Source organism: Bidens hawaiensis, unplaced genomic scaffold (assembly GCF_021521415.1).
Source record: "Bidens hawaiensis isolate Kalapana, Puna unplaced genomic scaffold, B.hawaiensis_p1.1 tig00007678_1, whole genome shotgun sequence".
Lineage (NCBI taxonomy): Eukaryota > Viridiplantae > Streptophyta > Magnoliopsida > Asterales > Asteraceae > Bidens > Bidens hawaiensis.
Genome location: NW_027491534.1, coordinates 869,152 through 1,013,330, shown reverse-complemented (window position 1 = coordinate 1,013,330; position 144,179 = coordinate 869,152). Strand labels below are relative to the sequence as shown.

At 36.5% G+C, this 144,179-nt stretch overlaps 8 protein-coding genes and 2 pseudogenes across 9 annotated transcripts; 5 read left to right on the top strand and 5 right to left on the bottom strand.

Annotated features, from left to right (window-relative positions):
- Window positions 1–30,466: 30,466 nt before the first annotated feature.
- On the bottom strand, window positions 30,467–31,508 carry LOC143635725 (transcription factor MYB14-like). The gene is made up of 3 exons (XM_077103483.1): window positions 31,335–31,508; window positions 31,100–31,229; window positions 30,467–30,914 (listed from the first exon to the last, which is right to left on the bottom strand). Exons 1-3 carry the CDS (start codon window positions 31,465–31,467, stop codon window positions 30,467–30,469), a joined length of 711 nt encoding a protein of 236 aa, XP_076959598.1. The 5' UTR covers window positions 31,468–31,508.
- A 6,988-nt stretch (window positions 31,509–38,496) lies between these two features.
- LOC143635773 (uncharacterized) lies at window positions 38,497–41,481 on the top strand. Its single transcript, XM_077103521.1, has 3 exons — window positions 38,497–38,694; window positions 38,746–38,980; window positions 41,450–41,481. The coding sequence occupies exons 1-3, from the start codon at window positions 38,497–38,499 to the stop codon at window positions 41,479–41,481; spliced, it is 465 nt and encodes a 154-aa protein (XP_076959636.1).
- Window positions 41,482–41,551: 70 nt separating this feature from the next.
- On the top strand, window positions 41,552–42,106 carry LOC143635772 (uncharacterized). Its single transcript, XM_077103520.1, has one exon. It carries the CDS (start codon window positions 41,552–41,554, stop codon window positions 42,104–42,106), a length of 555 nt encoding a protein of 184 aa, XP_076959635.1.
- An 11,143-nt stretch (window positions 42,107–53,249) lies between these two features.
- LOC143635724 (putative LRR receptor-like serine/threonine-protein kinase At1g06840) lies at window positions 53,250–63,347 on the bottom strand. The gene is made up of 20 exons (XM_077103482.1): window positions 63,245–63,347; window positions 62,292–62,442; window positions 62,132–62,203; window positions 61,425–61,496; window positions 61,206–61,349; window positions 61,042–61,113; window positions 60,259–60,330; window positions 60,095–60,166; window positions 59,903–59,971; window positions 59,345–59,413; window positions 59,165–59,236; window positions 58,999–59,085; window positions 58,760–58,828; window positions 57,926–58,440; window positions 57,133–57,291; window positions 56,517–56,800; window positions 56,350–56,401; window positions 55,577–55,827; window positions 54,580–54,714; window positions 53,250–53,721 (listed from the first exon to the last, which is right to left on the bottom strand). Exons 1-20 carry the CDS (start codon window positions 63,342–63,344, stop codon window positions 53,404–53,406), a joined length of 2,835 nt encoding a protein of 944 aa, XP_076959597.1. The 5' UTR covers window positions 63,345–63,347; the 3' UTR covers window positions 53,250–53,403.
- A 13,659-nt stretch (window positions 63,348–77,006) lies between these two features.
- On the top strand, window positions 77,007–79,827 carry LOC143635742 (receptor-like protein 6). The gene has a single exon (XM_077103499.1). It carries the CDS (start codon window positions 77,007–77,009, stop codon window positions 79,797–79,799), a length of 2,793 nt encoding a protein of 930 aa, XP_076959614.1. The 3' UTR covers window positions 79,800–79,827.
- A 1,586-nt stretch (window positions 79,828–81,413) lies between these two features.
- On the bottom strand, window positions 81,414–86,847 carry LOC143635745 (uncharacterized). 2 transcript variants are annotated; one of them, XM_077103502.1, is made up of 7 exons: window positions 86,723–86,847; window positions 85,857–85,937; window positions 85,699–85,773; window positions 85,470–85,514; window positions 84,590–84,679; window positions 83,772–83,873; window positions 81,414–81,899 (listed from the first exon to the last, which is right to left on the bottom strand). In XM_077103502.1, the coding sequence occupies exons 1-7, from the start codon at window positions 86,816–86,818 to the stop codon at window positions 81,714–81,716; spliced, it is 675 nt and encodes a 224-aa protein (XP_076959617.1). In that variant the 5' UTR covers window positions 86,819–86,847; the 3' UTR covers window positions 81,414–81,713. The 2 variants fall into 2 exon arrangements, with proteins under 2 accessions (XP_076959617.1, XP_076959618.1); XM_077103503.1 differs by having other exon boundaries at window positions 85,857–85,927; window positions 86,723–86,845.
- A 2,703-nt stretch (window positions 86,848–89,550) lies between these two features.
- LOC143635744 (serine/threonine-protein kinase STN8, chloroplastic-like) lies at window positions 89,551–93,608 on the top strand. The gene is made up of 4 exons (XM_077103501.1): window positions 89,551–90,105; window positions 90,586–90,759; window positions 91,492–91,896; window positions 92,986–93,608. Exons 1-4 carry the CDS (start codon window positions 89,554–89,556, stop codon window positions 93,331–93,333), a joined length of 1,479 nt encoding a protein of 492 aa, XP_076959616.1. The 5' UTR covers window positions 89,551–89,553; the 3' UTR covers window positions 93,334–93,608.
- Window positions 93,609–94,846: 1,238 nt separating this feature from the next.
- On the bottom strand, window positions 94,847–110,369 carry LOC143635771 (receptor-like protein EIX2; annotated as a pseudogene).
- Window positions 110,370–110,807: 438 nt separating this feature from the next.
- Window positions 110,808–111,566, bottom strand: LOC143635770 (receptor-like protein 14; annotated as a pseudogene).
- A 14,903-nt stretch (window positions 111,567–126,469) lies between these two features.
- On the top strand, window positions 126,470–129,285 carry LOC143635743 (receptor-like protein kinase FERONIA). Its single transcript, XM_077103500.1, has one exon. It carries the CDS (start codon window positions 126,483–126,485, stop codon window positions 129,111–129,113), a length of 2,631 nt encoding a protein of 876 aa, XP_076959615.1. The 5' UTR covers window positions 126,470–126,482; the 3' UTR covers window positions 129,114–129,285.
- The last annotated feature ends 14,894 nt before the right edge of the window (window positions 129,286–144,179 follow it).

The window sequence follows — 144,179 nt, the reverse complement described above, 5'->3', positions numbered from 1 at the left end:
AGTAAATCCAACACGAAAGTAGGGCTACCGGTAACGGGGCCTTACAAAAGGTTAGAACACGAACTTTGGAGTTTGGAAATGAAAGGAGCGGATCATTTGGGATACACGAACCGCTTCAATGAATTGGATCGTTTAGTACCATGGTTAGTAACTCCTGAAGATAAACGAGTTGAACGTTATATTTGGGGTTTAGCCCCAGAAGTGAGGAGTTTGGTGAACTCTGTGGGTCACACTTCGTTCGAGAATGCCGTGACTCAAGCCGGCATTGTGACCTTTGACTTGGTAAGAAGTGGAGTGTTGAGAATGGCCAGGGAATCATCGGGTATGAAGCGAACTAATTATGGATCAGGGTCACAAGGAATGTCAGCAAATAAGCGTGCACGCCCAACAATACAAAATTATGTCATGAGTAGTTCTGAGGTGAAACGAGACAGGTACAAGGGACCGTGGCCAAAATGTGATAAATGTAGTTTTCATCATGTGGGCGAGTGTAGACCGATAATATGTCAAAGGTGTGGAAGGACTAGACACAATGGTGGTCCCAATTGCCGAATTGGTATGGAGATTGTAAACCGACCAGCCCAGACAACCCAACCCCGGCGTCCCCAACTACCGAGACCACAACCAATTCGTCAGCAACCAGCTCAGCAAAACTCAACTGTAGTGAATCGCCGTGCTTGTTTTGAATGTGGGAGCACGGAACACTTTAGAAGGGACTGCCCCAAGCTGAATCGAGGAGCGGTCACCGGTCGAAACCAAGCATCGACTTCAAATGCGCCTTGGGGACGCGCGTTTGTTATCGAGCAGCTATGGACTTTATCACTAAATTACCCAACACCCAAAAGGGCAACGATAGCATTTGGGTGATCATCGATCGTTTGACCAAATCTGCTCATTTCATTCCGATCCGCGTGAAGTATTCTTTCGAGCAGCTTGCTCAAATCTATGTTCAAGAAATCGTGTGCCAACACGGTTTACCATTGACTGTTATCTCTGACCGTGATGCTCGTTATACCTCTCATTTTTGGCGTTCACTTCAAGAAGTTTTGGGAACACGTCTCGATCTTAGCACCGCTTATCATCCTCAAATGGACGGTCAATCCGAACGTACAATACAAACTCTCAAGGATATGCTACGAGCATGTGTTCTTCATTTCGGTGGGAATTGGGATTCTCACATTCCGTTCATTGAGTTTTCTTATAACAATAGCTACCATTCGAGCATTGAGATGGCTCCTTTTGAAGCTCTTTACGGTCGTAAATGTCGTTCTCCGATAAGTTGGAACGAAGTCGGTGAAGCTCAAATCACGGGACCCGAAATGGTTCAAGAAGCCACCGACGTTATTGATCGAATCCGTAAGAACCTCCTAGCCGCTAGAAGTCATCAAAAGAGTTACGCCGACAAACGGCGAAAACCGATCGAATTTAATGTTGGCGATCTTGTCCTTCTAAAAGTATCTCCTTGGAAGGGGGTAGCCAGTTTCGGAAAGATGGGTACTAGCTCCTCGTTTCGTTGGTCCTTTTAAAATCCTTGAGCGTGTTGGAAAAGTAGCTTATCGACTCGAACTACCGGAAGAACTTACCGGTGTTCATCCGACATTTCATGTTTCAAATCTTAAAAAGTGCTTAGCCGAGGGTAATCTCCATATACCTCTCGACGAAGTACATGTCGATGAGTCGATGGTCTTGGTTGAACGACCCGTTGAGATCATGGATCGCAACGAGAAGAGAACCAAGCGTAGCCGTATTCAGTTAGTCAAAGTTCGATGGAAATCACGGCGTGGCGCGGAATTCACTTGGGAGCGAGAAGACAAAATGAAAGAGAAGTATCCACATTTGTTCGCAGCATCGTCTTCGTCTCAATTTCGGGACGAAATTTCCTAAAGTAGGGGATACTGTGACATTTGTCAATTTCGGGTCTTAATTGTATTCGTTTTTGTATTTGTTTATTATGTAAACCGACCCGATTTGTAAACCGAAGCTTATGTTATAATCAAAATGATGGATTTATGTTACAATTTTGTTTCACACTTGTTGGGTCTTGAAAACATCCTATTTTTATTTTTATTTATTATTTATTTATTTATTTTTTTTGTTGTTTTGTGTTTTTGTCTTGATCCATTTTACATGAAAACTCTTGTGTCTCACACCCATATTTAACCACCAACATTACCCTATATATACACCACCTTTCCTCTTCATTTTCCCTTGCTACAACTCCAAAAAAAAAACACTCTCTCAAACATCAAAGATTCAAGGTTATCTTCTTAAGTGTTCTTGAAGGATTTTGGTCTTTCATCTTAATTAGTTTATGTAGCCTTATTAATACTTGTTTATGGTTGTGCAACATATATATAATATACACCCCTTGTTTACCTTTGGTAGTTACTTCTCCGATTCCGGTCCGTGAGGTTTCGGACCCCATAAGGCAAGGCTTCATGGAGGACTTCGTGTCCTTGATATATATACATCTATATAACTTGTTCATACATATTAATCTTGCTTATTTTAGTTTGTTGGTCATGTTTACAAGTTCCATGGTTATGGGTTTTTAAGAGTCTATGCTTCGGTTTAACTGTAAATAGCTCTAAACCGTAAACCGAACTTTGTTACTGGTTTTGTTTGTTTAAACATACTTAGTGTTAGATCTAAGTTTCTAAAATCATTTTTACAAATTCTATGGTTATGGGTTTGTAGAATCTTACCTCGGTCTTAACCCGAAACACGATCCGAACCGAAAACCGAACTTTTGTTTAAAGACTTTATTGTTAACTTTTGGTATTTTTTTATTTGTACATTATTGTACAAGTTATTTAGTGTTTGGACATGTGGAAACCATCTATGAACTTGTTGTAAGATGGAAACCGAACCAAACCGATTCTTGCTCGCTTAAGACACACAAGTGTGTTTTTTTTAGCCATAAAGACTTGTATATTTCTTTAAAAATAGTTGCAAATTGATTTTTAAATATTTTCTTAAGTACTTGGAAATGTTGGATCCAACTTGATCTCATAACAAAGTTTGGACCGACAAAACCGAACACTCGCTTAACGTGCGTTGTTAGTTCTAAAACAATGGAACTACATACTTGGTTAAGTCTTATTAAATTTTATTGAGTTATCTCATAACATTCAATATTTTGGAAAGTTGACTTTGGGTTTGACCAATTATCAAGACCCAAACCGACAACCCGAACACTCGATAAAAAAAACCCGTTTTAGTATCTTTATTCCAAAGGGATTTGCATTCTTGCATTTTACCCACCTTATTACTTAACATAGGTTGAGTAAATATTAAGGTTAGATACTTTAACCCGGTTTCGAGCAAACTTACATTTTTAAAGGGTTATTATTATAAATTCTTAAATAGTCACATTTTAAACCTTGAACTTTAATTATTTACATTTCTCACCATTTATTTTGTTTAAAGACCTTCAAGACAACCTTTCTAAATTCAAGAATTCTTTTCTTTTTAGGCATTGTGCGTTAAACTCGTCGTTCCGACAAATCTCCAAATTATCATCTTTCAAGTTTACTACTTGAAGGTGAGTACTTCATACCCCATTTTCCACCTTTTATTTTGGGGGTGACATTTCATACATATTCAACAAAATGTTTTATATTTGAATCTTAAACTACAAATGTAGTTGTATACTTTACCTAAATAATTGCTCGATTTGGTGTTCTATGCTTATATGCCTATGTGTTTATCGCTTTTGGTTGGTGGAACTATAAAATCCTAGACTATTTGGCATCCCCTTATAGCAAGGTGTCGTTAACGTAATGCAATTAACGATAACTATAAAATCCTAGACTATTTGGCATCCCCTTATAGCTAGGTGTCGCTAATGTGTTTAGCGATATCTATTTATCCAAATTACCACTTTTATTTATCGTTTCGTATGCAAGTTTTGTGGCTATATTTATTATATACTAATATGATTAAACTTATGAATTGCTCACCGACCTTTGTGTTGACAAACTTTATTTTATGAAATGTTGCAGGTTTGCATCTTGGTTGATTTATGATTGTGAAGAAAACGACATTAAAGACCTTAGGATATTAGTAAAAATGAACAATATCAATTTGCCATATTTTGTGATATCTTGTTTATGGTTATTTTATGGATAATTGTTATGTGACATTTTCGATGTTGTGAAATGAAATGAGTTTATTAAATACTGTCACTTTAATTAGTGTCATGTGCTTATGGACAATCGTTACACCTCGGCATGTTCCGCCGCCTTTGGTCGGGTGTGACACTAACAAATCCCTATACTATAGAACTCGCTAACGGTAACTCTATAACTGTCAACCAAATAATCCAAAATTGTTCTATTATTCTTAATGACCACCCATTCCTTATTGACCTACTCCCGGTAGAGTTAGGAAGTTTTGATGTAAACGTTGGCATGGACTGGTTAACCAAGTATAAGGCGGAGATTGTGTGTAACGACAAAACGGTTAAAATTCCCTTTTCGAATGGTGAGGTAATTGTAGTACAAGGAGAGAAGTCTGGTTCGATATTACCTCTCGTGTCTCATCTCAAAGTGTTGAAATATTTACGCCAAGGATGTATGGCATTCTTGGCAAACATGACTATAAAGAATCCTGATGAGAAACGCATAGAAGAGATTCCCGTTGTACGTGAATACCTCGATGTCTTTCCTGACGATTTACCTGGATTACCACCGAACCGACAAGTTGAATTCCGCATAGACTTAATTCCAGGATCAGCCCCCTATTGCTAAGACACCTTATCGACTGGCACCCTCTGAAATGCAAGAACTATCCAACCAATTGCAGGAGTTATTAGATAAGGGTTTCATTCGTCCCAGTTATTCTCCTTGGGGAGCACCGGTATTGTTCGTAAAGAAGAAGGATGGAAGTTTTAGAATGTGTATCGATTACCGGGAATTAAACAAAGTTACCATAAAAAACTGATACCCTCTTCCACGAATAGATGACTTGTTTGACCAACTCCAAGGGGCAAACTATTTCTCGAAAATTGACCTTCGATCCGGTTACCATCAAGTTAAAATCAAGAGGAAGACGTGTCTAAAACGGCGTTCCGAACTCGTTATGGCCACTATGAATTCTTAGTTATGCCATTCGGACTGACTAATGCTCCCACAGTTTTCATGGATCTTATGAATCGAGTTTGTAAACCGTATCTTGACAAATTCGTTATCGTGTTTATTGATGACGTTTTGATATATTCGAAAACCAAGGAGGAACACGAGTAGCATTTACGAACTATTTTGGAGCTGTTGAGGCAGGAAAAGTTGTATGCCAAGCTGTCAAAGTATGAATTTTGGATACAAGAAGTACAATTTCTAGGGCACGTTGTTAACCGACATGGTATCCATGTAGACCCGAGCAAGATTGAAGCCATCAAAAATTGGCAAGCCCCAAAGTCACCAAAAGAAATTCGCCAATTTTTGGGTTTAGCTGGGTATTATCGGCGTTTTATTGCTAATTTTTCCAGCATAGCCCAACCTTTAACTCTTTTGACTCAAAAAGATCGTGCTTATGTCTGGGGAGAAGAACAAGAAGCGGCTTTTCAATTGCTGAAACAGAAACTATGCCAAGCCCTGATACTGAGTCTTCCAGAGGGAACTAATGATCTGGTAGTTTATTGTGACGCGTCCCGGATAGGGTTGGGATGCGTACTAATGCAAAGAAACAAAGTCATAGCATACGCTTCTCGACAATTAAAGGTGCACGAGAAGAATTATACCACCCATGATTTGGAACTGGGCGCGGTTATTTTTGCGCTCAAGATCTGGAGGCACTGTTTGTATGGCACCAAGTGTACAGTATACACCGACCACAAAAGCCTACAACATATTTTTGACCATAAAGAGTTAAACATGAGGCAAAGGAGATGGATAGAACTGTTGAACGATTATGACTGTGAGATTCGATACCACCCGGGCAAGGCTAATATAGTGGCAGATGCTTTGATTAGAAAAGACAGGATCAAACCACTACGGGTCCGAGCACTTGGAATGATCGTCCAAACCAGTCTCACCGAGCAAATTCGTATTGCTCAAAATGAAGCTCTGAAAGGAGATCACTTGGAAAATGAAAACTTGCATGGAATCGAACAAAACTTTGAAGAAAGAACTGACGAAATTCTATACTACAAAAATCGGGTTTGGATTCCCACTTTCAGTAATCTGCGTGACTTGATCATGGACGAAGCCCATAAGTCGAAATACTCCATTCACCTAGGAACAGATAAGATGTACAAGGACTTGAAGGAGTATTATTGGTGGCCCGGTATGAAGAAGGATATAGCCACGTATGTCAGTAAATGTTTAACTTGTGCGAGGGTTAAGGCTGAATATCAAAAACCTTCGGGAATGTTGCACCAACCGGAAATATCACAATGGAAATGGGAACAAATTACCATGGATTTTGTAACACACCACCCTAAAACTTCCCGAGGAAATGATGCAATATGGGTAATAGTTGACCGATTAACCAAGTCCGCACACTTCCTTCCAATCCGAACCACTTACACAACCGAAAAACTTGCTCACATCTACATCAATGAAATCGTATCCCGACACGGCGTACCCGTTTCAATCATCTCTGATCGCGATAGCCATTTCACCTCTCGTTTTTGGCAAGCTGTACAAGAAGCCTTGGGAACCCGAATTGACCTAAGTACTGCCTACCATCCCCAAACCGACGGTCAATCTGAGCGAACCATTCAAACCTTAGAAGATTTGCTTCGCGCTTGTGTACTAGACTTCGGTGGGAATTGGGATCAACATCATCCACTGGTTGAATTCTCTTACAACAACAGCTATCACAGTAGCATTCAAGCGGCACCGTATGAAGCGCTGTACGGACGGAAATGTAGATCACCCTTGTGTTGGACTGAGGTTGGAGATACCCAAATTAAACGATCTGACTTGATTCAAGAAACCACCGACAAAATCCGTAAAATTACAAACAAATTGAAAATTGCCCGAGATCGACAGAAAAGCTATGCTGATGTTCGTAGAAAGCCGTTATCCTTTGAAATAGGCGACAAAGTTTTTCTGAAAGTATCCCCGTGGAAAGGTGTCATTCGATTCGGAAAAAACCGGTAAACTAGCTCCGCGATACATTAGGCCATATGAAGTCATTTCTAAGATAGGTCCGGTAGCTTACCGACTGGAACTTCCTGTGGAGTTGAGTTCTATTCACGATGTCTTTCATGTTTCGAACCTGAAAAATGTCTTACTGACGAAATCGAAATCGTACCATTAAAAGACTTAAACATAAACGAAAAACTGAATTTTGTTGAAGAACCGGTGGAAATATTAGATGGAAAAATAAAACAATTAAGACACAACAAATTTTCTCTAGTAAAAGTTCGGTGGAATTCACAAAGGGGACCCGAATTCATGTGGGAGCGGAAATCCGAATTCAAAAAGAAATACCCGCACCTGTTTCCAAACAAAGACAAAGTTGAATAATCAAATTTCGGGGACGAAATTTTCTAACGGGGGGAGAATGTGACATTTGAGCCAAAACAAGGTACACCTCAGTACGTATTTACCGATTAAGCAAATAAACGTCTTTTGCGTAACAAACGAACGATTAACCGAACGGGTCGGGTTATGACCCAGATATCTCGGAGGGCCATCTATAAGTGATATACGATCTATACAAGCTAAAATATTATAAATATGGTCTTAGTTTGATAGCAAACAAGTTAAACGAAAATATGCTCGTTTAACTACCCGCTATAGATTTAAACGCGAAAGATAGTTACAAACCAAGCATTGTATCATCCGTTAAGCCGAAAAAGACTTACCAAACACTTATTTGAAATGTTTTAAGCGATCCGTGAAAATATTTTTGATTTTTACAAACATATAGTATGTTTTCATAATTTTACACAAAACTAGCCGAAAAACACTTGTTTTCGCGCTGTTTAACGCACCCGATAAGTTTTTCGCGCCAAAAACCGAACCCGAACTAAATTTGGACCGGGCTTTTCATATTTGGGCTTGAGAGACCAGATTATTGGGCCAAAACAGCCCAAGGGGGAGGCCCATGGGTTCCGATCGGCCAGCCCACCCCCACCCCCCATTCTTTTTATAAAACTTGTTTTGGAAGCTTGGTTATTCATTTTGGTTTATAAAAACTGAGGTCCAAGCAGCTGCAAGCTGAAATTCCAGAAAACCTTCAAACCCTAAGGTAAGGAGCTTAAATAAGTAGCTTTTGTACTTGTTTAACCTTAATTAATACCATAAAAACATGTCTTGGTTACTAAAAATCATTCCTAACTGTGTAAAAATCCTAAAAATGGTCCATAAACATGTTTTGATCATAAACACGGTAAGGAACCTGTTTTGATAGTTTTTTTGGCCATAAACACGGATGAAAGGGTTGAAACGGCGTTTTTACGGTTCAAAAGTTCGTTTTTGTGCACTAGCCGAAACCCTAAGTTAAGGGCTGTTATGTTGATGAAAAATTGCTTGTTTTGTGATATAGGACTTGTACCTAGCTTTCTTAGAAGCACAAGAACCTGAAAACTTGATTAAAAAGTCGGAAACGAGCCAAACCCGCTAAGGTAATGCCGAAACACTCGCTTACGGGCTATTTAGGTTAAGATTATGATGTGCATATTTTTAGGACTTGAAATTTTTCAGGGACATCAGGGACCATGTCATTGAGTCCCTGTTTAAATTTGGTAATTTTTCGACCATCCGAGAATATTTGGCGAATTTATTACCGAATTGGGACGTTTATTTGGGAAAAATAGCTAAAATACTTCAAAAATTATGAAAATTTTCTGGGAACTCAGATTTGATGTATTTTGATCACATATTAATTTTGGGATCATTTGGAGAAGTTTAAAGGTGTTTTGTTTATATGCGTTCATGTGAATTTTTATAGCCGAATTTGGGCCGAAAAGAATATTGCACGAACTTTTTACATTCTGGAATTGATACAGGTTGATTTGGGACATGATTTGAGCATTCAGGAATTTTTGTGGAATTTTTGGAAATTGTTTGGGGGTAAACGGATGATTTTCAGGCGAAATATAGCTGATAAAATGAATTTTTATAAATTAATAAATCAGTAAATAATTCCAGAAATATTTTTATAAAAATATAAATATTTTAATTGATAAGTGGTTAAATTTTCATAATTTAATGATTAACGGTTAATTAATTATACTAAATTGAATATTAAACAAATTCAGTTTTTATAAAAACCGGCAAGTTTGCGACTAGCGAACCTGCGGGAATATCAAAACACCAAGAGTGATCAAAAATCATATTTTTGGACTAATTAAGTGAAAATGAACTTTTCTATGAGAAACCTGGACAATCCGGGTGGATTGTGCGCGTTTCTTCTTAAATCAAACTGAATAAAAGGAAACGGGCCCCGTGGCTAATCCGGGACCCTAATAGGTGATCCTTCTTTATAACTTAATCATTTTGTTAACCAATACATTTACCCAAGCTTATTTTCCCATAACTGTTTTCTGAACGCGTAAACGAACAACTTGGCCCAGCTGGGAAAACGGGAATCTGAGCCAAGTTCGGTTTTAAGTATTAGACATTGAACAACATCACAACCTAAGCCTATTGCCACTTTCTGGGCGTTCCAGCTAAACCCAGATTAGTTATACAGCCCAGTCTAGTATTGAGATTATAATAATATTAAAATATTAATATTATTATGATATTGATTATAGGAACTACTGATAGCAGACCAAACAAACCACGAGCTGATACAGTACTGATTATCGACTAAACTGTGAGTTTCATGACCCCACTTTTAAACTGTTTTACGAACTTTTGGGGTGAAAAGCATGTTTGCTTATATCTATATACTTATCTGAAACATGTGATGATGTGAATTATCTAAGTGCTAACACACGAAAGTCCCCACGATCACAGTGATTAACTTCGAGCCGGTGGCTTGTGAACAGTACTATTGGTTTGACAAACCCAGGAGGGGCCAGCACGGTTGCTGAGACATTATCCCGTTTGCACATGTCCATATTTTTACGAACCAGCTATGTAGTGTTAGACATAGCTACCGGGGCATGATGTGGGCGGAAATGGGCCACAGTGGTTGATTGAGCGTGGGAAATGGAGGCACGCAGCACGAACAGTCCAGGCTTCACTGTAGCTTAGCATAATTACATCACATACATCATTTACCTACATACGTACTTATTTCATGATTACAAGTGTTGACTTGTGAATACTCATTACTGATTTCTTGAAACTCGTGAAACTCACCAACTCTAGTAGTTGACCCGTTTTAAACTGCTTTTCAGGCGTACCTAAATTGGAATGATTTGGTGATATGTTACTTGCCTGAGGTGTGTGGTTGATGCTATGTGAATAGAAGCAAGGGCGATAGTAGTAAGAATGCATAGTTAACGAACTAGTTTTGTTTGTATCGCCTAGACTGTAAAACAATGATAGAATGAAGAAATGTAATATATTGTAAATCAGTTTGTAATGTTTCTTTATAAACAATGTGTTGATATCAGAGGTGTTTGTTACATTCCCGTTTTACGCTTCCGCATTGTGCTAGTCGGGGTGTGACACCCCCTCCTGCGGTGAGACTAACCGATCGTGTTTTCTTTGATTCTTAGCAGGTTAGGCAGCTCTGTTAAATTACTGAATTTGAGAATGAGACATGTATAGTGCCCCCGCCCATAAAGCACATGAGCACGAACCATAATTTTCTTTAATTTAGCAGTGTTTGAAACTTTTAATATCGACATTCGACAAAATAGATGACCAGTAGGTAGAACAGCAACAGGATAAAACTGAATGCAAAAAGGCTGAAAATGTACTCTTGATTCGCAATTTTTAAAGTAATAATTTGTTTCAATTCAATAAAGATGATTTAACTTTGGCGATTGATTTTTTTCTTTTCAAAGTTTTGATGCTTTATGTTGTACTTAAATGTTAAGAGATCAATAAAGATAATTAACTTTGTCGGTTGATTTTTAAAGTAACGTTTTGATCTTGGAATATTGGATTGTGTGCACTAAACTGAAAAATCGACCTATAAACAGGAATAACAGAACGTAAACGAAAAAGATGGTTTGGTTTTATGTTTTCGTATAAACTTTCAGTTCAATATTGACTTTACATGTACCTAAAACCGAACCGAATATATAATAATCAATTAACAAGTATTTCTATATGCGCGTTGTGGCAGAGTGAGTTAAAATGCATTACATGTTCAAAAGCTATCATGCGATGCGGTGGGGGAGTCTGTTGGTGTCAAGTCAATTCGTTATGGTAAAACTTTTGTGACAAAAGTCATTACCAAAGTTGAGAGGTCAAAAAGGTAGGTATGTAAGTTAAAGGGCAAAAAATATATATCTACTAAAACTAAAGTTTTGTGGTTAAAGTATATATATGAAACTTTTATGATAAAAGTGTAATAAACAAAAGCTTGTAGCCAAAGCTAAACTAAGAGACCAAAAAGTATACATATACCAAACCTTTTTTTTTTTTCCTAAAGTCTTAAGAAATTGAAGTTGGCAGGGTGGCGTTTAACAAAACAAAACCCAAATTTATTATTATGGGTCAAGAGCCTAAATTATGGGGAAAAAAATAAAAATAAACCAAAAAAAAAAAAGAATCTGAACAAAATTCAAACAAAAAATCTAAAACCGAACGGTATTCGAAACCTTTTAGAACTGAAATTTTGATTTTTGATTTGAACCAAAACCAACCCAAAGTGATCCATGCACACCCTTAAATTTAATCTTAATACTACCAATAGATGAAATTAGAAACATATTATAAATATCTATCTATATCTATATCTATCAATAATATATATAAACGAAACTCCTAAAATCCTAAGTGTTTTGATGTGGTCGCTCCCCCATTTTATGGAAGCCATCAGATTGCTTGATTTTTAAATAGAGATCTCTCATTGATTTAACCCAAATTTATGGGTATGGGTCTTACCAAAATCAGATAGCTCTTAAACGGGTTATAACATCTCATTAAATTAAAAATTAATCTTACCAATTATTTGATATGAAAATCTTATAAAATAGGGATATACTAAAATTTAATATCCAATTTAAAAGAAAAATATATTATTTATAATTAATAAACAATTTTATATTAAAAAACATAAGCGGGTCATGGGTCACCAAATCTAGATATCTTTTAAACGGGTTGTAACGTATCATTTATTTATGAAACCCTTTCATCATCAAACCCTAAGTATATTATTAACGTTCTTACAATAAAGAAAATTAAAATCCAAAAAATAAATATTAAAAAACAAAAAATGTAAAACAACCATTCTCTCAAGCCATCAGATTGCTTTATTTGTAAATGAAGGTCTCTCACGTATTTGACCCGAATTCACGGGTAAAGATCTCACCAAACCCAGATAGCTATTAAACGGGTTATAACATCTCATTATATTAAAAATTAATCTCATAAAATATTTGATATGAAAATCCTATAAAATAGGGATATACTAAAAATTAATATCCTATTTTATTTAAAAAAAGATATTATTTATAATTAATAAACAATTTTATAATGAGAAAATAAACGGGTAATGGGTATCACTAAGCCCAGGTAGCTTTTAACCCGGATTATAACATATCATTTATATGTTAAACCATTTTATCATCAAACCTCAAGTATATTAATTATTAACTTTCTTACAATAAATAAAATTAAAATCCAAATCTATATATCCATTAAAAAAATTCATTTTAGTTAATTCTTATTGGTTCCATTCACTTATTCCCATATATATCTTACAACCTTTGAATTTATTATCATTTAAATAATTTAAAATTAAATTCAAATACCTTTGTAACTGTTTTTCTTTTCCCTAAATTCTAACCCTGGAAATTCTCTGAAATTAAATCTCAGCATTATAACATAACAGTTACAGTGCGGTTTCTCTCTACGCTCCCACTCCTTTTCTCACGTTGATTCTTCTTCTTCTTCTACTACTACTTCTTCTTCTTCCCTATAACTCCCATTCACAACATCTTTTTCCTTAAATCATGATGCCCACCATCAATTCTTAGTCTCTTCCAAGTCGTTCAATTAACAAACAGGTAATGGTTCTTATTGCCTCTATTCTTTCTCTTCTCGCAACCGTTGTCTTTTGGCTTGGGCGGCTCGACCACTTGTAGATGCCGCATTTCCTTTTCCCTTGTCCGAATTCCTTCCCATCTCTACAAAAACCACCAAAACAAACCAAGTCAATTCGATATGTCCATTCCCACACTTGCTTGTTACCATAGTCGTGGATAAACAACTCATTATATAAGTAATCAATCTCACTTCATTTCAATAAACACTTAATTTTCAACTTTTCCATGAAAAATCACTAATATCAAGCATTTATCTCTTATCCACGACTACATTTTGTAACCATTATCACTAACAAGCAAGTGGGTTTATACAAATCAACACTACCCTAACAATTTTTGCAATGTATTCAAAGAATTGACAAAGACATACCTTGGTTGGTGTTTTAGGATGATAAACAAGTAAGTTTTGACAAGCAGACAAGAAACCCCCAAAAATCTTAGAAATTTTCGGGATCCAAATCCTCACAAACGGGATAATACTTGAGAATGAGAGGGAATGAGGGTTGTATTGTTAATCCTTTCACGAATTCACTCACAAAATGGTTAACAAGTTTGGGTTTTGGTTGTTAATTGGAAGAGATGATAGGAGGAAGTTAGGGTTTTGAAGTGTTTATGGAGGTGGAGAAGATGGTTGGTGAGTTGAGAATATTGGTGGTAGTGGATCCCAACAAAGGGGTTGGGACTATTCTTCGGGATATGCTTCATATGGATACAATTGGGCCCACATGGGTTCGATAAATGAGGTGGTGGAGAGGCATCGGCTCTTCACTTTTGATAATTGGTCGGAGGAGTCCTGAGCCCTTTTCGACCACCAAACTTTCATGGGGGCTTATCATGAACGAGCCGATAAAGAGAGGCATGACCGTAACGAAATGTGGAACCGTGCTCACGCCTATGCACGGGAGCATGAATCAAACATGCGGTATATGGATGACTGAAATAGGAGAACGCACGAATAATGACATGCAGGTGAAAATGTCGTTCCAGATCCACCAAGTGTGGATTATACATCCTTGCCTCCATACGATAGCTCTGTGCGATACCCCGAGCCTCCATTGCATCACTCCATGTGGGTGGACCTGATGCAGTCGATGGCACCACCACCATCATTGGGAGAGGGCAGCAGCGGCGGAAGTGGAGCTTTCAACTTTGGTGAATTTTCGAACTTTATGACCTCCATCTTTGGGCCGCCACAGCCGTCGTACTACTGATGAGGGCCTCGTCACACCAGGTGCATGTGTTTTTGTATATTGTTGTATAGTTGTTTATTTTGTGTTCGGTTTAGTTTTTGGGTGGAAGGGAGGAGGATGAAATCTTTTGAAATAGTGTTGCGGGTCGGAAAGAGGTGGCGTTTTTTGTGCTTGTTTCTAGTTTCTCAAAACCATACCTTGGGGACAATGCATCCCAAGTGTGGGGATGGGGAATCTTTTGATTAAAATTAAAAAAAAATGATGATGAAATGATAATTTTTGATGAAAAAGAAGACAATTGAAAGAGAAACACCGGAAAAGTGGTAAGATTGGCGGGGCAAAGTGTTGGTCCCCTTTCATGGTCATAATTCCCCCAAAAATCAAGTTTGCTTAGCTATGTTAAAAATGTGGTCGGGTAGTATTCTAGGCAAGGTTAGCATGCTTTCGGTTTATCAAATCACATAACATGCCCACGGTCACTTGGGTATTGGAAAACAAAGAGCGGTGACGAATAGGTTATTATCCATTAGAACTTGTGCCATCAATTCACTTCGAGACCTTAGCTTGGCATAAATGCAAAAGTGATTGAGGCACTTAGGTTAAAGCCTCGTCTCGGATGAGTGTGAGTGCGGGTTTTGGGGTTGGGCCTCATAAATTACATATATAAGCGTGGGTAATGAGAGGGGCGGGGGGTTGGTTCCTTTAGAAAACTTTGGACCTATTCTTTTTATTTGATCAAACCCCAATGTATTTGTGAGACGATCCGGCTTAGTAGGTTGTTCTTTGTAATTGTAGTTGTTTTGTTAGTAATCAATAGAGAGTAGTAGTTAATTGTTTATGCAATTTGTTATGTTATAAAAAAAAGAAAAAAAAAGAGAAAAGACAAGGAAAACTCGAGGCAATGTTCAAAGCCTTGTGGTTCGAGTTCATGATGAAAGCTGTTATGTATATAGTAGTGTGTTTTATTGTTTAATTTAGTTTTGATGTAACAAGCCGGGTCGGATCACTTGAGTCACTTGCAATATCCCCATTCCATACCTTTACCCCTAGCCTCATTACAACCCGTTTAAGACCTCTTGATTTGCATTTGTGTTAAAGCACGATTAGGTGGAGATTTGACGATGGTACAAGCGTATGCGAGGAGAATCGAGTATGATTGTGATATTTGGAATGGTCACCGATAAGTGAGTTAATGAGTGACGGTGTGTTATGTATGAGTAAAGACCGAAAGCATGTTAAGGTTGACTAGAATTCTATGTTTTAAAATGTAATATCAAGTAAGCTAGTGCAAACTTCTAATTATGTGGGAATAGGGTATGACTCGGGACCTTAACTGAGCCAGTCTTGTGGTATGTTTGGTGGTGTGTTTTGAAAGCAATTGTGATTTCAAGTGTTGCTTGGGGACAAGCAATGAGTAAGTGTGGGAATGTGACGGGCGACCCGTAGGAAAGCAACTAAGTGATGTAAAAGATATAATTATGCTTGCGGGATTAAGTTAATTCCGTGGAATTAGTTGACTACGGTTGCTCGTGTGTTTGCAGGTTTGAGGAGCTAGAGAGCGGCGTTACGAGAACACGGGCGAAAACGATGAAGAAAACGGAGCTGGAACGAAAGAGATACGAAGAAAAGAAGAATCGGAAGCGAGCTCCACCGTGGCCCACGGTCCAACTGGATCACAAGTTCCAGAGTACACCATACCGTGGAAGAACAAGGCGATCGTAGGGTGGACCGTGGACCATGGTCCACACCGTGGCCCACGGTCGGGCGTGGTTGGACTTTTGACTGTGGTCAACCGTGGACCATGGTTCACACCGTGGCCCACGGTCCGGGGCGGAGACACATCTGCATGTCTTTTAATAGGCCGTTTTTGAGTGACTTTTGGGATACTTTTTCACCTTGGACGGCCTAGAGGCGATCTTGAAAGATAAAAACAACATTTTAGGTGTTTGTATCATTTTTCTTTATGTTTGGCATAGCTAGTAACAAGATATTGGATTCAAGAATGACCTCCCGAGCCATGAGTGGCTAGTTTTTCGGTATTCCTCTCAGGATGTAAGGTTATTTGCAAAACACTTTTGTTTATTGTTCTTGAACTTGGATTGATTATCTAAATGTCAATGTTAGTATAATCTTGTGTTTGTGTGATTGTTTGTAACTTGTCCATATTGTTTCTATCTAGCTTTAGCCATATGTTCTTGGTGTCGTTGGCAATCGAGATTTAGTGGGAAGAACTAGAAAGAATAGTATTGATTGATTGTTAAGTAACAACCTCGCATTCTAGGAATCCGAGTACTTAGTTCTTGATTAATCACAAACAATTGCATGTACACAAAACTGAGATATTACGGTTTATCCATTGAATGGTAACAAGAGTGTTGAGCAGTAACCCGAACCCCGAGAGGAATACCAAAGAAACTAGCCACTCATGGCTCGGGAGGTCATTCTTGAATCCAATATCTTGTTACTAGCAATCCCAAACATAAAGAAAAATGATACAAACACCTAAAATGTTGTTTTTCTCCTTCAAAATCGCCTCTAGGCTGTCCAAGGTGAAAAGGTATCCCAAAAGTCACTCAAAAACGGCCTATTAAAAGACATGCAAATGTGTCTTCGCCCCAGACCGTGGGCCACGGTGTGAACCGTGGTCCATGGTTGACCACAGTCAAAAGTCCAACCACGCCCGACCGTGGGCCACGGTGTGGACCTTGGTCCACGGTCCACCCCACGGTCGCCTTGTTCTTCCACGGTACGGTGTACTCTGGAACTTGTGTTCCTGTTGGACCGTGGTCCATGGTCTGGACCGTGGGCCACGGTGGAGCTCGCTTCCGATTCTTCTTTTCTTCGTATCTCTTTCGTTCCAGCTCCGTTTTCTTCACCGTTTTCACCCGTGTTCTCGTAACGCCGCTCTCTAGCTCCTCAAACCTGCAAGCACACGAGCAACCGTAGTCAACTAATTCCAAGGAATTAACTTAATCCCGTAAGCATAATTAAATCTTTTGCATCACTTAGTTGCTTTCCTACGGGTCGCCGTCAATGCCCACCATCAATTCTTAGTCTCTTCCAAGTCGTTCAATTAACAAACAGGTAATGGTTCTTATTGCCTCTATTCTTTTACTTTTCCAAACCCTAAATTCAATTTTCTGGTCATCGATCAATTAGCCAATGATTTATGTCGCTTACATTGTTTGTGCATAAGTTTCATATTTTCTTACTTGTATTTGTTATTTTACTGATTTTCATTCTTTTTAGTTCAATCAGGTACATGGTTTTTAACAAACATAACATTATTCATGGGCACCAGGTTAGGTTTCTTCATTTTCTAGCTCTTTTTTTTTAAATCAAGAAATGAATAAATATAGCATTATTCATGGGCGTCAGGTTAGGGTTAGGATTGACTCACCTAATACTGGATAAGGTTAAGAAAGTAGAAACCAAGCAGCTCACCAACAAATACCTTATAGGGTCTAGAAGGATGCTAATAGTGTTGAGCAGGTTGAGGTTACTCCTTTTAACTTCATTTGATTAATATAATTTTGCTTAGGAATATACATTTGTTTAATTTATTTAATGATAGGTTGATTTTATGTTCTTAGCCCCACATGAAAAATAATAAAACGATAGTATTATGAGACACAGTCAATTCATGAGTTAAGATTATAGTAAAAGAAAAAGAAAAGCGACAGGAATTGGAATGCTATGGTTTCAAGATTGAAGGTGCTCGCTTTCTTTCATAAATGTGCATTTTCATCATGGGAGTATTTGTTATATTTAGTTATATAATATTGTAATTGTATTGTCAGGGTGATGATATTGCTGATTTGGACATTAATTCACTTGAGGAGCTCCAAAACCTAAATGTTGAGACAATAACTAACATCTGTCATGCAAAGGTAGAGATTGACATGATACTTTTTGTATGTATGAATGTGTGTGCGTGTATGTATTTTTTACTAACAATGTGCTGATGTTGGTTGTTGATTACACAGGCATCATACAGGTGATGATGCTATATGTTTCGCTAACTGCTTAAGGCTATTTGTAGTAGATGTATTAATTTTAAAAATTTGTTACTACTAAAAGTTGGTACTGTATAATAATTATTGGTACTATATGATAATTATTTCTTGCATTCTCTACACGTGAGTCTGGAACCTTTTTATTTATCATCTTTTCTCAAGTTACTATGCATAGGCTTGTAAAATCTTCAGGTTGGGTTCATCATACTTGCAACGTCCTCCTTGTTCTAGAGCTCCATTATAATATATGTTGTATATAAACAACAAAAAGTTTTTGTTGTAACTGAAAATTTGGTTTTCAAAAAAAAAAATTTAAAAATATTAGCCTTCGGTTAATTCTTTGGTTCGGTTTTTTCTGTCCATTTTTCGGTTAATTTAGTTTCGCTTCGGTTAATTCGGTTTTCTGCTCACCCCTACATTCTACTATGTAACTTTATTTTTTGTAAGTTTATGATTTTCAATACTTTCTTTCCGTATGAATATGAATTGCAAATATAAATCATGTTGTCGTCTCAAAAACGTATTCAAAAACATCTTGTCGTTTTAAATGACATGTGTGTACTCGAAGATTTCTATATTTCCGCCCGTGTCGTACACGGGTCAATAACCTAGTATACATATATAAATATTAAAAACGAATAATGTAAAACAACCACCGTAATACGGGGGATAAAATCTAGTATCTATATAATTGTCTACATAAAAATCCTATGTGTCACGATGTGGTTGCTCCTCATCCCTCTCAGGCTACTAGTGTGACATCCCTCGATTTCGGGTCAAATTGTATTTATTTTGTATTTGTTTTTATGTTGTAAACCGACCCGATTTATATCCCGAACATTTCAAATATATAAAATATTGGATTTTATGTTACTAAAACATTCCCGCTTGTCTAATTTGAAAAACCCCTTTTACGGATTCGAAAACGGACTTAAAACGCTCAAGATACATCAAAAACGAACTTCCGGACGCGAACCGACGTGCTGACCAGCAGCAGACCAGCCCCATCTTTTTTTTTTCTTTTTTTGTGTTTTGTGACTTGTCTTGACCCCTCTTGCATGCAAACCTTGATATCACACCCCATGCTTGACCCTTTCAACCCACCCTATATATACACTCCTATCCCCTTCATTAATCCTTGCTCATTCATCTCTTTCTCTTCCAATTCTCAAGCATTCAAAGGTGTTCTTCATATTTTTTTGGCAGTTACATTATAATCAACTTGTTAACACTTATTTATACTTGAATATTGTTATACAACATATATATAATAGCACCCTTTGTACCTTCGGTGGGCATTTCTCCGGTCTCGGTCGGTTAAGTGTCCGGCCCATAAGACAAAGCTACATGGAGGACTCGTAGTAGTCCTTGATTATATACATTTTCCGCATCTAACCATCAAACTTGTTATACTTGTTTAACTTCTTCTTATCTTAGTTCTATTTTACATTTTGAGTTCCATGGTTATGGGTTTGTAGAGACTAGCCTCGGTTATTCCGTAAATAGCTCCAAACCGGAAGCCGAACTCTTGTTTACTAGTTTGTTTAAATAGTTGTATAAACATGTTTTATGTAAGATTTGAGTTTCTAAAAACCATTTTAATTAGTTCCATGGTTATGGGTTTGTAGAATCTAACCTCGGTCTTATCCCGAAACAAGATCCGAACCGGAAACCGAACTTTCGTTTAAAGACTTTGTTGTTGACTTTTTGTATGTAAGACTTTGGTATTATTATTTATAAATTATTTTACAAGTTCTATGATGTTTGGACATGTGGTAACCATTCTTGGCCTTATTCCAAGATAAAAACCGAACCAAACCGAACCAAACCAAGTTTACTCGCTTAAGACACACAAGCGTGTTTTTAACCATTAAAGCTTATATACTTCTTTAAAAATACTTTATAAACTGATTTTAATTATTTTCACAAAGTACTCGGAATATTGAATCCAACTTGATCCTATAACAAAGTTTGGACCGATTAAACCGAACACTCGCTTAACAGACGTTGTTAGTTCTAAAACAATAAGAACTACATGCTTGGTTAAGTCTCTTTAAGATTTATTGAGTTATCTCATACATTTATTATTTTGGGAAAGTTGACTTTGGGTTTGGTCAAGTCACCAAGACCCGAACCGACTACCCGAACACTCGTTAAAACCCGTTTTAGTATCTATATTATAAAGGGACTTGCTTTCTTGCATTTTTACCCACCTTATTACATAACATATGTTGAGTAAAATTAAGGGCTAGATACTTTAACCCGGTTTTGAGCAAACTTACATTTTTAAAGGACTATTATTATAATTTCTTAAATATTTACATTTTAAAACTTAAACTTTAAATTGTTTACATTTCTTATCATTTATTTTCGTTTAAAGACTTCCAAAACAACTTTTCTAATACAAGACTTCTTCTCCTTTAGGCTTCGTTCGTTAAACTCATCGTTCCGGTTAATCTCCAAATCATCAAATCTTTCAAGTTTATTACTTGAACGTGAGTACTTTCATCCCCCGTTTTCACTCTTTTATATTTTGGGGGTGACATTGCAAACTTATTCAAATCCAAATGATTTATACTTGAGTCTTAAACCACAAACTTTATTGTATACTTTACTTAAATAAATGCTCGATTTGGTGTTATATGCTTATATGCTTAAGTGCTAATGTGTTTACCGCTTTTGGATGGTTGATTCATAAATCCGAGTATATCTGGCATCCCCTTATAGAAATGTGTCGTTAATGTATTCTTATTAACAATTTCGAGTATATTTGGCATCCCCTTATAGAAAGGTGTCGTTAATGTATTCTTATTAACGATTTTCATTTATCTAAATTGTTGCTATTATTTATTGTTTTGTATACAAGTTGTGGAATTTCATATTATATATCTATTGTTCAAAAACTATGAAATTGCTCACCAACCTTTGTGTTGACAAAATCTATTTATGCAATGTTACAGGTTTGACTTTAGGTTGACTCGAGGACTTGAAGAAAAAACGTTATCGAGACTATTAGGATATTAGCAAAACGAACAATATATTATTTACTATGATTTGAATTCAGTTATTATATGAACAAGTTATGTGACTCTTTGTGTTTTTATGAATTTAAATGGGTTGATTAAATATTGTCGCTTAATAGTGTCGTGTGCGATGAACAATCGGTTGCGCCCCGACGTTTCCGTCATGGTCGGGGTGTGACAACTAGATTGTTTTATTCCTGAATGATGGCTTCTTGTTTGACCCAAATTCACGGGTATGGGTCTTACCAAACCCGGATAATCCTTAAAAGGGTTATAACATCTCATTTATTTATAAAACCTTTCATCATCAAACAATAATTTTCGTGGGTCATGGGTCTCACCAAACCCGGATAATCCTTAAACGGGTTATAACATCTCATTTATTTATAAAACCTTTCATCATCAAACAATAATTTTCACGGGTCATGGGTCTCACCAAACCCAGATAATTCTTAAACGGGTTATAGCATCTCAATTATTTGTGAAACCCCTTAATCATCAAACAAAAATTTTCACGGGTCATGGGTCTCACCAAACCCGGATGACCCATAAACGGGTTATAAGATCCCATTTATTTGTTAAACCCTTTTAACATCAAACCTTAAAATCATTTCTCTCATCTACATATTCCATGTTGCCGGTCTATCCTCTCAATCACCGGTTTACTTATGATTACCACACATCATCGTTAACCTCCCCTCTCATGCATCAATCATCATCGTAACCTACATTAACCACCCTTTTTCATAAGACAAATATTTGTGTTCATGTTTGTTCATTTTAAAAAAAATCAGCGTATTTGTGTCCGCTTATGTTGGTTCGTTAAAAATCTAAGAAACCTACACATCTCAATTGAAAGAGCCCTAACGTTAAATAAATATAATTAACGTAACAAACTATCAGATGCGTATCACTACTAGAAAACTGATAGGGCTGTGACGCCAAATTGCGTCAGAAACGCATCACAAACGAGCAGTTCCGTCTCAATTCCGAAGTAATGCGCGTGTCAGAAAAACCCTCGTCGGAAATTCCATTCTGACACGTTTCCTACGCAAATTATGACGAAATTCCGACCCATCATTTTGTTGCAATTTTCCAACACTTTTTAACAACTTTTAAAAATTATAATTACTGTATTAATAATATCGTATATGTATAAATACTGTATTAATTTTCAGTTTTCCGACGCAATTATGACACATTTATAAATTTTTTTCCGACGCAATTTTGACACATACGTAAATTGTTTTCCAACACAAATCAGACGCATATTTAATTTGCTTTCCTAGGCAAATCCGACGCATATAAGAATTATTTTCCGACTCAATTCCGACGCATTTGTTTTTTGTCAGAATATATTTATTTTCAAAATCAAAATAATCCAGATTTTTTTTCCTGCTAAAATACATAAAAAAAACCCACAGCCCGTTTTAACGGAACGACCACAAATTGACTCACAAAACAACTTTTAATAATTTAAACTCAAAATGCAATCAAAGTCATTACAAATTAACATATCTAAAAGAAGATACATAAAAAACTACTATCAAGAACAAATGATGATGGCCACTTCTACACCTCTTTGTATTACTTTGTCCATATTTGTTGCATTTTGTGCTTTCCTTCTAACTCCTATTTGAACTTGAATCTACAAATTACAAATTTGTTTTATGTATGATAATTAGCAAACAAACACCACATAATGACTACTATATTAATAATAACAATAATATAAATGATGATGATGATGATGATGATGATGATGATGATGAACAATGACAACATACCTTGTCTAGGCCGGAAAATTTGCCAAATTATAAGCCACGTGTCTGCTGAAAAATTTGTCAATACATCCTGCATTTTGAAAAAGAATGGTCAGATTAACAATATAAGTTTTAACACTAGTATGGTAGTAAACAGTTGCACGTGGGCATACCATGAGATAAATCATAAAATAATTCTAAAAGGTATACGACAACCAATATTCTAAAAGCCATAAAACATCATTTTTTAACAGTTCTTTGAAAGTAGAAAACCCACAAATGACCCGTAATCACATTCGAAACCTTGAACCTACTCAAAACAAAACCTGGAGCAAACTGAGTCAAATACGTTGACCGATTAATTGCCACTAAATTTGGTTTGACTTTCAAAAAGTCAGACAGTCATAATTCCTAAAAAAAACTTCATATTGTTTCTAAACACAACCCAAATTCCAGGTATTTGGGCCTCGCAGAACATAAAAGCAGTGCACAAACATCACATTGTTTTTAATCGTGATTGAATGTGCCAATGTAAATGTGTCATACTACTTGACTCTTGTAATATTCTCGTATTAGCTTGTTTGACCCAAAACAATATGCTTAGTTACTTTGACCCGCAATCAAATTAGGTTCACAATCTTTAGATCCCCTTATTTCAAACTGCTTTTATAACCCGAAACAATTTGCAGCAAATCAAAAATATAATTTCCGGAATTGCCCTTGATATCATATCTTGAATTTCCGAATCTTCCCCTTGTACCTAATATAACAGCATCAATTACAACTGGATTTAACATAAAGTATTATCCGTATAAAAATTTGCCATTTTTGACCCGTTAACAAACCAACCAGTTTGCCATCAGATCTCATATATGAAAACCAGAATAAAATATATTTATTGAAATAAACTTATTAACAATGTAGAATAGTAAACGTGTGGTACTTCGCCCTAAAACACTGAACTTTTCTTCTTTAATTGTGTGCCTTGTAACCTTGTTAGACACCTATTTTACAAAAGGGGTTTTGATTATAACTCCTGTTGGTAGCATTTTTAACCCTTTTCTTTTCATCAACCAAATATTTGTTTTGATCAAGTACACCAACTTAGAGCACACTCATGTCAAGTAGATACTCAGATTACATCAACTAATGTATTTTTTTTTCATATAGTAGACCAAGCCAGACCACACTTATATTGGGTAGGCAGTACTTAGTAAACGAAAACATGATCATTCAACAAAATATTCAGTCAACAGCAAAGGCATTTCATCAAACAGGTTGTGAGCACCGAAAAAAAAGGAAGCAAACCTATTACAGACAACCCACCTACAGCAAACTATAATGTCAAACAACCAACATACAATCGCATGCAAGAAAAAATAAACACAGAGGCATTTCATCGAGCAGAGGAAACTAAACAAATCATAGCTTCTATACATAACCAAATAAGATTCTTGGAGCAAGAATGTGAAGGTGAAAGTGAAAAGGGCAGAGATCGTTGTGTCAGTTTGAATATAAGGTTTTATTTTTGTTTTAAAAGCGAAGTATGAGAAATAAAAACTAACATACATATATAGTTCTTAGAGCATTGTCATCCACCGGTTTTCATATATATCATATAATTACACTAAAAACCACTACATTTCTCTGTTTAATTAAATAATATTTTTTATACCTTTTTCACTACAGTTTTCTCTCTCCATCCTATAATTTACAAAAAAATCACTACCTTTTCCCCAAATTTACAAAAAATCACTACCTTTTCTCTCTTCACCCTATAATTTACACTCACAACCCCACCTCATAATTTACAAACCCTTCTCACATAATTTTAGGGGATGGGTTAGGAATGCTCTAAGAGCATTCTCATCCCACCCCCTATCTCCAAACCAAAAATTACACTAAAACTCACTTTATTTTCTCTCTCCATTTCAATTAAATAATACTTTTTATACCTTTTCTCTTTCATTCACTCACAACCACTTTCAAAATATATTAAAAAATTATAGGATATGAACACTAACTTTTCAAATATATAGAAAAATCAATACTTTTTCTAAAATATAAAAACTCTTCACTCACAACACCCTAAATCATTCTCTAAATTATAAAAACACCCCTCACATAATATAAGGGGTTGGATGAGAATGCTCTAAGAGCATTCCCAACCCATCCCCTAAAGTTACGTGAAGAGAGTTTGTAAATTATAAGGTTGGGTTTTGAGTGGTTGTGAGTGTAAATTATAGGGTGGAGAGAGAAAAAGGTAGTGATTTTTTTTAAATTTAGGGAAAATGTAGTGATTTTTTTAAATAATAGGGTGAAGAGAGAAAACTGTAATGATAAAGATATTAAAAAGTATTATTTAATTGAAAAGAAGAGAAAAATGCAGTGTTTTGTAGTGTAATTATAGAGATGGAGATGAGGGACGGGCTAGGAATGCTGTAAGGCCCCGTTCCTAGAAACCCTACTTTGGTGTTGGATTTACTCATAAACACAGTTCTAATATCAGAGTTAATTAAAATTTGTCGCGAAATACTTAATAATGGACATTCTTACAAAACATAAGTACTTGTTTTAAACAAGATACATTAAGTCTTTAACAATAACATAAACGACACGTGAATCTTCCGTCTTCGATGTCAGTCTTCATTCATTTGCCACGTGTCTCACCTCAAGCAATCTGCCTCATCCTACTCACCTGCGTGCATACTAAAAGTCAGTAACGCTGAGTGAGTTCTAGATAATCAATTAACATACATTATAAACTCATACGTGTCCAAAGTTACGTATTCGTACCTTATTATTACTTATTCCATACAAACTTTACATACATGCATACGTACTTACATACTTTCTTTCATAAAACCCTATGGTATACCATAAGCTATCCTAACTTAAAGATCACAGATATTGTAAGGGTCTGGTCCTTAACATCATAGATATTATAAGGGTCTGGTCCCTAACATCACAAATATTATAAGGGTCTGGTCCCTTCTGTCTAGAATAACCATGCAACCGTGCCTGTCTCGTCAATCATCCATACATTCTATTCATACGTGCATACTTTACATACCTTCTAGTTATAAAATATATACACATACTCATTCATATAGACATTCTATAGTAACAACATTCAATACACAATCATACACGCATCATACACTTACCGTTTAAGTAAGTGTATTATCTATCACATCAGAGTATGCACACAGCCCCGAAAACATAACAGATAAAGGGGGGGGGGCTAGAACTCACCTGGAGTCGGTTTCTCTCTGAGTTAATGGTAATACCCTTCCTTAGCTGTGCACGGCTAACTGTGTAACACATTACGAGTGTCACTTATCTATTATTACTACTTCATACATCTATGTTAATGCAACCCTCAAGTAACGGGGGTCCGGGGGCAGCGCCCCTGGTAGCGGGGTCTAGGGGCGGCAGCCCCTAGTAGGGTCCAAAGGGCAGAGCCCCTGGCTGGGGTCGAGCTATTAATGAAAATTTTATTTTCATTAATAGTCTTTTACCAAAAATGCATCAGAAAATTGAATCGCATGGAAATTTCGTATGAAATTTGCTTCGCATGGAAGTTTCGCTTCGCATGGAAGTTCGTTTCGCATGGAAGTTTCGCTTCGCATGGGAGTTTCGCTTCGCAGGGCAGTTCGCTTCGCATGGAAGTTTCGCTTCGCATCGCTTGTGCGATGCGAATTCATGGTTTCGCATGGCCCGTGCAATGCGAAGTCGTTTTATGCGAAAATAACCTCCTTTTCTTCATTTTTGTCATTTTAAAGCCATCTTACTTCGTGACTTTTCCTTAGGACCCGATTCTACCTTTTTTATGGGTTTTGGGTTGTCCCAACTTTGTATACCCGTGTTTTTCATGGTCCAAGTATCTCCTTTTTGTCCTATAACACACCCGTGAGGTTAAAACTCACCAAGTTTATGTTCTTCTTACATCTTACAACCCGATCTATCATTATATCGGTTTGCATGTTGAATCCAACCTTAAAACTTAACCTTTTGCCGAAGCTTACCTTTTCGGTCTCGGTTCGGGTTCGGATCTAAGCTAACCCGAGGATCTAGACGTGTTCTTGGTTGTTTGATGATGTTGAACACGAGATTCACCCTTCCTTTTTGCTTGGTTTAGGATCGGGGTGCTTGAGAGAAAGTGTGTGTTTGTGTTCTTGAGTGTGTTTTGGTTTGAAAGAAAAGAAATGAAGTGGAGGATGGGATATATATAGGGGGTCCATGGGCCATAGGGCCCATATCCTCTCCCAAGGACCAAACCCAACATAATCTAATCACTAACTCACAATCAATTTAACGACACACACGAAATAATAAATTTTCTTTTATTTATTAATCTCAAAATACGGATGTTACAGATACTCTAAGATCCAGTAACAATAAATTCAAGGGTGTGATGGTAAAGGCATGTGGATATTGCTTGGGGCGCCCGAGTTCGAAATTGGATCATAGCATTTTTTTTCTCTTTAAATAAAAGGTTAAAAGTATATTCAAAAGGTCGGAAATGCGTAGCAAATGTGTAGCAAGTTTCTACACATTTGCTACGCATTTTCAAAATTCTAATTTGTCTTTCGTTTTTCAAAGTTTAAAATGTTTTTTTTCTTATTTCATACTTTTCACAAAGTCATTATAAATGAAATACTTTTACTTCACAAATTTAATTATATCATACGTTTAAATAAATATGTGAGTTTAATTAGAGCTCGTAACAGCTCTTTATAACTGAATAAGTAAAACGGTGACGCTACATGTGTATGTACGCAATTATATAGAATGTGTGAGTTAGGGAAAACTTATTCTCCCATATAACAAAGTTGTACAAAGAAATGGATGAAAAAACAAACGTTCTAGCCTCGAGAGACTAAAAACAAGTTCTAGAAGTCGAAAATGCGTAGCAAATTCGTAGCAACTTGCTACACATTTGCCATCAAATAAACATTGTGTCAGAAATGCGTCGGAACTTACATTATTTTTTTATTAATGTATCAATAAAAAAACAAAATTAAATGTTGTGTCAGAATTGTGTGGGAAATTCAGACACATTTTTGACACAATTTGTATTTCTACGTACTTACTGTATTAAAAAAATAAATTGCAAAAATTTAATATTTGTGTCGGAATTGTGTCAGAAATTCCGACACATTTCCGACGCTATTTGTATTATGATTTAATTTAACATATCTTTTTTTAGGTCATAGTTATACATCTATATATATGATTGTTTATTAGATTACATCGAAACAGAAGGCAAGCGGGCAACAAGCTGCGCCGCTACTCCTTTATGAATCGCAAAACTCAATCTTTTAAAAACATATTAAAAAAAATAAATTTTCAAAACTAAAATTTTGCGTCGGAAATGCAGGAAATGCGTTGGAATGTCCGATGCATTCCCAACACAAGCTGTATTATCGTGTAATTATAAGACATAAAATACACAATTAAAATAATGTGTCGGAATTGCATCGGGAATTCCGACGCAATTTAGTTGTCAGAAATGTGTCGGAAAGTGCGTCAAAAAATTAGGATTTCACTTTCCGTCGGAAATATATAGGAAACGTATGGAAAATCCCAACGCAAAAATTTGCGTCACAAATTTTCATAGCAATGGTACCCAGTTTTTAGTAGTGTATTAAATTAAAACAAAGCCTTGCTAAAAAATAAAACAAATCATTACAAAATATAAAAATACAAAACGATTGAAAACAAAAACCTATATAAAACCCTCGTAACACGGGGGACTAAAACCTCGTAAATGATAAAAGCGAACAAAAGGTTGGAATTATGTTGCAAATTATAAAATTGTTTTAACTGGTCGTGTTGTCTAAAGAATATTTTTGCACTGTATATCGACCTCCCTTTTGTTGTAATTTATGATTCGGTACGTCGACTAACTTTGACTTTTGTTGTAATTTATGATTCGGTACGTCGACTAACTTTGACTTCAAGTAAACCTGTCCCCTCATCCGGTATTTAGTTATAAATTTATAATTATGACAATTTGGAAAGAAAAGAAAACAACAGTAACTTATTATTTTAACATTCCCGTGTATGCAAAACAAACAAAATAACAACCTGAAGTTTGGATCGCAGATAGTAATTAAAACTAATCTGAGAAGAGTTGTATCTTTTTGTCAAAACATATGCAAGCTAGTTACATCACTAACAATGGGGAAATCTTAAAAACAATGGTTTTTGAGTCATGCCATCCTTCCTCCTTTGTCTCGCTTCCCCTCTCTTCTACTTTTATCTCACAAAACCGTTTGTAATCACAAACTTCTCTCCTCTCTCTCTCTTCAGGGCCGGTTTAACGAATGTGAAGGTCTAAATCGAAATAAGATTTTGGAGCCTTTTTATGACAATTGTTAAGAAAAAAATATTGTTTTTCAAACTCATGACCTATACTTTAGTAACAACCAAGCCTACCACCACACCAATACATTACTTTTAAGTTATTTTACCCATTATAATATATCCATATATAATGTTTTTTGGACTTGGAGGTCTTAATTAAGTGTTTGTCTAAAACCCCAACTTGTTTTTGCTAGCTCACGGGCTGGTCCTGTCTCTTCTCCATGTGGCTCTGTCTCTCTCGCCTCCACGTGGGTTTCAAAAACTTTAAAAACAATGTATTGAAGATTCTCTAATGGATCGTAAGTGGTGAACTGAAAAGGGTCAACCTTTTTGTCAAAAAAATCATAAAAACATCTCTTATTAAAGTATAGTATCCCATCATCCCATGATGTTTTATGTGTTGATGGATCATAAGATCTGACATTAATTGGCACATACAACATTATGCAAAAGTTAGATGGAGTTAATCTTAATCGATACATGATATGGTCCAAAGAACTTCAACATTAACATGTACTATAGATGCTTTCAACTAAAAAGAACTCTGGCATATATATTGATATCAAATGTTGGATAAAAATATTTCTGTTAGCCTTATATATTCTTAATTGTGTGATCAAGTTCGACACGAAAGATATTTGTCGTTTATGTAATCAGTTAAAGTCTAGTTTTGAGTCATTTATGTAACATTTGTAGGTCAATGGTTCTTTATGTGAATATGGGCGATTATGGATAGTTACATATATTTATAAGTGTAGGATTAGAGAGTGAGAGTGTATGAGTTTGTCATTAAGAAAAATTAAAATAATTGTTGCTAACTTGTGACTAAGAATATTCAAGTCAGAAAATACGTACTTTTCCAAAACTAATGACAAATGCTATTTTAGTCTTATCAATATGGTTACATGACCAAAATAAAACTAGAATTGTAAAAATAAACAAAGTCCAATTTTTTTTTTTTTTATTACTTTTCTTACAAGTGTAGCGACTCTTCTCCATTGGTGAACACGTTGAACCAAAATTCCATGTCATCATGCAGATTTGAGTGGTACCCACATTCATTTGGAAGTTGACAAATGTTTTCATGGACCATTTCGTCCGATGAAAAAACCTCTGACCAAAACTCATCATTCATATCCACGAAGTTCTCCAAAACCATCTCTTCCATGCACAAGTTATCATTTGTACATGTAGTCGCAGAAGATGAAGATATGTCGGTAGACGAAGTTTGAGGCGGATCAATTCGATTATAACTCGACTGACTGCATGTTTTTGTGTCTACCGGCGACAATCCAGCCTTTTCTTCTTTAGCATCATTATGGTTAGGCTTTTGTTTCACTCTCTTTTTTAAATTTGTGTGCCAGACGTTTTTTATCTCGTTATCCGTTCGTCCTGGTAATCTTGCAGCAATAGCTGCCCATCTGCAATTTAGATCACCTAAAGATTAGTAAAAACATAAAATTCAAAAAACTAAAAGAATATCGAATCATGATGTTTATTTTTTATCTTTTAATATGAAACAACTTAGAATGAGGGCAGTGGGTACGTTTAGCATAACCTAGAAAAATTATAATTATCCGACGACAGATTGGAAACATGCACACACCTATTTCCCAATTCTTTGTGTAATTGCATGATTGTTTCTTCTTCTTGTTTACTATAGTTACCCCTTTTAATATCGGGCCGTAAGTAATTGGTCCATCTTAGCCTGCAACTTTTCCCACACCTCCGTAAACCTGATAAGATCATCACAAATATGGAAAAGATTAGACATTGATGATCAACATGAACATGAGAAAGATTAGTCCTTGAGAGTGATCGAATCACGCTTTGATGATTACCGGCAAGTTTAGGAAGAGCGCGCCAATTTGGGTGACCATGTTGGTTAATATAATTAACGAGGATTCGGTCTTCTTGGTGACTCCATGGGCCTTTCTTTACATTCGTCTTTTCACAGCATGGAGCTCTCACCATTTTTGTCCAGCTTTTGTGTGTTATATTAGTTAACGGAGTTCTTGAAGGTTGAGAAGTAGTGAAGGGAGCAAGGGGGGTTTAAATAGGGGGTGAATGAAAACCAGCCTACGATGAAAAGGATAGTGGAGTGAGGGTGTAGTAGCCAAGCCAACTAGTTTGACCAATACACTATATAATACATTAATACGTATGCTTTATTTAATTATTTAAGAATATATTGTGTTAACAAATAAACTTGTATGTATGTAGTGGTTTGAATGTGATACATGAATAAAGGAATCTGGATAGTGATGAATGATGATACAATATCCAGATTCATTTAACAAAGTCTTCATCATGATGAAATGCTAGCAAATACCAGCAGCTAATCATGTAATAGGCGTCAACCTTGTTATAAGAAGATGAGGCTAGGGTTCTTCCTGTAACCATCACCCTTTGTTTTGCAGGATTAGCTATTGGTATTTGTTAGCGTTTTCATCATAAAGATAACTTTATGGAATGGATGTGGATATTATATTATTCATATATGGATTTCCTTCTTTCAATACATAAAACAGTTGCATAACTGTAATAAAGTTAGTGTATTCGTTGGTTAATGCATATTTACTTATAAGTGAATATATCATATATACTTTCTAATAGCGTTATGCTTTTAACAATGTATTAACTAATAGCATTATGCGTTTAGTAATGCATTAATTTGTTTATTATTTATCACATGTGTCACGGATAGATAAAAAATTATTTTACATAAGTGAGAGGTAATTAAGCATACCGAGCGAACCACTATGTTCCAATTCAGCTGACCCAAGATTGTGAAAAAGACTCAAGCCCATGTTTTATTATTTAACTTTTGCAATTCTTTTTAAATGAGAGAGAAGTTATACACCCTTGTCTATATATGTGATATTTAAAATGATGTAAACATATTACGATTTAGCTAAAGGTTGTATGGTGCATAACTTAATTCCCGTATATGCATAGGGTCCAAAGAAGGGTTGGATCGCTTCACAATCTGATGTGGGCAGCCTAACCCCACAATTTGTGCAAGAGACTATTTTCCACGACTTGAATCCATGACCTCTACGTCATAAGGCAATAACTTCACCAGTTACTTCAAGGCTAGCTCTCCTTAAAAGGGGTTGCAACATGAGGATTTCCCAAAGGTCACTCATTCTATTACTACTTGCTCCAAGCATGTTTAACAATTTAGTTCAGATGAAATCTAGTGCGTTAGTGCTGCAATGATCGCAAACGAAAAAAGGTGAGAAATTAAATAGAATGTAAATATTAAAGTTTCTTTAACAAGTATAACTAACGATCATTTGTTCAATAGTTTAAAGTTTCTTTAACGAGTGTAACTAATAATCACTTGTTTCTTTTGTCAAAGCTAATATGTTTAAAAATATAAAGAGATGCACTGCATCGATTTGGCGTTTTAGCCTGTTAGGCGTGTGTTGATTGTTTTTACCTTAAATAGTGCTTCTGTAGTTCTTGTTGATCGAATTCATTTATTTTGTATATTAATATGCAACATGGGTTTGTTTGTACTATTCAACAATGTCAAAGTACTTTCACAGATTGTACAGCCTTTAATCGCATTAACAATTTTACATGTATCTATAGGTGTTTAATCTAAGATCAAAATAACGCTAAAATCAATTTAGGGTTTCCGAATCTTGAAACGAACTATGAACAAAATAGTGGGTTTAAATAAGAACAAATTGGTTTATAGTGGCATAAATCTAGTGCATACCTTCTACTAAAATGATGATCTCGAACAATAATCAGCGATAAACGACCGCGGGAGGAGAGAGTTCGCCCCCCCCCCCCCCCCAAATAAAAGCACTATAATTCCATCAGTTATATCCCCCTCTAACTTTAAAATTTTATAAAGTTAACAAAAATGTCAATATATCCGATCCACCATCTCTACCTTCACCTCCTATAATTTAACAAAAAAAAAACACACGCTCTCTTAAAATATAAAAAGTTACTACTTACCCGCATATCATTTCACACACATACACCCATAAATATATATTAAAAAATAAATGAGATTAATAAAAAAAATGATATGCAGATAGCCAGATAGGTATTGTGGATGAGTTGTGAGAGTTTTTCTTTTTTTTAAATGAGAGATAAATTTGAAAAGTTTAACTTAACTTAAATCGGGAAGGGAACCATATTACGAAATGAGTGTAAAATCTTGAGAGCAATGTGGAAGTGGCATTCAGCAAAAGCAAAATGAGTGACTTGTTTATTATTTTTTTAAGACGGTTGGGGTTGTAGCCCACAAATCGTCCCACCCTTCAATACTTGATCGTTACGTCAGTGTGTCTATCACACAACCCGTCAAAAAATACATGTCCCCCTCCTGGTCGCCATGTCCCCCTCCTGGTCGCCGCTCTTATCGTCCCGGGGGAGGGGGGGGTGTTCTCGCCCATATCGCCCCCTTGTCACTCACATTTGCCGTCCACTACACCTTGCCATAGATACACAAAGTTAATGTAAATTTCTTAATACTTCGGAGAGATTAGTCCAGATTTCATAGCATACAAGTGACAAAATACAAATAATATTATTACATATATATCACAAAAACTTTTCACCTAATAAAACATCTCTAGAGTATTCTACTTAGGTTCGTTTTCTTTTAATCCCTAATAATCTGTACAAAATTAATTGTTTGAACCTTTTTGTATGGAATCATATATATTCTACAAGTGAATGCGTGTTTTTATTAATTTTTTTTTAAAGGAATATAGACTAAAATAATTCATCCATATCATTTATTTTATTAACTAAAATAATTGTATTTTTTAAACTTGTTTGAAACAATCTCCAATATAATATTTGGATGAGGCTTTCTGAAACAGGATGTCAACCGTCCATATTGATTTTGACGTTCCAGACCTGACTCGCCTAAGAACATCATCAAAAAGGAAACCCATCACTTTAAAAATACCTACTGAATCATGTTTCGAATTTGAGGGCTTAAACTAACGGTATCTAACTTTAACATAAATAATGTTTGAAAAATTCTTATGTGTACATTCTTACAAGTTACTCTTTCACATATTTTAAAGTTTCAATAGCACAAGAAGTTGTATTTATAGCTATTTTGTATGAATACTGTATAAGTTCAAAACATGATATCATATTAATATCAAATAACACCCAAACCAAACACACTAATTTTTAATAAAGTTTATTATCACGTTTTCGTATATTCTCAAGTAGGGGTGTTCTTCGGGTTCGTTTTTCGGGTCGGGTTCTTCGAATTTCAAAGTTTTAGATCTTAACCCGAAACCCAACCCAAATCTCTCACGGGTTTTTCAGGTTCGGGTAATTCGGGCTCAGGCTTTTTCTGGTTGGATTAATTGGGTTTCGAGTATCTTAGAAAATGAAACAAAAAACAAAAAAAATTTAAAAATTTCAATACTAAAATTAAAACAACATATTCTTCTTTACTCGTAACGCAAATAATCAAATAATAAACCAACAAAACTTGATAAAGTCATAAAAAAATTCAAAAGAAGAGTAAAACTAAGTAACTAACTCGAACCATAATCGTATTCAATCAGACGTGATTTGATTGTTCGATTACGATTGATATTAATAATAAACGGAAAACATAAATAAACAATAAACAATCGATCCATAATAGTTGGAATGACAATAGTCGATTAGGCTTTGATTCTGATAACTTTATTGACTAAGACTAAGCCTTTTATATCTAAAAATATATTTAATTTCAAAATTAAAAGTTTTTTTGAGTTGACCCGAAACTTATAAATCAAACCTGAGAACCAACCAGAATTACTTCGGTTCGGGCTAGTCTTTTCTAGGGCTCGGGCTTTTCGGGTTGAGTTATTTCAGGTTCTGGTACGGGTTTTTGCGAGTTTCGGGTAAAAGTGACAGCCCTATTCTCAAGTGTGACTTCAATCACATAAGAGGTATATTTAGGTTAGATCCCGTGTTACACATAGATGAAAAATATATAAAACTTCTCATATATATATATGTGTGTGTGTGTGTGTGTGTGTTTGTGTTATATACATTTTAATGAATTGTAAACGTTAGAAAATCTAGCATTATTATTATTATTATTATTATTATTATAAGGTATTGCATTCTTGTTTTAATTAAAAGAATCCAACATACAAAGACAAATACAGAAAAATAACAATTTAAAACACAATTCTAAATGCTGCATATTTCTAACTTATAACATGAAACAAAAAAGACATATTAATTAAAATTTCATCATCTACTGAAGTCATGTGTTGTAAACTATGAAGTGTAAATATGTAGATGTTGTAACATAAGTTGTATGTTATAAAAACTATTTTTATTGAAATTATAAAACATTTAAGTGCACAACATAAAAAATGCTAAAAATATGACTATAACAATGAGATATAATTATAATTTTTATTAAACCGCGCGTTTAATAAAGCAGTAATATAATCCAAAGCTCGTAACTTAAACCACCATTTCAATCCAAACATCCATACATCCAGTCCAAATGTTCATAAATAATTTCTCAAAATCCAATAATAATAATAATAATAACAAAGTCTCAAAATTTTAAAAAATAACAATGAAAACAATTAATTGTCTTTATTACTCAATAAATGATGATTATAACAATTTATTTTGATATTTTAATGTTTAAAATTAATGTTAAAATTAACATGTAGAAATTATATAAATAAAAAATTGATGAGTTTGAAGCCTGTATGGACATGTTAGTTGAATGCTATGTGAAAATCTTGTATTGTTTTATTATTATAGTAAGATAAGATTAAGCTCATCGAGCATTCTCATCCTATCCCTCAAAATCTTGTGAGGGGAGTTTGTAAATTATATGGTGAGGTTTTGAGTGGTTGTATGTTTAAAGTATAGGATGAAGAGAGAAAAGGTGGTGATTTTTTGTAAATTTGAGGAAAATGTAGTGATTTTTGTAAATTATAGGGCAGAGAGAGAAACCTGTAATGATAAATGTATAAAAAAATATTATTTAATTAAACAAGAGAGAAAAATGTAGTGTTTTTTAGTGTAATCATAAATATGAGGATGGGTATAAGTTAGAGACTGCTCTAAATAGAGATAAGATTGGTATACTACTTGTATCGAATATAGAAGTATCAAAACGATAATAAGAGAAAATATTTTAGAAATTTCCGTATATGAAATAAATAAAAGCACCTTATAATAAATAACAATAAAAAAGCAAATAAAACAATATATTTCAAATAGTTTTATAGTTGAAATAAGATGAAACAAACAAGAAAGAAGAAGTAGAAATTTTTTGGTTGATGATTCTTGTTTAACCAAAGTCCAAAGTCCATTGACACAAATTTTTGAGTCTCTCAAAAACATTTGTACATTCTTTAGGATACAACAGTCGAAGCAATAGTGTTGTTAGGGGAGACTCTAACTCTTGAAAGGTGTACCTTGTAGATGAACAGTAAGGTCTTATTTGGTTCAAAGAATCCATAAGAATTCCTAGTTAGAATTGAAATTGGATTTAATTCCATCCAAAATGAAGGTTGGTTCAAGAAATGAAAGGAATGAATTTCATGAAATTCTATTGATTTTGGAATTCAAAATCCTTTCAAAACATTCCAACGGGGTTTCTAAGCATTACCAAAATACCTTATCTTCCCACGAATTATGATATTTGAATGAGCCTAGCTTGATCATTAACAAATCGAAATCAAAATCAAAATTAATGAATTAAGGAACAAACGAAAACCCATTTCTTTTTAATTCTCAACCATCTTTTCATCCACAACATAAGAGAAACAATTAAAAAAAATAGAATTTATCAAACAACAATTCTAACAGAAAAAAACAATAATAATAAAAAAAGCAAACATAAAAATCAAAACCCATAAATATATTTTATGAAAAACCATCACCGAGGGGATAAAATACATCCACAGTAATTAGTAACTTTGAAATTGCATTTACATATTTACCAACCAAACAAAAATTTCCTTAGTGCTTTGTGTTTCTTGGTATATTTGCAGCTAAAGAAAACCTTAGCATTTATAGTGAAAAGGAGTATACGCAAGTCAACAAAATTAATTATGAAAATAAACGTGCATTAAACGTCTTATAAGGCCCTTTTTTTTTAACAGTAAACTTCTTTTTATTCTTTGTTGTCTATGGGACTTGAACCCAAGACCTCTCCCTACCATACCCAAGTGATTTAAAGTCTTTGTCTTTGCCAATGAACCACCACCCCATTGGTTAAAAATTTTTGACCGCAATTATTTGGTTGTTATATTTCATATGTGGAAACTAACTTAGAGTTGCTAGTACATCATCAGTGGGACGGGTCGTTATGGGTGGGGTTGGGGCGCCTTCGGGCTTGAACATCGTCGAGGGGCGCGCAGAATGGGGCGTCTTGGAGCGCTGGCGGCCTCTTGAAGACCGGTACTATTGTGAGGGAATGTCTCCTCCTTTTTCAATGGTAATATTATCGTTTGAAATTAAAAAAAATTACAAAATTATATATATATATATATAGAAATAGGATCAAATACATTTTATTCTTAACATAAAAATAGTGAGAACCAATTTGCTGTTATTATTATGTTTATTTTTATAGATATTCGCTGTTATTTTTTGTTCGTATTTGCTAATTTTCGTTATGAGACATTATAAGTATTTGTTGTTGTTATTAGATTTTTTCTTTTGTTGTTATAAGTATTTGCTAGTATTTGCTGTTATTATTTTGTTCTTAATTTTGATTCTTTTGTTGTAATTTTTAGGTTTTTTTCTTTGTTATTATAAATCATTGTTTATGTAGATTGGTATTGTAGTTGGTATTGTTTCCTAGGTTCTCATTTTTTTATAATTTGGTATTATTTCCTACGTTCTCATGTTAAGATTAGAATGTACATGAACATTCCCCTATATATATATATATATATATATATATATCCCTCATCCACTCAATTTCTACAAATATCTCATTCACTTCTTTAATCTTATAAAGTTTTCTCCAAAATTATGTCTTCCGACTCATTTTCGACACCCGACTGTTACCCCGATCTCGAAGTTATCTCAAATCTGGATTCAAAGGATGACGCGATATTTAGTGTGATTCAAGAGGCTGCCCAACTCTTAGTCAAGCATTTCGAAAGCTCACAACCACGAACAAGACGACCTCATCTTCAACGGGATCGTGTAGGTGCTCATGATTGGCTGGTAAAAGATTATTTTTCGTTGAACCCGATTTTTGATTCGAAATGATTTCAGTGTCGTTTTTGGATGAGTCGCCAACTATTTTTACGAATAGTTGGTGATTTAGAACGCGGTTATACATTTTTCCAACAACGGGAGGACGTGAGAGGAAAACCGGGATTTTCTCCTATGCAAAAATGCACAGCGGCAATTAGTCAACTAGCGTACGAGACTACGAGTGACGCCATGGAAGAGTATTTACAGATGTCGGAGACAGTGGGCCGTGAAGCCCTTCACACTTTCTGCAAATGTGAGTATTATTATCATTTTAATTATTTATTTCTAAACTGTCACACCCCGACCAAAGGCGGCGGAACATGCCGAGGTGTAACGATTGTCCATAAGCACATGACACTAATTAAAGTGACTGTATTTAATAAACTCATTTCATTTCACAACATCGAAAATGTCACATAACAACTATCCATAAAATAACCATAAACAAGATATCACAAAATATGGCAAATTTGATATTGTTCATTTTTACTAATATCCTAAGGTCTTTGATGTCGTTTTCTTCACAATCATAAATCAACCAAGATGCAAACCTGCAACATTTCATAAAAAAATTTTTGTCAACACAAAGGTTGGTGAGCAATTCATAAGTTTAATCATATTAGTATATAATAAAGATAGCCATAAAACTTGCATACGAAGCGATAAATAAAAGCGGTAATTTGGATAAATAGATATCGCTAAACACATTAGCGACACCTAGCTATAAGGGGATGCCAAATAGTCTAGGATTTTATAGTTATCGTTAATTGCATTATGTTAACGACACCTTGCTATAAGGGGATGCCAAATAGTCTACGATTTTATAGTTCCACCAACCAAAAGCGATAAACACATAGGCATATAAGCATAGAACACCAAATCGAGCAATTATTTAGGTAAATTATACAACTACGTTTGTGGTTTGAGATTCAAATATAAATCATTTTGTTGAATAAGTATGAAATGTCACCCCCAAAATAAAAGATGGAAAATGAGGTATGAAGTACTCACCTTCAAGTAGTAAACTTGAAAGATGATAATTTGGAGATTTGTCGGAACGACGAGTTTAACGCACAATGCCTAAAAAGAAAAGAAGTATTGAATTTAGAAAGGTTGTCTTGAAGGTATTTAAACAAAATAAATGTTGAGAAATGTAAATAATTAAAGTTCAAGGTTTTAAAATGTAACTATTTAAGAATTTATAATAATAACCCATTAAAAATATAAGTTTGCTCGAAACCGGGTTAAAGTATCTAACCTTAATATTTACTCAACCTATGTTAAGTAATAAGGTGGATAAAATGCAAGAATGCAAATCCCTTTGGAATAAATATACTAAAACGGTTTTTTTATTGAGTGTTTGGGTTGTCGGTTCGGGTCTTGATAATTGGTCAAACCCAAAGTCAACTTTCCAAAATATTGAATGTTATGAGATAACTCAATAAAATTTAATAAGACTTAACCAAGTATGTAGTTCCATTGTTTTAGAACTAACAACGCACGTTAAGCGAGTGTTCGGTTTTGTCGGTCCAAACTTTGTTATGAGATCAAGTTGGATCCAACATTTCCAAGTACTTAAGAAAATATTTAAAAATCAATTTGTAACTATTTTTAAAGAAATATACAAGTCTTGATGGCTAAAAAAATACACTTGTGTGTCTTAAGCGAGTAAGAATCGGTTTGGTTCGGTTTCCATCTCACAACAAGTTCATAGATGGCTTCCACATGTCCAAACACTAAAGAACTTGTATAATAATGTACAAATAAAAAATACCAAAAGTTAACAATAAAGTCTTTAAACAAAAGTTCGGTTTTCAGTTCGGATCGTGTTTCGGGTTAAGACCGAGGTAAGATTCTATAAACCCATAACCATAGAATTTGTAAAAATGATTTTAGAAACTTAGATCTAACAATAAGTATGTTTAAACAATTATTTAACAAAACTAGTAACAAAGTTTGGTTTACGGTTTAGAGCTATTTACGGTTAAACCGAAGCATAGACTCTTAAAAACCCATAACCATGGAACTTGTAAACATGACCAACAAACTAAAATAAGCAAGATTAATATGTATGAACAAGTTATATAGATGTATATATATCAAGGACACGAAGTCCTCCATGAAGCCTTGCCTTATGAGGTCCGAAACCTCACCAACCGGAATCGGAGAAGTAACTACCAAAGGTAAACAAGGGGTGTATATTATATATATGTTGTGCAACCATAAACAAGTATTAATAAGGCTACATAAACTAATTAAGATGAAAGACTAAAAACCTTCAAGAACACTTAAGAAGATAACCTTGAATCTTTGATATTTGAGAGAGTTTTTTTTTTTTGGAGTTGTAGCAAGGGAAAATGAAGAAGAAAGGTGATGTATATATAGGGTAATGTTGGTGGTCAAATATGGGTGTGAGACACAAGAGTTTTCATACAAAATGGATCAAGACAAAAACACAAAACAAAAAAATAATAGTAATAATAAATAAAGAAATAAAAATAAAAATAGGATGTTTTCAAGACCCCACAAGTGTGAAACAATATTGTAATATAAATCCATCATTTTGATTATAACATAAGCTTCGGTTTACAAATTGGGTCGATTTACATAATAAACAAATACAAAAACGAATACAAACAAGACCCGAAATTGACGAATGTCACATAAACCTTTGTATTTTGAGTGTAAATTTTATAAATTTTGTTAAATTTATTAATATTAGGTATTCCTCAACTAGATGGTAAAAAAAATTGAGGAGACCGACTCAAAGTGGCATACAAAAAAAATCTACGAGGTTCATCAACAAAGACACGGTTTTCTCGGGATGCTTGGTAGCCTCGATTGCACACACTGGCCTTGGGAAGCCTGCCCAATTGCTTGGCAAGGTAAGTATCATCGGGGTGATCATGATGGCCCAACAATTATGCTTGAGGCGGTCGCATCATTCGATCTTTGGATATGGCATGCGTTTTTTGGGATGCTCGGTGCAAACAATGATATAGCTGTGATACATCCGTCCCCTATTTTTGACCGCGTCATAGAAGGAGTTGCACCCGACACCTCATTTTCCACGAACGATGTCAACTACGAATACAGATATTATCTAGTCGACGGTATGTGTCCGAGTGACGATAAACATCAATATTTCAGGAAAAAACACGAGTCGACCAGAAAAGACATCGAAAGGGCATTCGAGGCATTAAATAAGCGTTGGTCTATCATTAGACAACCGACTTGTTTTCACCAAATGAATAAGTTAAGAAACATAATGCGCACTTGTATTATCTTGCTTAATATGATATTGGATGACTCGGGTAAAGCAATTTGTCAAGGCGAGTACAACGATGAGCCAGAGCCGATCTATGCATGCACCACCTGACGTTGGTACACGCGTCGCATTGTTGAGACGCACTAACTTGTCCGCCATGCGCGTGCCACCTTACACGGGTCCCACTTTCGTGCCATCCGTCGCGCCACACATCTTTGAATCTGTCACTCGCATGCCACAAATTTTGGGTCTACCATGTGTGCGCACTTGTGTTCTACATTACGCCAAGTCTGCCTCGCCAGTCGCCACTAAGTGACTGCCCACCTATGCACCATGACACGTTAGTTATACCATCCGTGCGAACTACTAGGACAAAGTTAAACTGATCCGCCATGTAAAAATACACAAAGGCAACTTACGATGAGGCAAGTGTGCGAAATGTAATGAACGTTTTGAAAGCTCCCGAATGCACCCATCGTCCACGACACACTCGAGTGCAAGTTCACGGAAGACTCAACCTTTTCTTCCCACGAGTGCTAGTTGGGATCGACATTAACCAAAAGGTGACAATTTGGATTATTAAAACCATTATATCTTTCTAAAAATTGTATAGCATCATGTTTACATGATATAGTGTCCTATTTTAGCGGCGTTCTTTATTTTAAAGCATTCTTACACTTCTAATAAAATAATTGTTTTTGTTTGAATCGTATATATATATATATATATATATATATATATATACACACTTTTAATTATATTGTCTTTGTTTATGCAATATCAAAAAAACTAAATTATTTATTAAAGTAATAAAGTGTATATATATACATATATATATACACACTTTTAATTATATTGTCTTTGTTTATGCAATATCAAAAAAACTAAATTATTTATTAAAGTACTAAAGTGTTTTCAGAAATAAATGCGAAAATAAATGATTTATGTAGAAATATAAGAAAATTTGTGGGATATAAATTCGGTGGGAAAACTTTTCAAGTGTTGCTTATATAGTTATATACAAGATGACTAGGCACATTTCTGAACGTTTTTTATTTTATTTTATTTTGTTGACTACAAATATGGTTATGATGAATTGCATATTTTTAGACATAATTGAATGTCAAGTTCATCTAAATATCAACTTGCGGGTATTTTGGTGTTTTGTTGGCTAGCTTATTGTTAAGTCTTGGTTTTCAATAAAGTTGTTGGCTGGTATATCGTGTTTTATTGTGTTTAACAAGTCAGAGACAATGTACTTAACATTATCAAACATGAAAATGACTCATTTAACGCTTGGCTTTGATGGTTTCAGTTATATGTTTTATGTATCAATAAAGATAAATGATGAACTGATACCAATTTACCAGCCTTGTCTCACGATGTTGATATAAGTAGATGAAGAAACACTAAGTGACCCCGGCAGATTACGGATAATCTTAGGGTCAAGTAGATGTTTCCCACGAGGGTTAGGTCCGGCAAAGATGGTTATTCTTCTGATGACCTGCAAAACAGACACCGTGAGCTCGTCACTGAGAAGGGAGGGTACCTCCTTGTGACCACCCTCCGGCGTGAGAATCAGACTAGATTGCTCTGAATATAAATGTATATTAAGAGAAATAACTAGAGCAGATAAGATATGTGATGGTATAAGATAGTATATGATACCGTTCCAAGGTGTTGGAGTATTTATAGCCGAAGGTAGGTTTCCAAGCAGGTACAGCTAGCTGTATAATATTCCTTTTCTACCAACTGTGGGCTACGCACGTGCCATGCTAGTGGTTGGTGGGTAGGCAGCGGCTGATAGTGACATGGCCGGCTGTGTACTATTCCTTTTCCACCAACTGCAGGCTATGTACGTGCCACGACAAGGGTTGGTGAGTAGGCAGCGGCTGATAGTGACATTTTGTACTAGAGCGTGCTCCTCGTCGTACTGTTGTCAGTGAGCTGTCATCCTGTGATTGGTTCATGGGCTGCTTTGGTCAGATCTTGTCTATTTTGTCCATACCTTGGCAGGTATAGTACAAAAGATCCTCCAGAAGCGTACGGACTGGCTCATTTGGGCGGGAGTATTCCCGCCTTGCTCATTCCTTCTTCAGGTGACATTACTGAATTATTGAGAGTTAGTGCCTTGTGCGTGTAGCCTTGCTATTCGTGCAGGTAGCCTTCCCTGATGGCTTGTATCCGCAGCTGCGGGAACAGGCGGGGTACTTCACCATTGGGAGGCTTTTCCTGCGGGAACAGCTGGCGTACTGCGCGTAAGGTCTTCATCTCTCTGAGCATGGTGGGTCCTGCGGAACCAGTTGGTCTTTGCGCAGACGTCCCTCTTCAAGGTAGTCTTGCGGGTCCAACTGGGCCCTGCTGGGACCTACCTCTTCAAGTCCCCCCAGTCCAATGTTCTTCTCATGAATTGTTAATAAGTGAGGTGAACTTTTGGACTTAAGCAAAGGGTTTTGAAAAGGGTTTTTAGTTTTAAGGTTTTCCGTGGGGATTCTTCCCGCGGTTTTCCTAATGTCACGTGCAGAAATTCCTGACTTTTCTGCTTGATCTTTGGGTATGATGCGGGTAGGTGTGTAACCTCCTCGCAAGTCAGGAGCGTTGAGTTTCACTTGTGTAGATTCTCCACGAGGTTTTGGTAGTTTTAGACAGTGATCAATTATGTTAAACAACCAATTCCATCTTGGAGCTTCAAACAATCTAGTTGTCAACGTTCCCGCTATGCGGGGATGTTATTTCCCTTTCCACAAGCATGGCCCAGAAGATCCTTCTTGGTTTCAATTCCCTGCAAGTGCTAAGTATGTGAAGGGTTTCGCCTTGACACTGTACCCGCACTCGTCTTATAGTTACTTGATTTCCAAGGTATTCTTGGCTTCAATTCCCTGCAGGTGCTAAGTATGTGAAGGGTTTCGTCTTGACACTGTACCCGCACTTGTCTTACGGTTTGTTGGTTACCAAGGTATTCTTGGCCTCAATTCCCTGCAGGTGCTAAGTATGTGAAGGGTTTCGCCTTGACACTGTACCCGCACTTGTCTTACAGTTTCTTGGTTACCAAGGTAAGGGGGTATATTCCCTCTTATTTTTGAATCTTTGAATCTTTTTGAAATTCGAAGAGTTGGTGAAAGGATCAGAACAGTCCAAACTGTTGAAGGGACGTTAGCGTCGTCCGACAGTTTCTTCTGACAGTTTCAGGACGTGCAGGCAGTTATGGCGACGTGACAGTATATGGTCATTCCAGACGCTTTTTCAGGTGCGTGGGCGCGAGTTTTCGGGCACGTGGGCGCGAATTTTACGGCACGCGTCCGGTCGACAGCTGTTGCCAGCTTGCTTTCCACGTGTCATTGTCTCATTGTGCCTGCGCTTTTCCCTCTCCCCCGCATTAAACTCATCGCATTCATTGCGATGGGTATATAAAGGGGGAAGAGGATGCATCTCAACTTACACCTTCACTTCACTCTTCTTCTTCTAAACAATTTCTGGCGAATACTCTAACTTTTCCGCCGAGCATTCTCCTGAAATCGTTCTCTTTCATACCTCCAAAATGTCTTCTACTCATGATCCTGAGGTTACTGCCGAAGAGTCCGACGTATACCCTGAGAACCCGATGTCCGCGTCTGACAAGGACGATAAGAGTACTGCTGGCGAGTGCCAGTGTGCTCTTTCTGTCGATCTATACAGCTATATCGTCAAGAAGTTCATGCTCGATCCTTACGAGCCTGAGTTTCCGGAGCCTCACCAGACGGTGTACGATGCCCCAAAGGGTAAGATAGGGGTTTATGCCTCATCCTTCCTATATGGGAATCTCAGATTCCCATTAACGAAGTTCGTATACCGTGTTCTGGAGAAACACGGTGTACATTTGACGGAGGTGCACCCGATGGCGATCGCAAAGGTTCGCCACTTTGAATGGGTGTGCCGCATTCTGGGCGTTGAGCCCCGCGTCGACCGCCTGATGACCTTCTATTCCTGGAGGTGCATCCAGGGCTGGTATACCTTGGTCACTCGGATCAAGGGTTTGAAGATCTATGCTACCGAGCGCAGTCTTCGGTCTTGAAAGCGGGAGTTTTTCTATATCTCCGCTCGCGTCGTCCCCAAAGCGATGACGTTCAAGAACGGGAGAGCACTCCCCAACCTTCACGCCTCCAACTACCAGGAGACTGAATGGTTTACCAAGATCTCCCGGATCCAGACTCCGGTTTACCGCTTTGCGGAGTCTGGGATGGTGATGCTCGGGATGAGCCGGGTATGGAAGGATGCCGGTTCTGGGACGCCGCAAGTACCTATCATCCTTGAATACGGTTCGAATTCTATTCCCTACGGTATGCTCCATATCTTTTTGCTGATTTAGGGTTTTTCTTCTAACTGTTTTTCTGTTTATTTTCAGAGGGAAACAACTTGCAATCTCTTCTGCAACCGCGTGAGAGCGGTGGTCCCGCTCGGCTGGGTACTCGTGCTCTTGATGAGAACGAGTTGCCCATCCTGGAGCAAACGGCGGATAGGTTCGTGGAGGTCTACCCGCCGGGCCACGAGATTTTGAGCGCTACGCGGCCAGGTAAGGGATTCTTTAACCCTCGCCCTCTTCATGCTCAAACCTCTGCTGGAGTTTCCCTAATTTTATCATCTTCTGATGAGGGATCCGCAGATGGGCCTTTCTTCGTGAGGAAGAAGAAAGCTGCCGGTGTGAAGGGCAAGGCGAAGGTCGCCTCCACCGCCGATCAGGGAAATCGGTCCGACTCGGAGACCGAAAGCGAGGAGGCAGTGGGGAACCCTGGTGATGGTGAGACCACTGTTCCGGAGGTTGAGACAGCTGTCACCTCCGGGCAGCCCAGTACGACGACGGTGACCGGCGTGAAGAGGCCGGCTCCATCGGGTTCGTCCCCGCCTGTCAAAACCTTCAAGCTCAAGAAAACTCGTAAGTATAAATTAATCTTACCCGCAATTCTTTCCGCTATTGTTTTTAATATTTTGTCTTCATGCAGGCGTGGATGCAACCGCATTCCAGAGTGGAGTGGGAAGGAGCATCTCTGGACCCATGACGGTAGGTTTGGTCAATCTACCCGAGGCGATGACCCAGGCGGCTGCGCCTGTTTGCATTGTTGGTTCAGTTGCTCATCCCGTTGAGGCAACTGTTCCAATTGTGACGTCATCTCCGCCGGCTGTCAGTGCCATCTTTACTGCATCATTCACTGAGCCGGCGGTGATTTTTTCTGCGGATACAAGCCATCAGGGAAGGCTACCCGCACTAATAGCAAGGCTACACGCACAAGGCACTAACTCTCAATAATTCAGTAATGTCACCTGAAGAAGGAATGAGCAAGACGGGAATACTCCCGCCCAAATGAGCCAGTCCGTACGCTTCTGGAGGATCTTTTGTACTATACCTGCCAAGGTATGGACAAAATAGACAAGATCTGACCAAAGCAGCCCATGAACCAATCACAGGGTGACAGCTCACTGACAACAGTACGACGAGGAGCACGCTCTAGTACAAAATGTCACTATCAGCCGCTGCCTACTCACCAACCCTTGTCGTGGCACGTACATAGCCTGCAGTTGGTGGAAAAGGAATAGTACACAGCCGGCCATGTCACTATCAGCCGCTGCCTACCCACCAATCACCAGCATGGCACGTGCGTAGCACACAGTTGGTAGAAAAGGAATATTATACAGCTGGCTGTACCTGCTTGGAAACCTACCTTCGGCTATAAATACTCCAACACCTTGGAACGGTATCATATACTATCTTATACCATCACATATCTTATCTGCTCTAGTTATTTCTCTTAATATACATTTATATTCAGAGCAATCTAGTCTGATTCTCACGCCGGAGGGTGGTCACAAGGAGGTACCCCCCTTCTCAGTGACGAGCTCACGGTGTCTGTTTTGCAGGTCATCAGAAGAATAACCATCTTTGCCGGACCTAACCCTCGTGGGAAACATCTACTTGACCCTAAGATTATCCATAATCTGCCGGGGTCATTTAGTGTTTCTTCAGTAGATATATGATAATATTGATGTTGATATAAGAAGATATTATTGGTGAAATCTATCATGTGAATTCACTTTCACACCATCTATTAAAACTTTAAAAGCAGAAGGGAAGTTTATTTTATATTTTCTTAATTAGCAACATTTTGGTATAAATTTATATATATATTAGAGTGATGATTGTAATGTTGTTTTTGCTTTTGAATGTTATCATCGTAACCTTTTGAATGATTGAATGACACATTTATATACCGTGTACACAAATTTTGACTTCATATAAATATATAACATATGAGAACATTATATTCTATTCAATGTCGCATAATCAATTTTTAGACGTGCATCCTATGGGCTTCATAAAATTAGAGGCAAAAGGACAAAACTACCGTTATACTTTTCTTTTAAAAATCTCACGCAAATTTGAATGACTTATTGTTTATAATTTTTAATTAGATTAAGTTGTGAGAATTGCTAATTCATTTTTTAGATGGTAGGCATTTATATTATAATGAATTGTATTCCATTTTTATAGGATAATCAAACAAAACAATGGAATAGCAATGATCGATTACAGTCTCTTGTTCATTTCATTCCTATTGTCTATTCTTTTCTCTCGTTCATTCCATTACCACATACCAAATAGATCCTAAGGTAGTGTTTGACATATAGGAATAAGATGCAGAATGAAATAACCATTACAAATGAATGAAAAAAAAGTCTTTGGCTCGTTAATATAATTGAATCACCTATTATCTCATCCATTTCATTCCCTCAAAAATACTTTGAAATTCATTCCATCGAACCCCCTTGATTTTAATTCATTCCATTATCTCTTTCGCCCTACACCACTCTCCCACCGCCACCACCACCGACATCGCCGCCCACCACCACTGCCGCCTCCCGTCGCCACCACCACCACCGTTGTCGCCAACCACCACGAACACCGCTACCAGCCACCACCACAGTCGCCGCCGCCATCCACCTCCACAACTACCTACACACCACCGCTATCGCTAACCACACCACCAATACCTAACACCTCCATCCCCCCCCCCCAACTACCACCATCGCTTGTCGTCAACCATAGCCACCCGTCACCCCGCCTTAAATCGCCAACCACCAACACCTCCTGCTGCCCACGGCTGTAACATTCGTTACTTTTCAAACCCGACCCGTTTTGAATTTTCGAATTTTTGTTGAGACCTGTCCCTTATAACATGGAGACCCGGGTTTGAAACCCGAGTCAGAACCTTATTTTTTAATATCAGTTTTATTAAATCAATTATTCTTTATTAATTAATTATAATCATTTAAAAATCATAATAAAATCATGAAAATCAGTTTAAATTAAATAAAAATTTTATAAAATATATTTCACCTTTTTCATTTAAAAACCAAATGCCCGTTTTCTTAAAATGTGAATTTAAGATTATTATTTAACTTCGATCGCTACTTTAAATCATTTAAAATTCATTTCATTACAACGTTAAGTATTTTCCAACTTGTAATTATCAATTAAAGAACCCTGAACATGTTAACTTTGCGTCTTCGTCAATAACTAATAATATTATATTATTAATCGCGTTTCCATTAAAACATAAATATTAATATAATAATCAAAATCTATAAAACTAGTAAAATAATTCATAACTTACAATATAAGCTTATGCAATATATAACCCCGTTAGATTATCGATTGAGTCTCGTATTTATTTATCCTAGCTAGTGCGGATCGTTCAATTTGGCTTTTGTGACGCTTTCGGTTCGTTCGCCATTACAATCTTTTAGACGCTTTCGGTTATCAATAGCATCTTAATTCATAAGGTGAGTTTCTCACACTCCCGTTTTTAAACGTTTTCATATCTTTGGGGGTTGTATATGTATCCTATTCAAAACCTCAAGATCTATCATATTGCTTACAAACTACAATTCATTACATGGACTTGTGTGTTTACTTGATTACTTGCTCAGTGGTTGCCTTAATAAGTATGATCATACGCCTCATTTGCACTCAGGTCCATTTGTATCGAGTGAAAAAAGGACCCCATATCCGAGTACGTTGGCATCCCCAACTGGAAAGGACCTCATTTGTTCTTTACTCTAAGGTCCATGCCATCGAGTGTAAAGAACACTTATGTGCTCATTTCACAAGTTTCGTGGAATTGTATGCTTTTACGTATTATATCAAACTGTGGGAATCTCACCGGCTATGTTCATAACTGACTTTATTTTATACATATGCTACAGGTGTAGAGATACGAGGATGAAGGTTAGAAGACACATAGCATGCTTATAGGATATTCAAAGAACAACTTATCATTTCGTTTATTTATTTGTTTACAACTTGTATTATTTGATAAACTTGTGCTATATGAAGATTTAAATGAAATAATGTTATTATAGTCACTTAATAGTGTCACGTGTGTTTGAGCAATCTGTACGTCACACTCAGGCGTTTTCGCTTTAGCCGGGGTGTTAGAACGACCATTACCCACCACCGCGACAGCCACCATCACCCAAAAATAAAAGAGGCTCCTGTGACTTTCTTATCGGATCCACTTGAAGGGAGGTTCACTCTTTGGCCAATAGGCATTCTTGTGTTTGGATGGTGTAAGACCCCAAAATCCAGGGGTCAAACAATTGGAATATCATACCATAAAAGTTACCAAAAAATTTTGATGTGTTATTTAACCTGAAAACACAAACAACGGAAGTCTTTCAAAATCAAATTCCCAAAACACATGAAGCATCTTAATTGAAAATAAATATAAATAAATTTGAAATAAATTGTATATTTGTTTAATTCAAAATTTGAGTCTACGCAGCGGAAAGATTTAAATCAAAATAAATAAATTGCGTGTCAAAACTTCACCAATATAAAATGCTCCAATCTTTAATTAATATTCTATAAAAAAAATGTCATAACTCTATTTAATAAATATGGTTCTCAACTAGAAATGTCATCTTCAAAAGTCGGGTAGCCTCTAACACATCTAGGTGGTGATCCAACATCCATCTAACCTGCAACAAATCTAGCATGAATACAAAGTCAGTTAGGCTGAGCGAATTCATGTTTCTATAAATATATTTCAATGAATATAATATAAGTAAAATATTTAACCCTCACAACATGATAAATAATAATATAATATCAAAATATTTATTTATCACGTAAGTAAAGCATTTAACCTTCCAAACATCCCAAATCCTCCATACCACCAATTAAAATTGGAGAACAAAAAAATCCTATCACGAAATCAAACATCCTACCATCACCACACGTATACCGTCGTTAAAACTGAAGTTTGGATTGCATGTTCTTACCCGAAAATTGATGAAATCATTGACTCGCACCACCTCTGTCGTGCATCCTATTTCTCTTGCTCTCTTTCTTGGCTGTCCAATTCACCAAATTCTGACTTTGGTCCCCCTAGTTCTCAAATCGACTCCTTGCTCCCAAAGTTTCATTAATAATCTTCCGTGTAATTACAATCGGGTCCCCTCAAGTCAATTAAAGCATATGCATTGCATTTAAAATCGCATTCCATCATATTTGATTAAATCTAGTTTAACCCTTCAAAACACGTAGAAGTAATGAAGGGGTGTTACAAGTGATTCAATTTCCCACAAATTTACGGGTGTTACAAATGGGCAGTTGAAAGCACATTTGTGTGGACCTTAAGAGTGCTCCCTTGTTGAGCTTAAGGACATGTGGTTTATTGTTAGGTGGACCGTGTTGAAGACAGAATCAGAAAAAATTGCTAGGTGCGAGAAAGCCTATGATGAAAATCGGCACGTCTTCAATCCACTTTTGGTTTTGATAAATTTGGGTCCTCTGCCCTCGAAGTTGTTATGTTTCTGAAAAGAGTTTAGTAGGTCCTGCATAATAACTTATCGACGCCAAAGAACTATAACTTTGTATAGTAGGATAAGTTTTGCCATTTGAAAAGAGGGTGATGACGCAACTTGTGGCCCATTTAACTGCCTCTATATTGTAATTGGATTATTTTTTCCAGTTTAACAAATTACAGCTACGTAAATTAAAAAAGAACCTAATAATTTATTTACAAGTTTTAGCAAAACAACTCAACCCAATGCCAACATCTTTCAACCATTATATCTTAAGACTCTTAACCAAAAACCTTGCTTCATCATCTAACACCCGCTCTAAACCATGTCGCCCAGAATTAGTCGTATTCGCTAGCACGTCAACTCCAAGTGCCACAATTTCACCCGAGTACTTCACTAACTGATCCGCTACAAAAACATAACTTATTTGACTCTAAGTTAAAAGGTGACGAGAACCGGGAGTAAAACGCCTCTTCACCGTTTTAATAGCTTAGCAAGGTTCGCTTCACGTAATGAACCCAGACCACGTCCATCTCTATCTATCGATGCAATAACTTTCATCCCAATTTACCCGGTTAATCCTTGTTTTCTTCTTCGAGCCGCCCCAAAAATTACCCTTCTCAGTTTGTCTAATTTCTCCAAGACCCTAATGCATATTTTCTTAGTAAGATAATAAACATAAACATATATATAAGGGATAATTCCCAAAATAAGTATTTAAGAAAACAAACTTCAAGTTTTAGGTATTATTTGCAAAAAATTCCAGAAATAGGTATTATTAACTAGTCGTGACGAGTAGTTTGTAGAAACCAATTATAACTTGCCGCGTGTCTTAAACTAACCGTAACGAGCATGTTCACTAATCATTTACTCGTCACGACTAAATAAGTTTCATGTCTCGTAATCAACGCCCACGAGTAATTCATAAGTCCTTTAGTCGCGACGAGTAGATTATAAGGTTAAACTAGTCACGACGAGTTAACTACTAATAAATTACTCGTGCAGGGAATGTAAACTGGGTAAACTAGTCGTCGCGACTAAAGGACTTATGAATTACTCGTGGGCGTTGATTACGAGGCATGAAACTTATTTAGCCGTGACGAGTAAATGATTAGTGAACGTGCTCGTTACGGTTAGTTTTAGGATACGCGACAAGTTTTAATTGGTTCTACAAACTACTTGTCACGACTAGTTTATAATACCTATTTCTGAAATTTTTTCCAAATAATACCTAAAACTAGAAGTTTGTTTTCATAAATACTTATTTTGAGAATTTTCCCTATATATAATATAATAAAAATTCAAATGCATATATTTATGTCTTTAATTGTTTTGTATGAAAAATGTACAACTCACCAAAAACTATACAATGTAATTCGAATGTCTAATAAAAATAATACCCACACCTATGACCTATCTATACAAATATACAAACTCTTTGGTTAACTGAGCTCATGTAAAGCTTACACTTTCACAAGTGAATAATTTATGCAAGCATACTTTTCTTTTGTTCTGATCTGGTCCCTGTACTTGTAAAGCTTGTCAAACTTGGTGCAAAACTTTTTGGCGCATCAACGAGGATAAATTACGGAACTACCCCTGCTGTTAAGATCACTTCCCGGGACAATTGACGAGCTATTAAAAGTTGATGATGTTTCCATGAACGAGGTTGACTTGGCATCTGAAAAGTCAACACCCGTTTCGGGCATCTTTTCAAGTATTTGCTCTAACTCATGAACCACATCTAGCATACTTGGCCTTTTTTCGGGCTTATCGTTGCAACACCGAAGAGCCAAAGCTACAAACTTTTCAACACACTCAGAAGGGTATGAACCCATTTTGTTATCTATGATTGAGAACATTATTCCTGTTTGATGAGCTATATTCACCTGAAAATAGTCAAAGCGCGTTTGTTGTTTAAAGAAGTCTACGATCAAATGATAAATCCATGAAATTTATTGGTTGATTCGGGTTATGTCTTATATCTAAAGGGTCAAATGGGTTAAAAAAAGGTGGCTGACAAGAAAACATGCCAAATGGGCTGAAAGTTTTGCAAAGTGTACTTTTAACTCTTAAAAAAGTTTGGATCATATTAAAAGTGTTTTACGTAAAAAATTAAATTGGTTGGTATCTTATATTAAAATTTAAAACTAAAAAGGAAATTCACGTAAGATTTTATGATTAAAATGTATCTGTTTTATATAAATTTGTAATTTTTGTTGTCAAAATGTAAATTTAAAATATTAATAATATGTGAAAACAACAAAAATATAAAAAACTTTCGGGTCGCACACGGGTCGTGTTCGGGTCACCCGAGAATATGCGTGTCGGGTTCGGATTCACGTTCTGACACAAATTTTCAGGTTTGGGTCATGTTTAGGTTTGTGTCAAAATTTTGGGTTCGTGCCGGGTTGGACACGCCAATCAGCAAACACGACCCCTTAAGCATCCCTAGTAAAAAATAAGACCTGTTCAGCACCCCTAAAAGAAGCAAAACACAGATTTATTTATAAAACATATATTAACAGATATAATATATGTTGCATTCAAATAATTAAATCAAATTATTGCTGAAAGAATACAATTTTTATGGTCAGTTTTGCAAAAACTGTTTCTTGTCAACCCGAACTTACCCAATTTGAAACTTACTAAAAAGTTACCCATTTTGACCCGTCACGCAACCCGACCTGCTAAATTTGCCACCTCTAGAGAAATTCAAATACGAGTGTAAATAAACCAAACGATACCTCGCGGACAATGTTTTTGCCATGTGATATTGGTTTCATACTAGTCAAAATTTCCAAAAATACAACTCCAAGGCTATAAACATCACTCTTGGCTGACAACTTATGGGTTAATAAGTATTCGGGATCAAGATAACCCTGCAATATGATATCAAATTTGTTAAAAGAATGGCGCGGAACAAATTAGAAAATAAATCATAATATTTTATGTAATGGTGGGAGCATGATGAACAAGTGGGAAACCTGCATATGTCAACCCAGCCCATGTAGAATTTATTGGTTTTGACCCGAACCCGTTTGGTCCTTTAGCACACTGAATACTTATAAGATGAAATCTGAGCCAGTAACTTATAAATGGGTCAACCCGGGTTATGTTTTTCTCTAACGGGTCAAATAGAACATAAAACAAATTTAAGTGTTACTAGCGCATACAACCCCCCAAATGGTTTTATTCAAAATAGTAGATTATTTTTTTTTAATACTAAAGTTTTGTATTTTAGTTAAATATTTATAATAAAAAAATAGATTCTTTTGGACAAAATGTGTTTCATGTTGACCACACCGTACCAGAAGTTATAGTTTTTGACCTGAACCCGTTTGACCCGTCTGAAACAAGATGGATTTTGAAAATTCATTTAAAACACACTTAACTATTTACAAAAACAAAAAACCTAAATTTCTTGGACAAGAAGTTATTAAGATCAACTTAATGCGTACCAGAACTTAGGACCCGTTTGATCCGCCACTTCACACGCTAATTATTTATAAAAAAAAATTAAAACTTTCAAGACAAAAAGCATTCCATGTCAACCCAACCCATACAAAATTTAACAGTTTTGACCCAAACCCATAACAAGTTTCATGTTTGGCCAGAACCCATTTACAAGATGATTTTTGTTAACAAACTCTGTTTCGGGTCAACCCTACCCGTACCAGAATTTATGTTGACCAGAACCCGTTTGGCCCGTCACCCAACCTGCCCAGATGAAACAAGACTTACAGGTGTTCCTCTAACAACTGTGGATACATAATTAGGCCTGGTTTCATTATCATCCAAGATTGGTGCCAGCCTGGACAGTCCAAAATCAGCAACTTTAGCAACAAAATTGGAATCAAGAAGAATGTTGCTCGATTTAATATCGCGGTGGAATATTGGTGGGTTGGCTTCTGTGTGAAGATAAAGGATTCCTTTTGCTGAATCTAGTGCCACTTGTAACCTCGTTCGGAAGCTCAATGTTTCACCAGATTTGGCTGTCACCGAATACAAGAAAAGTAAAAATTGCAGCATTTGTCAACGAGCCAAGCCGCTCGTAAGCTACTCGAGATCTGCTCACTAAAAGCTCAAATCGAACCGAGCTTAAACGGTGTCAAGCCCAAGCTTGAGCTTCACTTATGGAGCTCGAGTTGGCTTGCAAGCCTAAACAAGCCTACTGTTTATATATTTAGTATTTAGTATATTAAATATGATAGTAATTATTATTATTATATATAAATTAGCAAATAAATAATAAATGAGCCGAGCCGAGCCTAGACGAGCTTGGACTCGGCTTGTTTACAGCCCTACCTATAAAAATAACTAAGGAATATATATTATGTAGACATCAAATTTAGAAACATAAAAAAATAATTACAAAATGTGTATAAACTAATTGATAAATATAAAGCGACCCGAGTCAAGCTCGAGCTAGAAAAACTATTCACGTGCCAAGCTTGAGCTTTACGGCTAGGCTTGTTTACACCCCCACCTAGAATACAAGGATCAAATTTTCATACCTTTTAGCCAATCACTCAATGTTCCCCGGGGCATGAACTCATAAACCAGCATCTGCATAAATCCAAGAACACTAGTATTACTTTTACTTCCTCTCCAACTTTAGCAACAAAATTACAAAATAAATTACAAAATAAAAATAGCAAGAAATACAAAAAATAAAAGAAACCTGCTCTTGTTCTTCATCACAGTATCCAACAAGAGAGACAAGATTTCTATGATGCAATCTTGATAAAAGTTCTATTTCTGTTAAAAATTCCTTTTCGCCTTGTAACGACCCTTCTTCTGCACGCTTTATAGCCACGATTTTCTTATCCCATAATATTCCTTTATAAACTTTCCCATAACCACCTCGACCAACAGCACATGAATCGCTAAAATTCGCAGTTGCAGTTGCCATTTCTTGAAAAGTGAAGCTTTTAACATGATCAATATTTATGGAAAGTTTTGAGACTGCAAAGTGTAAGATAATAAATAACATCAAATGAAGTTGTTCATAATAAGACTAAAGATTTCGGGTGCGTTAGAGCTATTGGTGGGATATATACTGGGTACATTTTGTTTTGTTTGTTTTGATCTAAATTGATGACTTTACCCCTATTTCTTCTTTGTATCTATTAATTTTTACAAATAAATGAAATTTACCAAACAATCAAAACAAAGTTTTACTAAGAATTCAAACAACATAAGCACAGCCATACACCATCTTCTACAACTGAATATATTATTCTAACTACTTAATATCAAACAATCACTTCTGAAACACATCAAAATTGAAAACTTACGTAAAGATTTTCTTGATAGCGTGCGCTTGTACCTCTCATGCCCTTTCTTGATCAAAACGGTCAATATTGAAGAAATTAATACAGCACAAACAACCGCTACAACTACAATGGTTATTAGCACGCCTCTTCGTATACCTTTTCTTGGTGTTTCAGCGTTCACTAAATTAGCAAGAAAGGATTTTTTTGCATAAAATGTCAAAATACTTTCAGTCTTGACATGTTTTAGCCATTATACTTTTTTTTGTACATTTAAGTCATTAAAAGTGGCTTTTTGTCCCATTTAGGTCATGATGACGTAACCGTGACAATAAGCCATCTTTTAGTGACTAAGATACAAAAAAAGCACAATGACTAAAACACTACAAAAGTGAAAGTACGTTGTTTTTTTATGCAAAAAAAACAAAAGAAAAAAACACAAACGTTAGCTTTAACAAAAACAAGAAACTAGAGTTGGCAGCTTGGACTTGTTTAACAAGAAAACTAGTTGAACTTGAAAGTCACTCAAAGCGCATATTAGTAAGTACAAGTATAAAATCCCTTAAACCATTTTAATAAAAAAAAGGACTATTACCAAGCAACTAAATATTATAGTCATCTTTCAAACATTGATTATTTATGAAAAAAAAAATTAGAACTTTTTATACAAAAAATGTATCAGATCAACCCAACCTAATAACCCGTTTCGTCCCATACAAAAAGTAACCACTTTGACCCGTTACCCTACCTGCATAACCTGTCCACCTTGCCACCTCTACAAGAAACTAATCACACTATACAAAAAAATACTACTTACAATGCGCATACGGTCCAACAAGAGTGAAATCTAGAAGCTCATACGGTCCAAACAAATGGCTCCCTGGAAATACCCATGTAGTAAAAATCCCTCTGATCCGTAAAACATCACTCGTAGAAAAAACACCCGAACGCTCGGTACCAACTTTTGGAAAAAGTTTTAAGGACATTCTTAAACGGGGTCCTCTTTCCCATATAACTGACTCAATCTTTAGCTGATAGTCGTCTAAACCAAGAGAGTCAGATACATAAACTTCAAATTGGTCTTGATAAGGTGGAAAATAAGAAAAACTTGGACTTTTAAGGCGGTAATCAATTATAAGAGGTGAAGCACAGAAGCAAGGGGTTGGGGCATTCAAAACAAATTCAAAGTAATTGTTTATGGGACATGATTGAACTCGACATTCGGTTGAGTTGGTGAAAATTGAATGTATAAAAGCTTCATATTCTTTGGGTTCACAAAATTGATCTTTGTTTATTATGCTTGAATTTCGACAAATGGGATTTCCTTGTAACCTGATAAAGATAATGAATTGATTAGAATAGACATAAGAGCGAGTCAAATGAGTCAAACGGGTCAGACGGATCAAACGGATTGAAAGTCTCCAAAAGTGTATTTTGTTCCAAGATTTAAACTTTGATTGTAAAGTATTGTTTTATAATTGTATTTAATGCATTAATTATTTGTTTAAAATCTTAAAAATGAGGGAAAAGTGTTTCCGGGTCGAGTTTGACCCGCACACATTTTTACTTGTTACCCAACCAGCCCTCCCGGGCATATTGCTATCTATACTGAAAGAAACAATAAATAAAGCATAGGAAGAAGATGACATACCTTAGGCTAGCGTTTACAGGTGGATTTAAATCTCCTTCAACATTTGAAAGATTATTATTTCGAAAATCACTGCAGCAAATGTTGATATTTTTAACAAGTAGTCAAGATATGAGTAACAAAGTTCATATTCAAAGTATAGACGATGAAATTAGAGTTTGACTTTCACTTTCAAGAGTCAAATTTTAGTATTAGCTTTAACAATAAAGAAAAATGGACTTTTGATTTGCAATATTTCTTACAGCATAAGTTTTGAGGTTGCATTAAACGACTTGTTCTGCCATAGATTAGCTGAGATGGAACCTCTAAAAAAATTATTCTCCAGGGACCTGCAATTGTTGAAACATGCAAATAGATTAACTTCCTATAAATTGTTTTATAAATAATGAAAAGTAAAAAGATCCTCACAGATTTTGAAGATAAGGAAGATTTGAAAAACTTTCAGGAATCGATCCGTTTAACAAGTTATCTGATAAATCACTGCACATTTCAATACATAAGTATTAAAGTCATCGGTTGAAATTCAAATCGCATGATAAATAATAAGAAAACCATAAAATGATGTAAAGAAAATATCTTTAAACTTACATAGTTGTCATACTATTTGAAAGCTTATTTGATGGTATTGATCCGGTAAGCCTATTTCTGCTAAGATCTCTGTCAAATTAAGCAGCCAAAATCAATCAAACCACACACATACGCACGCGCGCGCACATCTCATGCACACATGCACACACATACATAAATGATCACATACTCAATGTTAGGGATGTTCAAAAATCCCGCGGCTTGCACAAAATGGGCTTGTTTAGGCTCATTTGTAACCAAGCCGAGCTGGCTTGGGAGCCATGGTTGGCTCGTGGCTCGCTTGTTGGATCGTTTATTTAAAACCCAAATTTATATACATACATATACATGCATATATATGTGTATACACACACATATACATATTTGTAAGTGTGCGTAAAATCTAGAAAAAGATAAAAATTAAAAGTTAATTTTTTGAAAAAATAAATGAGCCGGCTCGAGCTTTTGACAAGGCAAGCTTGAGCTCAACATTTCAGCTCGATAAGATAAATGAGCGGAGCCCGAGTCTACCCTAGCTCAACACATTTACAGCCAATGGAGGAGAAAATATGGGCATACATGTAACTGAGACTTGGTATTCTGCTAAGATCAGGGAGAACTCCTTGCAAACTACAGTTTCTAAGGCTTCTGCATTTATAAAAAAAACAAAAAAAACAAACTTATTAAGAAACTATGCTTCATGGAAAAAAATATAAATAATGCACAAAAAGGACAAATAGATTTATTAGAAATTGAATAATTAATACTTACAATTTCATTAATTCTGATAGGTTTCCATATGAAGAAGGAATTTCACCATTAAAGTGATTGTTATCGAGTTGACTGTAAGATAAGATTAACAAGTAGATGAGTAAATACTATTTATTTATTTCATTATGGTATAAAAATTGGTATAAATAAGAAGAGAAGTTTACAGTATGTGCAGATTTGGAAAGTTCCCAAATTCTGATGGAAGATAACCAGATAAGTTATTATTATCCAAAAGCCTAGAAATATGACATTAAAAAGTTAATGCTTTAATAATTTAAATCATTGAATGATAACAATATTTGGTCTACAACTAATTTTTGGTATATAACTAATACTTTAATAAATCTTCGATTAAAACTGAGTTAGGAGTCCGTACACGCATTAAGAACTAAAATTAGCTTTTGGCTATTTTCAACATGTTCGACCCATTTGACTTGTTTGGCCAATTTGGCTCATTCTGGTTTTAGCTAAAGCTTTTATCTGACTCGTTTGATATGTCTAAGATAAAACACAATCCAAATCAACAAGTTCACACGTTTGTGTGTGTGTGTGTGTTTGTATTTGAAAAAAGAGACACAAGGGTATTTTAGACATTCACCACTTAACAGACAAAAATCACGTCCATACAAAGCCACGGACTAAATGCGTTACTTTTTTTGAAAATTAACGGACTAGATATGTAATTTCTGAAAACAATGTATCAAATCCTTAATTCATGTAAACCACAGGGACCATTCGTGCAATTTGTTCTTATAATAACAGAACCTATTTGACCCGTTTGAGCGGCTCCCATTTTGGCTAAAAAGTTTTATTTCACCCGTATGATCTGTTTAAAATAAATAAATAAAAACCCAAAGAACAACCCATGTCGATCTATTTATAAGTTATTAAAATAAAAATCTCCAATAAAATATAAAACAGTTAAATAAATCACTAAAAGAACTCACAAATGCATCAGAGTAGATAAATTGGACAGTTCAGCAGGAATTTGACCAGTCAATGAGTTATTGTTGAAATGGCTGCAAAATGAAAAAGAGCGTAATGTAATCACATTATTATACATACAAATAAACACAAACTCAACTAAAATCTGATTTTATAATTCACCTACATATGTTTAATATTGCTCATATTTGAAAATAATTTGGGAATTGGTCCTGAAATCTGGTTCTCATCTATTTGGAATCTATCTAAGTTGGTAAGATATCCAAGTTCAACGGGTAAACTTCCGGTCAATCGGTTTCCATTTAAAAGCCTGCAGAGATTGTAATTAGATGATTATTAGACCATAAAATATATAAATTAACTAAATGCTATAACTTTTACTTACAAGAGTACCAATGATGAAAGGTTTCCAATTTCTTTGGGTATGCTTCCCGTTAAGTTATTCCACATGAAATCTCTTCAAATAATAAAGCACAAACCAGAGTTGATGATCATATAAATAAACTTCTATGTTCTACACATTTCAACTTTTGAGATTAACATAATCTTCCAAACGAGCCGATCCCTAGCTCGAGTTGCTCTCTTGATCGGCTCGTTTATAATTTAACTTAATGTTCATTTTTAACTATTTTTCATGCATACTTATAATTAAAAACTGTTTGTATAACATAATATTTAATATTTACTTTTTTTTATCCTAGTTTTACAAATAATAATAATTATTATATAACATATTTCGAAACAACAGGTCCGTTTAGGCACGCTAGCTAAGAACTCGTTCAAGCCTGACTCGAATCGAGCTTTTTAGCGAGCTGATCTTGAGTAGCTCACCACCGGCTTGACTCATTTACACACTGCTAAAATTCATAATATAATATAATATTTACCCTTCCGAAACACTAAAAATGCCACTTTTACCAATTTCATAGTAAATAAAACAAAATCAGTTTCTTTAACAGTCTGTTTCACTAAATAAACAAACAGGACAATGACAATTTCAGTGTTTTGATAGGATTAATTTGATATTATGAAACTTTGAGCTCTTAGAAGGATATGTACAAAATTGACAATAAATTTAAATACCAGACTTACAAAATTCTGAGATGAGAAAATTGACCAAGTTCGGGAGATAAATTTCCCGAAAGATTCATGTTTAGTAGTTGTCTGCAACAAAATGTAATAAAAGTAAGCTTATTTACAAAAACGAAAAAAAACCATTAAAGTGAGATGACAAAAGGCGAAGAAAACACACATTTCCTGAACATGCAAGAATTTATCAACATTGGTTTTATGAACACATATAACACCGGTCCAATTTGAGGTGCATGGATCGCCATTATTCCAGTTATTAAGATGATTCATTGGATCAACTAGATTACCTTTCACCGCCAACAATGCAGATACTGCATATAAAATTTGAAGAGAAATACATTAGTCAGTTTAGACACACAAATGCAGATGCTGCATATAGTTTGTGTGCAGGAGATAGTGTTTGAACATGATTATGTTGTCTTAAAGTTGTAATAACATGATGAAGAATATTTGGCAAACTTTGAATATTTAGAAAAATTATTGATAAATTAGGGGTGGCAAATTATGACATGACCCGAAACACATGAACATAATCAGGTTTTAGGTTAGCGTATCTAACCTATTTAATAAACGGGTCGTGTTTCGGATAACTTTTTTGCTTAAACGGGTTGTGTTAGGGTTGAATAATTCAACCCTAACCCAGACTCTCTTAAAATCTTCTAACCCGAGCCCAACCTGTTTAACCATTTATCTAAACAACTCAAACGGGTTGTAAAAGTTGTCTGTTTAATTAATCAGATACAAATTAGAGTTTGAATTTCTTCAACCAACATTTTCCCCGAATTTTGTAATTTTCTGTCATTTTCTTTTTAGCCTAAAACACAAAAAATCATTGATAGAGATAATTTACGTGTTTATTTACGGTTAAAATTTTTATATTTATTTAGCAAACCCGTGAACTTTAGAATTCCCTATAATATTTTAAGCATTCAGAAATTTATCAAATTATTCTCTATGCTTTAATTAAACGGATTGAATAAGGCAACTTAGAACACGACCCGTTTAACTAGGCCAAAAGATCAATCAAAAACACGACTGGTTTATCAAACCGCATAAACATGACAACCCAAAACACAATTATATACAAAACAAACATTTAAACAAATGGTTTACCTTCAGAAGGATCAGTAACCTTAGCAACTGCAATCATCAGCAAGCAATGAACAGTGAAAGCAAAAACACATCCACATGATTTGAACTTAAATCCCATCATCCTGAAATTAAATTCAACCCAAATTAAAAATAAAAAAGAAACACTAATTTGAACTTCCACATGATTGGAAGTACCTGAATCCCATCATCATATTGAATATTGAAATGATATCGGAATGAATGGTTTGCTGGGTGGTGTTGCAATATTCAAGATCGTACGGAGATGAAAGTCAAAGACAAAATCTTACAACAGGTTTCCCGGTCTAATCACAACATAATAATTAAAAGTGAATACAACCTACCTCATATAGTAGTCAAAGGCTGCGTTTCAAGACTATTCACACGCCTATACTGCCCGTACCATTCATACTACCTAGACTAGCTCTCATTTCGAGTTTTTTTTTTCTGAAGCTTTAACTCGATATTTTAGTCGTTTTTTAAGATGGGGGGGGGGGGGGGGGGGGGGGCTTAATTTGTTTATTCTTTATTAATTAATAATATATTTAGTACATTAAATATTAATTATTGCATAAATGATGAGCTTGATAAGTGAAGCTTTAGCTCAAGCTCGCTTATTAAACAAACTTGTTTTATTGAGCTCGTTTAGGCCCACCTCAATTCAAGTTTATAACGAATCGATGTCATATAGTTCATGAGTGACAGGGGCAGACCTACGGAGGTTGAGGGGTGCTAGGAATACCTCTCAACTTTCACGGTGAAGTACAAAATTAGAGTAACTTTTTTTCTTTTATGTTTTATATATCCAAATACCGTTGGGTAAATATCATGATATCCCTAGATCCAAAAAAGTCTTTTGATAACGGCTGAATTTTACTTATAGATCCAGTTCACGAGCCAGCTTGACTCGTTTACACTCGTAATTTTAAATCACAATAAATGGTCATATCATATGGGTCGTAAATGGGCCGGATATGATGCAAGAGGTAGCTTGATTGATGTACGTACGGGAATTGGGATAGTGTTTGTATTAGTCAAATATATAAAAGTAATTATCATAGTTGATAAGGAATCCTCAACTTGTCGGTGTGTTCACATCAGATGGAAAATTTGTTTACTTTTCTAATTAAAATGAAATGGATTGTAGAATAATCCACAATAATCATTGGTTGGTGGGTGTTGTTAGTCTACTCAAGAAAACATACTAAATTGAACCAATTGTGTGTTTATTAAATGCTACGTTAATAGGACCGGTTCAACCATGACTAACCAACCATAATTGATCTGATTAAGTACTCTAGAACCGTCTTATTTAAGTTGTCTTTTAGAACTGAATTGATAATTGGACAAGATTTTGAGTTTATTATTTATTTTTTCTCAAAATCTCATTTATAGATTATGAACCGGGTCGGTTCGATTATTATTCTGAATATAAAGTTAAAAATACTGAAATTTTTTCCTTTCTTTTGTAAACGACGAGTGTAATGTTATTAAAACAAAGGTCCGATCAAGGTGCTAGGAATCCAAAAACAAAACTAAGTTACTAGTAATGTTAAAATTATACAAAGACTCCCAAGTCCCAACCTTAATCGACCACTTTTAACCTATTCTTCAGGGGCGGACCTGCCATATAGGCAGGGGCAGGGGTAGCATCCGCTACCCCTCAACTTTTCGACGGTAGTGCAAAAAAATTATTTTCCATCGTTTTTTTGTGTTTCGCTACCCCTGAAAAAATATGATGTTACTCCTAAGAGGCCTCTTTAGTTATCCTCGGTAGATACATAGAACTTGAGATGAGAAAAAAAATAGTGAAACTAAAAACCAGATTTTCCAATCATCTCTATGCTAACTGTAAGAGTTATATAAAAAAGATGATCTAGTGGTAGCTGGCTCATGTCATGAGTTGTTGGGCCTTTATTATATTAAGGCCCAAAGTGTTAACCAAGTTTTTGATAGGTTTAATGTAAAACTAAAAACAAAAGTTGGAACCGTGAAACACTAATATAACACATAATTTAATATTAAATATTTTAATGGTCAAACTTTAAATGGTCCTTCTATACATTTATTTCCTTGTTATATAATCTAATTTAATTAAAAGTAGATATTTTTTATCGATATACTTGTTTTCTTTATTTTTGAACGACTTTTATTTGTTATTTTATTTAGTTCATTAAAATTTAGCTTTTAATGAGCTTTTTTTAAAAAAAAAAATCTGATTACCCTGTTGTTATTATATATAGTACATCTTTTTCTAAATTAATATTATAGTCTTTATAAATTTATTTATCAAGTTATCTAATTTATATTATAAGAAGCGACGACAATTTATGTGAATATAGTAAATAGATTCAGTGTGGTCTCAACTAATTTGTTAGAAAATATGCATGGTTTAAATCCTTATGATTCGTTTTCTAAGTTTGACACATATAAGATAGTTTCATTTTTCGGGATGCATCCAAATTATTTTTATAATGAAGAAAAGGGTTGTATATCGGGTAACTTTACGACCTTTTATCACATTCCTTTAAACGAAGATGATAAATTTGCAAAGTTGGGTGAAATGTGTGACGTTGCTCGTGCGGTGGAAACCGGAATGCACGCCACTTTTTCTTTGGTTTGTCGAATATTAAAGTTAACGTTGGTTTTACCTATTGCAACTGCATTCGTTGAGAGATGTTTTTTTTTCTAAAATGAAGATTATCAAGACGGATTTGTGCAACCGAATGGGTGATGAGTATTTGAACAATGCTTTAATTTGTACGGTCGAAAGATAAACATTTGATAAAATAAAGAAGATGATGTAATTGCTCGATTTCAAGTTTTCAAACCCTAAGAGTGATCACGTTTCTGTATTGTTTTGTTTACATTGTATAAAATACAGTAATAGAAAATTTTTGAACGTTACCCCTGAGATTTTAATCTAGATCCGTCACTGCTATTCTTGATTCACAATTGGCTCAAAATCTTTACTTCTTTGAACAATGTTTTTCTCTAGTGCACTATAGTTGTTAAATAGACGATTGTTTCTTGCTTACTAAATGCTCCAGAGTATGATAGATGATGTGATCCCCGTTAGTACTTCTTTTAACTTAGTGGATGAACACAAGTTGTAGGAAAAGTTCGACACCTCCTTAGTCAAGTCGCAAAAAAATAATAATAATAATAATAATAATAATAATAATAATAATAATAAATATGGGCGGTTTACACCAAAACCAAATTTGTAGCATGTCGAGTGATTCCACTTTTGTCTTCAAAAACTTGCAATTCTAGTTTTGTCCCCTCAAAGCATGTCAACAACGACTTATTTGTTGTATGGGACGGCTTGTTTATTGTGCGGGACGACTTTTTGTCTATCAAATGCGCATATGACAGGGCCACCAAACATTGAGCAAAATCTCAAAAGGTGTTCGGTGTCCTGACGAAACCATGCGTCCCTGACCACTTTATGTTTGAAGTTTAAATTCTAAATATTATATCTCTATAATTAATTTTACTACTTTAAAAATATAAAGACGTGCTTATTTTTATCTACGTGTCGTCAAAAATTTTACTCAAAACCGAGCCGAGCAAAATTATATTAAAACAAGCAAAAATTATATTGAAACGTTCTATTTTGGTGACACGCATCGTCTATGCATTTGATAGATAAACAAGTTGTCGCCAACGTGTTTTGAGATGACAAAGAATTTAAAGCTTTTGGAGATAAAAGTGGAATTTCACTTGTAAAACCACATCTAATTAAGACATGATCTTCAGATTCAAAAGGCTCTCATACAAACAGCACAATACAGATGAACAACACAATTCCTCTTTTTCCAAGCACTTTTAAAGGGACATGATCTTTTGACACCTTCGGTTTCTTTAGGCATTCTTTGTGCCTAAAGTGGTGAAGCTACTTACTCAATATTTCAACTCTAAGATCCATGAATATAGTTTTTAACTTTTAAAAGATTAAGGTTTGCAATTCAAACGGGGCTATCGGCGGGAGCTTGTTGCCCGTTTGTCTTCTGTGTTGATGAAAACACTACTTTATTTTATATTTAAAAAAAATTCCAAAGTAGGAAAACAATTTAAGAGTGCCCGCCATACTATAAAATTGACTTTGATGGCCACCGAGTTATTCCAATTTTAATCAACATCAAATGGCGTGAACATTGTTGTTTCATTTAGGATACATGAATTTCAAACCACATAGAAATATCGTCGTCACTTTATGTGGGTAGGGTGTATGGTTTCATTTCGTAGCAAAGGTTTATCACATAAAATTGATACATTTTTTACATTTATTGTACTTGAAGAACTAAAAAACAAACCAATAAAGTATTTGTGGATAGGTGTTGCCTGTGATTTTATGATTTGTGGGTACTTTAGGGTAGAAATGTAGTGGTAGTGCATAATTGGGCGATGCATGGGTGATATCTATGAGTGCCCCTTCCCCCTTTAATACTCATTACGACTTGCGAAAATACTCACTAGATATATTTTAGGAGATTACCCATTAATTCATTCTTGTTCGACTATTTTGATATTTATAAATTGTAGTAGATTTATACACATTAGTATGAGAGCCCGTGCTTTGCTGTGGATGTAAAACCTGACCATTTTTACAGTCTTACAGTCTCACCATTGATCCTCTCATGGTTTTGTAACATGAAATGCACCTGGTTTTAAACTCATGCCTATCCGGGTTTTCTAAATAATAAACTTTTTTATACATAACCTGATGTATATAAATTTATACATCTTTTCAGCACTAAAATATCTTCAAATAGGTGTAATATCGGCAATTTATTTTAGAATAAAGGAAAATTGAAAATAAATAATCCCACATTTTGTGTATTGGCCGATAATAATCCCACCTTTAAAAATCACTAGCAATGGTCCCACCTTTTAACTATTTTTGTCTCACTGGTCCTCTGTTAAAAAATACTTAACGTCGTTAAGTTTTTTTCCCTAGTTTCAAACCGATGTTTTAGGGCTTTTGATCGGAAGAACGATACGAGTTGACCGATGTAAAACTTATCTCAAAATGGTGATCCAAACAACGAAACAATGTTTCAATTCGGGTGCTTAAATTTCCAATTAACAAAAATCAAGCCATTTGAATAACCGTTTTGAAATAAGTTTTACATCAGTCGACTCATATCGTTCTTCCGATCAAAAGCCCTAAAAAATCGGTTTGAAACTAGGGAAAAAACATAACGACGTTAAGTATTTTTTAACGGAGGACCAGTGAGACAAAAATAGTTAAAAGGTGGGACCATTTTTAGTGATTTTTAAAGGTGGGATTATTATCGGCCAATACACAAAAGGTGGGATTATTTATTACCAATCAGTCGACTCATATCGTTCTTCCGATCAAAAGCCCTAAAAAATCGGTTTGAAACTAGGGAAAAAACATAATGACGTTAAGTATTTTTTAACGGAGAACCAGTGAGACAAAAATAATTAAAAGGTGGGACCATTTTTAGTGATTTTTAAAGGTGGGATTATTATCGGCCAATACACAAAAGGTGGGATTATTATCGGCCAATACACAAAAGGTGGGATTATTTATTACCAATTTTCCTAGAATAAATAACCACTAATGTTTATAATTTCTATCTCTAGGTAAATATAGTCCTAAAGAATAAAACGAGCTGATATACAAATAAAAACGAAGAAAAACTGTTAAAATAGACTTAGCACGTCTCATGGTAAAGCAAGGCATAGCCATATTAAAAGCATATGAGGAAAAGACAAAATTTGAAAGCCACAACATGGCCCATGTTGACACCAACACATCCCATGTTGAAAGAACAAGAGGAAAAGACAAAATAGAAGATTCTAAAGCTCAACATGGCCCATGTTGACTATCAACACACCCATGTTAATAGTACAAGAGAAAAGACAAAAAATGATATTTCCAGGCTCAACACGATCGTGCCCAGAAGTCAACACGGTTGTGTTCTCTCTCCTGCTGTATCATATGACAACGAGCATTTAATACAATAAGACAAAGTAATCAACACGGACGTGCCCAGCTCACCACGAGCCGTGTTGAGAGCCATGTTCAGCCTATAAATTGAATGCTCATCCACCACATTCAATGGACTTTGAGGAACACTTAATACACTCAACCCACTCACTTTCACACCAATTAATAAGGGTCACATCCATCCACCCTTTGAAGATCAAGGAGATTAAACTCTTGGAAGAAATCATTAGCATCAAAGTTAGTCATCCATATTGGTTAGATTGTTCTAATTTGATCATGTTCGAATCTATTACTTTGATGTATAACATTATGCTTAATATTGGTTAAACTTTCATAGTATCACCTTGATTTATAATGATTCTCAATTAAAGTTTGATAATATTGGTTAAACATGTGATCAGTTTATAAAAAGTAAAGGTTATATTGTAATTATCACTTGATAAGGAATGTTAAAATACTATTAAAGATACACCAAGTGTTGATCTTGACGATAAGCCGGGTAACTACTACTCTTGTGAGGCATTGGATAATAAACTTTAAAAGAGACACAAAGTACTGAGCTTGATGATAAGCCGGGGACTGCCATTCTTGTAAGAGATTGGTTGGAAAAAAAAACATAAATCCTAATATGAGCATGGACCAAATGAAGTATTAATAGTAATTGATAATTTTAAAATGGGAATGTTGACAATGTTGTGAAAATGGATTGTTGATGTTAATCCACTAAAATCGGTTAATTACTTGTCAAGTGAGTATGCAACGTAACCTATTTTTAAAAACACAACATCAAAACCTTCTCAATCTCTACAACAAATCATTCACACATTTTTCTTACGAAATACACAACCAATATATATCCATTCAACCATTCAAGCCTCTGTTTTGGTCAATTCTCATCTCAGCAACCCGACTCATGTAATCCATGACAGAACACCACCCAATCAATGCAACCGACCCCTCAATACCCGAACTCGGTCGATGTTAATTTCGACACGCACTTGATGGCATACATATACATGTTAGGTGGCGGTGTTCATAAACTGAGCATGATGGCCCGCTTTTATAATCCGAGCATGATTGTCAACTCTCAACCCGAGGAAAACGAGACGGTGTCGGAGACACAAGCCGAGACGGAGACTTGTTCCGGGCCGAGCCAACGAGGAAAACGTGAACATGGGATAAAGCACACAAAGAAACTCCCCAGCGAACCTCGGACTAGAAAGCAAAATATACCATGGACACCAGACGAGCATGATCAACTTGCACGGGCGTGGCTCACGATATCAGAAGATCCCGAATGTGGTAAGTGTTTAAAATTATTTTTATTCTTTTATTTTCTTTATGTTTAATAATAATGTTAAATTTGTAGTGATATTTTTTTAATTTTTTCTTGTAACGAATTATCAAGCGAATGTGTTTTGGAAAAAAGTATTGTTGAACTCTTTTATGAACTTGTGTCGGGAAAAAGATTCTATGTTGTCAAAATTAACCAACATAAACACCAAATGCCAACTTTTTCATACGGTCTACGGTCGGAATAAAGAGGCGTGGGGTAGCGGCATTGGTGATGCAGAGATCATTAACAAGTCATTGATAGAGTATTAAAGCAGGTCTGAGAGTTTCAATTACATGAACTGTCAGAATCGTACAAAGGATCACCCTAAGTGGGACCTCGTAACCCCCCGTCAACTCCGGAAGTCATAGGCCATCAAAAAGGTCTAAAACCTCGTCTTCAGTTGATCCAGATACGTCGAGGTCCGATGCTCGAAACTTCAACCTTCAACGATAATAAACTTGAGCATGTTATTGAGGATGCTTTCAAGATGCCTCAACTTGGGGGGGGGGGGGGGGGGTGAAAGTTGAAAGGGGTGGGGTCGTAGGCGGCGACGGGTGTCGACATGATAAAATAGTTCGACGAATTGAACCGCCGACTCTAAGATATACGCAACCTTGGTTATGAGCATCTTCAATTCTATAAGGAGGTCACTGAGGTCCTAAAGTGAGGCAAATTGACACATGTCTTGAAGTTTTAATAAGAAAGCTCTTCGAAACCGACCCAAAAGTCCAGCATCTAGTTAAAAAGAGAACAAATGACATATTTAAAAAATACAACCTTTAGTAATTTTTATTTGTTTTATGTTTTTTTCTTAGTATTTTTACTTTTTATTTTAATGTAGTTTTTTTTAATTAAAGTAGGTTTTCATTTTACTGTAATTTTTTATCTAATAAAATATTATTTGTTTAATTTTTATTAAAAAAATTATAAATGCAACATAGGAAAAAAAAAATAATTGAGTGATGATGAATTAGCGGAGAGTTTTTGCTACATCACATAATATATAAGATAAGGATTGCGAGTTTTGACTACTTATTTTCTAACCTTAAATTTAAGGGTTTCTTACATATATATATATATCCTTTTACGAAGATGCATTATATTTATTCAACCCTTAAAATTAAATTACATATTTCCCTAATCTTATTATTATAATAAGAACTTATCAAATTACCTTTTTTAACTCCTATCAAACTAAACAAACCCTCAGGTTGTTTCATTCAAAAAAGTTCTTCCTCCCATCCATCGTTCCACCTGCATGCTCAACCGGTACCGACGATGAATCCTACCCGACGACATTTTTCCACCTGCAATTCAAGATTAGGGACGGTGGAATCAGACGATGGTGGTTGAGAACGGCCAGGAGAGATAGGCTACGGTTTCTGGTATGGTGGTAGCTAGTAGAGGCGGTTTGCGATGGGTTTCTATGGCGGTGAACACCGGAGATGATGAAGATGGTTAACAGTTAACAGTCGGTGGTTGAGATGCGTGTACAGTGGAGAATGATAGACGGTGGTTGTGATTGTTGGTGGTGGAATGGTGAATTGTGGTGGACTTGTGAGGTTTAATATCACAATTTCATGGTGATTTGGTTTTCGTGGGTGTTGGAACTTGGAAGACATTGAAGTATGGTGCTGTTTTGTGGGTGTTATTTTAATTATACTTATTGAACAAAGTTAGTTCACTTATTAAAGCATTTCCGACCCACTCTCTACTATATATACAATTACGCTAAAAATCACTGGATTTTTTTTCTCTAGTTCAATTAAATAATATTTTTATATCTTTATCACCATATGTTCTCTTTCCTCCACTCGCAACTTTCAAAAAATATTAAAAATTATACGGTATGAATAGTGAAACCCCAAATTTAACTTTCTCATATAACGTTTTCTCTCTCTTTTACTCATAACCATACCATATAATTTGCAAATCCCCTCATATATTTTTAAAAAACGAGTTGAGAATGCTTTAAGATTTACAAGAGGTAGCTGTTAGATGATTAAAAAAAATTAAGGAATATGTGATGGATTGTATTAAGGGCAAAATAGTAATACAATAAAAGGCTTTTAATAAATTGGGTAAATATGTAATTATATGGTTTAAATTGGAGAAAAATATGATTGATTTGAATGGTTAGTTAAATATATAATAAATGATTTTAGTAAGAGGATATATATAAATGCTTTTAAATTTAAAAAATTTTGAATTTATGATAATTAACCTAGGCATGCTTTTATGAACTGAATTTACTTTCATATCAGTCAAGAAGTCAACCACTAAAAACGGCATCTCCACTTACCCACTAATACCATCTTCAATGGTTGGTTTTTGTTGGTTCAAACTAACTTTAACTATTGGAGTGGTTGATTCAAACCAAAATCAAAGTTTTAAGGTTTGAAAAATCAAACCATCAAAAACCATCTATTGTGGGTCTCACACATCTTTCACCACAAACATACACACACAAACATATATATATATATATATATATACACACACACACACACCCATATTTATATTTATAAAATATATTAAAATATTATACATATAAATAGTTTTATATTTATTTCAAAAATGATGCATTTTTTGTTTGTTTATTTTTTATGTAACGGCTAGTTTAACGATTAAAGTATTTAACGGCTAGTTTTTTAAAAATCCCAACGATTTTATTATCTATTTTACAACGCTTAATTCGAATAAAAAAACATGACAAGAAGTATTAGAATAAAACACGTTACAAAAAGTCTTAAAAAAGGTTACAAGAGTCCTAGACATTACAAAGAATCTTAGGAAAAAAAAACGTTACAAGAAGTTCTAGCAAAAAAAAAAGAAAAAGAAACCGTTACAAGAAGTCCTACTTATCCAACCCGTGTTTCGCCATTAATTTAAATAAAAGTTATAAAATTAAATATTTAATAGTATTGCGAAATTCTTATTTAAAATAAATGTTAAAGTAAGTGATGATGTAGAAATGTAAAGATGGTTTGAGAAGGTGTATTGTTTAAGTAAAAATATGATTTTTTAAAAAGCTGATGTGACAGTAATGTTGCTGGTTTGAACCAAAAACAAAATGTTAAAGATAGTCTAATTCTCTGTCTACACATCCATTTCTAAAAGTGCCAGTGCAGTTTTCCAAACGCAGCGTGAATTACGTAACTTTCAATATGTCCCTTCTTTTATAAATAGAATCCTGTCCCATCAAAATTCAAATCATGTCGTCCCCTCTATGTTTGGAGTTCGAGGCATGTTTTTTAACTCATCGGCTCCCCGTCATGTTAATTCAAAACTCGTCGTCTCATCGCCATGTTAGCTCAAAACCCGTTGCCTCCCCGCCATATTAGCTCAGAACTCGTCGCTTCCCCACCATGTTAGCTTAAATATTATATCTAAACAAGATACACATAAAATAATTTTGATAACATGCATGAATTTTTTTAATCATGTTATTATCCAAAATCAAATATATACAAAAATTTAAAAAACAATAAAATTAAAAATATTTAAATATTTTTAAATTATTTTAGAATCCATGTTTTTAGTAAAAATAGATTTGTTATTGAAAACTTTGTGATTCCGAGTTCTCTGTATACATACGATGGGGTCAACCAAAAGAATGTTGTTGAAAAAAAAACGTTTACCCTGGAAAAAAATGTGTTGTTTTTAAAAGTATTATTAAAATATAGTTTTTGAAAAAGTAGATTATCTCTCACGTAGAATCTGTTTGATACGAAGGATTGTAAAAAAAATAAGGGAATGAAATGAACAATAAAATAAATGAATTACTATTATCTTATTGTCTTGTTTGATTATCATATACGAATAAAATAAATTATTAGTTTATTATTATTTCTTTATTAAATAGTAAACTACAAACACATGATATTTTTATCAACTAATAGAGCGGTAATAACATAATATGATATAATAATAAATTATAATTTAATCTACCTATTCTAATAAAGTAAAATAAATGAAGATACTTGTCATGTTTTGGTTAATTCTCACAATTTTTTCCCCTCCAAAACTAATATACCCTAATATATGTAATAAATCAATAATTATTCACTTTCCTTTTACATTATATTTATATAATATCTATATATTTTTATAAATATAAATATTAACATATTATTTTACTATATATTTCAAAATACCTGGTGAATTCCAAAAATCAATAATAAATCATGTTTCTCATATGAAAATTGTTTTGGAATTTTTTGTGGAAGTAAAATTTGATTTTATGGGTCAAAAGTTGGTAAATAGATTATTTGTTACAAGTTAACTACATTTATGTCAAATTTTGTTACGGGTCAAAAATGAAAATTTTGACTATTTTTAAAAGTTTGAGAATGCAAAATAGATTTATCGATAAATTTGTTATGGGTTCAAAGTATTGACTTTAAAATGTCAAAGTATAAAAGTTAGAATTTTAAACATGATTTGGGTTTCAAGTTTATTTTTAAGGGCATTTTTTGAAATGATCAAAATGTTCGGGATATGGCAAATTGACAATTTTTCCTTCAACTATTAAAACTTAAGAAAAGATTGCGAACACTTTCGACATGCCACCCCCATACCTATCAATGCTTCTAACTTTTATCAAATTTTAAATATTTATGCCAACATTAATTTTTCCTTCAATGATGAACAGAACGTTGTATGGGAAGCATGTCATGCAAAACTATGCTCAAATGAAACAAAAGATTCACAAAATTGAATGGGTTAACATATTATTTTTTATGTTGTCATTATGACAAAGTCGAGAAGCCCTCTGAAACTTATCAAAATTTTTTTTATGGTGTAGCTCAAAAAAACATAGTTTTAGAAGAACATCCATTGTTACAATTTAATATCGTACTTTCTTTTGATGTGTAGTAAATTGATAAATATATCAATAAAGGTAACGCCTCTTTTTGTATTTAGACTGAGTGGTTAAAACTACTATCGTATGAGAAATCTTATTTTCGAAATTGGTTCATAATAAAAATTCTTTCAATTATACATATATGACACCGAGAATTAATTTTTCAATAGAAAGAATTCTCGGATACGATTTTGCACGGACATTTTTTTTATTAAGTCCCTTTTTTAAAACCATTTTGTGATATAAATAAAATCAATTTATGTATACATTGTATAGATACAAACATAGATGTAATACATTTTTTTTCATATACGCCATGTAATTATTTGTTTTACTTATAATTTTATAATTTGAATTATCCCGTGTGTAACACGGGCTCTAAAACTAGTAATAGTTATATTATAATAAAATAATAATAATTATATAATAATCTTGATAATAATAACAAAACATTATTATTATTATTATTATTATTAGGTAAATTGGAAATAAATAATCCTAACTTTTGTATATTAACTTATAATAATCCAACCTTTAAAAATCACTATCAACCTTTCAATTATTTTTGTCTCAATGGTCCTCTATTAAAAAACACTTGTCGTTGCTGCTGTTACGCTTTTTTTCCGAGTTTCAAATCGATGTTTTAGGGCTTTTGATTGGAAGAATAGTACGAGTCAACTAATGTAAAACTTATTTCAAAATGATGTGATGTTTAATATTTTCGAAACAGGTTTTCTATTATTATTTTTGGAAGCGGACTTTTATTTTTTATATGTAAAAATGAACTTAGTGATCACTTTCCCACCGACATTACTTTTTTATTGGTTTATTTTTGAAAATTCATAGATCTAGTGAGACATAAGTTTACCTTTTATAACTACGATTTTTTTTCCAGTATGTTTGACTGGAATTAAGTTTGCTTTTTGCTTAATCTTTTTCAAACATATAAGTTGATTAGTTTGAGAACCGCGCATTACACGGGTAATTGATTAAAAAATAATATTTAATTATTAAGCGAAATAAAAAAAAAAAAAAACAATAAGTTATCATGCATTTTAAGAGACAACCGTTGTAAAATAGTGTTTAAAACAATCTAGATATTTATTTAGTTATTTGCATCCTTCAAATGAGTATTTAATAGTTAATCATTAACAAATAAATGGTAATGAAAGATTTTAGAGATTTAGTTGGTTTTAAATTGTGAGGATCAATATGGGAGTTACAATTGACAAAACATTGTAATTTTTTATTAAAGAGTATAGATTATATAATTGTTGGATAGCAACAAATGGGTCGCCTATGCACGGTCGATCTCTTATTCATAAAACTCTTTGTTTTATTTTTGTAATGGCGAATCCATACTCCCTAAAGTCTACTCTGTAATTCATATAATACCCGTTTTGTAAGACTGAAACTTGCACCAATTTGTAGGTAGTAAAGTAGTGGGTCTATCTCTCCAATAAGTTAACGGACCATAATTATCTCCATTTAATAGGTCAAGTCTCCAACACTAATCAACGAAAGTTTAACTATATATAATAAACATATATTCATCTTCTACACATCATTCTTAAACAACATGACAAAATTTGTTCATGTGTTTATGTTGATACTGGTACTACATGTACGCAAATCTGCCTTAGCCAATAGCTTTTCTTCACTGAGCCTTGCTGATGAGTGCTCTCTGTTATTCCAATTCAAAAAGAACATGTCTATTGGCAATTACTCAAAGGTTGCTTCATGGAACCTCAACGGATCAAATGGTGCCAGAAGTTGCTGCGTATGGGACGGGGTTGAGTGCAGGCTTGGTCATGTGATCGGACTTGACCTGAGCAGCAGTTTTCTCTATGGCCCCATCTCCTCCAACAGCATTCTTTTCAAACTAATTCACCTTCGTACACTAAACCTTGCGGATAATGATTTCCGTTCCTCTCAAGTTCCTTCTGGAATTGGACGACTCGTACGGTTAGAAAATCTTAATCTCTCACATTCTTTCTTCAGTCGGGTGGTCCCAAAAGAAATCTCACATCTCATGAATTTGGCTTCCTTGGATCTCTCAAGAAACTATGGGTTAAAGCTGCATAGTTATGACTTCCAAAATCTAGTTCAAAACGCAAGCGAGACTCTACGAGTACTCCATCTCGCAGGGATCAACATTGAGTCCAAAATACCAGCTTCAATTGGTAATCTCACACAATTGTATATATTGGATTTAAGTAGCTGCACCTTCACAGGGACTCTACCAGCATCTGTAAGTAACCTGACACAGCTTACTGTTCTGGATCTAAGTTATACTTACATTTCAGGAACTTTTACACCTTTTGTCAGCCTATTAAACCTCTATTATTTAAACCTCAAACGTAACGGCATGATCGGTCAATTACCAACCTCACTTACGAATTTAACACACCTTACTGTTCTTGATCTTTCTGATAATGAGTTCACAGGTAGCCTTCCCTCTTTAGAAAGCTGTTCAAATCTCGCATATTTGTCCCTCTCCGGAAATAATTTCGATAGATGGAAGCTGCCTGATTGGCTTGGTAAGCTAAAGAAGATCACTTTCTTGAATCTTGCTGATGCCAACCTGTATGGTCAAATTCCATCATCATTTCCTAATCTGACCCTAGTTGAATATTTATTCCTTTCACTCAATCAATTAGAAGGACAACTTCCAAGCTCATTTCAAAATTTCCAAAAACTAGAATTGTTTTATTTGTTTGATAACAAAGTCACTGTGGACTTTTATCTTTTTCTTTCTCTTAAGAAACTTCAAATTTTGTGCCTAAGTGGAAACAATATCACACTTTTAGACATAGATGATAGACACACAAATGAAACTCAACCAAAGTTCATATATTTATGGCTGGCATCCTGTAATTTGAAAGTCTTTCCTAAATTTCTTTGGTTCCAACATCAACTGAAGGTATTGAACCTTGATAACAATGAAATTGAGGGTCTGATACCCGGATGGATTTGGAACGTTAGCAGGGGAACATTGAGTGATCTTTCACTAGCTCAAAATCTCCTAGTGGGCTTTGAGCAACACGTTGTTCCTCAGGTTGGTTTACAGTCACTCGTACTAAGTCACAACATGCTGACCGGAGAAATTCCACCATCCATATGTAACTTGTTGAATCTTTGGTCGCTTGATATGTCATACAACAACATTACTACCTCGGTTCCTACATGTTTGGGGAAGTTAATCAATTCTAATTTGTTAGTCTTGAATCTTAGAAGCAACAGTTTGCAAGGAACCATTCCCAACATATTCACCTATGAAAGTAAGCTTCGGATGATTGATTTAAGCAAAAATAAATTAGACGGGCCATTACCTAGATCATTGGAGAACTGTGAATCACTCGAGATCCTGGATCTTAGAAGAAACGCTTTGCAAGGAACCATTCCCAACATATTCTTCAATAAAAGTAAGCTTCAGATGATTGATTTAAGTGAAAACAAATTGGAGGGGCCATTACCCGGATCATTGGAGAACTGTGAATCACTCGAGATCCTGGATCTTGGACGTAACTTAATAGAGGACATGTTCCCATTCTGGTTGGGAACACTTCCAGAGCTACAGGTTCTCATTCTCAGGTTCAACAAATTTCATGGTATTATTAGCATACCAAGTAATATTAAAGTCAGCTTCCCTAAATTGCACATCATTGACTTGTCATACAACTCATTTTCTGGTTATTTGCCTAATCAGTATTTTTGTTATTGGTTAGAAATGAAGGAGACCAATGAAAATGCAACATATATGTATTTCTCCATACAGCTTACTAACAAAGGTGTAATGATGGAATATGTGAAGATTATTAACACTTTCTTTGCAATTGATCTCTCAAGTAACATGTTTAGAGGGAAGATTCCTGAGTCTATCAACACCCTCGGTGGTCTTCAGTCGCTCAATCTTTCTAATAATGAGTTGTGTGGTATCATCCCACCATCCATGAGGAATCTCATCCGTCTTGAATCACTGGATCTTTCTAATAACAAGCTCTCCGGTGCGATACCACAAGACTTGGTACAACTGCATTTCCTTGAAGTCTTAAATGTATCGAACAACAACCTCACTGGATCAATACCACAAGGTAAACAGTTCGCGACCTTTTCAAACAATTCTTACGTGGGAAACCGGGCGTTATGTGGCTACCCTTTATCCAGTAAATGTGAGGATTCAAAAGCATCAAAGCCTCCAAAAGTTTCATTGGAAGAAGATACCGAGCCTGGCTTCCCACATGGAATAGATTGGATTGTCATACTTATCGGTGTTGTAAGCGGGCTAGTGATAGGATTGATTTGCGGGGATTATCTAACGACAAGGTGTTACATGTGGTTTCTCCTAGGATTCAGAAAACGAAGATGGTGAACCTTTTTCATAATGAATTGAAAGTTGTAGCCGCTGTGTTTGAGGCAACAAGTGCAATGGAAATGGTGATATGCAAATAAAAAAAAAGAAAATTGGAGGTCTTATTCTAGTTCTTCTAACTAAAAAATAAAATAAAATAAATAGAGGTTAATCAATGTCCCATTAATAATCTAAATTGACCATTCAATAAAAAGGTAACGTGCTCCCTTATTTAATATCTGAAAGACAATCCACGCCCCCTACCATCTTAATTATTTGCTATATACATACAAAATAAAGACATTATTATGTTATATGTTAACTTTTTAAGGTTTTCTTATTCATCAAAATATATCCTTTACGTTTTTTTTAACGGCCAACGAATCAATCCTGGCTACCCAGGATAACCAAATGGCTACGGTTGTAAACGAATCGAATGTTCAATGAAGGAAGTTCGTTTGCATTCATTTATTTAATCAATGAACAAACACAAACAAAAAATTGTGCTCATTTAGTTAAATGACCAGAGGTTGTGTTCATTTATTGTTCGTGAACGTTCGATAATGTGTTCATTTATGTTCGTTTATTTATACTGTTAGTTAAAGGTTTGTTTTATATATTTTTTTAATATTTTATTAGTAATAACTAAACTAACATTTAGATTTTATAATGTCATTGTTTTGTTTAGTTTGTTTCGTTAATGGTTTGTTTTATAAAGTATTGCTTTGACTAACAACAAATCTAACTTGTGTTTAGCTGGCATTATAAGAATAAAACCATCGACCGGGGATGATTATGTTTTTTACTACTACTACTACTACTACTACTATTACTATTATTATTATTATTATTATTATTATCTCAAGCGCTTACTTTATATTTAATAAAGGTATATGATGTTTTAGATTTAGAATGTTGTTTTTTTCTTTAACAATACATGCTCGTTTGCGTTTGTGAACAAGTTCAATTCCTTAACGAACAAACATGAACAAATTATCCGGTGAGTTAGCGTTCATGAACAGGTTTAATGCTAAACGAACGAACATGAACAAGGCTTAGTCCGGTTCGGTTTGTTTACAGACCTATCAATGGCAAAGGCGACCTCATACCGCCTTCATTGGAGATAGCGTTGGTAGCTAAGCCCACCATCTCCAGTTCCGGCAAGCTCGCCGCCCAAAGGCCCACTGCGATAAAACCCTGTTGGGATCAGATTTGAGCTTAAGATCTTGCATTCTCAGGCCCAAATCTCCACTTCCCCTCCAAATTCAATTGAGCTAAAGGGCTATCTTTAACGTCTACTCAAGTGTTTTTAATTCTAAACAAATTATCAAATCCATGTTTCATTCTCCAATGACTTTGCGAGACCAAAATTTTGATGGTGGAGTTTTGGCAAGGACATGTCGAGTTTGATAGAATTTACTAGATAGGTATTCGAGGAGTTCCTTTGTATTCGCAGGAGAACCACTTTCGAGGAAGTTATCTTCCTTCCTGAGAAGCGTGATTAAGGGTGGTAACTTGGCTTTTAATAGGATTGGTGGACACTCAGGGTATTAAAGAAACAATTGAGTATCATTGCCCAAACAAAAATTAAAAAACATTATGTATACTTGCATTATCTTACATAATACAAACACTGCAACTTGCAATGAAGACAAAAAAAATTTATCAAATTCAAAAGGAACCCATATGCTTGCATATACTAAAACTAGAGGAAATATATCTTGCCTTCAGTTATTATTTATAGATGTAACTTATTACGGTTGATGGTTTTTTAAGTTACAAACCACGTAACGCATATTGCCAAATTTCCCAAACCAAAACCGAAAAACCTTGTTCAGTTGCGTTTGTGGTTTATTTTAACAAGTCAACCTGTGGTCATAATTAAGAAACATTTTGACTTTATGAACCTAGTTGACTATTTGCCACAAAAAAAGGTCAAAGATAATCCATAGGAAGATCCCAGTCTTCTTGAGTGTTGTCAATGGTTTTTTCCCTGGGTCTTGGGTTCCCGGGTCCTGGCCTTTTTCTTCTGCCCTTTCGGTATTCAGATCGTTCTTCAAGGTCGGAATAATAATCAAGATCATCCATAGATGAATTCGTTCTTTGGGCATCCCAGAAACCCTAAATTTATGCACAAGATTTTCAAGTCGTTATATTATTGTGGCAAAAAATTCACACCCAAGATTGTATCTCACTTGTCTATATAGTTGTTTATGAGCATGGTTGTAAACAAGCCAAGCTACTCGCGACCCAACTATGTATATTTATATAAATAGTTGAATCAAGCTTGTTTAAGCTTGACTCGCTAAGAGCTTGAATCAATTGAGTCAAGCTTAAACGAGCTCGAGCCTAAATTGGAGGTCGGGTTCACTTAATAAAAAATATTATTATATATAAAATTAAGCATGTGAACTTAACTAGACCTGCAAGCCAACTATTTATCCAAATATAACATTTTTTTTTATGTAATCAATATATAACTAAATACTTAATATTACTATTATGTTTAAAACTAGGATTAAAGTAGCAAAATAGTATATAGCTATAAAAGTATAATTATAAATTCTTATCAGCCGGCAGCAGTAATCCATCTCCAAATCAAGATTCAAAGTGTATTCATTATCCAGCATTCCAGCATGCGTATTACGTAATTGATTTGAGTATGTTCTTCAATTTAGGACCCTAAATACTAAATATTATTTATGCTGATATGTATTAATCCAATAATCCAATTCCACAGCCGCTGCAAGTGTTCAGTTTGAGTCGCTAAGGTGTTTTTTTTATGATATTGTTAAAGGTGAATATTTTTACACGAATTTACCTGGCCCATTCCCCGGCCTTATTTGGGTTGGATATTGGGTCAATTTGCTTTGAGCTCAAACCTGAAGACCCCGACCCGAACAACCCAAAACCGGAAGAACACCCCTACTACACAACTTAATTAAATAAACAAACAGGTAGAGCTCGAGCCCAGGCTTCACACACCGAACTTAACCAGGCCTGCGAGCCTACTATTTATATAAACATATTAACGTTTTTATATAAGCATAAACAATTAACATAATAAATATTACTATATAAAAAATAATGATAAAAACTAACAAAAAATATATATAAATAAAACAAAAAGGAAGGTCCTCTAAAAATTTGAGGTACAAGAACTAATTCATAAATTACGATCAACGATGCATACAATTATGAAAACCTAGGGATAATATGGTCTTTTGGTCACCAATCATTTGCGTTAACCTTAACCCTTAAAAGATAGTTACAAGTTTAGTCCTTCAATTTCAATCAACTTTGGTTAATTTATAGTATAGTTACACATTGCCACCTTATTTTAAAGCAACTTTCCCCACAACTTTTAAACGATCATAACTTTTTCACACGTTAATATATTGTAAAAAACATTACACCATAAAAACGGGCATTTTATTCTCTTTAATTTGAGGACTGAGGTATTGCCATAGTTTTTTTGATTTAAAAAAATAACATGTTACGTGATAGCAAGCTAGGACAGGAAAACGGGTCGGCAGGTTCCGGTCATGGGTCGCGCGTACCACGCCGCATCGCGTGGGCACCCAACTAGTCTTATAGATATAGAAGTATAATTATAAATGTGTGTATAAGTTATTATGTGTGTATATAAATAAAATAACAAATATTTAATAAATCAAAAATGAGCCAAGCTCAAGCTCAGCTCGCTTGATTCAAACGAGTCCCGCTTGAGCTTAAGGGAGCCCGGCCTTGGCTCGACTCGTACACACTCCTATTTGTGAGTGAAATAAGTTGTTCTGAATAAACAGGTTTAATAAATTTTTTATCTGAAATTTGTAACGAAATAATTTGCCAAATATGATAGCTTAACTAAAATCCATTAGCTTGACCCATTTGACACATTACAATCCAAATTGACCCACTTATAAGTGACCAGGTCGAAATAACTTTTTGTAAATATAACAATCATAAAAAAGCATTTATAGTGTTATTTACCTTAGTTAACCGTTGTATACGCGATGCTGCAGCATCATGCACAACAACTGTATCAGATACAACTTCCAGCACATCTTCAACCAGCAATGCATATGTGCTCACCTGTAATTAGTTACATTCTTGTTTAAAACAAAACGGTAGATGTGGCAAAACAGGCGGTCAGATGGAGCATCAAAAGGTTGGGGTCAGATTGGGCCGGCCCATAAAACTTTTTAATCCAATTTAATTGGACAAATATCACAGAATTTAGTAGAAGGGATACCTCAGCAATATTTAATAACATCAATGGTTAAATCGATATCAAAAATTAATTTCAAAAAGAATTTCAGCATTAGTATTATCACCAGTTCGAAAAAAGTAGCCCGTTTCACTAAGTTTCCAAACAACCCCAATTTCAAAAAAGTATAATTACCAAAACAAACCAACAAGCGATTTTGTTCTTTAAGTAATTAATTAATATGCCATATAGTAAATTGTGGCATTTGGCAAAATTAATCTTTTATGTAATTACTGACTTACTGTGCTACACTAATAAAAAATGTTACATGCGATTACATAAAATAATGTGTTACAGTTTTAGTATTTAAATTTCGAGTAATTAATGTGTTATCTTGTAAATTGCGACATTTGCCAAATTTAATATTTCAAATACTTAACGTGTTTTGTTAATAAAGACTGTTACACACGAATACGATTGCAATAAAGAAATCGTTTAACTTAACTCATCTTACCCATTTGAGATAAACATAACCCATAGCGATCCATTTATGGTATACAGGTTTCAATTACCAAAGATTAAAAAATATATATATACTTACCAAAGTTGATGGAATAATCGATATCCCAAATGAATCAAGCTCTAAAGATTCTATTGCCCCCGAGTTTATATTAAAAGTATACCCGCGCACCTAAAAACACGAGAAATCATATATTATTATTGAACTATTAAAGATAATGATTCACCTTTTCAACAATTTTAACAAAAAAAAAACAAAAAGAAAGAAAAAACGATATTCGGAAAATTTTTAAATACTATAGGTGTTTGGATTTGTGTTTTGAAATTGACAAAACTGCCTATTTGCCCTCATATTAGATATTTTTACACTTTTACTCTGGTTCCACAAGACACCTCTCTTTTTCCAGTATTTTCTGAACATTTTATCTACCAATTTCTTTAATGTAAGAAGAGTAAATTACATTTTTCGTCATTTAGCTATATAGAAAATTTTCATTTTTCGTCTTTAAACCAAGGAAATAACAGAAATTATCCTTTATGTTTGTATGTTGTAGCAGTATACATCATTTCCTGTAGCAGACGTTAATTGTTTCTGTTAAGTCATTAACTACCCTCGTGTGCATGCACATCAATGGACTTAACAGAAAAAGAACATCAACGCCCAATAGTGGAAAGAACGTAAATTGTTGCAATATACGAACATAAAGGATGACTTATTTTATTTCCTTAGTTTAAGGACAAAAAGGGAAATATACTCTTTAAATAAAGGACGAAAAATATAATTTACTCTAATAAAAATAAGTTAAATAAATAAATATCTGATCTGATTATCTGATTGTTAAGACTAAATATCTTATTCTGAACATAAAAAAAAAAAAAAAAACGCAAATCACTTTCTAAATCCTTACCATAAAAGAATGAATCAAACAATTAAAGATGATAATTGGGATAAAAAAACATACCTTTCCAATATCTCGTCGACCTGGTGTCACAACACTATATCCTACCTAAGAAATAAAAAATATATATAAATATAATCAACAATCATGTTGTGACAAAGTTGACACCAATATATTTAAATTTGTTGCCTCTTTATATATTACAATGCTTAACCCATTGCCCAATTTCACACGCTAATTGAATGAGTTAATTAATGTTAGTAAAAATGGCGAGGTTGAGCGTTGAGCATACCAGCGTTTCTAGTCCAACCAATTTAAACTCTTTATCCATCACAGTCTCATCCTCAACGAGCACAACATCGCCAACCTGTTGTCAAAGCGTAATTACATATTTAAGCCTTCTAGAGCATGGGCATTTATACCATAGTTAGAAAAAGAGAGCCCGCTTACCTGCCTTGTATCCTCTAAAAAGAACATTTCTTGTTCTCCGGATAGTAGATTTGGTCTCACTTCTACAATCACTACCATCCACTAACAGGTTGAAAATTTATCACTTATTATAACAAAAAAGAAAAAAAGGAATAGTAATAAAAAAGGTTTATGAAGTCATGAACAGAAGCATCAAAGATGTAAGGGACTCATAATCTAGATAACATAAAATGCGGTTAATACAAACAGCGCAACGCTGCAACAGCCCTACAAAAGTAGTAATAATGATAATAGTAAACTAACGCTAGCATATAATAGTGATACTAATATGGTCCTACAAGATTTGCTTGCCTAAAATTTGTGATTAGAGGATAATATTCAAAAATATATTTGAATTTTGAAGTGCAATTATCATTTGTTTCATTGAAAAAAAGTTTTTCGACCTGAACCCGTTTGGACCTGGATCCGTTCCAACCCCAACCAAAACAACCCTTTTTATATCTAACCAATTTCGACCCTAACCGGTTCTGACCCAACCCGACCCACTCGTACAAAAAACTAATGATAATAATTTGGTTTTACAAGATTTGTCTAAATCTTCAGGTCCCAAAAGCCGAGAGTGGCGTCTATGTACAGCCAAATAAGCGTATTACATATAAACCTATATATCAAGTAAGCATTTCATACGTTATGCATATTATGTTGGTATTACTACTGCGGGCCCTAACTTTGACCAATTCTTACTTGGAAACACAAGTTTAAAACTGAATTCAATTCAATTCAAACACATACTATTAATTTGGTTCCAATTGTACAGCATAATACATGAAATCTCAGCATAATAGAAGATTATAAAAAATGAGAATAGAATAGAAGTGAGTACTGACAGTGTTGGTATCGACCCAGAGCTGTGAAACAAAGCCCAGACTAGCAGCAGACTCAATACTGATGACTTGCTTAGCAATCACGTTTGATCTTTTCATCACTTCTTTCTTCCTAATAATAACCCCTCTCACTTGATTATTATTAACATCATCTTCATCATCTAATTCCCCCAATTTCATATCACAATCATCTCTAATGCTGGCCAATTCATCTCCTTCATTTTCCGTCAATTGAAGAGATTCGTGGGCATTGGGGCTCAATTCGAACTGGGTTTTGGTCGGTTCTTGTTCTTTGAAGTTCAATTCGTCGATAAATTGATGGCGGTGGTCTGGGTTTGGATTGTGACTGGTTTTTAAGGAGAATTTATAATTAGGGGGTTTATTTCTGAAGAATGAAGGTGGAAAGGAGGGGATTATTATCGTGTGGTGAATTGAAGAAGGTGGAAATCTGAAGCAGTAGTAAGAAGAAGAAGAAGAAGAAGAAGAAGAAGAGCTACGAATGCAGTCACACATGCTCATTGATTGATTGATTGATTGTTTACAGAATCCGGTTCATACAGACACCTGACGTGGTTGTGATAAAAATATAAAATATAAACGGGAAAATTCCCAAAATAAGAATTTATATCCGTGAAAATTCCTAAAATAAGCATATTTATGAAAACAAATTTCAAGTCTAGATACCATTTATAACAAATTTCAGAAATAGTTATTATAAATTAGTCGTGACGAGTAGTTTGTAGAACCAATTAGAACTTGTCATGTGTCCTTAAACTAACCGTAACGAGCACGTTCACTAATCATTTGCTCGTCACGACTAGATAAGTTTCATGCCTCGTAATCAACGCCCACGAGTAATTCATAAGTCATTTAGTCGCGACGAGTAGATTATAAGGTTAAACTAGTCGCGACGAGTTAGCTACTAATAAACTACTCGTGTAGGGAATGTAAACCGGGTAAACTAGTCGTCACGACTAAATGACTTATGAACTACTCGTGAGCGTTTATTACGAGACATAAAACTTATTTAGTCGTGACAAGTAATGATTAGTGAACGTGCTCGTTATGTCAGAGGACGCACGACAAGTTTTTAATTGGTTCTATAAACTAATAGCCATGACTAGTTTATAATACCTATTTCTGAAATTTTTTACAAATAGTACCTAAAACTTGATTTTTTTTTTCATAAATGCTTATTTTGGGAATTTTCACAGTATAAACTTATGGTTAGACCATTCACAACGACGACTACAAAAACAACCGACGTCATAAAAAGAACTATTCTTTAAAAAAAACACTTTAGACCATCTTCATAAATGGTGTTTTTGGTTGTCAAATGGCTTAGGACCTCACAAAATATCTCTTCTATTCTTTTTTCTCTCTCCTCCTCTCATCTTACGTATGCATTCACAGTACATTCTTCAAGAATTTTACATGACTCTTTTTTTTCCACTTTACCACTTTTTTATCAAGAACGCCTCAAGAATTTCTTATCGTGGATGCTTTTACAACCCACCCAATAACAAATCTTAAAAATATTATCACATCATTACCACCTTTTAAAAATATTTATTATCACTTTTCTAGCTGCTTGACCTTAAAAAAACCGATTAAGTTGAACAAAAAACAATTAGAAGAATACTCGTTAGAAATAATTGATATCGGAGTGTGAGGAGGTTGTTCGCCAGATCAACAATTGAAGGAAGTTTGGCAGCAAGACACCGGTAGAAATTGGTGGTCTACATCGTCGACCATGAGCGTGGTATACAAATTGAGACAATGACAACCGCTCTAGGGTTTAAACTAGCAAATTAATAGAACCAGTGGGATAGTGAGATCCATGGTGCTGGTGAAGCAATGATGGTCGATGGGATGGTAGGAGGATGAAGCGCTGGTATCTGAAATTGCAGGGACAAGGAAGCAATAAGGTCTGAATGCCATTCAACTTCAATTCATCGCTTACATAATCAGAGGTTTAAAAACTCATTTAGAGGCATTTTCTAAATCCTCACATTTGACAAGCTCATTCGGATGCATTTTATTATATCTTGTCGCCAGCTTGCTTTAATTATTTCAGCATTATAAGTTTCTATTTTGCTTTTTTAATGCACGGCGAGACACTTTTGTTACCTTCAAATGATATATTACATTTTTTTATGTTCTCAGTGATGCTTGCTGATTACAGAGTGCACAGCATTCTCACTTTCTTGATCATTAATTATTGTATTAGGAATCTTCCCTTGCAAGAGGAGTTTCCCAATACCTAATTAGGAGACAACGGTTAGTGTTGCTCAAAAGGTTGATTCAGTTCTTGATTTAAGGTTGTTCTTTTGAGTTCATCGTTTACTATTGTTGCAATTGATCGATCATGGGCCAGATTGATTGTTACCGTCGAAATCTTGATATGAAGTTGAGCATTAGTACAAACAACATTGAAGAAGAGCATTCAAAATCTAGATGTTTTCATCCCATTAACATCTTTACTTAAATACAAATACACGAGTGTCTATCAGTTCGGACATCACTTTATTCAGCTTTAACTTTTTTTTTGTTTACCCTAATTGAAAACGAACCTATCCGAATTAGAAACGTCTCCATTTAAAACCACATTCAACTAACCAAGACGTTCATGTATCTGATTAAACCGTTATCATTCGGTTTATTCAATTGAATTCGGTCTAGATATCCGAATAGGAAAGACTAATGGAACCGATAACCGAAACATTGATCAAGATAGTACCGAAGGAAACGCTGTTTACTCGTTCTCCACACAAATCCCGCCTAAAAGGATAAACCCATAACTAACACAAACCCACCCAGGCATTCATTCATCAATGGCTACTACCATGCTCTCTTCCACCACTCTCAAACTCAATTCCACCTTCTCCCATTCAAAACCCACTTCACTCATCCCCCAATTCAAACGAAACCCATCAAAAATCAGCGTCTCATTCAACGAAATCTCCGACGACTTGCTCGAAAACACCCTCCATTTGGACCAATACCCGCTTTTCAAATCCGGCTACGATCAGTTCCAACGGGTCACCGAGAGCTTCCCGGAGAGTGAGAAGTGGGGGGTGTTTGTGTTTGCCGGGTTGGTGTGGGTGTACCTCACTGCTCGTCCTGGGGTTTTGATTGGCGCCATTGATGCCTATCTTTTGGCCCCTGCACAGAAGGTGTTCGACGGTTTGTCTGGGAGGAGGAATCTCAAGACTTCGGATTTTTTAGTTGGGGATAAGCTGGGAGAAGGCTCGTTTGGGGTGGTTTATTCGGGTGTGGTGGTGCCCAAGAATATGACTATCGAGGAGCGCGTTCGGAATACCGGGAGTAGGAGAAAGCAGCTGGAGAAAGATCCCAGGTTTAAGGAGAAAGTCATCCTTAAACAGGTGAAAAAACAATTGCTCTTTTCTTCAGCATTTTGGTAGAATTGGATTTTCTTAATTTAAACCTTGAATTGATCGGATAAGTTGTAATTTGGGCGGTGACACTCGTAACTTTCATTTTCGTTGTAACGGACACTTGGGATCTTTTGCAAGTGACGCGAGCAGACATAGGTGTAATAAGATAATTTGTTGAAAATCATAGGTATATTAATGTTTATTAATTTAAAATGTGACCCATTACTAGATAATAATAGTCCATACTCGCAATTTGACCCGTAACCACTTCCAACTTTTATTTCGTTGTTAACTCGCTTTAACGGAAAAGTAACCATGGCTGCCTCTACTAATACGTCATATGCCACGTCATCAAGGGCAGACAAAGTTGGTTCTCCATTACAGTGAGATTGAGTTTGACAACCGACCAATGTGTCAATATTACTAAAATCCAGTTCATAATCATAATGATACTTTGTAATTTACCAGGTCAAAATTGGAGTAGCGGGTGCTATAGAATGTGGTGATTTTGAAGAATGGTTCAACTACAGGTTGTCACGTGCGGCTCCAGATACATGCGCTGAGTTTCTTGGAAGCTTTATTTCTGATAAAACTAATTCAATATTCACAAAGGGTGAGAAATGGCTCGTATGGAAATTTGAGGTATGTGTAGTTTTCATATTCAAGTATATTCACATAGGTTTTATATCTTAGGGATGTTTGGATGTGAGTTTTCAAAATGAATTTATTATTATAATGTGCAGTAGAAAATAATGTTTGGATGTGCTTACGCAGTTTGGAGTTGCAATAATAGGATAGATTTTTGAATGTTTGACAAATTATGGTTATTTAAAAAATTAATAGATGGGCAATTGAAAATTTTACTATGATCACTATGTGATTGAATAATGAGAAGCAAAATTTTTTTTATATGATGAGAATTGAGAAGTTATTCTCAAAACAGTTATCTGATTATAATGTTTTTTAACTTATTTTTTTAAAATAATTTGAGCATTCAAACATATGATTGCTACAACTTCAAACAACTAAAGTACAACTTCAAATTATTTAAATTTTTAAAAAGGTCAAATTCACCAAGCATTCAAAGATCTGATCATTACAAGTTCAAACACCATGAGTACAATTTTTAATGTTTGGATAAACAAAATCTGCTTTTCCCTTTATTTATCTGTTAATTTCTTAAATAATCACAATTTTTCAAATTCTCTCAATTTTACAACTTCTAAATGTTTAGATGCACAAAATATGGATTTTTGGATGATAATTTTCAAAACACAAATCCAAAATCCAAATACCCCATTGGTATCAGTTACAAATTTACCGGTATACTCATTACTCATGACTAATATTAAATATTATGCGAATCAAACACAGGGGGACCGAGACCTTGGTGATTACATGAAAGATAGAATTTTCCCATTAAACTTGGAATCACTCATGTTTGGACGCGTATTAGAAGGGCTTGAATCTATACAACGAAATGCGTTAATAATCAAACAAATAATGAGACAAATAATATCATCACTCAAGAAAATACATGACAATGGTATTGTGCACCGCGATATAAAGCCCGCCAATTTAGTTGTAACCAAAAAGGGACGAATCAAGCTTATCGATTTTGGCGCAGCAACTGATTTAAGGATAGGAAAAAACTATGTGCCAAACAAGGGTCTTCTTGACCCGGATTATTGCCCGCCCGAACTTTATGTTTTGCCCGAAGAAACACCGTCCCCACCTCCAGAACCCGTTGCAGCTCTTCTTTCTCCAATTCTTTGGCAGGTACTCTATATATATATTTATAAATCTTTGACGGGTTGACTCTTGACAAGTTGCGGGTTGGCGGGTTGAACAAGAACACTGCCTGTACAAGTCATTTACCTAAACGTGTCTAACGGGCTGGCGGGTGATAACCAAGTTGTAAACGTGTTAATTGAAATGATGGGTCGTAAAAGAAAGGGTTAAAAATGCCATAAATGGGCTAGTGGGTCAACCCGTTTAATTAAATAGGTCAACCGGAACATGACCCTATTATTATTTGTGTAAAAAACATGAACCCTAACCAGGACCCACTTAAAATCGTGTAACCCGAACACGACCTGTTTAACTCATTTATCTAAACATATTAAATGGGTTGATGAATGATAACCGAGCTGTAAATAGGTCATAAATGGGTTAATGGGTCAGCCTGTTTAACTAAACAGGTTGGCGGGTGACATGTTAAAACTTAACGGGTTTAGAGGTTAACCCGAACACAACCCATTTAATTAAATAGGTCAGCCCAAACACGGCCCATATTATTATTTGTGTCAACCCTAACCTGTACCCGCTTATAATCGTGTAACCGAACACGACCCGTTTAACTCATTTATCTAAACATGTAAATGGGTTGGTGGGTGATAACTAAGTTGTAAATGTGTTAATAGAGTCAGTGGGTTGTAAATAAAAAAGGTTAAACAGGGCATAAATGGGTTAACGAATCAACCTGTTTAAGTAAACGGGTTAAACGAGTTAACCCGAACACAACTCGTTTAATTAAACATGTCAACCCGAACACGACCCGTTTTTTAAACGGGCTAGATATGCAAACCCAAAACTTTGTTTTTTTCATGTCATGTTCGGACTGTATCGGAAATTCCCACCCCTTGTTATATAATTCTAAATGTTTATAAATAATTTAGTAAATAATTTGTAAACAATAAATGAGCCAAGCTTGAGCTTAGACGAACTTGAGCTTGGCTCGTTTGCACCCTTATTTTGGTTTCCATAACTATTTAAAAATCATGTATATTCATTTATATATAAATTTAGTTTTCTTATATACCATTCAATTTCTAAACTTTTAAAATAATTTATTTATCATTCTTGCAGTTAAACAGTCCCGATTTATTCGACATGTATTCTGCTGGGATAGTCCTCATGCAAATGGCTGTGCCGTCATTAAGGTCTTCAGCAGCCTTAAAAAACTTCAATCTTGAATTAAAAGCTGTTAATTATGATTTAAAAAAATGGCGGGAGAAAACCCGATCGAGACCCGACACAAGTGTTCTTGATTTGGATTCGGGCCGAGGGTGGGATTTAGCGACGAAACTTATTTCAGAATGGGGTTCGTTGCGTAGGGGTCGGTTATCGGCTTCGGATGCTTTAAGGCATCCGTATTTTTTGTTGGGTGGTGATCAAGCGGCTTCGGTTCTTTCGAAACTGAGCTTGTCAAAGTAGAAGGTCAAAACTGAGAGGAGGTTGACTGTAAAGGTCAAGCATTGGTTCTGTGACATAATTGTATAATTTCATTGTTTGTTTATATTGTTCATTTCTATTATCTGAAAGGTGCTTGAAATAGCAGAACAGGCCAAAAATAGCAAATTTACTCCTTATTACATTCGAATTTTGTAAGGTAGATTAGTTAATTATAATACCAATGTTTCACTAAATAAATGTAGACAACATACTATGTTGAGATGATTTTTGGTAGTATGTTTTCTTATTTGTTTGTACATCATCATCATCGTACTCAGTATATCCCACCAATAGCAAAGCTATAGTAGGGTCTGAGGAGGGTAAGATGTAGACAGCCTTACCTCTACCCCATAAGGATAGAGAGGCTGCTTCCGGTGAGACCCCCGGCTAGATAGTAGTTTTGCATCAAGCCTTGGACATAATGCACATAGCACTCAATCATCGGGACACCGGCTGATCGGTGCATGTACCCTTGTCTTTCGGCTATCAACGCCACTACATGATGCCTGATTAACCGTCCGTCACTTTTAACGTTATTTTCACGAGATTAGTAAAATAACGTCAAAATTAGTACAATTTCACTTTTGCCCACCCGAGGGTTCACACATATATACATCATATGTGCGCACCGCAAGCAGGGCTATCTTATTTGTTTGTACCATTGACCTAATACGAGATTGGAAGAGCGGGAACACCACTCCCCTTTCCACGGTACCGAGATTGGCAACCCACACTCACTTTGTTCTCCCCGAATGACACATGAAATCACGAGATTATAAAATAAGAAAATCATCAGGTTTTTAGAATAAGAAAATAAATTAAGAATTATTGTGGAATTGGAACTCTATCTAATTTTAGTGGGCTCCAACACTCATTACAAACTTTAGCCAGCTGAAATTTAAGATTCCATATGATATCAGCCCCTCGAGTTACTAATTATTCACTCCAAACGCTTAATAATAATACTTATATTATACAAATTTGTCATTTCATTTAAAAATTTACACATTTACACTTTACTTACATAAACAATATGGTAATATCAAATTTATTGGATAGATTCAGGGTTTTGTGTAAACGAGTAGAGCCTAAAATCACGAATTGAACTGAGCTTAAGCGGCCTCAAGCTTATCCTATAACCATTATTATATATTACATATTGATAACTGAGATAGTATTGATTATTTCGGGTGGAGTATAAATTGATCAATACTATCTCAGTTATCAAAGGGTGGGGAGCTAAGTTATTAAAGGTATATATAGTAATAATACCTTGGTGTGTGAGTTTGGTGAAGATTTGGTGTGTGATTTTCATATTCATTTGGTGCATATTCATCTGGTGTGCAATTTTCGCTTCGTGTGACTCAGGTCGATGGCTTTGAAAGGGTTAGAGGTTAATATATGAAATAATTAACTCACAATTTGCCATCGCACTTTTATTTCCACACTCTAAACAACTTGCAATTCATACATTTTCTACATAGTTGCACATTGCTCACCTTCTAAAGTATCTTTTAAGTTTGCCAAAATGCACAACCACGATGACATGTATCCAATCCGTCATGTAACTCAATGACGCGAAGAAGAAATATCTACAGCGATCGTTTAAAACTAACGCCCCACGAATTCCCAAAATCCAACCGCAAATCCAGCACCGACACCTGTGCGATATGATTTCCAAGAGTCGTCTTCGTCTTCTTTAACGACTTTCTTTTCAACAACAGGTGAACTCCCACATCTTGGTGTAAGTGGAGGCCCACAAAGTTGAGGATTGCCATTGTAAGAGGTATAATCAAAGCGTTGGAGTTGAGAACCGGTTGGTATTCTTCCTGACAAGTTATTGAAGGAGAGGTCAAGGTAACTTAGAAAATTTAGTTGTGCCAAACTCCCTGGAATATGTCCAGAGAACTCATTACTTTACAAGTCAAGAGATTCAAGAGACTTCAACCGACCCATATCTTTCGGGACTTCCCCATGCAGTTTGTTGACAGAAAGATTTAACGAAACCAATTCAAAAAGACTTGTGATCTCATATGGAAGTTTTCCAGATAAGTTGTTTCTTGAAAGATCGATACTCTTCAGTAGTGGCAAACCACTTCTTCCAAATGAACGTTTTGTTCCTTTCCACGTAACCCATGCACTGTCTAAAAATTGTGCCTCTTTAGTAATTGGCGGAGTACATGAAGCTCCAGAATACTTTCGACATGGAGCCGATATCGTGGATGAATAAGTATGGCTAGCGATCATGTCATCCACAAAACTTCTTCTAGCCATAGATGTGAAGTTATCAAAGCATCTAGGAATACTACCTGTCACTCCATTATTAGACAGGTCAAAGACATGAAGGTTATGCAGCCAACATAACTGGGACGGTAACCTCCCATAGAATCTATTGGATCCAAAAACAAGAACATATAACTCTGAAAGTTCTTCACCTATCCATTTTGGTATGACACCAGATAACTTGTTTTCCCCAAGATCCACAAAGCTTAGTCGTGTGCAGTTTCTCAGGGACGTTGGCACTTCACCCACAAATGCATTTTTTCGCAAATTCAATGCCTCCAGGTTAGACAGGATTCCTAAAGAAGAAGGAATTTCCCCGGACAAATTGTTATTTGATAAACTAAGAATGACTAGATTTTCTTGAAATTTCATCATACAATCAGGTATGCTCCTGGAAAACGAGTTGTTGGAGAGGTCTAGATATGTTAAACCCGTATCAAAGTTACACAAGAAAGAAAGTGTTCCTGAGAACTTGTTTCCAGAGAGGTTTATTGCAGCCAGACTAGAAGGCAATGACGGTACCCTTCCTTCAAAATGATTGTTACTCAAGTCCATTCCAGGATAGTTGAAGAAACGTGGATCTACTCACTGGTAGCAGATCTACTTTCCTCGGGTGTGATTAAACTATTTCACCGATGGTTCTTCTGGATCCGAGTTCTTCCACCTACAAAATGAACAGCGCCGTTACTTACCCCTCAGAAAGGGACAGAGGGGTCCTCTTTGGGGTAACCCTCCGGCGTGAGAATCAGTATCTTTTGGAGAAGATAATAATGTTGTATGTAAGTGAATCTCAAGAGTATTGCTGATCGCTGAATACTCTTGATTTGTGTGACTGTGTGTTTTTTCTGTAACTGACTGTGAGTGAATATAATTCAATATGATTGAATGTGATATCACTGCTTGTAACTGTCAATGATTGAGTGTGAATGAATGTCCATCAAAGTGGAGTTGATGCTGTATTTATAGTGCTAGGGTTTCCACTGGTTGGGCTCAGCCTCGTTGGCCTCCTCCAACCGCACTGCGCCATGTGTCCTCTGGGACACCTGGCGCTTTCTCGTTGGTTGTAATTATGTGGTAGCCCATGTGTCATGCTGAGTTGTCGACCTTTCATTTGGCAGCTGTCAACATCAGCATATTCTTACTCCTTAAAAAGATGCCTTCTAGAAGATTGTCTGACGTGCACAATCAAGGTTGCCCTAACCCTGATTTGGATAAGGACGAGGTTGATTATATGCACGTGTGATATGCGCCCATCCTGAGGATGCGCGAAGTCTTCTTTTTATTCTCACGCGCAGATATTTCATGCGCAGGTGTGATATGCACGAGCGTGTGATATGCGCCGCGCTATGGTGCGCCGCGCGCATATGCGACGCGCGAGCATATGTGATGTGCAAGAGCATGTGATATGCGCCGCGCGTTGATGCGCCGCGCGCATATGTGATGCGCAAGCATATGATGCCTGAGCATGTTTTGTATGCGCCATGCGCCTAGGTTTTGGCTTTGTGCCTTCATAATGTCTTTATCTTGTGGGTTGACCCGCCTTGATTGGTGTTGAGGCGGGTACATACCTCTTCAAGCCCCCCCAGTCTAATGTGTGTCTTATCTCGCGCGAGCGTGGTAAGATAGATATTAGACTCACTGAATTGTCCATTTATAGGGGGTTTTGTCGTTTTCTTGGTTGTTTCCATCATCGCGCGAAGTTCTATCCACTTTGTTGAAAACCAAAGGTCCAAACACGTGGTTGGTTGGTGGTGACGTGCGCCGTAAACGTGTCAGACGTTTCGTGTGCTCGAGGTGCTACAGTTGCCTTTCACGTCCTCTCACAGCTGTCTTGAACACGTGTCGCGCTCGCATTGGTTAGTACCTGCGAGTGGGGGCGCGTGTCTGTTCCGTGGCAGGTCGGTTTGTCACCTCACACAGCTGTTAGGGACACGTGTCGCGCCTTCGTTGGGTTGCCCCTGCGAGTGGGGGCGCGTGGAATCCGATCAGCTGCCACTTTTCTCTCTCCTGGTCCTATAAAAGCAGGCCCTTAGGTAATTTTTATCCTCATCTTTATTGTTATTCAAATTCGAATTCCTGCTTTCACATTCTGATTTGAGTGTTTACATCGATTCGAATCCTCGATTATCTGTTATTACAGTTGTATGTCTGATAGTTCATACTCGTCTAGCCCTTCAATCACCTCCGTTGCCTCTCGAAGACGCCGTGTGAAGTCTGTGGTGATGTCGACATTGAAGCAAAAAGGAAAGGGGAAGAAGGTTGTTGAAACCACATCGGAGGAAGTAGGGAGGACCAAGGCGACCAAAAGGTGGAATGAAATCCCCTGCAAATTGAAGCAGGCGGATCTCGACAACCTCATCACCTCTCAGGGGTTTCCCACCCTGTTTGGCTGCATGTTGCCTAGGTCCGGGCAAACGGCGGCGAACCCGCCTGCCGGCTATATATCCCTATATAGCCACTTTTTCAGCCACTGCAACCTTCGTCTCCCGATGACAAGGTTTGTGGGTGCACTGTTGAAGTTCTATGGGATTCACATATCCCAAGTCCATCCGTTTGGACTCGTGCGCGTGACTCACTTTGAGTTCATGTGCAAATCCCAGCGCGAGGAACCCACTCCTCGGCGCTTTCAATATTTTTATAAGGCCAAGATCCAAGACAATTGGATATCTTTTATTCCTCGCAGTCAGAAGGTGAAGTGCTCCACTGTTTCATTCAAGAGCCTTCATGACTGGTCAGAGAGGTTTTTTTACATTAAGGCCGGTGTGATCCCCATCCGTATGACCATGCGCTCTATCACTTCTGCGCCTGCGGATGAGGATGTCCTCAAGAACCCAACTGGCGCATGGGTTAAGAAACTGACCGCCGAACCATCCCCCGCGAAGAAAATTTGCGAGGAGGCGCTGGTTGGGGTCGGCATGAGCAGGCTCTGGGCCGACAGCGCGCTTGAGCCCGTTATCCAAGTCGACGGGTTGTGTAAGTTATTTTTTTTTTTTTTTTTTTTTTATTGCGCCAACATCCTTGTTTTGCTGATATCATTTAACTCGTCTTTGCGCAGTCACCAAGGATTACATCCTTGCCGCTTATGATGAACATGTGGAGGGCGGCTCCGTCGAACTTGGCATTGGGGAGGTTGGTTTCCCGGATCGCTTCGATGACATGTTCATCCCAGTGGATCTGGATTTTGACTTTGACGGTGACGCGCCTGGTAAGCCTTCGCACTCTTGTTCATTCCTTTAGAAGACCCAAGCTTATTAACAGTTCTGTCGCTTGTTTTTGTAGATGCGCTTGAAAACTACGAGCTAGAGCTCGCGGAAGAGGAGGAGGAGGAGGAAGAGGAGGCACCTCTACTAAAGCGCAAAGCTAAGGGGAAATCTGGCGCAGGGGCCAGTAAGAAACAGAAGAAAGAGGACACCCCTGTCGCTCATCCCCATGCTCAAACGAAGAGACCTAAGGAAACCACAAAGGTTTCTTTAAGTTCTCTGCCTGTGAGAGTGGGCAGACCTCCTGTCCACTTGAGGTATGGTGCCGTCGCCTCCTCCGTTCGCGCTGCTGAAGAGATGAGCCGCGCCGCGCCTGCAACAGGTATACTTTGCCTATCTTCGTCTGATTGAGTAATTGTTAAACCGTTGGTTATTTGAATGTTTGCAGAGCCGGCGACGGTAACAGATCAGCCGCAGGCGCCACAAGGTGCTACGGCTGCGCCGGGGACTCCATCGAAGTCCCCTGTTCTACCCTCTGAAAAGGGTAGAATGAATTTTATGGCGATGTTCGATGCGCGAACAGAGTTGCGCCAAGGTAAGTGTTGCACATTTGTTTTCTGAATTTTTCCTTTTGGACTTAGTCATAAACCATTCCTTGTTTATTTGTTCATAGGAGTTGTAGCTGGTACAACAGTTGCTGATGATACCCCTGGCGCGGCTGCCGGCGCCGCTGGTTCTGGTCCTGCTCCTGCTAGTGCTGAGTCTCCCCTTATTGGGATTACCAAGGAGCAGGAGACGGTGTTGCGCGCCGAACTGGCGGCGTCTAGACCTCCTTCGCCTCCTCCTGCACGTAGCCCTCCCCGCGAGGCTGGTTTGGAGCCTTCCAGGTCGCAGCAGAAGAGGCCTGTTGAAGAAGACGAGGAGGACGAGGGGGTTCAAGGTGAAGACTCCTTAGGAGATCGCGCCAGCCCTGCGATGCCGCAAGTGTTTGCAGCGCAGACCTCTGGTGGGGCTGGCGCAGACATTCCTGCTTCATCCCCGCAGGTATGTATTGATTTGTTGGTCCGCTGCGCGTATCTCCCTATAAGTATGTTTTATGACTTAGGATTTTTCTTACATTTTTGCAGGAAGGTGACCACGTTTACCGCCCGAGATGGAATATTAATGAAGAAAGTTCCTTTCAATCCATGGGCGTATGCGAGGATTTCTGGGCTCATGCCGTGCCTCCTACTGAAAGGAGGTATCAAGAGGAGCGCACTCGCGCGGACTTGCTGAACGAACATGTTTTCGCTGGGTCGGCTTTTTTCGCTGCTTCCCAAGAGCTGCGTCGTGATTATATTAAAGTACGCGACGCTCTTGTGGAAGCCCAGCGAGAGGCTAAGGTGGCCGCCTGGAACCTGTCTGATGCTCGTGCGCGAGCTGAGAAACTCCAGGCGGAGCTCAGTGAAAATCGAGCAAGTGCCAACACCGCATACATCAAGCGCGGGCATGAGCTCCAGGCTGCGCGGGAGAAGCAGCAATTGGCGGAGGCCGAAGTTGCCAAGTACGCGCGCAGAGTGCGTGTCTTGGAACAGCAGGCCGAGGCGCGTGACCAAGCTATCATCAAGAGTATTACTGAGAAATCATCATTGGAGAGCGAGGTTGCGCGCCTGAAAAGGGATTTGGCGGCCGCGCAGGCCGATAGAGATGAGGCCTTGGCCACGGCGGCGTCCAGCCAGGAAGCACTTGGTGCTGCGCAGGCGGAGAAAGAAAAAATTTTGGCGGCAGCAGCGTCTGACAAGGAGGAACTAAAAAAGGCTAAGGAGACTGTTGAGTTATTAAACTCTCAGGTTCCTGCCCTCGAGACGTCTGTTGCTGGCCTCGCGCAGGATCGCCAATGGCTGGTGTCACAGGGCATGGCTCGCTGCGCTTTGGCGATGAAATATTCCGCCGAGTTTCAAGCCCTTGTGATGGACTGTAATGCCGCCGCGCGTTTGGTGGGCCGAGCTGAAGGGTTTACGGATGGATATGAGTATGGCATGCTGAGGAAGAACCCATCCGAGTACCCTTACAAGTTCGATGCGGCCTGCGCGGACATGGCCGCGGTGGGGGAAAAGTATATGAATACTCCCATCCCCATCCTTATGCAGGTACCTTGATCTTAATGAGTTTTACTTTACTAACCTTTCTAAGTGTTTGTACTCATTACTTTTCTAATGATTTACAGATAACTGCGCTTGCTGACCAGCCCGACCTCGGCGCACTAAAGAAGTTGCTTGATGATTGCGAGAGGGCTGGTGGCGATGATGGTGGCGCGGGGGATGTTGCCCCTGCCAGCGGCTCTGGCGCGGCGAAAGAATCTGCTCGCGACACCGTTGTGATCGAAGACTCCAATGAGGAGGAAGAACTTGACTATGGTCAGTTCGGAGATGAAGAGCAGACCGCGCCAGATGCTGCGCGAGATGATGAGGATGATGAAGCGGCTGACGTCGACGTGGAGACTTGAGAAGCCCTTCATCAAATTTTGTATATTTATCTTTTATACTTGTAGTTTGTAACTCATCATACTTGTAGATTTCGATCCAATGAAATGAAACTTGTTATCTCCTTTTCGTATCTTGCGCAATTCCATTCATCTCTTCATGTTTGGTTGTATAGATATAAGATATGCTTGAACGTTAAAATAAGAACAAGGTTGTAAGGAAATTATTCACTTTTAACCTCAGTTCTATTTTGTTTGTGGCTCTCGCAGTATCTTGCTCATGCTGACATGCGCGCTAATTTTTCGTTATTTCTTTTTCACGCGCTGGTGTCACGCGGTATGGAAGTATGAGTTTAGCCATTACATGTCAGCTTGTGTTACTCAGATATCCACTATGGTTCCGCGCGCGGCCTCGACCTGAGACCTTAACATGATATGGCATGTACTTTGCTTTAGTTTTGTTTAAGGATTTTTATGATCAAGCTGCGCGGGGTGTAAGATGGATGTATGTGAGTGTTTTGAGCTAAGGCTCTTTGTTTTGGGCTAAGGCCCTGACGATTTTAGAGTTAAGACTCATTAACGTGCTTGAGCTAAGGCTCGTAATTTTGGGCTAAGGCCCTGACGTTTTAGAGTTAAGACTCGTTAACGCGTTTGAGCTAAGGCTCGCGCATGTATGTTTTACTTCGCTTTATTTTGTCTTGAAGTCAATATAATGTTGTCATATTGTTCCAATTTAATAAAGGAAGTGTGAAACATGTATGCAAAGGTAATAGAACCAATATTGAAAGATAGCGCGACAAATATTGAAAGATAGCGCGAATCATCATTAATGATGGCTTAAAAGCCTTGATTACAAATTTGAACTTTTTACATGAAGCATTTTCTAAGCTGTGCCGCGTTCCACGCGCGCGGTATCTTTTTTCCGTTCAAATCTTTTAAAGCATACGCGCCTTTCCCCAGGTCTTCTGAAATTTGATAAGGTCCCTCCCAATTGGGGGACATTTTTCCTGGGGGTATTGCGCGACTAGCTTCATTGTTTCGAAGGACAAAATCATTTATCTTGAAGTGGCACTCTTTAACGCGCTGATTATAATATTTTTCCAGCTTTTTCTTGTATCTGGCTTCATTAATGATAGCCGCTTCTCTGCGCCCTTCAAGCAAGTTAAGATCTAATCTTCTTTCGCGGTCGTTATCAGTTTTGCTCATCATGAGTACCCTATGGGATGGGCATCCAACTTCCGCTGGGATCATAGCCTCTGTTCCATAGGTTAGGCTGAACGGGGATTCGCCATTGCTAGTTTTGCTTAATGTCCTGTGCGCCCACAAGACATTAGGTAACTCTTCGACCCAAGAATGGGATTCTCCCTCCAATCTTTTCTTCAGCCCATTTAGTAAACTTTGATTCGCGCGCTCCACTTGGCCATTCCCTTGAGGATGGTAAACGGACGTGAAGATTTGGTTGATGTGCAATTCTTTGAGCCAGCTTGACATCTTCCTGTCAGTGAATTGTTTGCCATTGTCGCTCACAATTTCCATAGGAAGGCCAAAACGGCAAATGATGTGGCTCCAGATAAATTGCTTCATCGCCTCAGCTGTGATTTTTGCTAGTGGCTTAGCTTCAACCCATTTTGTGAAATAGTCTATCGCCACTACCAAAAATTTCACTCGGCCTTGCGCTTGCGGCAGGGGCCCCACAATATCAATGGCCCATTTGTGAAAAGGCCATGCTGAGGTGACTGGAATCAAGTTGTTTTTTGGACGCATGGTGTTTGGCGCGTAGCTCTGACATGCCTTGCATTTTTGGATTTCTTTTAGCGCATCCAAGTACATGCCTGGCCAATAGTAGCCTGAGCTCATCGCCTTGGCAACCACCATGCGCGGACCAGCGTGAATTCCACAGATTCCCTCATGAATCTCCCTAATCACATAGCTTGCTTCCTCCGCATCCAGGCATTTCATGAGCGGTCCAAGATAAGAGCGCCGGTACACTGTACCATCAAGCAGTTCATAGTTCTGCGCCTTGTGTCTTATCTTTCTCGCCTGTGCGCGATCATCCGGTAACTTCCCCTCTTTCAGGAATTCCATTATTGGAGTTATCCAGGATGAAGGAGTTGTATGAATTACCAGGACCGATTGCGTTTGCACTGACGGGCTGCTCATTATTTCCACCCTGACATCTTTGCCAAAGTGATCAAAATTAGTTGATGCCATTTTACTCAACGCGTCTGCGGACTTGTTTTCGCTTCGCGAGATGTGTATGATTCTGAAGAAGTCAAACTGCTCAACGAGCTTTTTTGCCTGCTCTAGATACAGAGGCATTGTGTTCTCCTTGGCGTCATATAGGCCGTTGACCTGAGCAGCTACCAAGTAAGAATCAACATGCGCCTCTAGTCTTTTAACCCCAAACTTGCGCGCGATGCGCAGACCAGCCAGCAGGGCTTCATACTCAGCCTCATTGTTGGTACTCTTGAAGTCCAACCTGATAGCATAAGTATATTCATGATTATCAGGGTCTACCAGTTTGAGACCTGCGCCAGACCCTTCGCTGTTGGAGGCTCCATCAGTGAATAGCCTCCAAACATCTTCTTCATCATTTGCTCGCGGAGGGTCTACCTCGCGCTGAGCTTCTTCAATCTGTCCCTCTGGGATTTCCGTGATGAAATCCGCCAAAACTTGACCCTTTATTGCTGGACGGGGCTTATAAGTGATCGTGTGTTCACCTAATTCCAGTGCCCACTTTGTCAGCCTTCCGGAGAGCGCGGGACGTCGCAAGACTTGCTGGATGTTGTAACCAGTCAGTACTTCAATAGGATGACCATTGAAGTATCTATGGAGCTTGCGCGACGCGTGTGTTAGCGACAAAACTAACTTTTCCATGATGGAATAGCGCGTCTCAGGGTCTGTGAGCACTCGACTCACATAGTATATTGGCGTTTGGATCCCCTTGCGATCCACCAATAATACTGCGCCAATGGCGCGATCTCCAGCTGACAAGTACAATGTAAGGGTTTCGCCAGGAAGTGGAGCTGTGAGCGCGGGCAGCTTTATGAGACATTCTTTTATCTCATTGAAAGCTTGCTCAGCCTCAGGCGTCCACTTGAATTGGCTCTTCTTCAAACAATTCCTCAAGGTGTTAACGAATGGAGTAGATTTGCTGGCGTGGTTCGCTAGGAACCTGTTGATTGACACCAATCTACCATTCAGCTTCTGAACCTCTTTCATGGTGGCTGGTGAAGGCATGTCAAGGATGGCTTCCACCTTCTCAGGATTCACCTTGAAACCATCCTTAGTGACCATTACACCAAGAAATTTCCCCTCTTCCGCGCCGAAAGTACATTTGCTCGGGTTGAGCTTCATGTTAACTTCCGTTAGGCGCTGAAGAGTTTCCTCGATGTCGTTGAGCATTTGTCTCTCCTCCCTGCTCTTTATCACCAAATCATCAACGTAGACTTCTAGATTCCTTCCGATTTGTTCATTGAAAACAGAATCCATAAGTCTCTGATAGGTGGCGCCCGCATTCTTTAAACCAAAGGGCATTTTTGTGTAACAAAAAACACCCTTGTCGGTTCTGAAGGCCGTCTTGTCTTCATCCTGTGGTGCCATTTGAATCTGGTGATAGCCTTTGTAGGCATCCAGGAAACATTTGAGCTTGAATGGCGCCACGGAGTCCACCTTTGCGTCGATGTTTGGTAGTGGGTAACAGTCTTTCGGACATGCTTTGTTGAGGTCCTTGAAGTCAATACACATCCTCCATGACCCGTTGCTTTTCTTTACCATCACAGGATTGGCTACCCACGTCTGGTATCGGATCGGGCGGATAATGTTTGCGCGCAACAAGTCCTCAACTTGCTCATTCATGGCCTTCGCCTTTTCATCCCCCATGATTCTCTTCTTCTGAGCAATTGGCTCCACCGACTTGAACGTGTTAAGAGAGTGTTGCGCCAAGTCTCGCGGGACCCCAGTCATATCGGAGTGTTGCCACGCGAAGACCGTCATGTATTTTGTGAGCAACCTTTTCACTCTCAATCTGGTGTCGTCTGAAATGGTAGCGCCAATTGTGACCGTTTGGTCGGGGAATTTTGGGTTTAAAATCCACTTCTCTGGCGCATTGTCCGCCGTTGGAAGTTTCATTCTCCCTTCCCGCGGCGTGGTTGTCACTGCGCACAAATGATCGCGGTAAACAAATGCTACGCCTGTTGGTGTAGGGATCCCCAATGCGCCGTGCGCTGGCGATGGTACAGCATTAAATTGGGCAATTGTTCCCCTACCCAGGATCATATTGTGGCATGACGTGGTGGGCAAGACCAAGAAGTTGACCACTTCGGCTCGCTTGTGCTCATCATCCCCCATAGTTAGTTCAAACTGAATCTGGCCTAGGGGATGTATGATTTCATTTGAGACACCACAGATTGGTGCGTTCACAATTTCGAGCCGAGCTTGGTCTGCCGGGTCTAACTTTCTGAAACACTGCTCATACATAATGTCAGATTCGCTTCCAGTGTCCACCAGGACCTTTGACACTTCGTAATGAGCAATGTGTGTGGTAATGACGAGAGGACTGCTTATTGAAGGGCCTCCCCTGATTCTTGGGAAGATGACTTGCTGCTCGCGCCAATCTCCGTGAATTTGCGCGCTTCTCTTTCTTGACGTCTGCCCTTGTCGTCCCCCCTCAGCCACACAGATTCTTTTGTACTTCTTGCTGGCAGAGGCTCCCTCCGGTTGCTCATCTTCTATTCTTTGGTTTTTTACCAAGTGAGCCAGCCTGCCAGACTTTACATCCTTCTCGATCGCATCCTTTAAATGATGGCATGCGTCAGTGTTGTGGCCCGGGGACCTGTGAAATTCACAATATTTACCACTATTTTGCGGCCCCTTGTAGTGTAGTTGCTTGGGAGGCTTGAATTGGACATTCTCAGTACTTAACACCTGTGAAGGTGTTTTAGTGAGGGGAGTCCATATTCTTGGCAGAGGTCTGCTAGGATCTCTGCCGCCCTCCCTCTTGTCACCCTCCCCGTGTTTACGAGCATCCTTTTGGGGCTGGGGTGAGTTTGGTTGCGCTTGTTTTTCCGCGGAAGAAAAACTTGTTGGCTGCAACCTGGACCATACAGAGTTCTGTTTGGCCCTCTTCTCTTTGCTGCGCGGTGATTCAGCCTGGTGCGCTCTTTCTCTTGCCCTATCTTGGGCAATCTGTTTCTCATTTCTCGCGAAAACTCGCGATGCCTCCATTAACTTGGCCCACGTGGTGGGCATACCATCTTTGCTTACGAGAGCTCGTCGTAACTGATCACTGCGCGCGCCTTGTATAAAGGCCACGCGCAGTAGCTGCTCGGTTATGCCCCCGATTGCCAGGGACTCCTGATTGAAACGAGTGATGTAATCTTCAATCGTTTCATCATTCCTGCGGATGCAGTGCATGATGTCATCAGGATCGCGCGTGTGCCTGCGCTGCTGTACGAAGTGGGCCTGGAACTTTTCTAATAGTTCCTCGAAGCCATCAATTTGCCCTGTCGGCAAGCTCTCGAACCATACTCGCGCTGCGCCTGTGAGGCAGCGGGCAAACATATGACACCATGTTGGCATCGTCCAGCTCTCTAGGTTTCCCGTGTTATAGAAACCTTGCAAAAAGTCATCTGGATCTGTCGTGCCATCATATTTCCCCAGACCACTTGGCATCTTGGTCTTGTGCTGGATGGGAGCCTGCGCGATGCGCGCAGTAAACTTTGAGTGTTTTACCAGGATGGCTGGTCTGTAGGGTGTGGTTACGTCCACTTGCCCTCTGACCGGTGGGCTGTATGGCATGTGCAGATCCGGATCTGCTCTGGCTCCTGGCGCCATGTTCACAGGCGCGCGGAGCTGCGAGCCTCCTGCATGAGTATCCCTTGTCTTTCTCATGCTATGCACCTCTTCATCACTGAACTCTGTGTGTGCAGTGTGAACAGAATGCCCTTCTTCCGGCGCGCGCGGCCTTTTTGTGGGCTGCTTCTCCATCGCTTGCCTTTGTGTTTGGTCGGCTAGCTTCTTCTGTTTGATCATTTCAGTGTACTTTTCCATCAGACGCCGCTGCTCATTTATGAGCCATTCATTCGGATCGTCTGCTTCATCTTCTGGACCCATTGGTCCCTTCAGCTTCGCGCCGGCCATATTTTGTAACGTGCGATCGTCTGGAAGAGTTTCAGTCTGGCCGTGAGGGGTTGTGACGAAGGGACGGTTGCTGGTGGTACGCGTAGAATCACGCGGAACCCTCAGAACCTGCTGTCCGTCGTTAACACCCTCACGTTCAATATCCTCCAGAGCTTGATCAACGTTACGAACTCCAGAAACCATGGTGATTGAATTTTTTAGATCTGGATGAGATCGGATGGCGCCAATGAAGAAACGTGGATCTACTCACTGGTAGCAGATCTACTTTCCTCGGGTGTGATTAAACTATTTCACCGATGGTTCTTCTGGATCCGAGTTCTTCCACCTACAAAATGAACAGCGCCGTTACTTACCCCTCAGAAAGGGACAGAGGGGTCCTCTTTGGGGTAACCCTCCGGCGTGAGAATCAGTATCTTTTGGAGAAGATAATAATGTTGTATGTAAGTGAATCTCAAGAGTATTGCTGATCGCTGAATACTCTTGATTTGTGTGACTGTGTGTTTTTTCTGTAACTGACTGTGAGTGAATATAATTCAATATGATTGAATGTGATATCACTGCTTGTAACTGTCAATGATTGAGTGTGAATGAATGTCCATCAAAGTGGAGTTGATGCTGTATTTATAGTGCTAGGGTTTCCACTGGTTGGGCTCAGCCTCGTTGGCCTCCTCCAACCGCACTGCGCCATGTGTCCTCTGGGACACCTGGCGCTTTCTCGTTGGTTGTAATTATGTGGTAGCCCATGTGTCATGCTGAGTTGTCGACCTTTCATTTGGCAGCTGTCAACATCAGCATATTCTTACTCCTTAAAAAGATGCCTTCTAGAAGATTGTCTGACGTGCACAATCAAGGTTGCCCTAACCCTGATTTGGATAAGGACGAGGTTGATTATATGCACGTGTGATATGCGCCCATCCTGAGGATGCGCGAAGTCTTCTTTTTATTCTCACGCGCAGATATTTCATGCGCAGGTGTGATATGCACGAGCGTGTGATATGCGCCGCGCTATGGTGCGCCGCGCGCATATGCGACGCGCGAGCATATGTGATGTGCAAGAGCATGTGATATGCGCCGCGCGTTGATGCGCCGCGCGCATATGTGATGCGCAAGCATATGATGCCTGAGCATGTTTTGTATGCGCCATGCGCCTAGGTTTTGGCTTTGTGCCTTCATAATGTCTTTATCTTGTGGGTTGACCCGCCTTGATTGGTGTTGAGGCGGGTACATACCTCTTCAATAGTCATTAAAAGAAGATGTGATATTTGGTATCATGCCGTTTATTTCATTTGAAGAGATGTTTAGAAACTTCAAATAAACAGGAAGGTCCCAAAACCAGTCAGGGACAGTATCTGATATTCCGGCGTTCGAAATATCAATGTATTCGAAATTATCTTGAGTTTTAATCCACAATGGGAATCCAGGTCCCAACTTGCAAGATTGCAATTTTATTGTTGATAATTGGAAAGGGATTCTGTCGTGTAAGCTTAAGTTTAATGATAAAGAATTGAAAGACAAGTCCAAATAATGTAGTTGGGTGAGATTAAGAAAATGGATTTCAGAGATAACACCTTCAAGGAAGTTGGATGAAAATCTAGATATATAAGCTTTGAAACCTGACCCAAACTGTTTGGCACATTACCAGAAAATTGATTACTAGACATGTCTAAATATGAAAGGGAGTGACACTGATATAAAGTTTAATATATATTAATTTCTTGTACATTTTATTTATTATTTTATTAGTTTTGTTCGGTTTTATGCAAGATTTGTATACTACTAACATGGTTTTATGTTTTAGGTTTCGGGTTTGAATTTCGGTGAAAAGAGGGCGAAAAAAGAGCAAAAACAAGCCGCACCGGAGAACCGAAGGATCAGGAAACTAACCGGACCAGACCAGGAAGAGAACCGGACCGGCTAGCCCCCCCCCCCCCCCTCACGTTGCAGGAGCGCCGTGCGGTGGGGGTGGTCAAGCCCGCCACGCGGCGCGGCGGCCCAGATATTCCAGAATGTTCGTTCGTTAACCGCCTTTTCGTATTTTTGGACACCTGTTGCCTACATAAAGACCACTAAACTCACCCTTAATCAGACCCTAAAGTTCCAGACGAATTTGGTGAGTTCCGAGGCACTCGAGAGCAGATTTTGGCAGCTTTGGAGTCGAAGAATCAGCTGGTGTTGCGCGTATTAGTTGAAGACGAAGAACACGGGTTTTATCTTTTGTTTCTTTCGTTTTCGTTATTTAAACACCATGAATTCTTATTTGCTTGTTTTGTTTAAAACCTAAGATGCTAGGCTAAATTGCATGAACTACTTAGGCTTAAGATGAACCTATTTTGATGTTTTGATTTAACTTTGGGCTTGTTTATCGTTGTGGGTTTTATGGTTTAGTAAAAGATTTATCTATAATTAGTTGATGCGCATGAATGCTTAGGATTGTTTGATGAGTTTTATTCTATAGTTTTCCTTGATTATTGTTTGTCATATGATAGGATTGCTATTAGGTCAATTACTTCGTGTTTTTGATTATTTTATGATTGATGTCATGATAAGGTCATAGGAATACTATTGTCAAATAAACCTAAGTGTGCTGCTAACCTAAACTTGTAAAGCGCTAGGTTATTGATAAGTCTTTACTATTTAATCTTGCTACATTTAGTTCTTCGTAAGGAGTCCGTCTAGGGTTGGTTATTTATTATTGCTTATCAAACCAATTAAATATAGTAAATTGCCTTTGATTTCCGTGCTGCAAGGTAGGATTTTGTATAAAGGAACTAAATTATAAATAATTGGGTGACCATAAGGAAACTTGATTTTTAATAACTGGTGTGCGTTAAAACTTGTTAGAAAGCCATAGGTGTCTCTTGAAAAGGGTCGGGGTCCTGTTCGGGTTTTCTTATAAGTGTCTATTTTACGATCCCAATTCCATAACTAAACATTGACCTGGGTTAATTCATTACTGAAATCTAGGGGATTCTAGCCTAGGTAGTTTTCTTATTATCATCTTATTTTCACAACAAACTTTGTTTTCGTTTAAACGTACTTGTTTTCTTAATTAGTTTTTTAATTATAGTATTAAATTAGTATTTTAAATAAAAACCCCCCAAACAAATATAATTTAATAAGTCGTGTTTGTAGTCGAGTCTAATTAGCTAATAAACGTAATTTAAAGAGTCTCGTGGGTTCGATATCCGGACTTACTTAGCTTTACTAGAGTCGATCAGTTCACTTGCCGGTTAGTAGTTTAGTCGAGTTTTAGAGAGTCTAGAGTATTACTTAGTGTTTATTTTTAGTTAATTTAGTTAATAATTAGTAAACTACTTCAAGCGCATCAGACACCCTATGAAGTTAAAAAAAAATACTAGAAAGATCTATTATCACCAAGATGTGCATCCTGCGAAGTCAGACACACTTCCACTCAAAGAATTGTTAGAAAGGAACTAGGTAATCAACGAAGAACATCCAACAAAGTTGGGCAATGACCCATTAAGAAGGTTTTGTGACAAATCCAGGTGAGCTAAAGATGAAGAGTTCCCAAAGGATTTTGGAAAGACACCTCCCAGCTTATTTTTTGAGAGGTCTAAACGGATAAGAGAAGTCAATTCCCCAGAGGAAAAAAGGAATGCCCCCCCCCCCCCCCCCCCCCCTAAAAAATTGTCACTAAGATCAAGTTCAAGCAAGTTGGAGAGATTGGCAAGCTGATGAGGAATAGGTCCACTCAGATTAGCACCAGAACTATCCAAAGGTTGTAAGTTGGACAAGGAACCCAAAAAGTTGGGTAAAGGATTGAACCAGAAATCAGTAAAACTCATATCAAGATATTGTAGTTGATCCAACACTTGTAATGACGGACTCATTTTACCCGTACCTTCTGAAGAAAGAAAAAGTTTGATTACATGACCGGTGAGGCTGTCACATGTGACACCCGACCATCTGCAGCAATCCGTTTTTTCTCCTTCGCTCCCCCAATCATCTAGATATCCATTTGGGTCAGTTAGGTTGGCTTTAATGTCAAGTAGAGCTTGCCTCTCCTTGTGAATGCAAGAGCTCATGTTGACATCTTTTTTTGGGCCCAGAGTAAGAGCACCACCACTCATAACTAATGGGCATAGCAGCAAATAAACAAGAGCACACATAATTGTATCTATGCAATAGGAAAGTGAATAGAGCTTAGCTTAGTTGTTTGATAATATTAAATTGGAACAACCTATTTATCACATCAATGTTACATTATTGCAGGCCGGCCTCAGCATCCTGCCTGTCCACTATAGACATAATGCTATTAATATTGTTGTGGTCAATTTTGAATTTTTCTTTAATATAGAGACCAAGACATCCTATTTTTGCATTAAATATTCTTTTATAACTTTATTGAGGGAAGACCACCTACCCAAAATAAGGAGTTTATCTATTTGTACATTATTTTTTGTAATCTTATAATATAACATAAACTATAGAAAAAATATTTAACAAGGGGCTAGAAAACTGGGGCAGCGGAACATAAATAAGGTCATGTGAAATGCAAAATAATTAGCTTTTATATTAATTAAAGTAACTTAAAATTAGAATATATACACAACATCGCCCCCTCTTGCCTGCGAAGTTGTCCATGCCACTGCCCCCATCCTACTTTGATACGGTAGATTTGAGATTAGGGGCTTTCTTGTAATTAGGTAATATCATAGGGGTCTAGATGTAAATGTGATATCATGTAACCATGCACTTAAACAATACGAACCCTAATGAGAGGGCAGCTATGTTTTGATTGGGTTTATACCTTCTTCTTATGCTTCTCTCTCTACACTCTCTCTCTACAATCTGTTACGTATCAATGGTATCAGAGCTATCAATTCTTGGCTCTTGATTTCCAATACTATTTTACAATCGAATTCCGATAATCGGAGTTCAATTTCTTTGCCAGTTCTCCTTCTATTCGGTTCAATTTTTCCCTAAAATTGAATCAGTACACATCAGCAACAACAACAATTAGGATTTGGATATTCAGGAACTCTAATAGACGAATCAGATTCAGTTACAACAACCAAGAATGGTGTTCTTGTGCTCGTGTGGGGGGTTTGATATGGGTCAACAGAGTTCACATTTGTGGAACTACTAGGTGTTCTTGTGGTGGAATACAATTTGAAGGCAAGATTCATTGTTGTGGTTACAAACCAGATTACTTAAAGCCACCAACAGAGTATGAACGTTGGAAGGGATTTAGGAGCTCTGATGAATGGATGGGATCACCAGATTGGGGAAAACTGAGCCCTAATCTGTTTAACACCAAGAATCAAGAAATAAGTATTCTAAACATTGCTTCGGCTATGGAAGAAATCAATAACCTACAACAAACTGGTTCGTTTCAAGATTATTGTAAATCATTTTATTTTCTTCTTACTAAAGTAATTCTAAGTGAAGAGTATGCTACAAGTCTATTCGTGGGGGGTCTCAAACCTGAAATTAGATGGTGGATTAAGCTCTTGAGTCTAAAAACCCTCGAGGAGGCTTATGAAAAAGCAAAGAGACAAGATTTTTGGGTTAATAAAGAGTTTAAGAATGTAGGAGATCAAATTTTTAGTCTAGTTGAGTTTCAACCTAATGAATCGGAAGACGAAATTAAAATTCAAGAAACCATTGATCAAGACGTCATGATTGAAAATAGGATTCAAGAACCAATTAATGTTCAAATATTGGAAATTCCAAAAGAAATAGGAATCGATCAGCTCGATAAGTTGGGTAATGATCTACATGATCAAGCTGATAATTTCTCTAGTGCTTCCGTTTCAACTGGAAATGTTTCTTCTAAGCAGAATAGTGTTTCTGGTTCAAGTGCTTCCGGTCAACAATTTGGAGTGGCTGGTATTGTTCCTATTTGCAGTCCACAGGCTGGTTATAATCATCCTAGTGTGTCTTGTTAGGTATTACGTGTACGCGGCTGACCTGAAAGGAATCGGATAGGGCGACAGAAATCAATACAATACAACGGCTCGGGCCTTAAGAACTTAACGGTATTTCTAATTGATTTCTAAAACGAATATAACGTAAACGCAGCGGATAAACGAGAAGTATACTAAGCAGAATTAATTAACCCAAACAACCAAACTAAAACGGAATACAAATCAGAACCTGGATAAGTAAACTGCCCTTGTTACAAACTGAACACAAAGGCTTCCTTTGTTCTGATCGAGTTCCACAATATTAGTTGTAGGCTTTGACTTTTAATTCAAGAAAAGGTAATTGATTAATAATAATCAATTATTAGTGCTGATGGTCTCTGACTTCAATCTCAGGAACACAGGTTCAAATCAATATTATATTGATTATATGCTAGTGGCGGCAGTAGGTCAACAAACTCACAAACCCACAAACAAGACAATATAATATGCTTTATATCGGCGGCTGTGGGTTTACGAACACACAAAACAATTATAATAATATAAAGTAGTAAAGAGATACGAACACAGGATTTACGTGGTTCGGTCACGGTGTGTAACCTACGTCCACGGGCAACGAACAGGGTCTCTTCTTTTATTGAGGTGCTCAAGAAATTACAAGATACAACATTGTTTATATAGGGAGGCTAACTAGGGTTTATTTCTTTCTCCATAAGTTACAAGAAATAATATAAAACGGGCCACTAAAGTTGAGTGGGTGGCCAACCCATTCAACCCTTCTAGTCTTCAACTGCCCAACCCAAGACGGGCCGGGGCTACACCCGTATTAAACCCAACAATCTCCCACTTGGAGCCTCGGAACGTCTTAACTTGCTCCACCTGTAAACACACCAGTACCTGTAATCTTTTGTCTTCAATATAAACCATGTCTTCTACTTGTTCGTCGCCACCTCCTCAACACTATTCCTGGAGACCAACTGAAGCTACACATAGCTTCAGTTTGTCCAAGGTCACAACCTTGGTAAACATATCCGCCGGATTCCTGTCTCCCCTAATGTTGTCCAACCGAATAGTCCCATCACTGACTAAACCCCGAATGTAATGATAACGCATATGAATGTGCTTTGTTTTACCATGATACACAGGATTCTTGGCTAATTTCACAGCACTTTCATTATCGCAGTACAATGGATAATCTGTTTGTTCCCTGCCTAACTCCTCTAAGAAAGTCCTCAACCAAACAAGCTCTTTACTCGCTTCAGCAGCTGCCATATACTCAGCTTCTGTGGTTGAGAGTGCCACATTCTTTTGCAGTCTAGACTTCCAACAGATTGCAGTATCCCCCATAGTGAACACATATCCCGTAGTACTCTTATAAGTCTCCTTACATCCGCCCAAGTCAGCATCTGAAAACCCTTTAAGAATTGCATTCTTGCCTTTAAAGCATAACGCCATCTTTGAAGTTCCCTTTAGGTACCTAAGCAGCCACTTCACTGCTTCCCAATGTGCTTTCCCTGGATTTGACATGAACCTGCTAATAACTCCCACTGCGTGAGCGATATCAGGTCTCGTGCATACCATTGCATACATAAGACTACCCACTGCAGATGCATAAGGAATCTTTGCCATCTCTGCCTTTTCTCCATCAGTACTAGGAGACTGATCCTTAGAAAGTTTAATATGACTACCCATAGGTGTACTTCGAGTAGCGATTTTCTCATTGCTCATGTTAAACTTCTCTAAAATCTTCCATATGTATTTCTCCTGAGATAAAGTTAGAGAACTGTCCTTCTTGTTTCTGGTGATGCTTATGCCAAGAATTTGCTTGGCTGGACCTAAATCTTTCATTTCAAATTCTTCAGACATCTGTCGCTTCAACTTATTAATTTCTGACATGTCTGAACCAGCAATCAACATATCATCTACATACAACAGTAGAATGATATAAGAACTGGCGAATTTCTTGAGATAACAACAGTGGTCCATCTCACATCTTTTATATCCATTCCTGCCCATAAAATCATCAAACTTGATATACCACTGCCTGGGCGCCTGCTTCAACCCATAAAGACTCTTCTTTAACTTGCACACCATGCTTTCTTTACCAACTGTTTGAAACCCCTCTGGCTGTGCCATGTAGATATCCTCCTCAAGGTCACCATGCAGAAAAGCTGTCTTCACATCCAACTGCTTTAGATGTAAGTTTTCTGCAGCCACAATACTAAGCACCAGTCTGATTGTAGTCATTTTTACCACAGGGGAAAATATCTCATTATAATCAACCCCATGCTTTTGTTGGAACCCTTTCACTACCAATCGTGCTTTGTATCTCTTTTTATCATCACTTTCATCCTTGATCCTGAATACCCATCGGTTCTGAAGAGCTTTCTTCCCGGCCGGAAGCTTTGTAAGAACCCAAGTCTCGTTCTTGTTAAGTGAATCCATCTCTTCTCTCATCGCTTTCTCCCACTGAGACGAGTCTTTCAAGCTCATTACTTCAGAGTAACATTGTGGTTCACCATTCTCTGTCAGTAGAAGGTAATTAACAGAAGGAGAATATCTCTTAGGAGGTCTAATGGTTCTGGAAGACCTCCTAACCTCTAGCTGAGGTGTAATCATTTCTTGTTCTAGTGGAGACTGTTCAGTATTAGGCTCTGAACTCCCACTGTCAGAGAAATCCTCAAATTCATCTGCATTTTCTTCCAAAACCTCTTCTGATGTTTCTGAGCTCTGACTATCAACCTTCTCACTTGAATCTTCAAACTCTACATGTTCTTTATCAACTTCTTGTGTGAATGACTTTCTATCTTTGTAAAGTCTTGCTTCATTAAAAACCGAATCACGAGCCCGACATACCTTTCTGGCCTCTAGATCCCAAAGCCTATAGCCCATCTTTGCGTCTCCATAGCCTATAAAAGTACACTTCTTCGCCTTAGGGTCAAGCTTGTCCCTCTCAGTATCTTTTATCCCAATGTAAGCATCACAACCGAACACTTTAAGATGTTTGAATTTAACCTCTTTTCCACTCCATACTTCCTCTGGAAGTCTGAATCCAAGAGGAACTGACGGTCCTCTATTTATAAGATATGCAGCAGTGTTGACTGCATCTGCCCAGAAGGTCTTTGGAAGCCCTACATTTAACCTCATTGCCCTAGCTCTTTCATTCAGTGTCCTATTAATTCTTTCGGCTACTCCATTCTGCTGTGGCGTACCGGGAACGGTATTAATCATCTTTATACCCCTCTCAGCACAGTAATTAACGAATTCCTTGCTGATGTACTCCCCACCATTGTCAGACTTTAAACACTTCACTTTCAGATTCGTTTCCATCTCCACGGCTGCCCTCCATTTCTTAAAAATCTCAAATACCTCGAACTTGTTTTTGAGAAAATAGACCCATAGCTTCCGTGTAGCGTCATCAATGAAAGTAACGTAGTAGTTTGAGCCTCCTAATGATGATACTGGTGTTGGTCCATACACATCAGTATGAACGAGCTCAAGTTTCTTTGCTTTAAGTGTTTTTCCTAATTTTATGAAGGTGACCCGTTTCTTCTTGCCAAGCACACAAGGTTCACAGAACCCTGTATCAAGTTCCACCTTTTTCAAATCAGGGAATTTTCCTCTCTCTGCCAGTATCTTCAAACCTTTCTCACTCATGTGGCCGAGTCGTTGATGCCACAAACATGATGGACTCGGTCCACTAGCCACTGAATTCACCTCTCCTGCTGAGATTGTTGCCATGTACAACGTACCCTTTTTCTTCCCACGAGCAATTACCAAGTTACCTTTTATGACCTTCCATTGCCCTCCTCCGAAAGTAACACTATAACCTTCAACATCAAGCTGCCCAATAGAAATCAGCATCTTCCTTAACCCAGGAATTATTCTGACATCTTTCAGAGTCCATGTAGTTCCTAAAGAAGTCTTCAAGTCGATATCCCCCATCCCGGTAATATCTAGAGCCTCATTATTCGCCAAACAGACTTTACCAAAGTTTCCTGTTCTAATATTCATTAGGCTCTTTGTGCTAAACGTGGCATGGAAAGACGCACCAGAGTCCATGATCCAAGACTCAACTGTGTTCTCAACACAACAGACTAGGGCTTCATCATCTGAAACTTCATTTGTAGCAGCATTTACTTCCGAAGTAGATTTTACTTCCTTTTTCTGTTGAGGTGCTGGAGGGTTGGTACATTGACTTCTGAAATGCCCATTCTCCTGGCAATTCCAGCAGGTAATATCTTTTCTTGGTCTAGACTTGCTTCTTTTCTTAGATTTTGATCTACCCCTGTTGCCTCCTTTGTTCTTGCTTCTCCCTCTACCTTCAGCACTTAGCAAAGTGCTTGATGATTCTCCATTATTCCTCCTTCTAGAATCTTCATTCAAAATCAGGTCACGAACTTTGTTGAAAGTCAAGGCATCCGAACCAACTGAACTGGTGACTGCAGTGATTGTTCCTGACCAGCTGTCAGGTAATGAAGACAAAAGTAGGCAAGCTTGCAATTCATCATCAATCTTGAACTTCACCGATGATAAACGTCTCAGGTGAGAATTGAAGGTGTATATGTGTTCGGTAACAGAACCTCCCTCTTTCATGCGTGTGTTTACCAACTCCCGGATTAGGAACACCTTATTTGCAGATGATGGCTTCTCATACATGTTTGACAACGCCTCCATGATTCCACGCGCTGTGGTTTCGTCTAAGATGTTGTACGCCACGTTCATAGACAAGACAAGCCTAATTGTTGACTTCGCCTTCTTGTCAATAGCTTTCCACTCATCTGTAATCTTTTCTGGCGGTTCCTCCAAAGCCACATCTAGATCTTTCTGTATTAGCAAATCCGTGATTTGCATCTTCCACCATCCAAAATTTTGTCCATCGAACTTCTCGATTTTCGTTTTACCCTCATCAGCCATAATACCGGAGATCAAAGAGTGAGAGCCAACACTGGCTCTGATACCACTTGTTAGGTATTACGTGTACGCGGCTGACCCGAAAGGAATCGGATAGAGCGACAGAAATCAATACAATACAACGGCTCGGGCCTTAAGAACTTAACGGTATTTCTAATTGATTTCTAAAACGAATATAACGTAAACGCAGCGGATAAACGAGAAGTATACTAAGCAGAATTAATTAACCCAAACAACCAAACTAAAACGGAATACAAATCAGAACCTGGATAAGTAAACTGCCCTTGTTACAAACTGAACACAAAGGCTTCCTTTGTTCTGATCGAGTTCCACAATATTAGTTGTAGGCTTTGACTTTTAATTCAAGAAAAGGTAATTGATTAATAATAATCAATTATTAGTGCTGATGGTCTCTGACTTCAATCTCAGGAACACAGGTTCAAATCAATATTATATTGATTATATGCTAGTGGCGGCAGTAGGTCAACAAACTCACAAACCCACAAACAAGACAATATAATATGCTTTATATCGGCGGCTGTGGGTTTACGAACACACAAAACAATTATAATAATATAAAGTAGTAAAGAGATACGAACACAGGATTTACGTGGTTCGGTCACGGTGTGTAACCTACGTCCACGGGCAACGAACAGGGTCTCTTCTTTTATTGAGGTGCTCAAGAAATTACAAGATACAACATTGTTTATATAGGGAGGCTAACTAGGGTTTATTTCTTTCTCCATAAGTTACAAGAAATAATATAAAACGGGCCACTAAAGTTGAGTGGGTGGCCAACCCATTCAACCCTTCTAGTCTTCAACTGCCCAACCCAAGACGGGCCGGGGCTACACCCGTATTAAACCCAACATGTCCAACAGTGTACAAGGGTATATTAGGCCTTTTATGAATGGCGTTAAAGATGGGCATCAAAATAATGATGGTAGTGTGGTTGTAAGGTCTTCAACAATAACTCATTCTTATGGGCAACATGCAGTTTCAAATATTTCAGGTGGTAATGTTGTAGATAAATTTCTGGTGGTTGTTGGTTCTTCAAAGCATCGCGGGATGGTGGCTCATGAGGGTATTAATGATATAATTGTTGGTCTAAAAAAAGGTCAAGGGGTTGGAGTGCTCATTATGTTCATGAATGGATATTGTTTTACACATAGAATTATTCAATTCTCATGGTTTGAATGGAAACCGGGTTGGTGGTATATTCGTTTTAAAATGGCAGTGACGGGTAGTCACAATTTGATATTTGTAGATGAAGTACCTCAAGTTGCTGTAGTTATTGAAAAGGGTGTTACTGATTGGCTGAAATTTCTGGTAGTTAAGTATAAAACGGTTGTGAAAGGTGGGTTAGTTAAATGAAAATATAAACTCAAATAGATTTTGGAAGACGATATTGATATGGTTGCATTTCACCTTATGACCATTGCTTCCTGTCAATTGGCTCTTCTGAAAGAGCTTATGAGTATAATTGGTAGAATTGTCAAGAAGTTTCTTATTGCTAGAAAATCTTATAAAGAGTTGGAGCTTTTATTATGCTTGGTGAAATACGAAATACCAAAGTTTCCACCTTCATTGTTAGTAGGAGCTGTTGTTTTTATAGTTGGGCGGATTTTTCTTAAGACTGTCTCACAAATTTTTAAACAAGCATACGCGAAAAGAAAAGTTAAGGTGATCAGAAGTTAGTGGTTATGTGAAGTCAAGTTTTGGGCAAGTTGGGTCCTAATGGTTTGGAAGATTCACAAAAGTTCAAATAAATATAAATTGCCAAATGCTAAGAAGTCAATATTTTAAGTCAACAACTAATGAAAATGTGAAAGTCAGTGGATGGACAATGAGTAAAAGTCAACGGATGGGCACAAAGTCTTGGAATAGATGGACAGGTTTGGAATTCAAGGTTAAAAATGTAAATAAATCTTGTTAGCTTGCATGGGTTACAACTAGAGGTATCTGCCAAATGAAGTACATCAAGAAGAAGCCAATGGTGCATTTATGGCATAAATGAAAGTCCAATTTTTTTCATTTTTTATTTTTTAAAAGTTCATTTTATTGTTTGGTTGAGTCATTTTCCATTGTAGTTCTTGAGGGCAAGAACTTTTAAAGGAGGGAGTATTGATACGGTAGATTTGAGATTAGGGGCTTTCTTGTAATTAGGTAATATCATAGGGGTCTAGATGTAAATGTGATATCATGTAACCGTGCACTTAAACAATACGAACCCTAATGAGAGGGCATCTATGTTTTGATTGGGTTTATACCTTCTTCTTGTGCTTCTCTCTCTAAACTCTCTCTTTACAACCTGTTACGTATCATACTTTCACGCGCCACCTATCGCGATCTTCTGCGTCAGATGTCGAGCTAGCGGGGATTGCTCCCACTCATGCTTCTCACGACTCATAACCTATTAAGTAACTGATGTATGTAGATGTCATGGGCTAATAAAAAACAAGTATTTATTAAGCTTAATGCATATAACTAGTACAGGTAAGTAAGGTCGTCTCCATAGGTTTTGTTACTCAAGATGGCTTTGTTAAAAAAGGTGAAGAGCACAAAGTATACAAATTATCCAAAGCGTTTTACGACTTAAGGCAAGCTCCTAGGTGTAGAATACAAAGTTGAACGGTATTTTGTTAAATATGAAGTTTCACTGGTGCACACAAGAACAAGCGGTATATCGAAAGAAAATTGGAACTAATCTCATAATAGTCAGTGTGTACGTTGACGACTTAATCGTGACGGGTTCCAATTTAAATTTAATAGAAGTATAAGCGCGAGATGGATTTAAACTTTGAGATGTCGGATTTGGTAAAGCTTTTTTTTGAAAGATGGATTTGGTAAAGCTAACATATTATCTTGGAATTGAAGTTTCACAAAGCAAGAATGGGATAAAAATTAAGCAAGAAGTGTAGGCGAAAAAAATTTTAGCTGAAGCGAGAATGGAGATTTGTAATCCTGTTCAGATTCCATTGTATTCGAGTATAAAAGTTTTTGAAGATGAGGAAAACTTTGATGCTATGAGATACCGAAAGATTGTGGGGTGTCTCCGGTACCTTTTACAAACTCGTCCCGACTTGCATATTCGGTCGGAGTCGTAAGCCGGTACATGCAAAGCCGGAAGCAATCTCATGCAACTCTTACAAAGCAGATTGTTTATTATATTCAAGGTACTCTTGATTTTGGTATTTCTTACACTTGTGGGAAAAACGTGTTAGTTGGTTATAGTGATAATAGCCATAACATTGACCAAGACGACGGTAGAAGCACTACAGGGCATGTATTTTACCTTGGGTCTTCATCAATTATTTGGTGTTCTCAGGAACAAAGTGCAGTTGCACTCTCATCGTGTGAAACAAAGTACATGGTGCAAGTGCAGCCGCATGTCAAGCGGTTTGGCTAAGGGAATTGATAAGTGAGTTGCTCGACAAGAAAATTCAAGCGGTGGTGTTATGTATCGATAATACATCAGTGATAGCTCTCATGAAGAATCCGGTTTTCCACGAAAGGACCAAACACATTAAATCTCGGTTTCATTACATTTGGGAATGTGTTGAATGTGAAGAAGTAAGCGTTGATTTTGTTAGCGGTGTTTAGAAACGTGTCGATATCTTGACGAAGGCTCTTGGGAGAATCAAAATCAAGGATATGTGTGAATTACTTGGAGTTGAAGACTTGTCGATTTCGAGTTCGAAGTTCCAGGGGTGATTGCCGGAATTTTGCTTCAAGAGCGTTATTTGGCATGCAAGGTTAAGTAACAAGATTTAAGGAGTGGATAATTATAAACAATCAAATGTTAATAGATTTAATTGTTTGTATAATTATTATGTTCCTATTATTTAGCAATCATAGTTGTAGTCTAAACTTGATATGTTATATTATAAATACCCGTGCTTTGGGTATAGAGATTGTAATTGAGTTTGTGAAGTTTTTCAATAATAACAAACGTGTTGGGTGTTAGCCAAATTAACGTGTCAAGTTTATGTCTGCGAGTTCGTGTTCCTGGTACCAGTTCCATTATACGATACCCTATTTACATTAGCTATCTAATAGGTTGTTGCATAACTTAGCTATGGTTATCAACCTGGATTTAGGGTTTTGTTATGATTTTTTTTCCTGCATGTAAATATAAAGATACAATACAAATATAAATATGGTTTTACAAGACCTTAATAGAAACTTTTAACATTATCCACTCCAAGAATATATTATGTTACATTTGAGTAAACAACAAGACCAAGAGTGTAACAAAGGAAACTTTTGAACCAACAACAATATGGCTATAGTGACAATGTGATAACAATCCGTGTAAATGTGTAATTACCTCCAAAAAATCAAAAAACAATCCTGATTCCTGGATCAAAATATAAAGTAGCAAAAGCCCAAGCATATTTCTTAGTGGCCCACTACGTTTGACTCAATTGTTAACCACATTAGGTTGAGATATTGGACTATATACATGTTTGCAATTAGTTAATATCAATACTGGCGGATCCAAGATTTTTTTCCTGTGGATTCACTGTGTTTAGATGCTCAGAATTCATAGGATTGGGCATAAAAATTTTCAGGTCGATTCGATGGTTTGGATCGGGTAAAGTTAATCACATAATAAAAATACGATACAGTAATAAAAAAAGCATCTCCATTAAAAAGCAACGGATAATCCGCATGCCTTTTCCATTGGTGTAACTATACGAGTGGGCTAATGGTCGCGGTTTTTCCTACGGTTAAAACTATGCTTAAATTTCATCTTAATTTCACAAGTCATAAATAGATAAAGTTTCATAAACATAAATACAAATGCTACAATTGCATACACCTTTACACTTAAAACAATCATATTTGTTTAATTAGGCCACATCTTCATCTTTTTCCCCATATCTAGATATATATATGAAGCATATGCATCGGTAAATAAATTATTAAACCAAGAATTTAGTCCTAAATATTTTAAAAAAAACAATACATTAGCACAATTACACAGAACATGAAAGCTAACATGGAGGCATGTGCAACAATACTTGACGGTACATTGCTTATCCTTTGCTTGAATCTTGCAATTAATGTATATAAGCCTAAATATGTTTTGAATAAAAAATAAAAATATTAGAAAACATGCCGCAAGAGAGAATCAAACCCAGGTATCTCCAACTATAGAGTAAAGACTTAACCACTAGAGCATCTGTTCAATTTGTGTGAGTTCACTCTATACTTTATATGTGGGTTCACTCCAGTCTTTTTATATGGACGTTCTACTAAAAATTCGAAACTCAGTGGGTTCCCGTGAATCCGGTGAACCCACGCTAGATCCGCCCATGAATATCAACATGTTATTAGAAAAACTGTAATCATATATATAAATAATTATAAATGTATATAGTTGAACTCGAGGTTTAAAACTTATTCATGAGCAAGCTTCAGATCAAGCACTCTTTAATTAGATGATTGGCTTCAGATTTAAGCTATGTGTTATAAATAGATGATAGATGCTAACAATTTTACCACGAGGGGCCAGGTACTCAAGGGTGATTTCACCTTTCATCATTTAATCATCCCCCCCCCCCCCCCCCCCCCCCCCTGTCCCGGAAAGCCAATTGTTTCAAACGGCCCAAACTAACAATTTACTCAATGCCTCAACCAGTGTATACGATGTCATCAACCACTGGGATGACGTCATTAACCATTATAATGATGTCATCACAAGAAAACCATCTAAATTTTGCCAGACTTGATTTACTGTCACGATAACATGATTCAACGAAGTTGGTAAGATTAATGAAACCGACTGATTTTAAATTTCCAACCATTTTGAGAAATTTTAAAGGCTCACAATAATATTATTTTTGAAAGTTGATAGTGTTGTGAAACAACGACCTAATAGCAATCAACATGCATCTTTTAATATGATCCATATGCATATTACATATAAATAGTAATAGAGTGAAAGAAGATTGATCTTATTGATGTATTCAACCAAATACAAGATACACACATATAATACGTGGGTAATGAATATATGAAGGTTATGTATGTGGATAGTCATCATATTATGATGTATTCGTAACATATAGTAATTATTAATATTTGTTTTCTTTCATTTTAGAGTCATATAACTTTCTAAATTGACTCATTCGGAAAATTGAGTTCAATCCACTTGGAAGATTGTGTGCTTAATCATTTTATTCTTAACTTGAGTTTATAAAAAATAGAAAAAAATCTCAATAATTTAATGCTAGTTTGTTAAGTTCAAAACTTGTTTTTATCTCACTTTCCCTAATCTCATATTCATAAAGGGGGTGGATCCTTTCAAACACACCTTCTTAAAAAAGGCAGGTCACAACAGACTACCTATGAATATTAGTCGGTGCTGACTGACCAGTAAAAGCATTCGATTAGCTGGCAAGAACACTCCTCTTTTTAATTTCGAATAGAAAAGGTTATAAAAGATCTTAAATTGAAAGGTTTTAATTTGGTTTTGTGTCACTGATATTGCTTGGTGCTACATGGCATTTCAAAGGAATTTTTTTTTTGGGATAACTAAACTTCTACTGTAAAAGTTAAGGAGTTAACTGGAATATAATGATAGTATAAGGGTCTAAATGAAATTAGATGAGAAAAACGGTTAATGGGTTACACTCATACGCGGACATGACAACATGAGTACATTTATGATCTGTCAAATTATATATCCCTCATTTTGACGCGGTTTTCAGATAGACCCTTCTTGTCTCATGGGAATCCACCGGTTTTCCTCATATTTGTTGGGCTTGTTTCATATTTTCCATTTTAATCTATTATTCAAATTGGTATGTACAACCGAAGGGGTTTGATAGTTTAATGGTTTGATCTACGGTTTAAATTTGGTGATTTTCCTTTTTTGCAATTCGACCGACATTCAAAACTTTAAACTGCATATATTTTTTTGAAAGACATTTCTTTTTAGTTTGGAGGATTTATAAACCAAGGATTTTTGGGGGTGTTTTAAGAGACTTTTTAGTTGACACCGGGCCCACCAGGCATTAACCCCAGTTAAAAAAACAAATATAAATTGAAAAAAAATTTAAAATAGGTATTTTTTAAAACAAGTTTCAAGTTTTAGGTATTATTTGTAAAGAATTCTAAAAATAAGTATTTTAAACTAGTGTGACGACTATTCTTTGTGTCAACGAGTAGTTTACAAAAAACTAGGCGCAATGACTATTTTAGGCTAAGAAAAATTCTGGGACGAGTATTTTGACGCCCTAAACTTGTCGGGACGACTAGTTTTGGTAAAAAAAATAGTCTGGACGGGTTTTCATTAATTTTTTTGTACTTTTCTTAATATTATATTATTATATTTAATTTTATTTTATAATTAGTTTTTCTTTTATAACTTTTAAAATATAAAATTTTACTAAAATCAAAATACATCATTAAGACGTATTTTTTTGTAGTTTCTACCAGGGCCTAACATCAAAGGCGCAGGTTGATCTGTATGGTTGAGGCTCCATTTGAAGTAAAAAAAACATCGAAAAAGTATAGAAAGCTACATATGTTATTTTTAACAACATAATACAGAAATAAAAAGTCAAATTATGAATGAATAAAAAAAATATATTTAGAAAATTTGGTACAGACACATAAGGGGCAGTCTTGTAATTTCCAAAGACCTCAACCTCTGCGTTCTAAAGAACATATAAAAGTGTAAGTCATCAGCCAGCTAATGAACTAATCTGTCTCATTAATATCACTGGATTTCCCCCAATTTAACTTAACACCTCAAATCTCTCAACTCATCGTTATCACATTACCACATCTCCAATAATCATCGATTGCTCTTAATGGATCCAGTGCATTAACAGCTGCTACATCACTAATTATTATTAATTCAGGTAGTAGTAACACATTTCATAATCACTTCTCACTCTTCCTTACACAATTATTATTTTATTCGTTTAACGTTACTTGATACTGAAACTTCATAGATCTGCTTATTTCATTTCATACATTTTGTCTTTGTCCTGTTCTAATCCGTGAAACCCTAGCTATAGATCTTGCTGATTTTTTGTATTAATTTGTCAACTGTTCATCCTGTTACTGCTAATTTAATGCTTATTAGGTCCAAAATCCGCTCATTCTCATTATGTATGTAATTTTCAGTATATTTCTAGAATTATTAGTGTTTTATCGTTTTTGGTAACATTTCAGGCGTAAGTTTGCGAAAACACGATGAGAAATCGCGGTTTCGTCGATTGTTTTATGCTGTTCAGCTTTGTGATTCATGTGGTTTTAGCTGCTGATTACGTCCCGGCCGATAAAATCCTACTAAATTGTGGTGCAAATGCCAATGGTGAGTTATATGATGATGATCACAGGCAGTGGACCTCAGATGTAGATTCCAAATTCGCGTTAGATGGTGCGGATTCTATAGTTTCCGATGCAGCCACTCAGAAACCTTCGGTTCCAACTGTTCCGTACATGACCACTCGCATTTTCAGATCTGAATTCACCTACAGTTTTCCAGTAGCTCCCGGGAGGAAATTCATGCGCCTTTATTTCTATCCTGCGGCTTATGCGAAGTTTAACGCCTCAGAAGGTGTCTTCTCTGTTGTGTTGGGATCGTATACCTTGTTGAAAAACTTCAGTGCGTATGAAACGACTAATAACCTGAACTATGATTACATTTTTAAGGAGTATTCTGTGAATGTCGATTCTGGAACGTTGAATCTGACATTCACTCCTGCTGCGGGTACTCCGGATTCGTACGCATTTGTTAACGGGATAGAAATCGTGTCACATCCTGACATTTACGCGTCTGATGTAAACTCAGTAATTGTTGGAGCCGGGACGTCGTTTGATATTAATAATGGCACGGTTCTTGAAAACGTGTACCGGTTAAACGTTGGTGGGCAGGCGATTTCACCATCGGGTGATACCGGGCTTTTTCGACAGTGGGGTGGTGATACACCGTACATATTTGGTGCAGGGGTTGGTGTCCCGGTGGCCACTGATGCAAATATTACCATCAGTTACCCATCGGGTATGCCTGATTATGTGGCGCCGGTTGACGTGTACAAAACCGCACGGTCAATGGGCCCCACCCCAGAAGTCAACATCGGGTATAATCTAAGTTGGTACTTTGATGTTGACACGGGTTTTTCGTATCTTGTTCGACTTCATTTTTGTGAAATCGGGCCTGAGATTAGTAAGATTAACCAGCGCGTGTTTGAGATCTTTATTAACAATCAAACGGCTGAAACCGAAGCGGATGTGATCGCTTGGGCCACAAAGAAAGAAGTTCCTGTTTATAAAGATTATGTTGTGTTTTTCGCTTCCGGTGCTCCACGAGAAGATCTATGGCTCGCGTTACACCCGAACCCCAAGTCAAAATCACAGTATTACGACGCGATATTAAATGGTGTCGAGATATTTAAGATAAACGCAAGTGATGGGAATCTTGCAGGGTCGCTTCCGTCACCGGCTCCCGTTCAACCGATCATTGATCCCGATAGAGGAGTGCTTAAAAAGTCGGGTGAAAACAAAAACAAAACCGGGTTGATTGGTGGCGGTGTTGCTGGAAGCGTTGCGGTTATCCTCGCTATCGGTTTGTTCCTTTGCTTATTTTCCCGTAGAAGTAAAAAGCAAAAGGATCCAACCTCGAGCGATGGCCCGTCGGGTTGGCTTCCGCTTTCGTTATACGGAAACTCACATTCGTCGGGCTCGACTGCGAAAACAACCACCACCGGAAGCTATGCGTCGTCACTACCATCAAACCTATGCCGCCACTTCTCGTTTTCTGAGATCAAAGCCGCCACGAAAAACTTTGACGAGTCGTTATTACTCGGTGTTGGTGGATTTGGTAAAGTTTACAAAGGTGAAGTCGACGGTGGGGCCACTAAAGTTGCTATTAAACGAGGCAACCCGTTATCCGACCAAGGCGTAAACGAGTTCCAAACGGAAATCGAAATGCTCTCAAAGCTACGTCACCGCCACCTCGTCTCACTAATCGGTTATTGCGAAGATAATAAAGAAATGATATTGGTTTACGATTACATGGCGCACGGGACGCTTCGCGAGCATCTTTACAAAACACAAAACCAACCGTTATCATGGAAGCAACGGCTTGAAATCTGCATAGGTGCCGCTCGTGGGTTACATTATCTTCACACTGGTGCGAAACACACGATCATCCACCGTGACGTTAAAACTACAAACATTCTCCTAGACGAGAAATGGGTCGCGAAGGTATCCGATTTCGGGTTGTCAAAAACTGGGCCCGCGCTGGATAACACCCACGTGAGCACGGTCGTGAAGGGTAGTTTCGGGTATTTAGATCCTGAATACTTTAGACGACAACAATTAACCGATAAATCCGACGTGTACTCGTTCGGGGTGGTGCTTTTCGAGATATTATGCGCTCGGCCCGCGTTAAACCCGACACTACCGAAAGAGCAAGTGAGTTTAGCTGAATGGGCGCAACACTGTTACACAAAGGGCATCCTTGACCAAATAATTGATCCATTTTTAAAAGGGAAAATCTCGGCGGAATGTTTTAAGAAAGTGGCTGAGACCGCGGTGAAGTGTGTGGCGGATCAAGGGATCGAGCGGCCGTCGATGGGGGACGTGTTGTGGAACCTTGAGTTTGCTTTGCAGCTTCAGGAGAGTGCGGAGGATAGTGGTGGCAATGTGGTGGTGGATATGGAAGGCAGTGGTGGTTATGATGAGGTGGTGGCGAAGGGGAAGGTGGCGGATGGTGGCGGTGATTATGACGATTCGAGAAGCACCGGGATGGATATGAGCATTGGTGGGCGGAGTTTGGCTAGTGAAGAGTCGGATGGGTTGACACCAAGTGCGGTGTTTTCGCAAATTATGAATCCCAAAGGTCGTTGAGATGTCTGATTCTGGTAAGTTGCCGGAAGTTGGTTTTATTAATATTCATTGTGGTAATTTAGTATTATATTATTTATATTTATTTTTACACCTAAGTTTGATTATTTGTTTTGGAATCCCATCTCTAATTATAAGTTTTAATTACAGTTTTAAGATGCGTTTGAATAACAGTTCCGGGATCTAGTATTGTTTTATATATTTTCTATTTCCATGTACAAGTGGATAGCATAGTGTTGCATATTTACTTGCACGTAAGAATCATGTAACCCGAACACGAAATGGTTAACTTATTTATTTAAGCGTGTTAAATGGGTCGATGAGTGGCAATCATAGGCTGTAGAAATAGGTTAAATTATTCAAAATGGTTAAGAGGGTCTAACCCGCTTATGAGTGAGTTGTATATATATGACAAACATGTGACATACCTAGAAATAAATAAAACAATAATGAGATTTTTGATACCTGGTTGTGCGCTATAATAAGGTAGGTAAAGTGTAATAATGCCAACCATAGATTGAGGCGAGTTAGATTGACAAAAATGCACTCGCCATGTTCATGGTGGTCCACCCCCAGCTCACCACATTGCAGATAAGCAAATAGTTGCATTTAGGCAATAAACAAATATACTAACATTTAGGAATGTGACAGGTCACGGAGGGCTGTAAACGAACCGAACGAACACGAACAAGTCCTTGTTCATGTTTGTTCGTTAAGAAAATAATGTGTTCACGAATGGTTCATGAACACTTACCAAATGAGGTTTCATGTTCATGTTCGTTCATTAAGGGAATTAATGTGTTCACGAACGGTTCACGAACACAAATGAACACAAATAAAATTGGCTGGGCCTAGAGACTGAGACCGGTGTATTCATCAATGTGAATAGTGAAAGCCTGTAAACGAATCGAATGAGCATGAATAAAGGCATGTTCGTGTTCGTTCATTTAACTTTAAAAGAACAAGGGCACTTAATCGAACAAATATTTATGTTCTTGTTCGTTTATTAAAAAATGGACATTTGTGTTCGTTTATGTTCGTTTGTTTAAAATTTATGTGAACATAAATGAACAAATATAAACGAACATAAATGAATATATATGAACACATGTAAATGAACACAAAAAAAACTTAAATGAAAACACTTAAATGAAAACACTTAAATGAACACAAATTAACAAATATAAAACCTTTAAGCAGATGACCTATCCAGATAATATTTAATTATTTTCTATTAATACATAAACATACATAAATAAACAGACATAAACGAACGTTTATGAACACAAATGAAAGAACGGAACATAAGTTCATGTTCGTTCATTTAATTAAACGAACACAAATTTATTGTTCATGTTCATTCGTTTATTAAATAACCGAACATAAATGAACTTTCCATCGAATGGTTCACAAATAATTCACCGAACGTTCAGTTTATTTACAGGCCTTCACTCACTCTTCTTATTCTTCATTATTCGTCACAACGTCTCTTTAACTTTCATTCATTATTTAATAACATTTTACATTTCATACCCCATTTTACATCATTCTTACCATTCTATTTATATTTATATTATGTAAAAACCAAAAGAAATTAAACAAACGCGCGCGCGCGCATATATATATATAATTTGAGTAGGGGGGTGAGTTATGAGTCATGTGAGGATGCTCATTTCCCTCAAGTCACTAGTGACCTAGGAGGAGAGAGGGGGGGGGGGGAGCAACATGGTATTCCAATGGTGTCATTTGTACCATGTCAGAATCCAAATGACCACTAGTGAGCCATAACAAATGGTCTCAGGAACCTTGCGTTATGGTGGGATCATTAAACAAAACAGACTCAGGCCTTGCAATGGAGTTTAAACCGATGAAAAATATTAAATGAATACCTACATCAATTCGATAAATTGATACAACTATCCATAATGTAAAATATATTAACATGTGTTTACATTGAAAACCTTAAAAACAAATAGCGATACGCGTCACGCGTTTGTGCCATACCTGTAATCATATTCGTAGGAAATAAGCAAATAAAGTATAAGGTTTATTATTAATCTAAACCCTGAGGGTTATATTGTACTTTTAAGCGGAAGAAATGTAAAAGTTATTAATATGATATGGGAAGAAATAGAAAGCTTATTAAAGTCTAAGGGAAAAAAATAAATACTATAATTAAAAATTATAAGATGTATAATTAAGGGTGTTAAAAAAATTCGAATCTTTATTCGAAATAACCAAAAATCCGAATCCGAGTTATCTGAAAATGCGAATATCTGAAATCTCGGATATCCGAATTTTCGGATAGTTCGGATATCTGAACTATTCGATATCCGAAATATTATTTTAATTATTAAATACTAAATTTTATTTATAAATTTTGGATAATTTTCAGATATTTCAGATAAATTTTGGATTTTTCAGATATTTTGTATAATTCTCGGATATGTCAGATAGTTTTTCATATATGTCGGATAATTCTCAGATAATTCATTTAATTTTTTTTGGTTGGATATTTTAGATATCCGAAATTTTTTTATAAGCAGTTCTTTAATTTTTTTTTATAATTGTTACTTTTTCGGATATTTTGGATATCCGGTTCACTATCCGATCGGATATCCCATCATTCAAATATCTAAAATTTCGAATTCGGATTCGGATAGTGAATTCCGGTGTTTAATGATGTTTTTAGATTTCATCTTTTGGTTGTTATATCGAGTGCTGATGTAACACCCCAACCCAGAACAGGCTGGTGTGTCACTCTTACAGATATCAAATTAAAGCCACAATCCAAATTATAATAAATCAAAGCAACCAAAGTCACATTATTAAACCAAAAAGAATTAACTTTTTAAAATCTTGAACCTTGTTACTCTCTCACATCACTAATTCCCATGATTTCCCGAATTACCTGTGAACAAATAAGAAAACACAGACAAAGAAAATACGGCTGAGCCAAAAATTGCCCAGTAACGGAAAGAACAACAATAACGACGATAAGACGAATAAACAGAAGCAAAATAATATAACAAAATCTATCTTAACCGAAATAAGTATGAAACCGAAATCTCATACTTTTAGAGCATATGACAAAAAACCGATACTAAACGTATTACTAAACATATAACGGAGACTGACTTGCACGACGAGTGATGTTACTAAAATAAGTCGCGTATTAAAGGAGTACCCAGAGCCGAAACATATAACATATGACATATAACTTGTAACATATAACGTGTGACATATAATGTGTAGCATATAACTGAACTAGGATCGATCCATACGCCCCTAAATGGCCAAAGTACTACCAAAGTACTAGTTAGAGACGCCGTGAACTTTTAAACACACTGTCACGAAAAGTGTTGTGCTCGGGTAACAGAGTACTAAACCTGAAAAGCAGTATAGTTACCTAACATATAACATATTAACAGAAATTCATATTACTATCCGTAGGAACATGCAATAATGAGTATGAGTTATAAAATCTATTGCATGCTACAAAAAATATATTATATCATATAAAATAACTAAACTCAAAATATAACTAACGCATAACGAAAATCCGTATTACAGGTAACGAAATAGAGTCAATACTATGAGTAAACGAGAACAGAAAACCGTATTACAAACAGAATATAATTAATACTATGAGTGAAAGAAACCAGAAACCTTACTACGAAGTAACGAAATATAAATAATACTAAGAGGAAACAAAGACGGAAACCATACCTTAGTTAACGATGAGCAAGCAAGTGAAGTCGAGTCACGATAAGTTGTACTAACACCTACATTTTATTTATTTTTCAATTAAACTTACTAAACTTTATTGGTTAATTGATTTTCCATTTTCCCCGCGACAGAGCTTTTATAATCTTCACTATTTATTGTAGAAACTTATTGTCATGCTTGTTTTAGTAATTATTATCAAGAACGTTTAAGTTTCCAAAAGGTCCAAAAGGTGACAACTTTACATTAATCAAAGTTTTACTTGGCTTTGTTTATTCGTGTTTTGAAGTAATAAAAAGAACAATACATAAAGTAAGCTCCAATTCTCATTTAAAAAACAAATGACACTCTTTATTTAATTAAACAAACCCTTACTAAAACTCTTAAATTTGATCCAAAGTCAAAACGCAAAAGTACCTATTTTGGTGAAAAACTGTTTAATTTATAGAAAATAAATAAATAAGCTTGATTGTTGTTAAATAATAAAATCTTTTAACACTCACAAGCATTCACACAGAACACCTACAAACACACACATCCACACAAAGTACACCTACAACCACCCACATGCCCTCTTCACCATACAATATAAGCATGCATCACACACAGCACACACATACGAGACTATATTCTTCGCCGAACCAAAACAAAACGAACCGCGGTCGCCGGAACAAATCAAAACGATACTGAAATTTCTATCTTTAAAATCAAATCAAGCGAAGGTTCTGATTCGGTACCTTAATATTACAACAAAACAGTTACAGTGCGAGACGAGCGATGGCGCACAAGTGCGGGGTGGCGGCTAGCTCAGGCTGATGGCTAAGAAGGAGGAGTGCGACGGTGGTGGTTCATCGACCTCAAATGGTGGCTCAGGACAACAACAGGTGGTTAGAAACAGCGGCGGTATGCAGCGGCTGTAGTGGTTGTGACTGGCTGCAACCTCCCGTAGTGGCGTGACAAGCGGCGGCGGCAGGAGATGGTGGCCGTGCAGTGGCGGTAGAGGTTATGGTTGGCTGTGTGAATATGGCAGGGAGGAAGGAACGGATTTTATATGTATTTAAACCGTTGGCTAATCCCGAAACTCGCTTTAATTGTTTTTTAATAAGATTAGAATTAAGTTACGGATGAAACTCGTTTTCCTCGGAAGTTATAGCGGAAGAGATAATGCTAATGCATGGTTTTCAAATCAACTTTCAAGATTTAGCAAAATTCACCCTTATCATCGTTTCAAAATTTTATTTTATTATTATTTTTTTAATTTTTTATATATTTACAAATTAAACCTTTTTGTTTAGTATTATGCATTTTATAACTTATAACACTAGACTCTAAAGTAAAGATGTAAGAAACGTAATCGTATAAAAATTATTATTATTATAATTACCAGTTAGATTGCGAGTATTACAGCTGATATCGATTGAATTCTCGTCATAACATGCTGTGAGAATTCCACTAGTTATAACTGAAGGAGCATATAATTCAACGGGTTGCAAGTCAAGATGACCAAAGTCCAGCATTAATTATGTCGTTATTTGGTCCGCCGGTTAATCAACATTCGGGCCGATCTGTTGGCTAAGTTCGTAAATATAATCAAGGCTTTATGTTTAATATATAATAGTTTAATGTCAATTTAAAGTATATACCGAATAACAGTTATCTTAATCTTAAATATATATAAACAAAACCTTTAAAAGCTTCCTGGTTGCTCTCAATCTCTCAAGCCACCAGATTGTTTTATTTGTAAACGAAAGTTTCTCATGTATTTGACCCGAATTCATGGGTATGGGTCTCACCAAACCCAGATAGCCTTAAACGGATTATAACATCTCATTAAATTAAAAATTAATCTCATTAAATATTTGATATGAAAATCCAGTTAAAGTTATTCTACAAAAGAAAATAAAAATGAAAAGGATTTATAGCCCACATAAAAAAACACCTCAAAAAAATTAAAAAAATTAAATAGAAAATCATAACTCAAAATTTAATAAAAAAACAAAAAGGTAAAAACACAAAAATGTTTTCACCGTCTTCCTCACTCTTAAAAAAACACACACAATGTTGCGGGAAAAAGATTATTGTGTCTTTTTGTTTATCATTGTGTTTTGTGTTTATTTTCGTTATCGATTTTGTCTTTTTTCCTTGACATTGTGTCTTTTTTTTTATTGATATTGTGTATATTACTCAACATTGTGTTATATTTTGTTCGGCATTGTGTCATATTTTGCGATCTATTGTCTTTTTTTAGTTATAATTGTGTCTTTTGTTCGTTTTCGTCATTGTGTCTTTTGTCTCTTCATTGTGTCTTTTCGACAATTTTTTTTGAACGAGAATGGCAAGGGAAACATTTTTGTTTTTTATTTATATTTTGAGTTATGATTTTTTTATTAATTTTTTTGAATTTTTTTAGAGGTTTTTTGTGTGGTCACAAATCCTTCTCACACTTCTCATTTTTGTCTCCATTTGTATTTTAACCTTTTCCTTAAAATCCTATAAAATAGGGACATGCTAAAAATTAATATCCGATTAAAGATATTATTTATAATTAAGAAACAATTTTATAGTAAAAAAATAAGTGGGTCGTGGATCTCACCAAATCCAGATAGTTTTTAAACCGGGTTATAACATTTCATTTATTTGTGAAACCCTTTCATCATCAAATTATAAGTATATTATTAACTTTATTACAATAAATAAAATAAAACTCCAAAAGCGTATAAAATTTTAAACGAATAATGTAAAACAACCCGTAATACGGGGGATAAAAGCTAGTTAGGATATATACAATTACGATATAAACTAAATAATATATATTGTAATTATAATTTCATTATAAATATAAATATATACCATTATCACAATATAGATAAATAAAGTATAATTTATTAATTAGTAAATAATAAAGCACCAAGTGCTCGGGATTTAAATATATAGCTTTAAGCTTTGTTTGAAAAGGAATTTGGTCCTTGAAATGCAAGTGTGAAAAGCTATACATTTTGCTACATGGGATCCAGGACGTGTGAAAGCAAAATCGCACACATCCCTTGACCTATTTTAGTCTTAAATAATTGCCGATTGCACCAATAGAATTATAATTTGTTTGTTTCTGCTATTTGGTTTAGTTTGGGTTTGTCTTACCAAGTGTTCGTTTTGTTTGTACGTTTTTGCAAATGAGCGATACTCACCTGTGTTGTCCACTTCCCTTCGGTACGAGGGAAGCTAACCCTTATTATTAACAAGCCTATTGGGTCCAACCTAACGAGTATCGGTCAGATTACGTGTATACATATAGGGCTCTAACGAACCAAACGTTCAACGAACAATTCGTGAACCGTTTGACGAAAAGTTCGTTCTTTTAATAACCGAACGAATATTAACATGATTTAATTTGGTTTTGAAGGTGATTTAATAAGCTAATATGCAACGATAGAATTAAAAATCAATTCCATGGTTATTCATAACTATTAAAAAAAATTTGTAGGTTCAACCAAGGAAAACATACCAGAGAGTTGCAATATCTCTTACAAACTTATGGAATGCCACTTGCACTTTTCATTTGAATCCTTTCACCTATTTGTTACCGAAAATAATATAACACCATAACGCGATCGATTATAAATAACTAGTAAAAACGCAACTAGGTAGTTTTGCCCTTGATATTCTGATTTGTTGACCACAAACCCTCACGTTAGTATATACTCATAATCTGGCTATATGAAGTGTTGATTAACAACTTTACTTTCAAAAATGTTAGAAGGGTTTCAAGATTCATTTAGGTGTATAAAATAGACCATTTTTTACAGTAATATTTGATAATCAGTATTGCTAACGTAAGTTTGCACTTAAATATTTGGGTTTACTAGCTATTCCGGACTTTATCAGGAACAACCTTAGTGAATTAAAATATGAACATATCTAGATGTGCTATACACATCGAACACACACTGCTCGAGAGTTGTATTACTATATGGATCCAAAGGTGATAGTCCCTCCAAATGTAATTTTTCACTCCCAAACCCCCACTACTTTTGAGTGTCATAATCTACAAACGTAAATTACAAGATCTTACATACACATTTTACGAATAATGAGTCTATATACACTTATTTCTCCCCTTAATTATTTGCTTGCCTTTTAGTGTATCACAATTTCAGATTAGTATATAATTTAATACGTATAAAAAAACGTATAAAATTTTCTAACGAAAATGCACACTTTTACACAACTTAGGACAAAACAAAATAAGTAGAAGTTTTTTTTATTTTAAACAATATATCATTTATATAGTCAGTATATTATATAAATTAGCAACATTTGTTTTTGTTTTTTTAACTCAAAACTTGGTTTAAAATAACACATCCTTCTTTCAAACACATTTTAAGTTTCTAACATGTCATATCAACTTTCACATTAGATTTCCCCTCATATTTAAACCACACTCGTTTTCTCTTCAATCAAACATTTACTTTCAAACACCCATATTAAAACAGAATTTAAAATAACACACACACAAATAGTGTATGGGTCTCACTTTCCCATCTGTTCCCCGTTTCGATTTTCAAACGAGCAATCAAAGACTACATCTGAATGCATTTCTATTGGTGATATTTAGTTTCAGACGTAATGCTTTTGCCCGATTTCCTATATTGGAAAAGCTCTTAACTAAAATGGCATTCGGTCGACTAAGTATGAAATGGACAATAAACTTAAATAAATAGAAAACCTTTCCAAATAATCAAAAACTAAAACATTTACATTACAATTACAACCAATAATTGATTATAAAAATCCAAATATCTATAGTCAATCTTTCTCCCCATTGTATTTAAAGAAATAAATATCTACTAAAACAGTTTTACTCTATATGAACATTATACATCACATATAATTCTATCATTTTTTTATAAAAAAAAATATAAAAATCTATAAATATAGTTTAATAGTGATACATATACACATACGTCATATCCAAAACTAGTGCAACGTCACTCACATTTTACACACCCGCAAATAAGCCCGTAACAACTTACGACTCCTCTCTTGTCTGGGGTACTTTTGTTTAGCGCGTGGATACGGAAATCTATCTTGTCATATTTGGGAATTTTATAAAACCACTACTTGTATTTTTATACCATTATAATTTAATATTAACAATAAAAATATACATCAAGTTGTAGCTATATATTATTGGCAACTGGCAGGTGTGTTATCTTGCAACCAGATCTGACCAAATAACGTATGGCATATTCCTCTTGGCCTGAAAGTTTACCAAGCAATCGAATCAAAGCCATTCAAGAGCTCACACAAGATCAAGCATTGATCGATAGTATTCAAGAAAGTCGCAGTCAACCAGAAAAGATCGAGTCTAGTCTTAAGTCAGTTGACGATACACTAGTGCAAGTCATTAGGATGTTTGATAAAACTCTTACACTCTTGACTTCAACCTTGCCTAACTTCAACGTGATTCCTCAAAATCGAACACATGATGTAAGTTCTCCAAACAATTTGGATGACCTAAAGTCAGAAGATTCTATGGAAAGTGTTGTGATACCGGTAAAAACCAAAAGAGGATGTTATAAAAGAAGGTATGCTATATTGAATTTTACATAACTTGACACCGTTATATATGATTGTATGATGTACGTATGATATATATGCTATCTTGATAGTATCGAATATATATGACTTGTTTTATGTGTAAGATTTGACTTTTCGTATGTTATCCTCATCGATTCAAGTTGCTAATAAAGCTCTCTGATAAAATACAGAAAAAGCTCTTCGGTATTTATAAATGTAACTTCTACTCTGATTGATGATGGACATGCTTGGAGAAAATACGGTGAAAAAGTGATTCACGACTCAAAATACAAGAGGTACGTGCAACTTTTAACTTTTATTGTATATATAATTCTTTAAGGGTGTTAAAACCAATATCTTTAACTAGATGTCACAATAGATTTTTTATATTGCTAACTACTCTATTGACGATTATTTACGAGTTAAACTATAACAAATTAACGACTTTAGTACCTTGATAATAGAAAATTTGTAAAAGATCAACAAATTTCAAACCTTTTTGTAGTTAGATATAAGAGTTATAACTCTAGTAAAACATGTTTTGCTCATTTTACTAATGCATGTTTATTAATATGCAGACAATATTATAGGTGCACTCACAAGTTTGAACAAAGGTGTCAAGCAACCAAACACGTTCAAAAGACCGGTGATGAGCCACCAATGTATAGGACAACCTACTATCAGCACCACGCATGCAAGAATTTACAAACAACACATCAAATCATTCTGGATTCTCCAAACCCTAGGGACAATTCGGTCCTTTTTAATTTCGAAACAAATACAATCATCAAGAGAAACCAAGCTGGCCCTTTCTCCTCAATGATCAAGCATAATCCCAAGGAGGGCATTCCTTGTTTAAGTATGCAGCACGACAAGGTTTCTTCGTCTGATTATAACACAACGAAGGATCCGATCGCACAGTCCTCACAAATGTCATTGAAACCTAACTCTACGATGTCATCAGGATTAGATCATGAGAACAAGGCCTATTCTGGAGTATCTTCGTTTGCATGTAGTACACATCCATATGACATCTGCAATATGCTTGGAAGCAATGATTTTGGTGATGTCCTCTCTGAATTATGCTATATAACTAGTTAGTTTCCACTTTGGAGAATTATATGTAATTTCAGCATATAGATGGCAACCTAACTAGCCGGATAAATGTAACCATCTTTTTTTTTTTTTTTTTTTGATAAACTATATTAATAAATTTGGTTGTTATGTATGAAGATAAATTTGCCAGAAGTTTCTCTACTATATGAAATGGTATTATTAGCTCTTCCTTCCAAACTGATGTGATATTGTTGTTAGTATGCGTGTCAGAGACGAGCCAAGTCATAAGTGAAAAAGATAACACGACCCACCTGTCCCTTAGTAGTTAGTACCCATTGAGTTATGTGACAAGTCCCGGTCGATAATCAAACACAAACAAAACTAGTAATTTTTGTTTATATTAATAAGAAAATATAACTCTTAAAGATAACACGACCACCTGGCCCTTTGTCCTTCCGAAGCCTTAAAGGGACGGGGACCTAAGTGTTTTTCGGTGTACCTCTCATGTAAAAGTTTCATTGGTTAGGTGAAGAAATCCGACGATAGAGACATGCCTATTTTAATGAACCAAATGCTTGAAGATCGTTTTTGCTATGCTTGTACTTGAATCAGTGCGATCAAGTAGTCCGGAAGCCAAACCTCAAGACGAAGCCGATGGCAAAATCAAAGCCAGATAAATAGCATTTAACAAAGAAGCTGAAGCTCAACCCGAAGAATGAACATTAAACGAAGAAACGAACATAGACGACATCACGTCGCTTATGTATATATAGAAAATAAGGGTTGAGTTCAAATAAGAAGTTTGATTTTTATAGGAAGGCTAGGAAGGAGGGTATTATGGTCATCTCATATATATTTTAAAAACCCACTTAATTCATCATCTTAAGTTCTCAACTACCAACCACATTATAAACAACACTAATCTCAAAATCCAGCCACCACCATTCCACCATCAGTGCTCGCCGCCACCGACATCCTCGCCGGAGTTGGCCCTCCTCCGTCACCATCCGCCACCACCTCTGATAAAATACTTAGGTAACATACGGTGGTTTCCGGTAGTGGTGTTTTCCGACAGTGGTGGTTTCCTCCGGAAAAACATCATGAATGTAATGGAGTTGCTGCTATGCAGGGGCGGATCTACAGTGTTAATGGGTGGTTCCCCGGAACCACCCGAGTTTCGAAATAATAGTGAATTTATATATAGAAAATATTAAAGGAACCACCTTATAAATTAGGAAGGAACCACTTAATTTATAATCAAAGCCTTGGTCCAGCCGGTAAACAGGTGGTTTTGAAACCTGGAGGTCACAGGTTCAATTCTGGTTTCCAGCTTAAATTTTTGGACTTTTTTTTACTAACTCAAACCTTATAATAATTAGGCTTTTATAATAAAAATACAAAGACACCACAAAACAACAGCGCCTCCCTCCCTGACCCTCTTCAAACCTACTAGCCGTCCCCATTCAGCCGTTCTCCGACCACCGCGGCACCGCCGCCACTTTTCCAGCCGATCAATACACTCATCATGCCTTCTACTCTTCCTCGAAGCTCGATTGCTCGAATCCTCCCACTTTGAATGTAAGTTTACATTCATTGTTAAATGTTAATTGTTCTTGATTGTTAACTACTTAATTGCTAAGTTATTTATTAAATTTAGTTTTAGTTTGTTAGATTGTTAGTTTTAATTTGTTAGTTTTTGTTAGTTTCTTAGTTTTTAGTTTGTTAACAAGTTTCTTTACCCGCGCACGCAACACGCAGGGGGTCATAGGTGTTAGATAGTGCAATGGTAATCTAGTCATACCATGAGCTCTTTTACCCGTACCACAAGTTGTAGATAACGCAATGGAAGTATTTGAAAAAAAATATACTTATGTTGAAAAGCCTAGTAACATTAGGACATACAGTTTGGTAAGAAGTTGACAATCATCATCAAGCCTTGAACCTGCAACCGCTCTCTTCCCTTACTTTTACAATATCCATATAATACATCATCATCAAAGTTCCAAGTAGTATGTAAACATTATGTTGAGATATTTTAAAAACGTGTCAGATTGAAAAGTTATGTTGATGGAATAGACTAATTCAACAACAAAGGGAGCAATAATGTTATTAATCAAATATATAAATTCAGTGTCATAGTGTATGAAATCATTTCAAATTATCCACGGATTTCAATTAAATTTAGCCCACTAAAAGTATAATGAGATGACATAGATGAACTTTAATGACGGTGTCCCTTTTATTATTTTATCGTATTTTTATTACGTAATGAACTTTGCCCGATCCATCGAACCGACCCGAATCTCAAACCGACCCGGATTTTTTTATACTCGACTCTATTAAATTGAAGAATCTAAAAGTTGTGCACCACCTAAAAAAAATTCCTGGATCCGCCATTGCTGCTATGTCTCCGGGAATGGTGGTTTCCTCCGTAAGGGTACGTTGGAAGTGACAGCAGGAGGCGGCGACAGTGGAAGTTAAAGATCTAACGGTGCTCATTGTGTTTTTCTACCTCATTGTGTTTTTGTTAAGGTTCTTAAGAATGTTTGTAAAATTTAAAGATGGAGATGAAATTGATTGAATTGTGTTTTTATTTCATAATTGTGTTTTACTTTAGGTGAATTGTGTTTTTTTTTTATAAAAAATAATAATAAAACACAATTGTAATTTAAAAACCGGTTCAAACCGGCCGGTTGAACCGGTTAAACCGGATTTCACATAGCAGGCCGGTATTTTGAGCCCGGTATTTTTGGCAGGTTTGCTAGAACATCGTACCAGGGGTTTTTTTCTAAAATACCGGTTTCTACTGGCAAACCGGTTTTAATTCCGAGAAATTTTTTTATATTTGCGGCCCTTATTTTATCAAAATTACTTTTTAACCCAGCAATTAGTAATATCAAACGTGTAAACTTTAGGACTATTTTTTTAAAATTGAGTGCTTTTGAATTTTTTTTTAATATGGATTAACTTTTTGATTATTTTTTGTTATGGAATCATTTACTTTTAGGTTATTTTTGGAGTTGATGTCGCATTTGTAGAAATTATAAGGTAAACTATTCAACCGATTGAACCTTCCGGTTCAACCGGTTATACCATTTTTTAACTCAATCCGATACGAATAAAAAACCGGTTTTTAAAACATTGGTAAACACCACAGAACCTTCCATCGTGTTTTCTTCACTATTGAACATGGGAGCCTGCAATTGTGTTTTTTCACATTTTTAGGGTTATTAAAGATATGATAAAAACAACAAAATATATAAAAACACAATAACACAATGAAAAAAAAACCCACAATATATTAAAACACAATGGATTAAAAAACACAACAGAAGAAAAACAATGAACAAAAAAATTATGTTAAAACACAATACAATTTATATAACACAGTTAAACACAATTTATAAAAAATAATGAAGAAAAACACAATGACTATGACTTTATGACACAATATATAAAAAACCCACTAAATATTTTTTATTTTTATATAGCAATATGGTACACATATTAAAATTAAAAAACTCTCGTTATTATGGTGAAATTATTTTCTTAAAAAAAACGTCGTATAAAAAAGTTATTGACGTTTTAAAATAATGGGGAATTGGCATGTGCTTTGTATGTGGAGAGAGAAAGTCTACAAATATAAGTTTTTCCTATTATGCCCTTTTCTTTCTTTTATACTTAATTTTCTTTCTAACTAATCTCAACCCTTCAAATTCAAAATTAATGGACTAGATTATTTCTTATCCTTCCTATAAAAGTAATATTTCTTATTTTAACTTCCTAGAAAATAATTAATGTTGAAAGCTATCTTTGTTTATTTTTGAAGCAATTATCATAATATTGATGAAACTTTAATAAGTTAAAAAAAAAAATCAAGTATCTAGGTAGAGTTGATCAAAAAAACCGGTTCCTGGAACCGAACCGGTGGACCCGAACCGGAACCGAACCGGTTCCTACCCGTTTTTGGTAGGAACCGTACCCTATCTGATTCAACCCGATGATCCGTGACCGGTTCTTGCAATTCTGAGTGGGGGCGGGTAGGAACCGGAACCGAACTGGAACCGGTTAGGAACCGGTTCTAGCCGTTGGATCGATTAAGCCGTTGGAAATCGTTTTTTTTGGCCTTTTTTGACCGTCGGGGTCAAAAATAGCCGTTTTTTGGCTCCCCCAAGCACCCCACTACTAGTATAAATAGGTATTTGATGTCATGAGTTCATCACAACACTCAAAACGCAAACCCGAACGCAAAAAAATACAAAAAAACGCTATTACAACGTTTTGAGTTCTCTAATCTCTTGTTTCTCTTCTTCTATATTCATATTTGTTGTTATGGCTGCCTCACAATCATCGGTTGGTCAAGGTTCCAACGCCGAACCAAGTTTCATTCGTATTGTACCTCATAATCGTAATCAAGAGATTTGGTGCAATTGGGATTTGGTTGAATTGAGTAACCATTCATTGAAGGCTCGGTGCAAGTTTTGTGGGGTTTATTTAAACCCACTTTCGAATTCAAGTTTGAAGAAACACATTGAAAAACCGTATTGCAAGGCGTTGAAAAAGAACGTCGATTCGCAACAAACTCAAATGGATAGTGAAGGTGGAATATTTACATACCAAATTGATCGAGTTCAAGATCGTATGGCGAAGTTTGTGATTCAAGAAGCTTTGCCGTTTAGCCACTTCGACAACCCTCGCTTAACCGCCATG

Excerpts from the sequence above, each read along its gene's own strand:
- LOC143635742 (XM_077103499.1), top strand. The coding sequence starts at position 77,007 with ATGACAAAATTTGTTCATGTGTTTATGTTGATACTGGTACTACATGTA.
- LOC143635773 (XM_077103521.1), top strand. The coding sequence starts at position 38,497 with ATGTCTTCCGACTCATTTTCGACACCCGACTGTTACCCCGATCTCGAA. Across the intron at positions 38,695-38,745 it reads TAGGTGCTCATGATTGGCTG|TGTCGTTTTTGGATGAGTCG; the intron begins GTAAAAGATTAT and ends AAATGATTTCAG. Across the intron at positions 38,981-41,449 it reads CCTTCACACTTTCTGCAAAT|GTATTCCTCAACTAGATGGT; the intron begins GTGAGTATTATT and ends TATTAATATTAG.
- LOC143635724 (XM_077103482.1), bottom strand. The coding sequence starts at position 63,344 with ATGATGGGATTTAAGTTCAAATCATGTGGATGTGTTTTTGCTTTCACT. Across the intron at positions 60,167-60,258 it reads TTTCCAAATCTGCACATACT|TCAACTCGATAACAATCACT; the intron begins GTAAACTTCTCT and ends CTTATCTTACAG. Across the intron at positions 57,292-57,925 it reads TGTTGGACCGTATGCGCATT|TGAACGCTGAAACACCAAGA; the intron begins GTAAGTAGTATT and ends TTGCTAATTTAG.
- LOC143635743 (XM_077103500.1), top strand. The coding sequence starts at position 126,483 with ATGCTGTTCAGCTTTGTGATTCATGTGGTTTTAGCTGCTGATTACGTC.
- LOC143635772 (XM_077103520.1), top strand. The coding sequence starts at position 41,552 with ATGCTTGGTAGCCTCGATTGCACACACTGGCCTTGGGAAGCCTGCCCA.
- LOC143635725 (XM_077103483.1), bottom strand. The coding sequence starts at position 31,467 with ATGGTGAGAGCTCCATGCTGTGAAAAGACGAATGTAAAGAAAGGCCCA. Across the intron at positions 31,230-31,334 it reads CGCTCTTCCTAAACTTGCCG|GTTTACGGAGGTGTGGGAAA; the intron begins GTAATCATCAAA and ends TGATCTTATCAG. Across the intron at positions 30,915-31,099 it reads CACAAAGAATTGGGAAATAG|ATGGGCAGCTATTGCTGCAA; the intron begins GTGTGTGCATGT and ends TCTAAATTGCAG.
- LOC143635744 (XM_077103501.1), top strand. The coding sequence starts at position 89,554 with ATGGCTACTACCATGCTCTCTTCCACCACTCTCAAACTCAATTCCACC. Across the intron at positions 90,760-91,491 it reads GGCTCGTATGGAAATTTGAG|GGGGACCGAGACCTTGGTGA; the intron begins GTATGTGTAGTT and ends AATCAAACACAG. Across the intron at positions 91,897-92,985 it reads TTTCTCCAATTCTTTGGCAG|TTAAACAGTCCCGATTTATT; the intron begins GTACTCTATATA and ends TCATTCTTGCAG.
- LOC143635745 (XM_077103502.1), bottom strand. The coding sequence starts at position 86,818 with ATGAAAAGATCAAACGTGATTGCTAAGCAAGTCATCAGTATTGAGTCT. Across the intron at positions 84,680-85,469 it reads GTCGACGAGATATTGGAAAG|GTGCGCGGGTATACTTTTAA; the intron begins GTATGTTTTTTT and ends TCGTGTTTTTAG. Across the intron at positions 81,900-83,771 it reads GTATACAACGGTTAACTAAG|GGTTTCTGGGATGCCCAAAG; the intron begins GTAAATAACACT and ends GCATAAATTTAG.